The sequence below is a fragment of the Lates calcarifer genome, linkage group LG13 (assembly GCF_001640805.2).
Source record: "Lates calcarifer isolate ASB-BC8 linkage group LG13, TLL_Latcal_v3, whole genome shotgun sequence".
NCBI lineage: Eukaryota > Metazoa > Chordata > Actinopteri > Centropomidae > Lates > Lates calcarifer.
In genome coordinates this window covers 8,433,337-8,554,181 of record NC_066845.1, presented here as the reverse complement: position 1 = coordinate 8,554,181, position 120,845 = coordinate 8,433,337, and the positions used below count along the sequence as shown (strand labels likewise).

Sequence of the window (120,845 nt, the reverse complement as noted above, 5' to 3'; positions counted from 1 at the left end):
TGGTTTGACAAATTCATCTGTATAGGCTGAGTGTTCTCTTTACTCTCAACCCAAATGTAGCATTGCTGTACTACCCCATCCACTTCTTTCCTATCTCATCCTTTGCCTCTTTTCCTCTACTTCCCCCGACTGCCGCCCCCACAGCTCTCTCCCGGGTGTATCAGGTTATCATTGGCCGACAAAGCAGGAAACAGGAAGTATATATTGCCCCATAGACAGAACTCTGGAGATACTAGATGGACAAACACACACACACACACACACACACACACACTCATACTGTACTCACACACCTCTACATGAAATAGCCCTGATGTGTTACAGCACAAATGTTGTCTTTCTTCAAACAGGGAAAGTGTGTTGAATTTCCAGTGCAACACATCAATCATGAACAGATTCAGAGGTAAGCAAAGACAGTATTTAAAGAAATGTCATTCATTTGCAACATTTTAATCTGAGTTATTCAAGGTATGTGAAAAAACCCCACAAAACTTTCTTTCTTTTTGTTCTGTTCTCAGAAATATATATATAAAATCGAGGATCAGCTTATAAAGTTCTTTCAATAATTTAGACAGTGAGTATGAAAAGGAATATATTTCTCAAGAGTAGTGAAGTGTATGACGCACAATGTGCACTGGCCCACTACTACGCAACTGTAGCATTTTAGAATTTAGAGAAGACTTAACACAGATAGATTTATTTTACCTGAAGTTTTTTAGCCTGACTCTAAACAGTAGACCTGCAACTTATCTATACATAAGGCAAAAATGTGTTGAAAGTTAAATAAATATCAGAGCGGAAGAAAATACAGCAAGATTTTATGTCTAGAAATAGATGGGAATGAGAAAGAAATCAAGGTGTAAAAACAGGAAAATGATGAGAATATAGAGAATAAATGGGGGGATTCAGATGTTTGAATAGAGGAAAACAACAGGAGGAAAAAGATGCTGAGAATAAGGATGGGACAGCTCTGTACTCTTGTGTCAGCTTTCTGTCAAGGAGATCGAGAAAGTCAAGAAGAAAAAAAAAAAGACAAAGAGACAGTGAGCTCTAATAGTCATGTGTCAGCGTCCAGTCCCAGACCAAGGCGACTTGGGGATGTCGATGGACGGACGCCAGCAAGGTCAACAGCCATAACCTTCGGGTTAACACTGGGACTTACTGCACACTGAACACACTATGCAGATGCATGCATACAAACACACACAGACACACTTAACACAAAGCATAAAGCATGCTAAGTTCATGGGACACCAGGGTAGAGACAGCAGAGTACACATGGCTATAATGAACGTGGTGAAACAGAGAGTGAGTGGTCATGATAGATCCAGAGAGAGACAGACACAGACAGACTGGCACACACACTGTCTCAGGAGTGTACTTAATATGTAGGTTAAAGTATGTCTGCTGTAGGTATGAGCATGGCAGTCTTTCTACATCCTGGTCTCTGTACCCACATTACAGTGGCCCTGAGAATCAGTGCACAAGCAAATATACAGAACATAGGCAAATGAAGAAAGCATCTTCACCAATTTGACGACATATAGTATAATCAGATGTGCTACAAGTAGAAAACAATCAAATACAGAAATGGACAACAAATGGAGAAAAAGCAAGCAAACACACAGACTGTTTCAGACTGCAAGGAACAAAACAGAACAAAGTCACAATCAGACAGACATTTGCAAACCAGCCAGTTAGTCTTCATCCTTCCGTCTATCCTCTTGTAAAACAAAACAAACAAACAACACTCTCAATAAATCAGAAATCTCTCATTTGTCCAACATATACAGAAAAAACAACCAGTCACACCTATGGCCAATTTAGAGTTACCAATTAACCTAACGCGACATGTCTTTGGACAGTGGGAGGAAGTCAGAGTACCTGGAGAGAACCCACACAGGCACAGGAAGAACATGCAAACTCCACACGGAAAAGCCCCAGGCTCAAACCCGGAACCTTCTTGTTGTGAGGCGACAGTGCTAACCACTGCACCACCGTGCCACCCAATGAGCCAATTTCACACTCAAAAACAAACTTCAACAAGAGACATAAAGGTGAGATTTATGAATGATTGAACACTTAGTTGTGAGGTTCAGTATTGTGACAACAGATAGGCTATTAGTACTGTATAATAATTAATGCAAAAAACTCCCAAGTTCCAGGGGTGTCTCTGTGGACCACTTTTATGTCCCCATCAGTGTCAAAATCAAATCACTAACTCTCTTGTCATTTCAGTCCCTGCTACTCCCACCTGCCCTGTAGTAACCCCAGCCTTCCCAGCCTTCCAGCCACCCACCCATCTTCTCACCTGTTCTTCATTTCCCAGTTATGTGTTGTCACAATGGTGAATGTTTTTCCAATTTGCCTGTGTTTTATTTCTTTGTAATATTTTTCCTCTGAAATGTGGTTTCTAATTGTGTTGTCTGCATATGTTGCCAATTCAGTGAAGATGGTCTCTAATTTGCTTGTGTTTGTCTATTTGCGTGTGTTTTGTTTGCAGTAAAAAAAAAAAATCTTGCTAGTGTAAAAGTCCAAGCAATAAAAACTATTTAAAAATGTAATTGTTTATCTCCCTCTATGTGTGAAGGATGGAATAATGTGCATCCCTAGTGTTGACCCAGATCCAGTAGTAGGTTAACATTTAGTTGGATCATATTTTCATATTTTGATATTTGAGCATTTTCATGTTACATCACATCTGAAATTGTAATGTTACTGTCAGTTACAGCAGCTGGAGCACAGTATTTCATGCTTTCTTAGGACCCGCACTACGGAGTATTAGTAGCAGCCGGAGGGCACCAACAACCAACAGGGGGCGCATGGAGTCCCCTGAGCTATGAAAAGGGACAGTCGCTTCTTCTTTCCACCACTTACACACGTGAGAAAGTTTGTGTCCGCCATCTTTCAACTTATACACCCTCCTACTCAGGTATGAGTACCTTCATGACAACGGTCTATATCCGCGAGTGTGTTATATAAAAGTGTATACATGCTCAGACAGATATTTCTAACCGAATATGTTCGTGTATTGCGGAGAAATTAAATTATCTGACGACCGTTAAATTAGCCACCTTAAGCTAAATGCTTGCTTGCTAACCTCACCGTTGTCTGTGGAGTTGCTACATACTGTTGCTTTGGAAACGACCAGACGTCTGTACCACTGAATGAGTTACATGTGGAATGGAATAGAATTAGAAAAAGAATTTAACTGTTCCAGTATATTATGTAGAAAAACTGACGTAGGTGCTAGCATGTAGTGATAGAGTAGGCATATTATCTTCTTGTTTTGATGTACGTTTATATACGTATGGTAATATTCAGTACACTCTACTTTTTTTTTCATTCAGATTCTTAGCAAGGGAATTGTACACATTGTGATACTACAACTATTGTGCTACTGCTATTTGTGTGCATTGTATGAGGTTATCTTGATGAGTCATTACACACATGAGCTGAGGGCTCTTACATGTGCATGTATCTCTTTAATTGGCAGAGATAATTGTCAAAGGAGAGATGGATGATAAGGGAATCTCCAGAAGACAGTTCAGCAGCAACAAGGAGACTTTTGGGAATTCCGGTGTGTGACAGACCAATCAAAAACTGCTTTTCAGATCAGTTAATTAATCACATCTCCTTTTTCTCAAGTGTTTTTCTTAAAACAATGGGAATACATGGCATTATTTCTGCTAATTCTATGTCTTCTTCCCTGTAGAAGTCAGTCAAAACATCTCTAATCCACCAAAGGCTAAAATTCGTGACCTCCTGCGTGACCCCAAAGGTTGACTGAGTGCCTGTCAAGCCACGTGTCAAGGTAATGGGTAGCTTCCAATCCCATCAGCAAAGAAGTTGTGTGACCCTCTTCCAAGATTTAGAAGGTAATTTAAGGATTGAGGCAGGCAGCCGGTACTTGGCTGTCGCAATTGACAGGAGAGTTGTTATCGATGCAGCAGGCAGAGATGGGATGAGGGGGTGAATTCCTGACTGAAAGAGCTTCAGAGCTTGTTGGAATGTTAAAAGCAAAGACTCACAGGACTCACAAAATCCATCAGTGTGTACAATACAACAGGCTCCACTGAACATGAAATCCAATACACAAACCTGACAATAACATATGTAGAGCTGGACCGTAGTTTATTGACTTCATTCACAAGTCTTGTGGTGAAATTTGGTTGAGTATAAAACTTCCAACTTTATTGGATATATTGTCAATTCGTCAAATGAGGAAAGGTGTAAAATGTACCCAGTATCTTATGTAGTTTTTCCAGGGGCCATTTGTAGTTCTGTAGTTCTCTGCCACAGAACTTGTTTTTTTGCTGGGAGCAGGTGGTGGTGATGTTTGCTTCCCAAGATTTTCAGCTGCTGTTACAAGAAGTAGTTAGAATACATCATCTGATCAACGTTACTTCCTCTAGGCAGTCTGGGTGTTACAGTTGGTATTGGAAAGGGACGAGATTGGCTAGAGCTAGCTGGTTAGCATGCTAACTTTGGTAAAAGAAAAGAAGTGATAGAATTTGAAGCAAAACATTTGCGTTGCTTTCCACTGCTGAAGGCAGCTTTTGGCGAGTGAACTTGCAGTGTTTGTGTATGTGTTTGTGTCTGTGTCTGTGTAATGCAAAACTTACAGTTCCTTTAAATGTAGTTAATAGTAGTAGTAATAGTTTAACATTTTGGAAAAAATATGCTTGTTTGCTGTTTTCGAAGAATGAGGTGAGAAGATTGATACCACTCACGTCTATGTGTTAAGCACTGAGCTGGAGTTAGGAAACAATTAGCTTAGTGTAGTGCAAAAGCAGAAAGCATAGGGAAACAGTTAGCCTGGTTATCTGAAGTTCAAAAATATTCAGCCCCCGTAAAGCTTACTAATGAATTTTGATTAAGAATTTTAATTAAATCATACATTACACAAATTAATAAAAATCAGTGATAAATGATATAGCCAGTGACTTTAAAATGAAATTAAGTACACCCACTATTTGTATTCTACTTACAGCCTTTATGAAATTATAACTATTTCAGCTTTATAACCATCCTTTATAGGACAGAATCTGGGAAGTTTGGCTTAGGTGGACACATGTAGCTAGTGCATTGTTCAGTAAGTAGGTCACCTCTGTATTTCCACACTAACAGGTTAAATGGGGATAGTCTCACTTTAAAGGCTGAGATATGTAAGGAGAGACATAGATGTGTGGATATAAAGATGGGGAGAGAACAGGAATATCTAGAAATACATGCGTCTCTGCAGAGAATCCTTTATTTGTCATACTTTGCATCCATGGAATTGAAGGTAACATATAGTTAAGATCCTGTTGAAGTTACGTGACGTAGCATGCAATGTGTTTGTATACCCTTTTGCACCTGTGGCTTAGTCATACTAATTACATCCATTGATGGGTCTCTTTCCATGCTTCTCTAGAAATGAGAGTTAAGGATTTAATTAGTCTTCCATGACCCTCATCAGAGCCAGTCTACCTTAATAACAGTCACCTCAATCAAAGGGAACAATAAGCACATGCAGGTGCACACAAATGCAAATGGATGGGCCCTTCCAAGGGGGTGTACGCATATGCTCTCACATGCAGACGCACACACTCATATGCTCACTGGGGGCTGAGGTCCCCTCAGGATTAGTCAATTATTAAGTGGTTTATCCTTCTAAGAAAGAATGTTATTGATTGATTATCACTATAGGTTTAATAATTTAGTTGTTTTAATAGCAGAGATATGGAAACAGAGGAGAAGATGAACAGCCAGGGATGGGGTGGAGTTAGAGGAGGAGGAAGAAGAGGAGAAAGGGCACAAATTAAGAAGATGTCATGGGGCCAAAAAGAAAAAGAAATGGGTACAGTGAAAAGATGAGGGTTGGAAAGTGAATGATAATGAGCCTGTGGACACTGAAAGAAATTCCCAGACTAAAACCTTTGATGGGGGAAATGGAAAAAGAAATTCCCATCCTTTCTTGAGCATCTTCTGTAGATGTTCTCCTGAACAAATCATTTTGCATTTTTTTTTCCAAAAAAGCAGCAAATCTTCAAATTTGATTTTTTTGGGGGAAAAATTACTTAAACTACAAATATCTGATCAAAATACAGTAGTAGTAATTTATGTCAGCTAACCAATTACTCAGCTGATTATTACAGGTATCAGTGTTTCTGCACACTTTCTGACATACTTTTGGCATAGTTTTGCTTCATTAGGGATATTTAAAAAAAATCAGACTAAGTTGTTTAGCAATTAGAGCCATGGCGCCTAATCACACAGTCATCATCATATCATCTGCATGTAATTAGCATCCCCTTCAGTATTCTACAATCAGCATCTCTGAAATTAAAGCTTAAAGTTCAGGTCTGGGAGAAATCATTACAGACTCTGGCTTTTTCACTGTAATTTTACCAAGCCAATATGCTCTGCTATTTTACTTATTTATTCTGTTTATGCTGACACTGAATTGAGGATGACGTGCATCTACATCCTCCCCTCTCCCTGTTTTGTCCACCATGCTCGTCTTTTGGGCCTCCATTTCGGTTCCTCCCTTGATTCATTTTCTGAGTCAGGCTGTGTGAAAAGGATAGTCTGAATTGCAAAAACAGTAAGACATGAGGTGAGCTACCTGCACTTTAAATCCGTGGCATTTTGTCCAGTGTGTTTCTCCTTGTTAAAAATGTATGAACCGACTGTACAGGAGAGGCTCTACAGCCCAAGAAGCATCGCTTGTCTGAAAAATTCATGAAAAAGGGTTTTTATCCCCCACTGTTTTGTGGAGGTGAAGAAGAAGAAGATATTGTCATCTGATGTCGTCAACCTGTGCATCCGTGACCCTGTTAGATCTGGACAAAAACATGTTGATCCATAAGCGTGCACACATACAGATAAAGGAATGTAAAAACACGTGCTGAGTAGGAGCTGTGTGCTCATTCACCCGTTGCTCTGTCGGATCATTTCAGTGTTATCTACTCTCCATTTCCTCAATACAAAGAGAGATAGCAAGAGAGAGACAATTAATTTTCTTAGTAAAACTTTTGGTAATATTATATTACTCATTAATTTTCTTGCTAGGATTTGGGGCAAGAAACACAGGCTTGGTTTTAAACCAAACTGCAGTTTAGCTGTTCCAAAATAAATTTGAAGGTATAGTAACAGATAATAACAGATTTTTTGGCTACATAGAGACAACAGAAAGACAACATCAACATATCATCACCTTTTAAGTTGATATGGCAAACTTGTTAACCAACAGTTACTTATTTACACATCTAGCAGTAATGAAGCAACTTCAGCAAACGTGCAGAGCAGGTAGTGCACAATGGGTTTTTAGAGTTTCTTTTGCTAAAAAACAACTGCATGCTGTGGCCAAAAATAAATCTTACTTTTTGTTTTACTTCCAAATACTGTGGTTTAGATAATCTGGCAAGGTTATTGGCTTGTGTACAACCTGTCTGATCATCTGACAGTTTTTTTGCCCCCTTTGGACTTGTAGCAATGCTTCATTGTTTCCCAACTCTCAGTAATGTCTTTAGAGAGTACAATGTTGTCATAACTGGTAGAAAAGACAAAAGACAGAAAACTACAGACATACAACCCAAGTTGGCAGTGTTCACACACACACAGAGCCATTATTAAATTAAGCTGTTAAGGCTTCCCTTGTCAGTGAGTGGCTGGTGGTCTTGGTGGTTTAGCCACGGAGCTGTGAGCCAAGTCAAATAACTGTCCCACTGAGGCCACATAGGTTCAAACCCCAAATACACCACTGCTCTGCTCTCCTCCCCTGACCACAACTCCCAGCTGCCCCAACACTACTCACACAAATACGACACATCCACAAGTCCTACAATTTATGGACCAGGTAAATGTTTGGCCTTTAACACTCGCCACTCTCTCACATGCGTCCATGCATCCAAACAAACAAACATACACACAAACATCAGCACATCCCTCCTCCCTCGGCAGTACAGGAGAGTCACTGGTGTGATTGCATTATTGATTGCCCTGGATATGTTTTTTTCTTCCTTCTTAAAAGCATTTAGCAATCTGGCAATTAGTTAGAGCTTAATGTAGGATGTCAAAACAGTGCTATTGATCCAGTGGAGCAAGGAGGAAAGATTGATCAGTCAACTCATTACGTTGCTGGCGCTGCCTCGTCATAAACACTCCAGATGAGACTCCATCAAAAGCCCATCCCTCGTTCACTGGCTGTCTTCCTCTGCTTGCTCTATCACTGCATCAGGCTCCCCAGTGTTTTCTGTTGTTGGCTCCTGATGCTTGATTGCACTGTCTGCACCTCGTTTGAATTCGGTCTCATTTTTTTGTTCCATGTGTTATTGCTTCTTGCTATTTGTCCTTTATTTGATTGATTGTTTTTTATATAGTCTCTACCTCACTCTCTGTTGCTCCCTCCTTTCTTTGTCTGTCATTGATGTATTTATTGTAACCCATTAACCGAAGATTTATTTCTGTCTTTTCTCCCAGTGTTTGAGTTTCTACCCTCTGTCTCTCCTCTGCTAAGTCACCACCACTCCCATACCACCCCTGAAATCCAACATTTTCATGTACAGTACAACGGGAAATATACGAGCAGTTATCATTAAAATCTCAGAAAGGGCAAATGAGGCTGATTTAGTTTAGTTTGTGTCACTTACATCAATTCATTAGTCAGTCATAAGAAAATCAGGCAGTTGCAGACATACTTGATTCAATTTGCAGAAACACACGACTCAGCAGTCATATTATTCAATGGGCAGATGCTAAGCTCATTAAAGGTGGCACAGGCTGCAAAATAATGAGGGCTGGCATTTATCAAGCACTTCACAGTTTGAATTTTGATTAAAGTTGTATTTTTTTTTTACACCTGTACATTTGAATATTCAGCAGATCCCTACAGAACAGATGGGTTAGAACTTAAAGTTAAAATGGACCGTACATATATCAGTATGTACTGTCTATACGTATAGAAAAATATTAGTATGCTTGGTATATGTTTCTTAACAGATGAGTTAAAGATGAGTTGGGCATTTAGACAACTCATCATTTAAGTTAGAAGACTGAATTTGATTTTAAGCTCTGTTTGTGATAACTGGATAATTTACATAAACCTGAAACTGACAGAACTTAAGGATAAAATTAGTGTGATGGAGTCTAATATAAAGTAAATTGGGAGTGAGCACAGAAAGTAGGATCTCTACAGCATACAAGTAAACTGAACTTTCTCACTTTGTAATGAAGCACAGAATATTTTAGGTACCAGGACTCACTCACTGTTGTCAAATGCCCGCCCCAATCATACATTTGGGAGGAGTGTACTAAACTTGTGTAAAGATTGTGTAATTTACCTTATATTAGAAAAATGTATCTAGTGTTTTGTTGTGTTTTTCTAATGTAGGGTGGAAAAACAATCTCATGATCCAGAGGCAACCTATAATGGTGCCTCTGTGATTGGTTTTTGTCCCAGCTTTCTGTCTTTCATGTGTGTGTTATTGAAATCTGAAGTGAGAAAAATAAGTGCATCATCAGGAGGGGTCGTGTAATGTAACAGCTGTGTCTGATGGACTTTGAGATTCACCTCATTTTCCATTTGTTTCCAGTCTCCAGCCCTTTATCTCTGCTGCACTTCTGCTTGTTTTGAGAGTGTTTCACTTGATAACAGCTTTCAAATAGGATGTCAGCACATTTAGAGAGGAAAACAGCAGGAGCATAAAAGATAGTACTAAAGATGTTTTTTTGGATCAAGTCTAGACATCTGTTCTCACCAAAATCCTCCTATCTCCTTCCGTTTGTCTTTCTCTCTTCATCTCTTTCTGTTGTTTCTCTCTCACGCCATCTCCTCTTTCTCCCTTTTCCTTGTCTTCTCCAACCGGCACCATCTCTTTTTCTCTCTCCGTCTGCTCCCCCTCCCTTCCACCTCCCCTTGTGCCCCAACAAGTGTCTTATATTTCCAACGATGATTTAGCTCATAAATCTTGATAAAGCCACTGGCTGTTCCGTTTTGGTGGAACAGGAAACTCTTGCAGGAGCAGGAGGAGGCAGAAGATGAGGAATGGCTCTCAGTTATGAGGTTGTCCTGTTTTTCTGTGTTTTCCATTTTGATGGTATCCTCTGGGAGAGAGCATTCCTGTATACTGAGAGCCGCTTTGTCACTGGAATTCACTCAAGGGATCTGCAGAGGTGTTGCTTGTAATCATATCTGTATTTGTTCAGCCACCCTAACATTTGTATCTGTATCTAATCCTTTTTGTGTTTGTTGAAAATGAGCCATTGCTTCTAGTCATTTTCCAACCATCTCTTGCATTTACCCTGTAATAATTAAACCATTCAGCAGAAAACCTGTGAAAAAGGAAATGTCTCTCTACTGTTGCCCCAACAGACTGGCAGGGGAACAGAAATCAAACCTGTCTCCTCAAATTACGTTAATATACTACTAATTTCTTTGGCAGGAAATAGCAGTGGTTTCTGCCAGGATTATTTTCAGCTGCTACACCTTTGTTTAGAGTAAAAGAAGCTTTATGTTTTTGTACAGCAACCAAGTTGTGGGGAGATGATTGTGGTGGAGATGGCTGTACAAAGAACAACACTTTGTCACCTGAGACTGGGGTCACCCTGCAGGCCTGAGCAGTCCTATGAGCGGTTAGGTTTAGGCAACAAAAGCCATTTTGGTGAAGGTTAAGGAAAGAATGTGGTTTCACTTAAATGTTAATAAAACAAATCTGTAATGACTTGTCTGGTGACAAAGTGATTATGTAACTTTTAAAAGAAGTAACAGTTCTTTTCCCAGAAAAGGAAAGTTGAATTCAGTTGAATTTGAATTGAGTCACACTCCATTCAGAATACTCAAGGGTTTTGCTACTACATTTTTACTGCTCTGATATGACCAGTAGTTTATAGTGGCTAATGTCAGCAAACTTTAGATAGTATTGTGTAACTGACATGCCTGAGTCAGTCTGATGACTTGATGACTTTTATGCATGTCACTGTTTCCCTATGCTGTAATATATCACACTAACAGTTAACATTTTAACAGTTTTCATAAAAGTAACTGATTCAATAGCATCTTGGAAAATGAGGGGAAATTTAAAACATTATCTGGCAATTGCCATTTACAGTTAGGACATGAGTCAGTGTTACATAACGGTTAACCAACTATCTGATAACTAATTTCCAAACCTGGAAAAGAAAATATTAATTAGTGCACATTTCTAACCGCTACTGTTGTTTGGAAGAGTTGGTTGATAAACAGTTGGAGGCACTTATTCTCCATGGAAAGGGTGCAATAAGATGACATAATTAAAAAGGCACTGTCAGACCAGTGTTTCCCCTACCATTGTCTTGGCAGGGCGGCCCACCCCGCCAATCTGCCAGCAGTGGCTTTGTTGGCAGAGAGGCTAACCCTCTTCCAGCATCTATATTATTTCTTCACAAAGCTCTGATGTTTTTGTCTGTTGTAATTTATCATGTCTTCAGTGGAGCAGAAGCTTCAGTGGATGACTTGTATTTTAAGTCTGATATACCAACTTTTCCACTTCAGCTGAGTGTAAAAACTTTCTTGCAATATTTCAACTTATATTTCCACTCAGGCTTTTTTTTCCCTCAACCTGAAACAAGAGTCTCAAGTGCCTAAACATAACCGTGAAAACATAGGTCATGCTTCAGTTTCTGTGAGTGGATATTGTCAAGAAAACAAAAAGTGTTGTCAGTTGCTGGCATTTTATTTCTCTCTGAACATAATTGCTTTTTAGTAGTATAGAAATGTAGGGGTTGGCAGAAATACACCTCACATCCTCATCCTCTGAGCTCAGAAAGAAAAATGAGTCAGGTTTTTTTCAGTCGAATACTGCTAGGACAGAATAATACAATTGAGAAGGAACACAGCTTCATTTGAAAAACATTCATTATGCTCAATATTGCTATGCTGGAAATAACCATAAATCACTCTCAAACAAACAGATGCTCACATTCGTAGGGGAACACATCCACATAAACACTCTTCCCTGTGGTGGTGGTGATGATGTCACCATGCAGGTGCAGCAGTAAGGGATTAACCACTAATGACCGCCTGTCATTGCCTTAAAAATCTCTAATTGGTCCACGTCATATGAAGCTGCTTTGGCTCGCCTCGTCTTTGTCTCCACTGAACCATTGTTCTGTTGAGTGTTTTCTCTCTAAGCCTGTGTTTCTGTAATAATGACACATTTTCTCTGAGCAACAGTTGCTCTTCCCTGCTGCTTTTAGATCTTCTGGGATGAGGCTACAGCTAATAGTATAGTATTAAGGCAGAGGCAGGCTATAGTTAGTAACAGCATTACTGAGGCTTTGATGTACAGCATGCTTGATAGAGACTCTAAGCCTTGGCTTGGTTGCAATTATTTTCTTGGCTGGAAAATGATGAAAAGTGCTGGGAATATTGTCTCTGTAAGGTCTCGGTCACTGGGGTTATGTGACATGTCACCTTTTTGGATGTTTCACCACTCATTTGTTGAATTCCATGTTTTCAGGTATAATTTTCAGATAGTGGAAGCTTTTCTGCTGTTAGAATACAAGGCCCATTGAAAAAACTATTACATTTAATGATGAGAAGGTAATGAAATGGCGTTTTTTCTCCTTATTATTCTGTTGTTTGTACAGTCTGTATCATGCACAAACCCTTGGCTGCCACTGATTGCATATTGTTGAAACTCAACGTTGAGTTTTGTTTTGTTTTACTGTTGCATTTAGTCACAGCTCAGCATTACTCATGGTCAACATAATGCTTACTAGTTTGAAAAATTGCTCCTCCAGGATCTTCTCCAACTGTCATATCATCATGTCAGTTGGCGCAGTGTCAGCATACTTTGTGGTCAGTGGCTTGTCTTCCCTCCTGGTTACTCTGCACCAGCTGTCAGCACTAACCTTAACCAAGTCCTGTTAGTGCCTTTATGACTTGACAGATATATAATTAACAACATATCAATGTCTGTGGAGATTCTCAGTCATCCAGGCCTGGGAAGGACTTAATCAAGGTCAACTTGACTTAGTTGTAGATACTTGAGGATGTTTCACCTTTCATCCAAGAAGCTTCTTCATTTCTCTGAAGTAGAACTGAAGAAGTGCCATCTTAGGAGCACAGTGTTTTATGAATCAAAGATGTGTTCTTCAGAGAAGAGAAGAAGCCTCTTGGATGATAAATGAAATGTCCTCATGTATCTGCAACTAAGACCAGTTGCCCTTGATTTACTCCCTCTTGGTTAACAACATATCCTCATTATGTTAATAGAAAATGTAATTTGGTTGCAGTAACGTTTCCTTCAAAACATATTTGCTGTTGCAAATTAGTTTTATATAAACATAATTTCTAGTGGACAGGGTTGGTCTGGAGGCAATCTTTAATGATCTGGGGGTCAACCTGTATTTACACTCAAGCTCAGGCCCCCTTAATACCAATAATGCCAGAAAACAGATTAGTATTAGTTAAGTACTTCCTAAAGGCAAATCAGTTTTAATGAATTAGAATTGCTTAAGGGAATTACTTATGTCACTTATATAGTCTTGTTAGAGTTGTCTGGTTTCGCCTACAGTACCTTTTCCTTCAAGAACAGTTTTAGACCACAGTTATTGAGGTTAAGCATGTATTAATTGAGATCAAGGGTGTAGTAATGCTGTCTTAAGGCAGAGAGAAGGCGAGGTGTTGTGACGATGATGTTTAGCTGGATTTAAAACTCAGGACATTTTTGTTATGTTGTATAACATCTGCAGCAGAACCCACAGAGATATGACAGTGGCAGCAGTTCCTCTGTGTTTGTCTTACCAAGACATACAGTAGAGCTGCTTTTACAGCCTTGCTCATCCCTTACAAATTGGTCTGTGTGTGTGTATGTGCGTGTGTGTGTATTTGTGTGTGTGTGTCCTTTGATTAAAAGTGTTATTTATGAGGTTGAAGTGCTGAGTACAGGAATTCTCCACTGTACACCAAGGAGAGCACTACTGGACTACTTCTCGCTTTCTTTACACTCTCCTTACACTCTCTCTCTCCTCTCCTCTCTCTCTCTCTCTCACTCTCTCACTCACTCACACACACACACACACACACACACACACACACACACACATGCTGAGTCTAGGTACTTTCCCTTCCTTCACATCCTCCCACCCAGATACACACACATACTGTTACACCAAGGTGAATTTTGTGCACCTCGTGCATTTCTCATTTCCTTTCCAATGACATTTTTATTAAAAGATAAATTGTAGACAGAGCTCTGTGTAAAAAGAACATATTAATTCAGCTGTTGCTTAATTGCATCAGGGATTTAGGGGTACTCTTCTGTCCAATTTGCTAGTACAATTCCCTGCAAAAGTTCTCAGTCTGCTCCTAATCTGCAAACCAAGCAAGTGTGTGTGTGTGTATATTTTTTTTTTCTTAAAAGACACTGGATTTATACTGGGATTAATAGAATGAGAGAGATGTAGCATCACTCAAACACTCCAGCTCTATCACTGAATTCAATTTAGCATATTTTTCTGTTTCTCTCACACCGCCCTGAGCATGCCTAAGTACTTCTTCTGTTTCTCACAAAGTCCCTCTCTGTCTTTTGCATATCCCTCCCTGTTTGCTGGGTGTTTTTCTCCCCATACGCACACACTCTCACACATAGACACATACTAAACTAATTATTATATTCACTTGCAGGAGCCTTGATGTGACATAACACTTTTTATTAATTACATTGTATCACGACAGACTGGTCCACGTTCAGAGAGAAATCATATTATCATCATCATCATCATCATCACCATCACCATTACCATCATTACCATCATGACTCACTATGATCATTTCCACCACGCAACTGTATGACTGTACAAGTTCCCTCTGGTGTGTGTTTTGGTGTGAGTTTGTGTGTGTGTGTTCACCACCAAAGCACAGATGGGTGGCATCAAAACTTTTGCTTCGCCAAATAACAACCTGCTTGCAAAGACAAACATTAGCGGCATCAGTCAGAATAGTTCCAGCTTTTAATTACCTTGTGTGCTTAGCAATACAACTGTTTCTAACATTTTGAAGAGCATTTTTAGGCATAGAAAGAACATTTAACATCTCTCTCATACAGAATCCTTTACAGTGTTTTGTCCTCTTTCCTATTTTAAGCCTCTTACAATCCAAACATCTACAAAACATCCAAAATCCTCCTTTTTTTCTACCACAGTGGTAGCAGCGAAAACCTCTAAACACAGAGACAAATAGCATAGAATCCAAAAAATCTGGTACTGAAAAACAGAGATACTGCATATAACAAAATCACAGTTTCATTATTTTATTTTTTCTTGTTTTTTTTTTCTTTTTTATTCAATTTTTTTCTTTTTTTGTGCAGAGAAGCCGTTTTTGTGATATTACATTCTTCAGGGCTTAAGGGCTCTAAGAAGCATCCAAGCACAAAGGTAATCTTCAAGATGACCTTTATGATATTTCAGCTCTATTAGCTTAGACTGTGATGTTGGGGTTGTGAGAGAGAGGAGAATAAATGTGATATGGATAATAACACTCCCAAAGTTGTGACGTGTATCTGTACTGTATGTGTAATATGCTTCAGTCCACTGAGTTACATGGTTTAGCCCAAACTCAGCTCAATGTTTATGTAAAAGTGAGGCGATATATAGGCAAGGAAAATATCTGTTAATATTGCTCATATATTTCTCTGAAACCCAGTCTTATGTAAAGTGTGTAGAGAAGAAGGCTGATTTTGGAGTCATAAATAAAGCAATTGAGTGATTCCATAAATCTTAGCTGCCATAATACCAACCTCAGTCCTACACGACTAGGTAAAGTCATTTATCATGAATTGGTGAACAGCGACAACAAATCAATTCCGGATTCCTACATTGAATCTCTTTGCATTTGAACTAGGATTTGGCTAGAGTCTGAACCCAGCCTACGGATCCCTCATGACTCACTCTGGCATCAATCAGCCTTCTCCACACACACACACACACACACACACACACAAACACACCGCCGGGAGAATTAGCATACATCGCTCTGCATCCCTGGGGCCTGCTGTATGTCATTTTGTGTATTTGTGAGTCCCATGCAGCTTCCCAATTCTCTGCCCTCCACTTCTAAGACAAAAGAAGAAAATAGTACAATCTAAATACTGACACAGTCTCGGACACAGCAGTTAGCAACGCTTATTTCTTTCAGCAGCTTATTCACATTTGTACATGTATTTTTGTTCATTCCTCTCGCTGTTATTTCATTTTACAAAAAAAAGAAAAAGTAGCACTTCTAGAGACCAAAGTTTAAGACTATCACGTACAGTATAGGCAGCATAGAAGAGGAAAGTTGGTTGAATAGTCTATTTTACAGTAGGTCACTTGAATAAGAGAGAGAAAGAGAGAAGTCTGTGATTGTCAGTCCCTCCTTTTCTGAGGTGTCCATTCATACAGCAGTTGTTGTTTTTCCTCCTTTTTTTTCTTTGTTTGACCAATATCTTTGATCTGAGGCATTGATGCAAAGACAGCCGCTCTTCATCCAGAGTTGTGTTAAAGTTTCACAGAATGCTCCTGCATTGTGCTGACAAGTTTTCGTCATAACAAACACAGCCTCTTCCTGTAACTGTCAAAACATCACCCCATCCAACTTGACACAGTTCATTATTTAAAAAAAAAAGAAAGGAAACACAGCAGGTACTCTACTCTTTTGACATTGGAGGCGTTCGTACTGTGTTTGTTTCTCACAGTTTTTTCCAGCTCACACACAGGCCCTCACACATCCTGCCCTCTGTTATTGCACAGTTATTGTGTAGCAAGTTTTTTTTTAATTGAGTTGAGTGCGCTCACTCAGTGCAAACTCTACTTCACTATACAGCAGGGATGGATTTTGAGGACCTTGTTAGCACTGCACTGTCAATGCTGCAGCCGTTAACCCCTTCGTTCGTGCGCTGACAGGTGACAATAATTTTGCAATATGTCAAACTAAATCTACAAATGTGACAGACTGGTGAGACATCCATCCCTGTTGTAGAGTACACTGTACATGAGGACAGGCTAGGTAGCTGTTAAGAGGGAGCCTGACATAAAAATACATATACACTCAAGATTATCTTATACATTTGCTAAAACATAATCAATTCACTGTTCAATCGGTTTGTTGTTGCAAAAGGCAACCTTAGATATAGAAAGAAATGTACAAAATGCTTCTTAATTTATAAATGATAATACTATAAATCAATAAAATCAACATTTTCAAGTTCACAAACATCAATACCATCAAGTGCTGTTGTTAATAAACAAATAAGACTTAAAATTCCAGATTGATGATTTACATCTAATTAAAATGGCTGTTAGTGAAACTGCAGTGATTATGACTTCTTTATACGTCTGTAAAGAGTAAAATATGCCCCAGTAAAATGCAAAAACAAACATTAAATGTTTTTCCTCGCATGCATGTGAGCTGTTGTATATACAGTGTGTCTGTAAGTGTTTGACCAGATATGTGAGCTGTACTGTAAGTGAGTGAAGTGGTTCTTCATCACGGGGATGTGTGGTGCATTATTGAGTTTATTTTGAGTGTAAGCTGTTGGTGGACTGCCAATAAAATGTGTGTGGGGAGTGTTTGTGCGTGTGTCTGTGTTTGTGTGTGAATGTGGTTGAGGGCAGCCATTGGAATGTGATGGGAGCGTGAAGTTGAAGTTGTGGCTTATTAGAACATCTGCAGGCCACAGTAATGACGGATGTTCGCTCTCACTTTCTCCCTGAGGACATTCACACCTCCTCTCTTTCCCTCTCTGCCCTTTTTCACTCCGCTATCTTCTCTCTCTCCTTCCGTTTTTTCCTTACATGACCCACTCATACCTTTCCACCTCCATTGTCTTCTCCTTTCTACCCCATTGCCTCTGTTCGGAACTCTCTCTCGTCCTCTCCATTTCTTCTCAATATGCATTATTACCTCTCCTCTTATTTCTCCTCTCCACTGCTCCTCAGTCCTCTTTCTGTTTTCTTCTCCTTCACCTCTCGTCTCCTCTCCATCCCTCCATCCTTCCTTCTCAGCCATAAAACAATAAGTCTTGAATGTCTGTGAGGAGACTGTGCTAATGGAGCCCATTAGGCTGTAATGAAATATACATTACACCATTACAGAGGACAGGGCCTGGCTAAAGCACTGCACCGCTCAAATAATAAAACATGCACAATTCAATTTCCTTCTCGGCCCGTTTTGAGTGTCTTTCAGTGTGTGTGTGTGTGTGTGTGTGAGTGAGAGAGTGTGGAGATGGCGGGATGATGGGAGAAGGTATATAGTGTGTGTGTGTGTGTTGTGTGCATCCCCTCTGGCACAGATGTGGTTTTCAAGGATGTCTGAGTGCTGAGAGCCTTGATGATTTAATATGGGTTGACCAAATGAACCACACCTTCTACAGCGCCGCCACCCACACATCTGACCGTGATCTGACCACTCAAAAGCCAGCCTCCCTTAGCAACCTTTACACCTTCCCTCCCCCCACCCTCAACACCAAGACCTCGCAATTGTCGGACAGCTGCGGACAAATGAATCAATTGACCTACGACACGAGCGCTCGACATCACAAGTGAAGCATCTGTCACTTCGGTGGGAGGCTGGGGTGGAGTGGGGATGGTCATCATGTTACCCTGTGCTGTATGACAGTGCAGTCAAAGCCTGAGAAAAGTAATATGTAACAGAAAACTAAGATAAAATTCAGTATGCAGGTATGAGTGCATATATCTGTAAAATCATGTATATCAATCTGTTGCATGAGGAGATACTGTAGATCAATGCCAGATAGTTCAAGGTTTTTTTTTTTTTTTTAAACAGTTTTTTTTATATTTGTCATTTAGTTACAGTAAAGTAGAATAACTCCGCCTTCTTTCACACTTATTTTTCCATCACAGCAGCTCAGTTAAGCCTCAGTTGGCACTGTATTGTTAGTCTCATTTTTTTGTAATCAGTGAAATTGGCCAACCAGAAATCATCCCATCTCACCTCCTGATTTTATCTGACAGGCAGAAAACCAGTGTTTTCGTTTCCTCCTGTTTTTGGTCATCACTCTTTTCAGTCAGTCCTCTATATGTTAACCAGTGTGTTAATCATCATTTGTCATTTTGTCTTTTCCACAAGCCATGTCGGATGAATGCTGACATTTAAAACTCGTGTGCAGTTTTGAGAGACAGACAGAAAGACAGACAGATAGACAGACAGGGTGAGAGGGGAAAACACAGTGTCTTTATGGCTCAACATCTCGCAGAGCCATTTCCTCTGAAATGTCGCACAGTCTCATATTTACACGCAAAGGATTGAAGCTTCGCCGCACCTCCTTGAAATTTCTGGATGTTCAAACGAGTCCTGTTGTCCGACAGACAGCGATGAATGAATCACTAAATTTTAATGTCCTGTTAATCAGGTTTCATCAATTTAGCCCCAGTCACTTTAAAGCATTTGAAAAGAAGTGAGAAGCCTTTTTTTTTTCCTCCAAAGTAAAATTACTCTTCGTAAATGTCTCTTCAGGAAGGAAGGAGGGAAGGAGTAGAGATGCACAAAGGAGAAGAAATTGGTAGGGAGGAAAGAGGCGATTGGGGATGAGTTGAAGAACTTTTTGATTGCCTTTAAGAGTTCGATAATAGCTTCACATCCTGTACAACGGTACCTTGCACGCACACGCTTCATTCAGAGGTATCACACGCAGCACACGCACACACGCATGCAACCTCAAATGCACATACACACTTAGATACAGTAACCATTCCCACCTCAGCACACATATCTCGCACACATACACACACATTCAAAACTCTCCTTCTCCCTCCTCTTGTGTTCAGCCTAGTATATCCAGGTATACAGGCGAGGCCTTGGCCAGATTAAGGAGCAGACCATGGATTTCTTTGATGTTGAGTCTCATGTGGGGCTCTCTCTGCCAGCAGCCCAGCATCAGGTCGTACACTTCTTTAGGACAGGTCCTGGGGCGCTGCAGCACCCTGCCCTGGGTTATACACTCTATCACCTACAGAGGAAGAAATGAAAAGAAAGCAAAGAAAGACATCAAATTTAATGTCAGCAGTAGTCGTGGCCCTCTGTTATAAAACAAAACAAAAGGGGAAAAAAAACAGGAACAACCCAGTCGATTCACGCTTCAATCCATAACTTTCTGCATATTCAAACCCCACTGAGGATGATGGATCTGCTTGGTAGAGCTGTTTCACCTTGCTGCAGTGGATACAGTGAAAATGTCAGAGTGAATAAATTATGAATACTGATTTGATGAAGTTACACTGCACTGGAGTAGTATAACAGTGTGAGAGGAAAGTCTCCACTTACACATTAAAAAGTGGTATCGTCTTGATCCACAAAAATATTTCTCTCTGTTTCTTTATCTATATATATCAAGACGATGCAGAGGAAAGCTCTTTGTACAGAGAGTATATATTATCATAGCGGTTTTGAGAATATCCATAGTGGTATTTGCCTGTAATATAGTTAAGCTTTTTATTATTTCCTCAAACATTAAATACACCCTGCTGTGTGTGTGGAATGAATCCCAATACCTTCTATTAAGGCCCAAAAAGCACTCACATCTTCCAGATCACTGTATAATGATAAAAAATAAAAAAAAAACCAGATACCTAATGAGATTATCTATATTATTAAGGATCTGAGCTGTAAGAGTGGTATCTTTTTGCCAATCAAGCAGTTACCAGCACCTCATCATTCTGTGATGGGAATCGGTTTGTGGGAGTAGATATATGATGGATATCTCATTTTGAAACACAAGTCCACATCCTGTGTATTAGATATCTGAGCATCACATTTGGGTCAGGAGGTGAGTGAACTGTGAATCAGCAGAAATTTAATAGATGTAAATAGATAAGAAGAGGGGACTAAAGGTTAATTTTGGATGTAACCAGAATGAGTCAGAGGAAAAAGCACAACTGTTGGCACGGTTAGAAAACTGTAACCGGAGTTGAGGTCATAATGTGGTTCAGGTTGTTGAGGTTAAGGTTAAGGGTTGAAAGGCTCTACTATAGCTGTGTTTTCCGGAAACTGGGTTAAGACTGTGACTGTAGTAATGGGAAGATTTGTAAGAGTTATTAATTATTGAGAAGCCAAATGTTTATTTATTTATTTAATAAATAAATGCATTTAATACGGTAGTTCAAATTGAGGGATTTGTCATCCTTTTATTGTCAGTAATCTGATGTAATTTGAGTGAGTGTTTCATAGAGCTGAAACGATTAGTCAATGTTTAGTCAGTCGTCAGAAAATGAAAATATTTTCCCTTTTTTGTTTTAAAATCATCTCATTTCACACTATCAGACTGCATCACATGTACTCTCTATCTGCTTGTTCCAGCTCTTATGATGTTTACATTGCGTGAAATCCTCAATGAAAATATTCTACTGTAGATATATACTTCTGTGTATCATTTTAACACATTTTCCCCAAGATTCAGCCCGGTGAATTTGGTAACGTTGGGGTCTCCACTGGAATTGAAAAATTCTGTGAGTTTAAGAAAATGTGTTGCTGCTCACTGTGAGTCTGTATTAACTAATCCACAGGCAAGCCACTGCTTGTTAAGGGGTTTAAACAGCAACTGTCTTGACAAATGGTTAATTATTTACGTCCCTCATCAAACAAAAGTCACTGGCTCTGGCTTCTCAGATGTGACGATTTGTTAATTTTCAGTTTTATATCATTATAAATTATGTATCACTGGGTTTTGGTCTGTATGACAGACAAAATAAGCAGTTTGAAAATGTCGCCTCGGGCAAAATGGGAAATTGACATTTCTCATGATTAATTGAGAAAATTAGTTTCAGCTGCAGCCCTAATGTTGAATATTTATTCTTGGTAGAAATCCTTACTCAGAGTGAATCTGCTGGCTACTGTCACTGTATGCTGTTTGTTAGAAAACACCTGGGGAACCAAAGGAACAGTCCTTAACCAAAGGAACAGACACTTTCTTGTAGCAATGCCACCAGATCACAAAATTCAGTGTGATCCCTGACAAAAAAATTCTGAGTCCTTTTGAAAAACAGGTTTTGTTCCACATCTGCCCCTACACCAGCCTGACAGCAATGCCAGACACTAGTGACTTTGCTGTAGAAGAGTAAAACCAGCAAAACCAGGTTCCCTTGCTCTGTGCCCTGCCTTACAATTAATTCAAAACATGATAAAAGGCTAAACAACTTACTGAGTTTCTAAGCAATGTATCTTAGCCTTATATAATGAGATGACTCATGCCAGGTTTCACAAAATGTATACCTATAAGAAACCTGTGCACACGATTGATCAAATATTTAGTTTTACTTTTACTGAAGGGCTGTTTCCTCATATCTCCGGGCTGCACCATCTTGTTTGCCATTACTTATTAAGCTCAAGGTGCTTCCAAGGTAACATTTGCATAAAGTTGCTGCTTTGTACTTTTGACTACACTTCTTGTGTTGTGATGGATCCGTTATCTTCACAAGCTTGATGCCTGTTGTGTCTGCTGGTGTGTTTAGAGGTCATAATAATGTGGTTAAATTTACAGTATAATAAGTGACTGTACGGTGTTCTGTACCTCATTATTGGAGAGTTGGTACCAAGGCTGTTTTCCATAGGTGAAGATCTCCCAGAGAACAACTCCTAGACTCCAAACATCACTCTCAGTGGTGAACTTCCTGTACATGATGCTTTCAGGGGGCATCCAACGGATTGGTAGCATGGTGTGACCTCCGACCTTTTGAACATACACACACACACACACACACAGAGAGAGAGAGAGAGAGAGAGAGAGAGAGTGCAAAGTCAGTATAGAGTGAACAAAAGAAAGAATGAAGATTTAGAGAGCTGTTAAGCATCTTCAGAGTCATCCCATCCTCTGACAGACGTGCACTCTATATTCAATTCTCTTCTATTCATTTCTGCTCTGAGACAACATGCATTTTGAATGCATGGTCATGCAGCTTTTTCACATTTCTCACAAGGTTCACTCAGAAATTTCAATACATTTTAAAGTAGTGCTGCAAACATTTCACTCCTCCAAACTGCTGCCTGAGGCGTTAAAGTGGGTGAGGTTTGGTGATATGGCACAGTAGATTGCATCATCTCCCTGACTGTAGTACACCTCACTCCTGATCAGCATAGAATTTTATTTAATGGAATAGTATGCTTGTGAGAAAGTATTGCTTTACATTTCCTCGGACAAAGAGGGTTTATGCTGTTGAGCTTGCAGTGCACATGGTAACTGGCCACAGATCACAATAAGATGATAAATCGGAAAAACACATAGTCTGAACAACAGGAAAAAAAGACACATAATCAGGAAACAAGTTAAATGTATGCTATAAAATGTGAGCACTTGTGTGAGTCAGCAAAAATGTTATCAGTCTTGCATTTGGAAATTTGGAAAGTATCTGTTCCAGTGTAAACTATTGCAGAATGCAATATGTGTCTTGTTAATGAAGTTACATTTATGGAAAAATAATTTGACTCTTTAATATTGTTGCATCAAACAATGTGATGAGCTCCAGTGATTCTCAGAGAACAGAAATCAGCAGCTAAGGAACTCACAGGCACTCTGAGAGACATTTGGTCATTTCATTATGCTCTAATCTGAACTGAGCCTTTGGAGTCTGTTTGATTGTCGTATTCATTTGATGTTTTTACTGTTCATAAACACTGACAGCTCATTTCAGACTCTCACAGACTGTGAATGTAGCCTTGCATTCGGTTAATGTTGCAGTAGAGGTCAGAGTGTGAAAAACTTTTCATGCTCCACTAGTGACATAAAATACACACTGTCATCTAACTGCAATCCTGTGTTTGGTTAAAGGCTATAATGTCTTGCATATTAATTATGTCTCAGTGTCCCTGAGCCATGAAAAGAAAAACAGCAGTATGTTTTAACCCTTTAACATACAGTCCCCCCCTTTTCCTTCTTAAGTAGCTTTAAGGCTGGAAAAATCACCCCACTTGTCATTTGCTACATTATACAGTGGGTAAAATATTCAAACCCAGTTATGCCTATCTAATAGGAAATCTCTTTGAATCAACCTGACATTTACTTTTTTTTGGAAATTTTGCGATCTCCTCTAGAATTTAAAGTTTTGTGGGTTTGAACGATTTTTGGCTGCACAGCATGAATTTGTAATGAAGGACCTTCTGGCAGGTCAGGAAGTTTAAAGGGATGAATAATAGGTTTGTCAATGCTTGAATTTTTAATACTTTAGTGTTTAAAGTAAAGCTGAATGAAACCTACCCATGTGTTGATGTTGTTGTCTCTTATATTGAACCTTCCCTCTCCCCTCACTTCTTCTCCTCACTTGAATCTACCGACCGATCTGTGCTCCATTGCTCCACACAGACAGCGCGATCCATTTTCTGAGGTTTATGCCTGTTATTAATGGCTTGGTACCCACACTTGGCCTGTTTCTGTGTTAGTCAGTGGGTTATTTAATAGAGTAATAAAATGTGCACGGTCACATAGATAGCCATCAGGTTCGCTGGTACATCCAGGGAAACATATCTGCCCCCATCTCTGTAGCTCTTACTCTTCATAACCGCTCGCTTTTTCTCTCTGTAACACCATGTCTCCCTCCTCGTTTGTCTGTTTCTCATTTACACTTCTTTCTCTGTTTCTGTCAAATTCGAACATGCTTTATTGGCATGGCCATAACAAGGTTAGGTTCTGCCAAAGGAGAGTGCAAGCATTGAATGAATGCCAATACAGAATGCAATAAAAAAGACAAAATATAGTTTACACACCACCCAATACTATTTATATAGCAACATGCACATTTTCTTAATCTTTGGATAGTCTTAATCATAATTATAATGCTCTGCTCTCAAATGCTAATCTCAGAAATGAATTATGTGTCCAAAATCACTCTCTTTTTCATTGGAGCATATATAAGATACCACAAGCATCAGCACCGGCGCCAGCTGTTCTTTTTAAGTTCACTTGGCTTACTTACACAGATTAAACTGAAGAAGGTAATGGAATATGGTTGACATATCTGATTGGTCACACAAAATACTGTCTTATAATTATGTTAACAGGGAAGACTTACAATGACATTTAAAATCAATAGATAGACCTCCAACCAGCTGAAGTGAAGCCGGAGCTTCCAGAAAAACCTCATTCAAAATCCTTTTGCCATTTGTCACTGCATTTGTAAAATGCCTTGTAACAGAGCCTCACTCAACAGTATGTTGTGAGTTTGGTGGCCTTCAACAAATTTCACATTTCCTGTAAGCCCTATTGTCCATGGGCTAAACAACTAGACAGTAAAAATGACATTAGAAGAGAACATTGGGGAGTTTAATGGATATAAACTAGTTGTGGTATTAGAAGTACTGGCCTGTTGATTTCATGTGAGTTGTAGTTTTTCCTGTGCTCAGAAAGTAATCACTGTTAAACTTGAAATCAGAAAGGTTTCATTTTCTTATTGCAGCTGCTCTAGTGGATGCCAGTTTGTCTTGGTTAGTTACAGTGAGGAGTTACAGAAGAACAGAGGCCAGCCTGGACATCACCTCATGACTTCAGCTCTCTATTGTAGAAACATTTTATTCCCAGAACTCAGCTAAAATATCCAGTAAATATCATGCACCCCACAGTAAATAGATAGTGATTCTGGACACAGCAATTGTTTATTCTACTCTATTCTGTTATATAGATGATTCTGCCAGTATTTATTCACTGATGTGTCTGAACCTGCTCATATCCATTAGTAGTTTTGTTTTATTCATCATGGCTGATCACATCCCTGATGGTCTGAAATATTAATACTGGGCTCTTGAACTGCTGGGGTACATTTTTTTTAATGTATGTTAACTGTGTGTGTATGTGGGTGTGGGTGTGTGTCAGTGCATATCTGAATGAGTGAGTATGAGAAAGAAATGAGGAGAAAAGAAAAGGGCAGTCTCTTCAAGAAGGCCTTAACAAGGCTGAATTGAAAGAGAAAACAGAGATGAGAAAACAAATGAAGAAGCAAAAAGGGAAAGCCTCCAATTAAACCTTCTTGTCATTGGGGAGGAGCGGGCATCAAAAATGAAGTCACGTTTACAGTGGTACAGTCTGCAGACCAAACACTTTTAAAGATTCTCACTGATGGTGAATCTCTTCCTGTCATCAGCTCCGTCAGTTTTCTTTTTGCTGTCAGTAGCTTTGTCATCTGTCTTTGTCTCCTTTGCTGTTTTTTGCCATTCCCTTCTCTTGGTCTCTCTCGTTTACGCTCACCTTCTCTTACCATCTCTAAACCTGTCTGTCTGTTCTGTCTCTCTCCCTCTGTCTTAAACATATGCATCATTTCAGCTAGACCACTGCCTGCAGTGTTTCAGGGAAAAAAAAAACACAGAGGAGGGCTGTGGGCTCTCTGTAGTGACCTCCTAGAGACTGATGTAACCATGGAAACTGGAACAGTTAAAAAGAAAGCATTATGGGATGTGGTGTAAGGAGGGACTAATGCGACTAACTCCACCTCCTCTGTTACACAGGAACCCTACCTTAATTGCCCTCTGCGTTGCTATGGAAACAAAAACTCTTTCCAAGCTAGTCAGTGTTTTTGTGCGCGCGCGCGTGTGTGTGTGTGTGTGTGTGTGGTGTGTGTGTGTGTGTGTGTGTGTGTGTGTGTGTTGGTTGGTTGGCTGGTTGGCTGTTTGTTTTATTCTTTGAGAAAAGAACTTGTTCTTTTGGCTTTCTCAGATACAGTAAAATGGTTGACATAATTTATATGACACTCACTGTTCAACCCTGTCTCTTAGTAATTTTGTTTATATAGCTACAATTCATTTGCAACAGAAAATATGTTTTGAAGAACATGTGGCGCTGCTTGGATCATGTTTTCTGTTAACATGAAGAAATGTTGTTCACTTACATATTTGCCGAGACACAAATATCTTGCAGCCCAGTATCCACTTGTATTGACTTTAGCATCAGCAAACTTTTTTTATGGTTATGCTTAGGCACTAACAGCATCTGGTTAAGGTTAGGGAAATGTTGTGGAAAAAGATTACAGTGGCTTTAGACACAATGTGTTTATTTATATTAAATAAAACCGCAGTCTTTCCCTAACCTTAGCCAAAGGGGTTTTTGTTATCAAAACCTGACCATAGACGGGACAACTGAATGGGGGGAATTGAACCCTGATCTCTGGAGTGTGTGTTTAGTATACCTGTCAGAAATGTTGCCTCTGAACATGGTCCAGCCAGTGATTACGCTGCCACCACAAAGTAATTAGGAAAACAGTTTAGTAATATGTAAATGTAATGTCTGGAAAACTGGGTTGAGTTGTTTATTTTAGTGATGCTGCCTCTCGTGACCAAAAAAAAAAAAAAAAAAAAAAAAAAATTCCAGTGTTTGGATTTTCAAAGCACGTTCTTGTCCATTAAATTCTTGGAAGAGCTGCTGTATTTTTCATGGATGTACCAAATAGATAAATAAATTCAGCAGGTATTTCTAGCAGGGCTCTGCAATATGGACAAAATTAACGAGTCAGTTTTTAAAATTACATTAGTTTTTAAAGTAAGACGATGACAAGTGGAACTCATGTCTATCTAAAAACTACTAAATTGTTAGTTAGGTATATAGGTCACTGTTGCACATGGTTTTGGTTTTGTATATAAATAATAATAATGATAATCAAAAAGGCAGAGTAAGACTATATAAATATGATAAATCATAGGAAGTCTTCCAGAATGATCAGTTAAAATGTGTAAAAAAAGAAACTGTTGTCCATATCATAGTTTTTCATCTTTGTGTTGAAGTGTATCTGGTCATGCAGACAGCAGTGTTTTGTCTGTCCACATGAATGCTCACTCCTGCACAGATAAATGCTCCACTCTGGCAGCTCCCATTAAGATGCTGTTTGTCTCTGTTGGTTGGGAACCAGTGATGGGTCGTAAAAAAACAAAAACAAAACAAAAAAACAAACAAACAAACAAACAAAAAAGCGGCAAAACACACAAGCCAAATTACTCTGCAGAGACTGTTTAGCACTGCTTTGTTGCCAGCGTTGCCCTACAGCCTGTGTCAGCAGCGTAAAACATTCAGACTCGGTTGCTAAAACCTAAGCAGACATTTAATTTTCTTTCATCCTCCACATTTGGGCATGAAATCAGTTTAGTGAGAAAGAGGAATAAATGTGCTGTGTATGTGCATTCACCCTCCCCAACTCCAACTGCAAGTCCAACCCCACCCACACGCCCACACGCCCACACACACACACACACACACACACACACACCGAAAAAGGCTACACGGAAAGGCTCGTGGTTTGAATCGTGGCATCCTTGTCTGTCTTCTGAAGCATCTGTCAGGTTCATTGTGTAACAGGGGAATCAATGACGTCACTGCAGCCCCTTCAGTCCTACGCCTCTGCTTCTATTTCCTTACTCACAGACACAAATACACACACACAGGCACCATGGGGGGGGGGGTGGTGGGGAGGTGGGGGCCTCCAATTCCTCTATGAGTCATCTTTGCTCCTGTCTGACGCAAAAGCATGACTTGGTCCCTACACTCTACACCCTCCCCACAGTCACACTCGCACACACATTCACAAACGCGCACCTCTGTCTTTCCTGGATGCTGACACATGGGTGGATCACTGTGTTTTACCTCCCACCGTCCTGTACTTCTCTTCTCCTTTGCTGTTTTTCTCCTGTCTGTCTGTATCTCTGTGTCTCTGATATCTTGCTCTGTGGTTGTGTAAAGCTGCAGCTCCTGTGTGTTTGTTTCTCACTGACTATCCTGTATGATGTCTCTTCTCTACAGGCGGCTGTGCCTCCAGACCTCTTCTCTCCCACCTCAACATGTGCATGTTCCTTTATGGCTCTATTACTGCCTTTTTCTGCTTTTGTATATTTATTTGTGTCTTGTTTTCTGCCTCCCTTGCCTCCCTCTCCTTTTCCTCCCTCTATCTTTCCCTGCTGCTCCCCCAATCTCTCTTTTTCCCAGCTCTCTCCCTTCATCTATTTGCCACCTTCCTGCCTCTGTCTCCCACACTTCCATCTCTCTCCTTCTCCCCCTCTTTCTCTCATACTGCCTCAGCATACTAAACAGAAGTTCTCTGATTACTTTTCTTCCTGAGAAACGTTGGATACAACTCTGAGGCTCACCGCCACTGCCTTTGCCCGTTGCCATGACTACAGCCTCGGCGCTTAGCTTTATTGAGGAGGGGTGAAAGGAAGGAGGAGGAGGAGGAGGAGGTCGAGGGGAGATTGCTGTGTGTCGTCACACAGAGATAGTACAAAAGAAAGCCACAGAGGAGAGACCTTAATCTTTGTTTTTTTGCATACATAACTAATTATTCTAAATTTCATCGAAAAAGTGTTCAGAAAAAGTCCAAAGAAAAGTCAGAGCACCGATTGTTTGTGGCCATGTGGATCTTAAATTTTTTACCTTTTTATCATACTGGCTCTGCTCTGGGGTCATTAAAAGTTTGATTAACAGTAAAAAAAACAGGAAGCAGGAATATAATTTCTATTGAACCATATATTTAAAAGATATATTCTAGTAACTAAATGTAAAATGGGAAATATGAAAAAAAGAGAGGACCATGTATGCAAGCTATAATCTGGAAAACTGCTTTTCCTATTAACTAAAATGATTTCATTTTGTATTTCTTTATTAACTACACTAAAAAAAAATCCCAATTATTGTAGCAACAAATAAAGGCATGCCTTATACAAAATATAAAATGCATTGATCAATGTCATCACTGAGTTTTATTTCCATAAAATGGCCAATCGATCATTGTTATTTCTCTGAATGTTATTGTTTAAGTCATTATTTGTTAAAAATAGAGACTTGTCATCAAATGGCTGCTCCTCTTCCCTCTTTCTCTTTTTCTCTCTTTCTCCCTCCTCCTGAGTTCTCTGTCACTGCCACTCATGTCAGTTTGTCACAGTGGATGGGAGAAAGGGCAGGAAAAATGGACAGTCACTATCAATCAATCAGTACAATTTATTAGATTTCGGCCTTTTGGAAAGGTGACAGATTGCTGTGCAGAAGGAAAAAAAAAACACACTATCCGCTGTCTCTTGTACCCCTGAGTTATCGTGACACTCACAGTAGAGCTGCTAAATGTCCCTGCATACACATACACACCCACACAATGTGTACACCCACACACTTCTTTTTAGAAATGCAGCCACGTTTCCTTGCTCTTTCCTTTTTGCAGAGTAGCCCTTTCTACACCACCCCTTGGAGATAGGTACGTGTGTGTTATATCTGACTGCCCAGCACTTCCTGCAGTATGAATAGATTTATTGTATCCAGTACTGTATATTAGGCTATAATATATGTTGTGTGACCCTGCAAATTATATTCTAATAATATCAGGCTCAAAATGTGTGAATAAAGAACTTATATTGATGAGGTCTGAAGTTTCATTGACCATTTTAATTTGAATATTTTAGGACTAACCAGTCTATGTGCAGTTTGTTTTTTTTGAAAATGTTATATATTTTTTCCAAACAAGATACAATAGATTTGGGGTCCTTATTTCATTGTAACAAATTAAGCATTTCCAGATATAACAACCAAAAAAGCAGATTCAACTTGAAACTACCTCCAGGTTGATATTTAATATTTCATTGGCAAAATCTCCAGTAAAGAAACTAGGACACACACACACACACACTATAGTGACAATAGAACATTTTTTATGTTATATTTCAGAGCCCATTTTGGGAAGGTTTCTGATTTTATTTTTGTAATTTTAATAAATAGTTTTCATTAGAGCAGTGTATTAAAATGTGTCTGAGCTTGTCATGCAGTTGTCTCATTAGCCAGGTCTCTGGTGAACAATGGATTCCTAAATTTAAAATGACCATCTGCTCAAAAAAATAATAAATTATATTATAAAATAAAATAGAAATCCTTTACAACAACTGGTGTGTATTGGCCGTTGGTGGCAGAAAATGCTGCAGTAATAATCCTAATAAACAGCTCTTATTATGCACTCTGTATGACTTCTAACAAAACATGCAACTTATTCTCCCTCTCCTTGAGTCTATTCAGTTACTTACAGTATGTCTGCACAGTGAGCCATACACAGCTACATGTATGTTTATTCTTGCTGCCCTATACTCAGTTTAGTTGACCTACCACAGCAAGTGTCTTACTGTTAAAACTGCCAGAGTCCGTCAGTCATGCCCATGCAGGGGAGGAGCAGAGAGGGACCCATGCAGCAGGGAGGAGGGAGGCTAAAAGAAGGGCCAGAAAAGATATCGACACATACACCTACCCTGTAGTAGTCAGTGCTGTAGACATCTCTGGACATGCCAAAGTCTCCAATCTTCACCAGCAGGTTCTCACCCACCAGGCAGTTCCTGTTGGACAACAAACATAAACAAAGTAAAGTACAAAAATGTTTGTGAAAAACATTTACATACTGTCAGATCTTTTACATATAATTTGAGCTATTGTACTGTATTTATGTATATTAACACCAGTCAGTTAGCTGGCTACTATGATGGAATTGTGTTGGTTTGTTCAAATTATGTCCAAGTGACTGGATTTGTTGTTTTGTTTTCACTGTCTCATTATCGGGAATTTGGGAAGGTTCTGAACAAATGTAATGACGCCTTTATTAAGAGCGTAGTAACGTGAAGTAGAGTGACAAACCTAGTGGCCAGGTCACGATGCACAAAGTGCTGTGATGCCAGGTAGACCATGCCAGACGCAATCTGCTGGGCAATGTGCAGCATCTGAGACTGGGTCAGCTCCACGGGTCTGGTGGTCTGGCCCTCTGCCATCAGAACAGCATCTGGTCCGTGAGCCCTGTATGGGATCAGGTGGAAAGTACACGCGAACCCAGTTATTGTTTGTTGGAGTCATGCTTTTGTGTCTGGTGAAGTGTTACTAGCTGCCAGCTTTTTTTTTTTTTTCAAACATTAAAAAAAAAAAAAAAAACATTAGAGGAAACTTCTACTGTACAATCTATTTAGTCTATTGATTCCTCTGTTTTCATGATGGCATTTTAGAGAAATGTCTATTTTTCAATATAATAGCTGCCATTTTGATGAAATTTTTATGCACTTAAGAAAAGAGTCATGCCTGAGGAACTTGTTGAGATCTCCATGTTTCATATACTCAAACACCATGATGAGAGGGTCGCTCTCCACACAGACTCCATAGAAAGTGACGATGTGTTCATGTTGAAGGTTGGTCAGGAGCTCAGCCTCACGGTGGAAATCCTTCCTGGCATTTTCACTGGCCTCTTTAAGTGTCTGCGCACACACACACACACACACACACACAGAAACACGCAGAAGTGACATTTTAATAAACTGACAAATGAAAAACTCACACATTATGCCACGTACACTGTTGCCAATTAGTCATTTTCACAGTGCACCCAGTCTGCTCCAATTTATTTGGCTGATGTCCACTATGAAAAAAAGGATTGTAAGTGTCTTGCCTTGTAAAAGTGAGTTACAGCAACTCGGCACACGCTGTGTGAAATTACTGGCACTGAGCAAGGACTGATACAATGGAAGCAGGAAAAAAAATGGAGACATTTTATATTAATGTAAGCCATTACAAAGTACAGCACTGTTTACATTCATTATATTCCCTCGTTCCCTTTGAAACTAATCTTTGTCTCCTTTCCATGAATCAGGAAATCTGTCAAGCAGGTTGTGTAACACAAGCATCTGTGACAGAAAAAGAGTGTGTGTGTGTGTGTGTGTGTGTGTGTGTGTGGTGTGGGTGTGTGGTGTGAGAGAGGGAGAGAGAGAGAGAAGTAGTTGCAGGAAATGAAAGAGATCTGGGGTCTGTATTCATTTCGCATCTAAAAAAGAAAAATATAGAAAATTCTTCTTGTCCTACATGAATAATTGATTGTCTTCCTACAGTGTATGACATGGATATACGTTTGCTTCTTACCTTGTGTATGTGAGCGTGTTTGTCTGTCTGTGTACTAACAGTGCAGATAGAAGCTCCTATTACAAATATAGGTCTAAAGGACAAAGAGGAGTCACTAAGAAAGCTCAGGATGAAGGAAATGACCTGTGACCTTTAATGTAGAACGCTGAGATGCCAGAAAAAGAGACAGATTGTGATTCTGCCCACATATATTCAACCAATCACGTATCTCTAAACAGAGGCTTGGTCATGTACTGTACATTATAGACTGTAACATGATACTGCATGATAATGATACAATAGATTATTACAGTATAGATACTGTATGAAAGCCTATGCTCCAATCTCAGCTTGAAATGTGATATCGGATACGTATGGGAAATCAGGGTTGACCTTCTTTTGATGTATTCGCACATGCTGGAAGTGATAGCCTGTCTTTGTAAGCCATTGGTGTGACTAAGTATCAACCAGCTCCAGAGGATGTGTGTGTTAACCAAAAGAAAAATTTATACCACCTTTATAAAAGGTTTAAAAACTGTAATTATTGCTTGATTATTGGTTAATAGATCATTAACTGATGACTACTGAAAAGAAGATGTTTATCCCTTGTAATTCATAACAATGCAGTTATAAATGTTGGTAATAACTTAATAAACATTAATGAATCAAGCCAGAAAACCTGAAGTTATAAATGTTAATAAGTTAGAAGAGAAGAGGTCAAATGATCAATGGTTGGTGCACTAAAAAGATAAAAAAGACAAAGAAAGTGTAATACTGGAGGACATGAACACCAAACACAACCTGGCAATTTCATTCTTCACATGGTTTATGACTTATCTGTAAAGTGAGTCAATTGTTAACTATTAATAAAGCAGTGTACAACTTATTAACCTTTACCATATTAAAAGTGGTAATAAAATGCTTATTGGCCATGACCTAGAGCATAACAATTTTTTTCATTTTCCACATTTGACTGATGATGGTCCACGTACATTCACTGCTTGTAGTGGACACAGTGTGCTCCTGGTAAAAAGAAATCTGGAATACAAAATTTGAAATTCTTTCTTGGCAAAGACATGTGCTGCACCACTGAGCTCAATCAGCTAACTGAACTGTTCAATGTATCAAATGACCACTGCCACAAATATTCATCACTGTGTTGAGCAAAACATATTAATGTTGAATTCAGGAGAGTTACAACACAGACTTTCCTGTACGCCAAGAAGGTTATGTATGAACTGTCATGTTCTCTCTCAGTCTCTGAACTCAGTGCTGCATTAATTCCCAGGCCAAAAGCCATAATATTGCTCTGTTAGTCATCCGGTCTGCGCACGTTCAGGTCCCTGGACAAATAAAAAGCAATCAACAACCTCCAGCTTGGGAATGTAGTGACTCACATTTACATGTGAGAAAGGCAACATTACTGAAAGTGGAAGGTGTTCATGATTTATGGCATGCAGGGGTATAAGTGTGTTTGTTTGGACGTGCGTGCGCCTATGCATATTTCTATGCGTATCTGCATGTGTTGAAGTTGCTGTGATCAATGGTAGCTCAGTGTATAATATACAGTAACAGTAAAACTTGCTTCTGCATTATGGCTGACTGGATGATTGATAGCCGACTCTAAAACCCTAGACCATTAAGCTCTATTAGTGAGTGTAGGTTATTGTAATGTAGTGTACAGGGGAGAACATGTTTCTGAAATGCAGTAAGCATGACAGGAGGAACAATGTACCCAGGGGGGTGGAGAGGTGGAGGGGTTGAAGAAAAAACACACCTCAAAATATGAATCACTCTATTTTCTTCAACAGCATCTCTTTATACTGAACCGTGGAGAAAAGGGTTATAGCAATGATTAAGTGTACTGACAAATCTTGGAGTTGCTTTATGTGCATTATTAATGTAGTTCCATCAAAATGTTGCACAAATTTAAAAAGAACTTCCAGAAAGTGAACAAAAGAAAATGCAAATCACTGTTCAACAAGATTACATAATCGAAAGAGTGCCAGTATCTTGTATTTTGGAGATCTGGTATGTCAAAGCATTTTACTTCCCTACCTACTGTAACAGGGCATTTATTTACTTGAATTAATTAATTTGTGTACTCAGCCCACACTATCTACAATAGTGAGCATCAGCAAAAGCCTGGTGCTGAGACTAGACCTCCTCCCCAAAAAAGGGTCAGTTAAAAATCCTCAATTAGTGGTATCTGACCATACTGACAGTTTTGGTTTTGGACAGTAAACCAGTGGAACACACTTACATTAAGTTAAAGAAGCAGGTGGAACAGAGGCCAGCCCTGACTGTAACATCAGGAGCCTTTGTTTCCATGACAATATTTTGGATAGTATAGCAACTGTCAATTTGATATTGTGTAAGAGAGAGCTTTGCCTAGCAACTTGTTGACTCCTGTGTTTCATGTTCTAAACATGCCTAGTGGGCACAGGCCCATGGGCCTGAGGGGTCAGGGGGCCCCTGCACTAGAGCCTCTATGAAATAACTGTTAAAAGTGACTGTTAAAAGATAGAAAATGACCACAGAGAAAGGCAACATGATTCCAAACAGTGGCACAACAACCACAAAGAGATGTAAAATGATCATAGCGAAGTAAAAACTACCAAAAAGAGACTCAAATTGACCACAAAGAGATGCAAAAAAGCCACACAGGACCACAGAATCATTACAGAAACAGACACAAAATGACAAAAAAAGAGATGCAAAATGAGTTGCGTTCTTTTTAGTATTTTTGGCCAATGTGCTCATAATCTGTCCATGACCCTGATGTAACTTCTGGTTGTAATTGACCTAGTTTTGAAACATCTTCCAGAAACAGTGTCTCAGTTATTTTGGATTATCCAGAGACCTCACTGTTATCATGTGAACTACTTTCCAATTAGTCCTTTTTAGCTTGTTTTGTATTTTGGGGGAACCAGCCCTTTAAACCAGAAAAAATGGTTGAAATGACATAATTTATTTGGAAATCTGTTTCAAGCAGTCTCCATCACACTTTGTCTTTGTTGATGCACCAACAAGGGGGAGGGAAAGACAACGGGAGAGAAATGGTGAGTCATGCCAATTGACAATAAGATGAGGACGAAAAGAGCAGGAAGAGCGTTTAGTACACTCTGTAAGCAGGTGGTACATTAGCTAATTGGAAAAAAAAATCTGATGAATTGAGAGAGTTAAATCGATGATGTGACTCTAATGATTAAATGATTCATCTACATCATGTCTATATGCAGCTGCGCCTATGGCAGGTTTAGTATAACTTAAGTGCTGATTATATAACATTTTACTAGGTTTGACATGCAGTCAGCAACATGCAGCATCTTGTTCTACCACCAGGATTTTCAGGTACATATTTTACAGAGTGCAGGGACTGAGCTGAAGCTAAGCTGGCAGCATATATCAGTGGGCCAGCAAGCGGTTTAGAGCTAAGCTGGAAGGAAACAGGAAGTGAAAGAAGAGAGAAGAAGGTAGAGGATTTGAAAAGGGGAGAATATCAGGATGAATTCAGAGCAGAGAGAAAAAGTCAGGTGAGAGAGGGAGAGTTAGAGGTGAGGCGTGGAAGACAGAGGAAGTGGGGGGTAAAGGAGGATGGAGGGAGAAGGAGGGGGTCTCTCACAGGTCATGTATTGTTAATGAGAAGTTCTTCACCAATCAGATCCTGTTTCACCGCAGAGCAGCACAGAAAGCATGCTTGATGGGGAGATGGATGGAGGGATAGATGTGATGGGAGGATGCTCCCTGGGAAACCATTCAATTTGACCCCGGAAGTCAGCGGTTTGAGTGTAATTCCACCTTTCGCTTACAGAGAAACTCTTGAAAGGAACGACTTTCTAACAATAGCAGAGGAAATGGAGGTGAGGCGTTGGCAAACAGAGTCTAAATACTGTAGAGACGCCATTGGAAGGATTTAATTTCAAAATGCCATGTATACATTTCAGGAACACGAGATTGTCTGCTGTAAACTGCTCAATATTTCAAAGGTATTTCAGGTATTAGATCTTATTGCGAAATGCTGTAGAGAATGCAATGACTTTTGCCTGCAATAATAACATAATGGGCTTTATTTTGGTGCTACCAATCATTCTGTATGAGCAGGGATTTTCAAAATATCTTATCCTGAAACTAGATTTTTCATGAGTTGGAATACCTTCTTTGTAATGCAGACCGGACAGTATTTTATTTCTTTTTACAGAGACAGTCTGTCCTCCTGTGTCTGGTCTTGGGTTTATAATAGCTAACCCCAAACAAACAAACAGAGTTTGTGTTTTGCTCAATTAAGCTGATGAGTGATAACAGATGTTTTTTTTCCCACAGGCAATCACAGAACAATCATCTTCTAAACATTTTAGGGACAACAGGGCAACAGAAAATGGACAAATTTAGAGAAATTCAGAAGGTCAGGGGCTTTCTTTCCTGTTGAAAACATGTTATTAAAAACAAAACAAACAAAAAACTAACATGCTGACTGTGTCATATCCAGATTGCTATCCTATGAAATATGCAGTGATTTGTTATTCTAAGACAAAATTTTAATATGCATTATAAAAGGGTTTTTAACATTTGTACAGCAGAAAGTTGCTTTCTCAGGCACTTGCAGTAAAAAAAAAAGTTACATTTAAAACAATTAAACTTTAGATTACCTTGACTGCCACCAGTATCTTCTCCTGGTCAGGTGAGAGGTTGTAACACTCAGCTAGGAAGACTTTTCCGAAGGCTCCCTCTCCCAGTTCTCTCTTCAGCACGATGTTGTGTCTCTTAATATGCTGGACAACTGTTGAACAGAGAGAAAAAGCAAAAAAAACTTTAATTTTTGGTTATTTTCTTTTATGATCTTGTGTTTGATCACACAGATCATGAACATGTTAGTTTAAAGTATAGAAATACTACAGAATTAAGTTATTACACCTCTGATCATACTTGATTTTTAATTTAATCTGTTTAATTCACATGTGGTTTACAGTCCGTCTGTGTGATATTTACCAAATCAAGGCAAAACTACAACACAATTATAAGTGATTTAACAAAAATGAAATATTGTAGATTTGCTAACACATTATGTGTCCATTTTATAGTGAACTTTTGTCACATGATGTGCCAGTAAAATACTAACTGGTGCCAACTGATAATGATAGAGAAAATAATTAATTAAAGAATTTAAAAATATATATATTTGAATTTATTTCTCCTATCCTCTAAAATGCCCAGTTGTTACTTCTTTGTTCTCCATACCAACAACACCTAAGTATCAAATGGAACCTCAGTATTTTATTAGTACTTTATTCATACAACAAAATGAACCTTGCAGGCTTTATTATTAAGTGTTACTGTAGATTTTTCTAATTTTTACACAGGTGCACTAACTCTAAAGTGGAAAAAAAAATTGAAGTGGGTGATATTTCTCTGTCACTCAGAATCTGCACCCTCTTAGGGGCATATGCCACTTTTATTTGATTACCTAGTAAAATTGTCTGAGGGAAGATCATTATTTAATAGTTTATGTCTGAGGATATTTTTCATTTCTTTTTTTAAATCATCATTTATACAGCATATGAATTCTACAGTAAATAATTAAATTCATTGTTTTGTCATCTACTAATTTGACCCAGTATTTACTGTAATGTAAAAACGTGTCTCTTTGTCTGTTTCATGTACGTAATCTCTTCCTGCCTTCTGCTCACCCACAGTTGGATCAGAGTTGACAAACCTGCTCTCTGTTGCTAAGTAACTCATGACTCCATGCCAGCTGATTTTTTAGAAAATTTGGCATCTCACCACGGTGATGATACAAGGTTTTATTCTACAGAATGATTAACAGCATGGTGCCCTTACTATAACCGAGCTAAGCCTTTTCTTTTTGACTACGGGCCAGATGTGCAACTGTCTGCATGCAAGGAAACAGATATTATCCTATAATACATGCACTTGGGTAGCTCTTGAACATACATACACACACAGTGGGGACAGGACACCAAGAACTGAGATTTATCTGTGATGTGATTAAGAGGTGCATTTGAAGAAAAGCTGTCCACTCAGAATATCACATTAAAGCCCTGCTAGACTCTCAGAAGCTGCATCGATCTACACTGTAAGCTACTGAGGTCCACCATAACCCAATATTGTACAGACTGACAGAGAGAGAGAGTGTGTGTTAGAGAGAGAGAGAGAGATAAGAAAACACCACAGGCTTACATCAGATATTCAAAAGCATCTAATTTTCAGTGTAAAATTGTGGCGGCAGGAGAACACATCCACCATGCACTTTGGTTGTGTTATGCATAATGTAAGGGAAATGAATTAAATGCATTGTCACTAAAACTATTCGCAGGTATGTTTAGTAAATGAACATTAAGATTAAGGTTTGACAGCTCTATTCATTAAAAAACATTTCCTCATTATGTTGATAAAAACATAATTCAAATGACATGTTTTTTTAAAAGTTTTTTTGCTGTTACAAATTAGCTGTATGTGAACATAAATGGTCTAAAGGAGACAAGCATGTAGAGGTATCAGTGTGGCTAAAAGTCTGCATTTACATTCATTATCTATGCCTCAGGACAGTAATTCTTCAGTTAAAAAACAACAGAGACAGGTCACAGAACACTTGCAATTCCCTGTGCAGCAACAGCAACTGTGCACAGTAAACCCCCACCCCCACAAGACAACTACCCACCATTTAACCAGCTAATTACCTCACCGCACCATTTCCTACCGTAGTTGTGTAATAAGCGTTCACCCATGAAAACGCCTCGCACCACTTCTCCTTAATTAACACCCTCAAATAGCAAATAAATTGATGTGTGCAGACCAATGCTTCCCCTATTGCCTTTTTTTTTTTTTCCTTTGGCAGAAAGATTCGGTGTTGGCTCACGGCACGTCCTGACATTTTTTAAAAATAGTTAGATTTATAATGTGTCATTGCAACTAATTTTGCATTCATATATTCAGGAATTTGACATAATTATTGCGCATAGCAATCAAGAACTTTCAAAATTAAGTTATTTTATTTTTTATATCGCTCATGAATTCTGCTTTTCCAGCTGTCAGCCTTTGCCAATTTTACACTCCTTCTTCCACCCTGCTTTCGTTATTAAACTGTATATCTATGTGCAGTGCTACACATCACCCCTCTTTTCCTCAATCAGTATCCTTAATTAAGATCTACAGAAATATTATTCCCCATTTACCAAACTTTGCACTCTTATTCTCTGATGTTTTTCTTAATTAGTACCCGTTTTCCATGCTTATCGTATTCGCTCATTTTCCCTCATTTAGCATCCCTCCATCCAGCCTCATTATCTTACTCTCACTTTCCATATTTAGCATCCCCCTGTTCCATCATTTATTTCTCCCCATTGCCATTCCCCTCAGCTGCTAATCACTTTTCTATCAACATCTTCTAAACATTAACATCCAGGCACACATTCTCCCCCCTGTTCTGTCACTCCTTCCATCTTTTTCCATCACCTGTTTATGACAGCTGTTACAACATTAACATCAACAGGAATAATATTTCCCATCAACCATTTTTCCATCTGTCCTTCCATTTCTCCACGTCTCCCCGTAGATCCACCTCTAACACCTATTCCCCTTAATCAGCATCTTATAAACAACCAAAGAAATTAACGTCTCGGGACATAATTATTCCCCATTTGCCATCTGCCTCTTCCTCCCCTCCTCCTTCGCTCATCTGCCCAGAATATGTCCGTGACCCTAGAGGCTAACATAAAACAGCTTGAACAACTTGGAAATTCTGTCTTTGGTAGTTTGAACTGAACAATGTGATAGGTCAAAGGTACGATCATGTTTGACAGATGCTTTGAAAACAAGACCAACAGAGACTTCAAACCTTTTCTCCATCAAATTCCCTCATGTCAGTTATGTCAGAACTCAGATTTTTCCTTTTCCACTTCACCTCCTTCCAGTGATCCACCACTACCAACTATACAAGGTATAGCTAATTGTGACCTTAATTTTCATAAGCATTGTGTGTGTGGTGTGTGTGTTGTTAATATTCTTGTCTAACTCTCAGCAGGAAAGCAAAATAATCGTATTTCCAAAATGTCAACCTATTCCTTTGAGGCTAACAAAATAATAAACAGACTTAAATTCAGCATTTAGACTTGCTGGAAAATAAAATGTACCTTTATGGCTCAGAATTTCCAAGTAATTTGCTGGTAGGTTTTCTGGACAAGAGTGTGAAATTTGGTGGAGAAGTAGAGACAATGCTCTTACTGTTATTCTAGTTAAAATTCAGTGTACAACAAGGAACTGCTCCATTTAAATAAAACTTGGAACTTTTTCGAACAATGAATAAAACATTTAAAAAAATCCAAATAATTAAAAAACAAACAAACAAACAAACAGAGACTCCTTTTGGTTTCTGGGTGAAGTTATTGCAGACGTGTTTCTCGGTAAACCTTGATTGACATGCACGCTAACAGCCTGTGTGTATGTATTTGAGGGATTAGGGTAACATAAACACAGTACCCAGTACACAGTAACCCATAGTATGTATTTACTGTAACTCTTTAATAATGCATGTGACACGTTTTCCAACAACACTAACTCTTCTGATGTTGTTATTGTTAATGAGGAGTAAGCTGCACGAATGAAGCTTTGCAACACAGCTAACAGTTCCCATAATTACACGCAGCTCCATCATCTCTGCAGAGTAATTGTTGCTTTATTGCTGCCAGGAAGAGGTTTGTGCCATCTTTTAAGTAGAAACGTGTACTCGCTACTGACTCCTGCATTCAATATTACAGGCCACAAGCTGGTTAAGGCTGCTGTTTAAAAGGAGTTCAGTTCCTGGCGTGCAACCTAGCACCACTATGCCAAAACTGTCTCCATCAAAAGCTATTATACTGGTCTGAAAAGGCAGAGTGCCAAATAATCGGTCAGATACTCTCAGTATTTATGCTGCCTGTCTGTGAGTCAAAGGAGCACACCGAGTAATAGTTGTAATGGCTGTAATATATTAAAAACACACACACAGGCACGTACACATACGCAGCAGTGCATTATTGACTTTCATTGATCCTCAGTGCCTTCATTCTTGTCTTTAAGCTGTAAATCCCAGTCTATCTTTTAGTTATATCGCAGGACTGAAGAGGTCAACCTCCAGTCCCCTATTATTATACCTTCTCAACCTTGCCCTCAACAAAAAGAGCTTGCTGGTGCGCACCCGTACGCACAAATGCGGTTCCATAATTTACTGCAACTCAAGGCCAGAGCCTGCAGAAGCTTTTATTACTTGCCAATAATCATAATGTCACGTTGATGGACCAGGTCAATATCCTTGTGTGCGCTCTGTCTGTCTTTTTGACTGTTGCTCTCTCTTTGTCTCTTCCTGTTTTCCTCATGTTTTTCTTTTCTGTTTGTCTCTTTGCCCTTCTGCCTCTTGCTCTGTTAGTTTGTGGTGTATACACATCGTGCCGTTAAATAAACAGAAGCTGTTAACCCTCAGAAAAGCTTCTACCTGTAGCGGCTCCTGGACCCTTACATATTTTGCTTCCGGCGGCTCAGGGAATATATGTATATGAGTCATACATGGAAGTCTCAAATTTATGAATGGGTTTATGTCTAAGTTACACTGGGACACACACACACACTTGCATATAAATGCACTTTCTATTTCTCCCTGTGAATTGACAGCTTATCATCTGCAGCTCCAAGGTCATTGCCATGACAGCAAAGAAAGATGTTGTTGTGGTAACCCCCATACATCTCACACATACAGTTAACTTTAATATTTGAGAGTACAGCTTTTTACTGATCGTTTTTGTTTGTCATAGTTCAGTTGGGTACACGCTGAGATTATTTTACTTACACGTGTCAGTTTTGAGCAGGCTGTTTGTGCTCCTGAAGTACTGTGGGTTTTCTATCACTGGGATCTTGGTCATGCCGATGATCACAGCGTCAGGGCCCATCTCTGAGGACGATGGAGTGTTGCTGCCATTGGAGACATGGTGAAGGGGAGAGGCTGAGTCATCATCGTTACTGATCACTGAAGATGGTCCTAGGAGAGCAGAGAGGTGCAGGATAAGGATTGATGAGTTCAGGTTATTTATCTTATCTTTACAATGATCGAGAAAGGTCTTGCATGTGAAGTAGAGAAACGTTTCAGCACACGTGGCAGCCATGTTGATAGTATGAGGACACAAGAGAATTAAGTTGTTATTAGCAGAGATTGAGGAGATGAGATCATGTCAGGAGGTTAAGATGTTATTATTGATCACAATAGACCTCTAAGAGAAGGCGAGAGAGACGTTCCATTTTATAGCATTAGTTCTGTAATCATTGTCAGAGCCCATCTATATATGTTAGAAATGAGAAGTCTGTTTGTTTTAGAGCACACCTTCCCTGAAGTTTTGAGGCTAGGTAAGATGAGATAGTACACAAGATATGAACTTTTCTCTCAAGCTCTTTTTTTTTTATTCCTCACATAACTATTTCATCATTTGCTGTGTGTAAAAACAAGTGCCATAACGTGAAAAGATTGGCTGAAAGTGTACACCATTATCCCCATTTGAACGATTACCAAGTCTCACTTCGTCTCGTAAGAGGACAGGCTTTTCATCCCGACTTTGGCTGTGGCTGCACAGCTATAAACACCTGTATGACTCTTCACCTGTGATCACAGAACTACAGTTACAGTTTGTAACTATTAGGCTGTGTTCAGGCCAACTTAAGCACTCCTTCATTTAAATGAGGCCACTCCATTGATGGAGCAAGGTTGTTTTAATGCAAGGTTGTTTTTGGTCTTAACACCCACTTCTTGTATTTCAGACATGTTTCTCCCTCAAACAGAGCTCTCAAGTGTTTGAGGAGCAAGGCTTGATGCCTGCACCACATGATGACATTGGCACAAGTAAATGTCAGGACACACTGCACCTAACCTTGTTGGGTGGTGGGAGATACATCCTTGGGCTGACCGCGTGAGCCCTGTTGCAGTGACCAACACAGATACATTTTAAAGTGCACTATAAGAAGTTACATTACAACTGAGGTCATCTGACAAAGTTGTTGTTATTGCAGTGTTATTGCTTGGAAATATGGATGAGGCGCACAGGTAGCAGCTCTCAGCAGAGCTGACCTCGTTGTTTGGATGAGGACAAATTTGCAAATTTCCGCTTGTGAAAACGAGTGACTAAGCCCATAAGAGTCCCATTAGAGGGCCAAGCCAGTAGAATAGCAATAGGTACTTTGTCAGATGTGGTTGTTTTCATGTTTCAATGATGGGTTATTTTCTTAGGTCAGGCTCTGCAGCATTTAATGATGAAGTCAAAGAAAGACAGCGATGAAAGTGTATTACTACAAAGCTGGCGAGTAAGCAAGTGAATATATGTATGCCCTCAAAAAGACAAATGCCAGGAATCAAAGAACCTGGTGGAGTTTATGTGTTTATTTGTTATACTGCTTTTATCTGGTTTAATTTTTTTTTTTTTTTAATCAAAACTCAGAATTCTGTCACTTTTTCGGTCCAAGTGAGAAAACACCAGAAATTCAAAGTCATGTCTCATACTAGAGACATGAAAGCAAAAATGCAGTAAGAACATAAAGCAAGACAGTGAAAACAGAAGAGAGGTATGATGGCATGAGTCACCCTTTTATAAAAAATGGTTTGTTTTGGCAACAGAAAGGAGGTGTTATTAGTTTCTAATTAAGATGGCGAAAAACAGTCCACGAAGCTGATTCCATGTTCACAAGCTTGTCAGTTACAGTACACCTTCATGACATTGCTGCTAATTTTCTCTGTCTTTAGGTTGAGTGCCAAAGCAAACAATATCAGCTTTTTTTTCTCACAGACTGTATCACTAAACAGCAGCTGCATTTGCAAGTGCATATGTATTTGGATCAACAAACATGCACACAGAAATAAAGCTACTGAACACTTATGCGCTCACTGCTTAATACTTATAACCTTAAAGAATAAGTTCATTTTTATATATACATATATACATATTCATATATATATATATGAATATTTACAGTATTATTGGTCACTGTAACTGTTCCTCCTGTTGAAACTGTTCATTAAATATCTCTTACTAACACAGTTTCAATTCAAGTGATGGGGACAAAATACACAGTTCTTGTTTTGTACAAATATATGGTGTAAAGTTTATCTGAAGATAATATGAGCTTCCAGCTATATGAATTAAACAGATTACCTGTGTTACAATCCCTCCTCTGCTGCTCACCATAGAAACATTGCCTGTTTATATATTAAAATGTCTGTAGTTTTTTTATTATTATATCTGTTAGTATTAACCTATTAGTCCAACTGTGACCTTTTTTTAGCTTCAGCTGAATTTCAGATCCATCTGACTCAAAATGTAGACTGTGGATTCTGTCCCCATCACATTTTTGCCATCATTAATGTTATTACCAACACCTGTTGGTAGCGAGAAAGATATGCTTACTTTCCTCAGTTGTATTCCAATTTCTTAACCCAAGTGGTTAAGGCATTACTATTCCCCAGTGCACCTAATGTTTGTCAAAGGACACAACCATGATAAAAAAAGACACGCCTTTGTGTTTGTGTGGGTTAATTAGAGTGTGAGTGTATGTGTATTCTTGTGCCCTGATGGCAAACATTTTTACAAGGTCACAAAGATTAGAAAAAAATGCCAAAGCGGTGACATTTTCACAGTCCCAGCAGCTAGAGTTTAAATAGATGCTGGGTAACGACTCCAACGACTTTTTTTGTTCCCTCTATTTCTTATTTCTTTATCTGTTATCAACCATTTACAGGTTTGTATTTTTGTATCTATCTGCATTATGTAATTTCAACTTCACCATCAGCAGATGATAAAATTGTAGAACTGGGAGTTTTCAGCGCTAATGCACAAAATACCTTAATGATAACATGCAACACTTGTAAATGATCTCAATCACTCGGGTACATGAAGGGGTTAGCAAATTACTACTATTGAGTGTATTGTCCTACAGGTGCTGTAATAAAAGCATGTGGGTGATTGTCCATTTGATGCTTCTAACTCTGTAATATCATGTAATTTATGCATTCTTCTCTGATTTAGAGATATGAACTGGAAAACGTGTGTGTGTGTGTGTGTGTGCACGCACAAGGCTTTCTTAAAGACTATAATTGGGTGCTTCCATCTAGTCTTGGTCTTTCGTCAGGGCTTTCGTCAGTCGAGGAAAAATAACAGACAAGTTGGAGCATGGGTCTCATGATAGATGGGGAAACATTATTCAGAATTACACTCTCATATAGGGAGTGAACACAAAGCACAGTCCTTCTCTGGACCTCTTCAAGACACAAGCATAAGCCTGCAAACATTGTATTACGAATTGCGATTGATTTCCCATGAGCACAAAATACAGTAGATGTATTCTCTCTCATGTGGTCGGTTCTGCTGAATTATAACACTGGTTGACATCGTTCATTTCCTCTGTCCCTAGCCTCATATCAGGCTGTAGTGCTGCTGACAGGGCTTGATTGAGAGGGAGAAACTGAAAGAGTTTGTTTGTGTGTGTGTGTGCTGGTGACTCGTGAGGATTGAAAAGGCCTTGAGAGAGAAAAAGAATGAGAGCAAGAGCATAATAGCTAGATTTTTCATCTGCAGAGATGTGCAAGCTTAAATCTGCTGTATGTGTGTGTGTATGAGTTGTATATGTCTTTTGGCAACATCTTCTTTTATCCAGGACCATACTTATATGCTAATGTATCACTGTTGATTAATGGACCCTGAAGAGTGATAAATGGGGAGTGAAAGATGAAAACCATACAAATTATGGGGTGAAACAAAAGATACTCTGTTTGTAACTCTTTGCTTTGGACCAAATGCTCTTTGGAATTTTCTGATATAACTCACAACTGTGTCTCATTTTTCATTACACACTATTATTATTATTATTATTATTATTATTATTATTATTATGTTGACTGTCATTTTTAACAAAAAAAAAGCCTCATTTTAAGTTCTATAACAATGTGGTTTTCTTAATTTCTAAAATGATTTAAGCCTAAAATGAGGAGAGAATGAGAATTTTGTCAGCCCAACTTAAAAATCACCAAATATTGAAACAAGAAGTATTATGTTAGTATTATATTACAGTCACAGAGACACTTTAAGGACACCAGAAAGTAGAATTATTTGGTTATCATCTGAATTCCATCACCAATAACAGAAAGCATTTATTTTCCTAAATGAGGGCATTTAGTTTATCCCTCAAATTAAGATTGAAACTGTACCAAGGTTATTAAATGTGAAGCAGCCATTTTATCACAGCTGACAGTCCTAAAGAATGAGCTGTTTTTTTTTTTTTTTTCAAATTGCTGTCACTGGAGAAATTCTGCGATCAAGGACTGAAGCTGTTAGTTTTGGGCCATTCAAGTTGTTTTTGTAATTTCCTTGTGTGTTTACCATTCTGACTTTATCTCAGCGTAACAAAGGGAGAAAAGAAGCATGACTCATAGGAGAATACAGGTTATTGTCTGTCAGTGTGTGTGTGTGTGTGTGTGTGTGTGTGGTGTGTGTGTGTGTGAGTGAGCTGGTCTTCATCAGTATCTAGGGGTTGAGTGTTAAGGCACAAAATCAGCAGCCGTGTGTGTGCATGTGTGTGTGTGTGTGGGGAGGGGCTGAAGATCATTAACGCAGAGAGGTCCCAGGGTCAGATCGTTATAAATACCGTTAAGCCGAGGGGCAACAGGAGCCTCTGTGTGTGTGTGTGTGTGTGTGTGTGTGTGTGTGTGTGAGGTATGGAGAGAGACAGAGATGGCAGAGGGCCCACAGGGAAGGACTTGGTAAAGGGGGGGGATGAAAAGCTGTAGAGAGGCGGCAGGAGGAAGAGAGAGACGGACAGGAGAGGTGAAGGTGTAAGTGGGGTCAGGTCATGACCCAACACTGTTAATGGAACTGATGTTTAAACTGGTGGAGGCTGGAGCTCCTCGCAATCTGATGAGGACAAACCTGGGTTAACAGTCAATAAATTATATTGCCTTGCCTTTTAAGGTTCAGGTCATGAGTGAGAGGTGCATGGCAGGATGAACACCAAAACTGCCAATTACTGTACGTCATTGTTTTCAAGTGAGTTTGTCTTTTTAATAACAGGTAAAGGCACTGGGTTCTGACTGTGTAGGTTTTTGAGACGCCAGTGTTGTCGGCTGAATGTGTTCAAACGGAAGTGTTATGGATTGATGGACAGCTCCAGCTTGTTACAACTTGGTTCTTATCTTGTTGGTTTTGCCATCATGTTATGTTATGACAACACTGTACTCACCAAAGTAAGCACCAGGTAACAGACCAAAATCCATTCAAGTTAACAGTTCAGCCAGATTATCTAAACCAAGTGCACTTGCCAGTAATAACCCCTCATTGGACAAGAAAACTACAGGGAGTAATGCAGGTCAAGTTTAAGAGGCAGAACGTCACTCTGTAAACTCTGATGGATGTTTACAACTTTTTGGGTGATACTTTTCCCATTAGCTTTTGTTTTCTCTTCCAGATAATTTGATATCCCTCATTTATGATATCCAACATTTTCACATCTGGATTGTTTTATTTGTCCCACAAAATGTTTTGCCTTTGTAGATCCACTGAGGGCATATTTGTGTCCATGAGTGTCTTTACAATTGACCTTGTAAGTAATCAGTCTCCCTCTAAGATTTACTTTGTGCTCAGTGTGAACACAAGTTCAGTGATATGGTAATATTCCCAGATCTCAGCACACTAACTTGGTGAGTACAATGATATTATTACAATGGGAATAATTACCAAAAAAAATAGAATAGGTTCCAAGTTGTATGAAACTGGAATTTAAGTGGAGTGAAAGCATGAAATGTGTCGTCATCACCACCATCAGAGTACTGTGCTGACGAATAATGACATTGTAAATGACCCCCAGTCCTGCATGGCCTGCTTCATTAGAGGTTTATGTTGAGTGCCGGAAATGAGACGCTTGGTGAAACCGAGCAGATGTGCTTCACCATCATACAATAGATATACAACTTTGTCAAGAATGTAGGCAAATCTTTCCCCTTTGAATGCTGAGGAGATAATAGCAACTCAAATGCTGTACAGTGTAAATTTGGTGTTTAATTTTTTTGACACCCATCTTATAGCTATACTGTTTCCAACTTAGAGAAGAGTAATGCAGCTGATAACTTCTCTTTCCACTTTTGCCAACAGGCTATATTGTAGCAGGATGTGGGTGCTGATAATTGAATCAACTGTAATTCAGCCAAAATGCATCCCTGACGCATTCGACAGAAATTCAGAGATATTACGGTCATTGGAAGGAAAATGGGCAATGATAAAGCTACAGGGGCTACAGATACGATACACTAATGATTGTGAGTCAAACACAGGGTTACACTGCCATGGATACGCCCATGTGGACAGTCCATTCTTCAGCCCTTCAAGCTGCTGCTGTGACACCAGTGTTGCTGTGAGGGCCTGGGGGTCTGGGATCTGGAGTGGAGCAGGAGTTTTATGGCAGCAGCCTACACTGAAGCGTTAGAGTTAAAACAATGACTGAGAGTGACTGTATTGATCTGTCTTAGGCTCTCTGGGTACACCTCAGACAAACTGAAGCCATTTACTGCTGAATGTTGCCCACGGCGATGGATGTAGAGAGGCTATTATGGGATTTAAGGACATCAGGGCCTGTCAGTCAGTCTGTTAAAACAGCTTGGTTGTCTTATACCCAGAGAGGAACAGCGAGAACAGTTGTTAGCAGATAATAGTGGATTTCATGATTTGAGATTACTTTATTGGCAGTAGTCAGTGAGGTCAGAGTGCAAGATTGGTCGAAGTATGGGGTTTAGATACACGTCAGAGGTGATGATGGACACTCTAGATATCGGGTACAAGTTGGCAAAAACAACAGATTAAACAGGCATCTGTTCAGCTTTTGGTTGGTCTCCGTACTTGTAGCCATTTAGTACATTTACTGCCACTATCTTGGCTAAAGCTTCTGACTGAACATCCTGTGCCAGAGCAAAAACAGCTCAGTTTTTGTGATATTCTTGACGAATTCACAGGCACAAAAGCTTGGCTACAATATGATAATTTGCCTGTTGATCAAAAAATACCAAGCTACTAATCTAAAAGGCAAGAAATTCCTTCACTTAAATCCTCTAGAAGTCTCTTTTGGATGTTTTATCAAAGCAAGGCTTTAGGACAAGGACAGGACTACTGCCTCTATTGACCCCAAAGGCCTTGGTGACCCCTTAAGCCCTTCACAATATGTGCAAACAGACACACAGAAGCACACATACATACTCACATACTCACACACACACACTCACAGATGACTGGTAACATAAACCCGATGGTCTCTAAACTTCGCTGTCACCCCGCTGAACACAGGAAGTAATCTATTGATCCATGAGGAAGAGGAATGGAGGGATGAAGTGGAGAGACAGACAGACGAGAGACAGCAGAGAGGAGAGGAAGTGTAGGGAAAGAAGAGCTGGAGCTGCAGAGTCACTCAGTGGTTGGCTGAAAGACGAAAGGATAAATAGAGTTTAAAAAATGCAGGAAAAGAAGAAAAATGCAATTTTCGGTTGAGATTTTAGATTTTAAAACTCCTCTCTCTCAGCTTCTTTTTTATGAGCAATAGTGTCATAATCGCTACATCTCTATGATATTTAATGCTATAGAAAAATACCTAAGATTCAAAACCAAGTTTTCAGTGGCTTTAAAGGTTTTTTCCTGAACTTTAATTAATTGTTTTATCCATGAAAGATCAAAAAAAAAGGAAAAAAAAATGCCATTCACAACTTCCTAGTGTCCAAGATAACATCCTAAAATGTCTTGTTTTGTTTTGACTGTCCAAAACTCAAAGATGTTACATTTTATGTAAGATATAACAAAGAAAAGCAGCAAACAAACAAACAATGGAAATAATGACAAAGAACATATAGTATGACATATATATATATATATATATATATATATATATATATATATATATATATATATATATATATAATATAGAGAGAGAGGAGAGAGAGAGAGAGAGGAGAGAGGGGCTAACAAATAAGAGAGGACAGAGAAATAGTGGGTTGGCTACAGTACATGGATTGAATTTCCTCTACACTGCAGTTAGATAAATGTCCATATGAATCTGCCTGTTCAAGCCAAAAATCCTCCTCCTCTTTGGCCTAATGCAGAGGCCTATCACATTCCCCTTTTTTCTGTACCATCCAGAAATAGACATTTCCTCTTCTCTCTCCCTCTCTGCTTCTGTCTCGTGTTGTGTATCTCCTTTCTCATCTCCATACATGTGTCTACCACCCCGCTTTCTTTCGTCATCCTCTTGTTTTTTTCCCACATCCTCCTCTCCTCCTCCTCCTCCTCTCTTTTTCTTCCTTGTAGCCCCCTCAGTCTGATCTTTTCTATTTATAATGCTCAACCCACATTCACCTTCTCATATGACACACTGGAAGACCAGTGCTTCCTACTTAAAGCACTCTGAGGTGGTCAGAGATGTGAAAATGAAGAAGCAGGGAGGGAAGTGACAGAGAAAGAAATAAAAGTGAGAAAACAGGCTGTAAGGTGTTGCTGGGTTTCCGGTTCTACAATATCAGGCAACAAAATTACCACAAAGCATCTGTTCAATATGAAGAAAAATTCTATAACAACAACAGATTTATGAAACTGAGTCACATTTCAACCCTTCTTTTTCATCTTACATTACCAAACTTGTTTTTAACCTTATATCCTAAATATCCTCAATCTATTCAGCTCACTGTGGTGGAAAGTAGGAAAGTACATTTACATTTGAAAGTACTAACTTGATGTACTTCACCACTATTTCCATTTTATGCCACTATATTTACAACTCCACTACATTTATTTGTCAGCTACAGTTTCTTTGCAGATCAAAATTACGTACATCTTATAAAATATGATCCATTGTTACAGATTAAACTACCTAAAGGTATATAACATCCAGGTATATAACCAGCTCCACCTACACAACTACAACAGTGAAATACTACTTATTGATAATAAGGCAGCAATAATAATCAGAGTAATATTTACAATGGTGGAAGAAGTATTCAAGTCCTTTACTTATGTAACAGTAAAGATAGACTAAAATGTACTGAAAGTATCAAAAAGTAAAAGCATTTGTTTTGCAGTTGTGCATTAAAACAGGAAAAGCCTTGATTACTTGAAACATTATTGCTGCCGACAGTAAAGAGAGATAGACTAAGTCAAAGAGACCGGGTAGGAAACGATGATGTACAGAAAAGAAGAAGAACAATAAAAAGAAGTTTTGGATGTGGCATTGATTTCAAAGCCAGCATGGCCACAGATTTATTCAGTTTCATTTATTGTGTGTGACTGAGCCTTTTGTCACTGATAAATATGCATTGACACAGAGGCACACACCTAAAAAGCTCTCGCACTTTCAGATGAAAAAGACACATTTACACACGGGACACCAATAAATGATTTCTTTTATTGAAAAGAAAAAAACCCTGTCTTTCTTCTGAGGAAGGAAATATCTTTTTCAAATGAGCCTTTCAAGCAGTTATACAGAGTAGCCTCTTGAACGCAGCTTTAATGTCACAATACACAGTTTATGGACGAGGATCATGGCTAATGTAACTAATTTTTCTTTCTGTTTAGCTCTGTTTTTATGCTGCCTATGACATGACAAGTTCAGACATATTTTTCATATCCTAACTGTGGCGAGGTATAAAGGTCGTCATTGTGCAATTGCTGAAATGTACTGTATCTGTATAATGAGAGGTGTTGCTTTATGGGCTATGCTGCAGTTAGGGGACATATCATTGCTGATGGAGACACATGAAAAATGAGGTACGGTAATATCTGTGACAACCACAAGACAGTAAATGGTCACTTGATAACAGATAAGTTATAAAATAAGGATATTGTGTATCAGAATGTACAAAGGAAATAAAAAGGACAAATAAAACATAAAACATTCACTTCCAGTTCAAATCTTATTATACTGTACTGTACCAGTGTTAGATTTTTTTCTCAATTTTTAGCTCAAATGCCTTCAAAACATTGCCAAGAAGATGTGATTTACAATGGTCAAACAAACAAAATATGTACAGTTGTGTGCAAAAAATCAAAGCAGTTCAACCCTAAAATGAGCCTAGCATCCCGTTTATAATAGAAACTGTAAGGGTTTATAGGTCAATAACTCATAGCTTCTGAATTGCACTCTGATGTATTTTATTATTTTGTTCAATTGTAAGGAGGACCACTTATTATTTAAACCCGAGTTTAAAGAAAAAAAAGTTGCCTGAAATATTCAGCATTTAGCTTGTTGAAACATACCAGACCAAAGTTTCTCGTGAAGCTCTTAGTGCAGCAAATCCTGATTAAACGTGAATATAAATCAGCTTCATGCTTGTTGATGTTCCCCTTTTTTTGTAATAGCAGCCAGTTAGCTTAGCGTAGCACAAAGACTGGAGACAGGGAGAGAGAGTTAAGCTGGCTCTGTCTCTGACTGTAATAAAATCCTGACCTGCACCTGTAAAGCTCTCTAATCAACACTTTAAATCTTGTTTGTTTAATCCATCTAAAAACCATAGTTTATTTCACAAAATGGCAAACTTTTCCTTTTCTTTTAAGTTGTAATAATAGAAGTTCTTTTTACTCTTTTTCTATCTTCACGTGTCTATAAGCCTGGTGTTTAGGCCCCTGAATGTTCAGGTCCAGTCTCAGGTTTCATCAGTAAGTTTAAATACTGGTAATGTCACATTTCATAGTTGCTTTTCTCAAAGTAACTGTCCTACCAATATGGCTGTCCAGTGGTTGATAAAATCGACTTTGCAGTAACCAGTAATGAATATATGTCTTAGAAAAGATTTTTTTTTCATTGTAAATGATCATGATCTAACATATGCACTAGATTTTTATGTAAAAAAAAAAAAAAAAAAGCTGTAAGTTCACACTTATAGAAACAGCCACAAATTTTAATTGTGAAAATTTTACATTCATGTCGCTGATGAAGCTAAAATGTTTGAATATTTCATAAACAGACTGACAATGTGTCTGGTTGAAGTTTTCCCTCTGCAATACAAAAACACACACTTTCTTTCTATCTCAGTTTGGCTTTCTTTTCAAAGACACACATGTTGATCTGTACACAAACACACCCTCAGTAGCACCACAGACACACAAAAAGACACCCACACTTCCCAGTCTTCCCCCTCCATTCATATTGACTTTTGTCATTAATTGCCTCTGGGTTATTTTTAATTGATTCTATTCACATTTTGTTTTTATTTATTCATTTTGCTGCATTTTTTACACATTCTTTGCTCTAATGGGGTTTTTGATGTCATTTGGTTTCGCACTCCTAATTAGCACTTTGGCAGATGATTATTTTTTCCCTTTTTTCTAAGCCCCAGAGGGATTGTAATATTAGGTTCTCTTCTAGTTATGAGCATTTCACTCTTTTTGTCTGAATACACAAGTGAACTAAACCTTCAAACTAAACTGACTGAGAAAGCAACCAATCAAATGTTCCCATTGGCTGACAGTTCCCCAATTCTCCTATTCAATCCCACACTGCAGAAGGCCTCAGAGAGCTTTGGGAGTATATTTCATTGTGTTACAAAAACCTGTAATTTCCTTGGGAAAAACCACAATATATTTCTCAGATGTAGTTTAAAGACATTTTCAAATCCAACCGTAAAGAAATGAACCATTAAGCTGAAGTTAATGTATAAGTATGAACCTGATGTGCAGTTTAAACAGGTAACATACCACAGTTTGATCAATGAACACCACTTAAAATGTGAATTTTTATACATCAGTGAAAGTGCACAGCCTTCCCTTTTATTAATGGATACAGAGGTTACTCAAGTGCACACTCTTAGGATAATGTGATTTAAACCTAAGTAATCTGAAAACATAAGATGGTGCTTTTTTTGAAATTTATTTTCTCCCATTGGATTTACTGACCAGTTTGACTGTATGGGGTTTGGGATAAACAAGGTTGTACTCTATTAAACTGTGATTTCTTCTCTCTCTCTCCAGCAAAAGTGTCTGTGTTTTAACCCCGAAGCCCTCTTAATCAAATATTCCCCATACATCTGCCCTGACCTCAATCTCAGCCAACACTGTCTCTCTCTTTGTCTGTGTGTGTGTGTCTGTGTGTGTGTGTGTGTGTGTGTGTCTCACAGAGAGGGAGACAGGTATAGAGAGTCATTCCCCATGCTGATTTGACTTGTGCTCATATGGTGGACCGCGTGAAATAAAACGCTACCTATACTGTAAAAATGTGGCTGTAAATTTAGCAGTGATCCAGGAACTCAATGGCCATGTATATATGAAGCACTTATGCACTTGACATGTGCATGTAATTATGAATTTATATGTGCATTTGTGAATATAAGCATCTGTCTGTGTCCATAACACAACATTATATCTGTTCACGTGACTCTGTAACATGACATGGACACATTGAAGAAAATGCATTAAGATTTTAGATATTTATGAAGAATCTCCAAACTATTCAGGTTTTCTGTGTATGGGATCTATGTTCCTGGTTCTTTCTCTTAACTGTATAACAGTGTGCAGGGGTGTATTATTATAGACAGATGTGCATGCATGACTGCATCTGTCTTTCAGAGAGGAACAGTGGGTGGAAGGCAACTGATGATTAATTTAACAGAGACTTCACTTTATGATCTTGTGTGCGTCAGAGTGTGTCTGTGTTGGATACTGACAAGGTGTATGTTTTCTAATGAGTTACAGACAAGCCATGTAAAACTTAAATATTTTGCATTGTAAAAAAAAATTATGATAATCTCATCTGATCTTTTGATTTATAGAGCCACAAATTTTCAGTATCACAGAGGCAGGGGAGGGGGAGGAAAAGAAATCTGTTTTGTGGCAGGATGTGCAGGATGTTTTGACAGGTGTGGTGAATACCTGCAAAACTAATTTGACGGTTATGCAGCAGTTTAAGAGCACAGCGACTCTCCCAAACAGTCAGGTAATGTGCTCTGCCACTCCTGTTTTTAACGGTCTGTAATAAAGACGTTCACAAACCTGCCCAGCTCATCATGTAGTTATCCTTTTTAGCATTTAAAGCACACAAGAGCCAGGCAATTGGAAGCGAAGCCATTTTCTCTTAAATGCATTCCCATATCTCTGATCACTTTTATTACTTGCTCTAACTGTGACTTGCAGCGGCACAGGCTACACTAACAGGAAGATGCTGCCAAATTCAAACAAAATCACTTTTTTTCTTCAAAGCCACTTTTTCTCCCCCGGTTCACAAAGTAGTCTTAGTTACTCAGTTTAATGAGCCTCAAAACCTCTTCACACTGTTTTGCTCTGTTTTTTTCTTTTTTCTTTTTTGTAGTTCAGTAGGATCATGTGCAGTGGTTGAATGTCTTGAGTGGCATGACTATATGGACTATATGATTATATGAAGAAATATTTGGCTGAGCTGGTCTTCATCAGTATCTAAGGGTTGAGTGTTAAGGCACAAAATCAGCAGCTGCGTGTGTATGTGTGTGTGTGTGTGTGTACAAAAGGTTGGAGGTGGGTGGCATGTGTGTATCTGTGGAAGATGTAGGTTAATGGCTGTCTCCGTCCCTCTGATCTGAATAATTCATCCAATGGGAGGCTTTTATGTGTCTCTGAAGAATCTCTCTGATTGGTTGGTCAGGCTGCTCTACCTGGTTCTCCTACCTTAAGAAATTGATAATGGACAGTATTCACCTGACCACTGTCTGTGTGCACGTATGTGTGTGTCTGTGTGTGTTTAAACAATCTGTAACCCCCTACAGAGCCCACTCCCCTCATTTCTTATATATTGTTTTTTCATTTTGTTCAATATGTGGATGCCCCTCTCCTATCTTCCCCCATTTTTTCCATTTTGTTGCTCACAGTCTCTCTCTCTCTCTCTGTCTCTCACACACACTCTCTCTCTCTCTCCCTCTCTCTCACACACACAAGCAATCTTTCTCTCTTTCTTTTAGTCTCTTGTGTGCCCGTCTCCGTTAGCGTGAGACCACCTCCACTGGGATGTTCTGAAACAACACACAGCCTGAAGAGAAACACAAAAGACATAAAGGATAACAAAAACCAAAACAACTCTAACAAAAAAACAACACAACTGTAAAATAATGATGATGATAATAATAATAATAATAATAATAATAATAATAATAATAATAATAATAATAAAGGTTTCTATCACAAACTACATTTATAGGAGAAAGTCTAGTTGCTGGTAGTGTCAGTACCATAGAAAATTATGTCGCTTAGTTTTTGTTATAAAAGTTGTTTTTGTAATGGTGCACTGAAGGATGGAGAAAAACCACAAGGCTTTTTGCTACATGTTTGAAATAGATGTCATTTAGTCATTCAATGCTGAGGAAAGCAGCGTTGTATGGGGTTTTATGCCAGTCTTTCAGATACAACTATATGTTAATAACCTTGTGTTCATTTTCCAACCTTCATACAGCTAAATACACTGTGAGAAAAATATTTTCTAGGTTAAATATCTAGTATTAGAACAGAGAGGTTTAGTAAATCAGCCATGTTATTCATAACAGAACAGCACCAGACTCTGTGTAGTCATTTGGCTCAGAAATAAAATGGTGTATTTATGATATCTGGAACTATAGGCTCAAAAACTAGGGCTACATGCATCAAGGATGCAATGGTAGTTTCAGATCATGATCAGACCCACCAGTGCAAAGAAACACAAAGCTGTAGCTTGTTGATGGAGTTTGAGACATGGTGGATCACCATTCCGTCAGGAGTTGGGTACATGACTTGGATGAGTAGACAGTTGTAGCTCAGTGAGCTGAAGTACATCTAACTGTGAGGGATTGCAAATTGGTGCACCTTCATACTGTGAGTCTCTCAAAAACTAAATACACAAACTACACTCAGGTGTCCAAAGAGCGACAGACAACAACAGACCAAACCAAAGTACAGCTGAGGCCGATGGCAGCATCATTAGTTTTAGGCAATAAACCAAAGTACTGAACAAAGTCAAATGTTGACCTGCTGGTGTTACAAGATGAAAAGTCATGGGATCATCAAAGTCATTAGGATTTATCCTCTAGGGACCATGAATGTCCGTACAAAATTTAATCCATACAGTAGTTATTTAAATATCTTAATATGGACCCAAGTGGTGCATTGACTGAGTCCTAGTCTCTCTGGTGTGGATCAAAAACAGACAAAAATAAGGTGTGACCATGATAAAAAATATCATGAGGTGTGACTAACTAGCATCCTAGATTAACTTCATCTCCAAAGACAGATCACGATCATATACTTTATTATACAGTTGCTAAGCTAGTGCTAAGACTCCAGACACCATCTCTGTGTGTGACACTGCCAGGTGTGTTTATCAGTAACGCAGCAAAGGTCACAGTCACTTTTATACAGATCTGCAGCAGAGCAGCTTCCCAGTAAAGTGTTTATTTGTTTAAAAAACATAACAGTATACTCACAGCAGAGGTGAAGTGACCTTTTACCAAAACATGAACAATAACCTCATTGTTCCTACAACTTCACTTTATAGCCCTCAGCCTTCCCACCGTGACCCAATCAATGGACAAACACATACCCACTTATATTGTTGCCTCATACCAGAATGTACAAAGGACTGTTTAGCATATCCAGCTGTTTCAACTTGTGAGCAAAGACTCACTTATACATTATAATTAACAATAGATAATCAGGCTGCATGTTTCTTTGTAAAGTTACAGGCTGATACCAGCACCTGGTATGTCACAGGGGGAGTCTGTGCCAGCCAAACATAACAACCTTATCAGTGTTGGAGGATTATGTGTACATTACCAACCTGTCAGTTTATGACAGAGGCTGAGCCAGCCAAAAGAAATAAAGACTCTCCGCTCAATCTGGCATCAAGGTTCAAATACATTCCAAATATCGGAGAGAAAATGGGAAATGCCATCAAAAAAATACAAATAAAACCTGTGGCCACAGTTTGTGTGTGATAAAACTGTTGGAAAGAGAAGTGAGTCATGGCTCACAAAACATTAAACAGATGACCGGAGAGATAGAGATAAGGTAGAGAGAGAATAAAAGTCAAATTCTAGGTGTGTCACAGTAGCGGTTTCAATTTAATTCCATGTAGCAACTTAATGTCCTTGGGGTCTCAGTTACATCTCTACTGATTTCTTGCTGCAGTGCTACAAATGGCTAGCACAGCGCAATAAAAACATTGCTTCTTGTCATTTGGACGACGCTTATTGTTCGGCTTTGTATCTCCCACTGTGAATACATAACAAGGGAAGTTATGCCAACTCACGCACCTATTGTCATTCAAACATTTAGTTGAACAGCGGAGGTTCTTGTTTCATTTAGTAGCCTGTACCCCTCCCCAGGGAGGGAACATTTTTCTCCAACAAGACATGGGTATGAGGTCCACAGCTCCACTGCACTTTCTGTAATCATTTAAAAATCATAGCATTTAAGTGCCTGTTCAAACAGAGATATGTGGTTCAAGAGAAATGTATTTAAACTCAATATTCTTTAGTGAAAAAACACAACTTGTGTCTTGCTACAACATGGCTCAGCTGCATTTTTTGGCTATAAAACACAGCATTAAAAATGTTGAAGGGCATAAATTTTTTCTCTTTCAAAAACTGATCAGACCAGTTGTATTTTGTACCTATTTTGGGAAGGAAAATGGTGGGATTTTGGCTGCCATAAAAGCCATAAAATTGTGACAGAAACACAAAAACACAAAACACTGGAAAGCTGTGATTAGACTCTTCTGCATTAATGGCAAATGCACGACATACATCTCAACCTTCACACCCCACACACTTCTGCCTTGGGAGGTGAAGAGCACACTACTTCCACCATGAATTTTACAAGTGAATTGTGAGATGCAGATTTGTTAAGTATGGACGTACTATGATTCTGCTTAGGCTATGGGATAAAGCTCCTAACTTAGACTGAAATAATAAGCGTAACTCCTGCAGCTCCTATCTGAAAAATAATGACCAGGGGTTAGGAGAGTCTGCAATAGTGGTGATACTCATCTTCCATTAGCATCTCTGTTTGCTCAGTGAAACTGAAAAACAGCACTAATGAATAAACACACAATACTGAGGGATACATCTAGATTGCATCTAATCATACAGCAACTGAAAATGCGGTTGTTATGCCCCATCCCAAAACAATATCACCACTGCTGCTGCAGGTCTGAGAAAGAAGGATGTGTAATTAGGGGGCTTTCACAGTGGAAATAAAGTCAGGCCAGGCAAGTAATGGCTGAGACGTCTGTCAGGGCAGGAATGTAAAGGAGAAAACCATTCAAGGCAGCTGACACTTTATGATAGAGGACAGGGTGAGGCGAGCCAAAAACAACAACCTGCTTTCTCCCTTAAGCTGGCTTTGCCATTTCTGTTTTGTGGAAATTGAGAGAGAAATGTGCAGATTGGCAGTGGACTAAAGTAAACAAGACAAAAGCAACAAACTCATCATTAATAGTCACTTTACTAGCACAAGGCAGTGACTGTAAAGACAATAAACCCACAGTGCGGGTCCCCTGAGGAAAGTTTGAGATTCCTTCCTTGCTGTATTGAAATCAAACAATCACCTAATAACAATCCACCAGAGACCCCTTTGAGGCACTAATTTGTATCTAGACTTAAGATACAAAGCTGAATACTTGTGTGTGTGTGTGTGTGTGTGTGTGTGTGTGTGTGCGCGCGTGTGCGTGCGCGTGCGCGCATTGGAAGTTAAGTGGATTAATAATCCCAGGACACAGCAGAGGAATGTAACATCAGAGGGGTTTATTGGTATCGCAGGGGGTTTCCATGTGATGGTTTATGCATTTAGCAAAGTCAGAATTGGGTTAGAGTCCAACTTTTCAACTGCAAAAATACCTTTATCAGTACAGAAAAGTTGCAGTTTTAGACTGGAACACATGATACACATGTATTTATTTATTGTTGTATTTATTGCCACAACGTAACAAAAGTCAATGACTTCACCTCGATCCAACTTTCTGAGGACCAAAGTAAAGTGGGAAAGTCCCCAAAACAAGCCAGAAGTGCAGATTGCTGTGGTACAGCCTTGACAGTGTATCACCACAGGAGGTAAAAACGTGTCTGGTGAAGTCTGTGTTGCAGACTTGTCTAATTACTTTCTGTCACCTAAAGCTCGGGTTTACATATAAAAAGGAGCATAGTTCCTATGCAAGCGGATTGATGTGGATGTAAACATCCTCAAATTAAACCTGAAAGTCAGCAAATTTACCTCATAATCCTAGTTTTATTATTGTAAATTTAGGAGGACTAAGCAAACACAAAAAATATGTCACTGCCTTGTACATTCAAATAAATGAAATACTAGTGTGTTATATGGTGTCTTGTTGAGCAGCAGAATGTACAGTACGCACTGCTCCCAGTGTGCAGGCAGTCTTTCCCTTATACTTCTTTTTATAGACCAGCACCTGTTAAGAGGTTTATATCAGCAGCTGGCTGTTGTTTGACTTGCTGTTTAATATTTTAAAACAAAATACACTTTGGCACTTGGTGTGTCAGGTCTTTTGATTCTTAGTATCTCAAAGCAGCAAACCTCCCAGATTCAAAGTTACAGTTTCTCTCTCAAAAATCCATATCAATGTCGTGCCTGGCTGCCAATCATTGTCGGTCCTTGTAGGAGGAGTGAAAAATGTTTTTCATCCTGTGACTCACTTCATAAACAAAGCCAGTAAATGGGGCAAAAGATCTCTCAGCTTGAGGCAGCGTGCTGCAGTAATGAACTCCGGCTTTACGATTTGACGTCTTTTGTCTGCTCCCATCTCAGTCTCGACTGCTGGCTTTAGTCAGTCCCAGGTGTCACTTCATGTCTCCACATGTGTGGTTTTGTGTGTGTGTGTGTGTGTGTGTGTGTGTGTGTGTGTGTGTCTGAAGGTAGTGATTCACTCCTCTCCCAGACTCAGCTAGTGATAATGATTTAGTTTTGGAGCAGCTCAGGTTGGCAATGACGCAGGTTGCCATGGTAACAGCATGCAATGGGCAACGGAAGTCGACCATGTCACGCTGCAGACCTTTCTGACAACTACACATATACACACACACACACACACACACACATGCGTGCATTTTCTGTCTGTATCTCTCACACAGACTCACTTTTGTGTGTCTCACTTTCTCTCTACACACGCACACTCACCCATTCGTCAAAGCTATATGCTGTATACACAGGGAAGTGTCAACATGCGGCTTGTTGTTCAGTGCTGCACACAACATCAAGGGATCAGCCCGGTTTCACTTTTCATTCATTTCGTTTCATTCATCTCGGACAACAATCTGACTCTGACAAACATGATGATCTCATCTCTGTGATCCAGCATTTTCAACATAACTGACTGGCTCAAAGAGACGATGTAGTTACAGCTGTGTGAATAACACAAGTCACCAGGTGACTGTTTTTATATTCTATAAAAAAGGAATTTTGCATTAGAAGTGCAAACAGTGTTGAATTTACATCAAGTTTTTTTTTTTTTCGACAGCAATTCAGATATATTAACTAAGACTCTGGGACTGACTAAACCAAGACATTTTTCAGTTAATCAAAAAAAATTATGAAGTTCATTCATAATTAACTAATTTTTCATTTTCTATGTTGCACTTACCTGTACTCTATCCATCTGATTTTAATGTGGGTTTTAGAAAATCCACTTGTGTGATGCAGCACCTACTGAAATGTGCTTTTATCACTCATATTGACTAATACAGATTACTCATGTGTACAGTACATGCATGTACATACTTTTTCCTCAGTAGTCTGTGTACCATCTGTCTGTTTAATCAGCATTTTCTCAGCGCATACCGTACATTTGTTTTTCTGTGTATGTCAGCTTTAGGCTGCGTCTTGCTTGGTTGTGAGTATTTTTTGTGTTGTCTTATGTCAGCTAAGAAAACCCTGGACAGCTCAGCAAAATCTCGGTCTTGGCACTGGACCTGAGGAAAAACAGTAATAAATCCAAGTAGCTGCTCTCTGATGCTGCTCAGACACAGGATATGTGGTTGTATGAGGACGGTTCGGTTGTTCTGAAAATTAAGGCTCAGTTAGACAGGTGTGAGCATGTGCTTGTGCGTGAAGAAAACCTCAGCAGTCTGATTGACGGTCTGTCTTCTGATTGATGCAGTGTTTACACACTGTCTCTCTCAGGCACACACAAACACACACAAACTGAAGGCTTTCTGTCTACTTCTCACATTTGCCTTCAGTCTGTCACTTTCATTTGTTGATCTTTTTCTCCATCCTTCACAAACCAAGATTTAGCCTGTTAATCACACGCTAGTCCTGTTCCCACTATCTCCCATCTCCCCTCCAAATACACAAGCAACCGCGAACACATTTTCTCCCTTTTTCACTCGCACATCCCAAAAACTGTCCTCTCCTTTCTTTGAGGTTTATAGTGAATTTCAAAAGTCCTTTTCAGTCAGACATACAATATACAAACAGATATAACTTGCATCCAGTGGGATCCTCATCATTATGTCTCCAATTTGGAAATAATATTAATTATATATACACGTAACACATTCATTCAGACCCAGTATAGGTCTCTTCAGCGAACTTCTGGTCTCTCTATTTTCTATTGAGGAAATTAATAATATGCCAGTAACTCCCTTGTTGAGGAAAATGATTGTAGAGATTTTAAACATCACATATGAGAAAAAGAGAATCACATTACAGTAATTAGATTTGGATTTGAAAAAAGAAAGACTAAAAACAAACAGATATGCAAATGAACAAATAAGCACTAGTACATATTCCATATAGCTACTTAAACGTAGCCATTTTTTTTTTTTTTTTTACAAGTTTAGTTAACTCTTTGTTATTTTCATTTTAGTGAATACTTTTCTAACAGCACTTGGATTAATTCTGTAATCATCGCTATTGACACCTCGATCTCCTGTTGAGCATGGAGTGTGCAATCTTGTATGATAAATGTCTTTGAAACAACAAATAGTCAAAAGAAAATTCAAATTTGTGTGATACAACATCTGATATTTCACAAACTGAGATAAATGCTCTTTGTCGTCAATTTAGCTATTTTCTGAGTTCCGTCTGTTTCATCACCATGCTCTCAGGAAATATGTTGGCTGGCTTTTCTGGGCATGTCAGCTTTGTACAGAGTATGATGTCAACATGGACAGCTCAGCACAACCGTAAGGGTTGGCTCTGGACCATGGACTGGACTTCAAGAAACAGTAATAAATCTAACTGATGTGTCTCTGAAGCCTCTAGCAAACACTGCAGTATGGTAAAGTCCTGAGTATAAGTATGTTCTGAAAATTAAGATACTGTAAGGCATCATACAGGTACAAACGTGCTTATGCATGAGGAAAAACAAAAAAACAATTCTGATCCAGACACACACAGTACAAAACAGAGGGCTTCATTTCTTCTTCCTCACATTTCTCTCTCTTCAACACTAACTCTTTGTTTTTCTATTCTCTCCCCATCCTTCACACACCTACTTTTACCCTGTCAGTCACACATGTACCCCCTATTCCCCATCTCCCTTCGTTACACACACACACACACACAGACATGCACATACATATATGCTGCAGAGCAGAGCTGCTGACCTTAGCATTAGCCAGTGATGGGAAGGCAGGGCCAAGAGGACAGAGGCATCCTGGCTCAGTCTGGACAGGCAAACGATCAATTAATCCATCGATAAACCTCTATCTGTTGTAGTGCTGTTCCCAGTCGCTCACTTCTTTTTTTTCTCTCTCTCTCTCCCTGCTGTGCAAAAAATGCTGCACAGATGCACAAATATACAGCACAAAAGCAGCCAGACACAGTAAATAATATTGGCATACATCTTTGCCAACTCTCATATATATACAGGGAAACCGAGGACTTTTGTGCGTATGTGTGTATGTTTGTCCCTTGAGTATCTGCCAGAGTGCAGCAGGACTAGGTGCTGATCGATAGCGAAAGCCTCATTAACATAGACCTTATCATAGAGACATTTCACTGTACTGCCAAGAAAAAGCCACATTGATGCAACATGTACACACTCTCTGGCAGCAGTGACATTTACTGAGCAACCAGCAGGGCCTTAAACAACAACACACTGTCATTCTGTCTGAGGAAACAACATCGCACTCACATCATGTACACGTTTATGCAGTATAAATGTCTACATAAGCAAATACCAGAAGTGTGGACTCACACGACTCGGTCTCCAGTCTGAAGTTAACAAAACCAAAAAAGACAATTTAACTTTAACACAGGTGACTTGTGACCTCACTTTGACTTTAGCATTTTGCCTTGCAATGACTTGATACACTCCCCAAATGAACTCTTTCCTGACTCCAAATATACTAAGATTCAATCTGAAAGCAGCCAGGATGGAAATTTGTTTGACAGTGCACACAAGAGCATTATCACATTTGGACAGAGTTTGAAAGTATTTAATTTTGAGGTACTTGTGCTTTACTTGACCAATTCCATTACTAAAGCTCTAGTCACTAGGTATATTTGGATTATTAATACAAAACATATCAACAAATAAATTATGATGTAATATTATAATTAAGGCACCAAACGATATATGAAGTAGTTCAAATTAACCCCTGCTTTTAACAGCTGCAACCTTAAAGTGATAATTTATGAATTATTATGATATTATATATATTATATATCATTCTGAAACTGGTGCATAATGAGTACTTGTACTTTAAGTATACTTTGATGCTCATCCTTTTGTACCTTAACTCACATACAGTTTTGAATGCAGGACTTTTACTGGTGACAGATTATTCCAACACTGTAGCTTTACTACTTTTACTGAGTACTTCTTTCAACACTGCATTTTGACATTTAAACTTTCAGACATCTAATTTATTTTACATGACAAACTCCTCTGGCTGCAAACTGTATCAGCTGTAGCTAATTAACATTCATGGAGTCAGTTACATCAAATAACCAAAATGAACTGTGTGTTTTTGTAGTTCAGTAAGTTGAGTCTTCTTGAGTGTAATGAATCAGCATGTTTTAGCTACAGGTTGTGATTAAAAAAATTATGCTGCCATGGTGTGTTACAATTGACACGGCAGTCCTTTTTACTGTGCAGCCATCACACATGAAGGGATTTGCAGAATATGTATGTCACAAATGTTAAAACACTCCATTGTGTGAAAAGTAGCTGAAGGCTTTGTGTGTGATCTGCATATACAAAACAAGGCGCTGCCGGCCTGTACATGTGGTAGATGAAAGTCATTTTCTTGCTCTTGTTGGATGTTCTGAGAAAACTGAATTACAAAGATTTTTCTCCATGTTTCGATTTTCATTTTTTCTCATCTCACAGATGAAATCATTTTCTTGGTGCAGTGGATGACTGAGCTCAGTGGTGTTTAGTGGAAACAGTGGCACCAGTGATATTAGCTGTGCTGCCAAAAGAATATCAGGATACACTTGAGCAACGGCCATACTAATGTTTTTTTAATAAAATACTTTCCAACAATCAAATATGAGCCAACGTTTTGTAGCATATTATGGTAATGTTTATGCAGTGATTACATGACGGTCAAATCATTCTTTCTAGTTCAGGGGCAAAGTGCCATCTGAAAATAACATTTGAAAAAAATATATTTCCATTAAAAAAATTACAGCTGCCGCCAGAGAACCTCACATCCCAGACTTTGATATTTTCAGTGTCCTAAATATGTAGATAAATATGTAGATAGTGCATGTGCTGAGTAAGCTTTATGGGTTCCCTGTATGCATTAAAAATCCATTTATGTTCTCTGATATGCACATGGGTCGTCAGTGGGAAAAACAAATAAGGTCACACTGAACATTTCAAAGTGCCTTCTTTCTGAAGTGGAGAATAATCAAATTGAATAAGGCCTAGTGTTTCAAAATGGAAACAAATTCTAAATCCTCAGCTGGTCTGTAATAATTTCATCTGGGCCCTGCACAAATCGTATGTATACATAATGTCCTGTTCCCACACTGCACTGCCACTATCTAATTTTTCACTGTTCTGACTGTTTGCAAAGGTCAGGCTGACCAGTGCAAGACAGGAAATGATGTGCGTCTGCACAATGGACTCCCTGACGGAGGCGAGAAGAGAGAGAGAGGGAGACACCAACTGATGGTCAGTGCCAGTTCACTGCCAGTTCTTTGACTCTGACCACAAACACAATCAAGGCTTTTGATTGTCTGATTTCACACATGGGTGCTTTCACATCCTCTTAAAAATAATAGAAAATGAAATCATGTGGAGCAGTTTAGATGATTATCAAACCTTTTCATTGACTATTTCAGTTCGGTTCCATTTCCTGCAGTCAGTTTATTTAGAGACCAATTTCTGCAGAAATATAACGTCCAAGACAGATGCCACGTTTTCCCAGTTCGATAGCTTCAAATATAAATTGGTAGCACATTGAGTAGTATACTTATCCAGCCAGGTTAAAGTCACAACAATTAGAGCGTTCATCAACAGCCTCTTGAGCACAGTATTTGAAATCACACCTGTTGCCAGCAAATTCCTATATAGAGATGTGACATTACTGAGCTTGAAACATTTGTACAGTGGCTGTTTAAATAAATTTTATCCCAAAAAAAACAAGACACTACATCTATAAGTAACAAATGGTAGCATAAGCAACAATCTTGAGCAGCACCAAATGCACTATGGACCTACATTAAACTGAATGAAATTTTCACATCAAAATATGAATTTCTAATATGTCCAGTTCGAGGGGAAACACACACCAGCCAATGTGAAAAACAGTAAAAACAATCACTTATAAAGTGCCATATGTACCAAATGAAAAGCTGCAGTCAGGGAAGTGCACAGACGAGGTCTTCAGGCAACATTTCACTTTGGAAAAGAGCAGTTTCCATTTTCAGAGCACTTCAAACAATGGCTGCCCTCAGGATCTGCCATAGGCATTTAGACTTTTCTTTCCTCCAGCTCTCGACATTAAAATCTGCAAACAAACAAAACTGCTCCTTGAAAAACTTGATCCAGGACACAGAGTGAAATAATACACACCACCAGGACTTTTCTATTGATCTATCCATCCGTTCATGTCCTGTACCCTGGTGTTACATGGAACTAGTGCGTATTCTAGCATGTATTGAGCAGGAGGTGGCATGGCGCAGGGTTTCATAGGATCTAGTTTACAATGTTCATATATTTAACTCTTAATTTAAAAACAAAGGTATGAAAGTAGCATTACTACACACTACTGCAGCATTAAAAAGAACTAAAAATACTTTATTAACCTACCCATTTGATTTGAGAGAGGTTTCTGTATTATTTTTTTCTTTTCTTTATTCAATCAACACATTTTACGTTTCCACATTTTCTTTGCTCACAGCTTGTCAGGTCTGTAATGATTGTGCATAAAGCCACATGGCAGTTCAGGTATCTATGGTTTCAATGCAGCGCGTCAATGACTCAGAGCTTTACCTCAAATAACACATTGACCTGACAGTTACTAAAGAAATGCTAATGTAAAAAAAAGATAGTTTTACCCTGCCAGGCATCGTTTACACTTCCCACCCAACTCATCTTCAGCATGTTGTTCTAATTTACAATTGGCTGTAAAGACATTAGAGATGTTGTCATCTGCTGTTGTCAAGGCTTACATGCACAGACACACAAACATGCACATACACCAGCTGAAATACCTGAGTGGAATAAACTCAAAGATGTTACGCCATGCTAATGTCAGGGCTCACAGATGGCGATATCATTTTCTGCACAACTCTTTTTTTTTTCTTTCACCAGAATAAGTCGATCTCACCCAAATGAATCATTGTTTAACTCTTGTCTCAAGACGACAAGCCATATAAGAATTCATAAACTGACCATAATGACATTTTATATCAAGCCTAATCAAACACTAAGACTAGTGAGTATAAGAATCTGACCAGACTTTTCAATTCCAAGTGTTGGTCCCTCTGTAGTGCTGATGAAAAGTATTGAGAATTCAATACTCAGCACAAATCTGAATGCACAATCCTACATTGCCTTATTCAACCTCTTCACTCATTCAGTTTTAACTTCCTTCGCAAAGGTTTTGTGGGTGAGCAGTGTTTGTCAAAAACCTCAAGAGCTAGAAGCAAAAGCTGCTTTTCTGCAGGGAGAGGAGGAAGAAGAAGGAGAAGGAGGAGAGGAGGAGGAGGTGGTGAGTACGCTGAGCATGCTCTGTAGTGCCTCAGGCCTAGAGCGGAGCTCTGCTGACCTTGAGGGTGTCATATCGATCGATCAACAGTGAGGAGCTGTGTGTGCATGTGAGAGAGAGGGGGAGAGAGAGATGGAGGCGTGCAACTCCGCCAAACAAGGAGAAAACTGAAACCTGCACTAATGATGAATCATTGATAAGTGGACAAGGGAGGACTTTCTCCCTCCACCTCTTTCTTTCTCCCAGTTTTTCTCTTTGCCTTGCTCTGTGTCACTTTTTTAACGTGTGCTCCAGCTTTGGGGGTCTTCCTCTTTCACTACCTTTTCCTCCTTGTTTTCCTACCTATGCTTTCTCTCAATCTCTGTCTCTCGCTCTCTCTCTCTCTTTCTCTCTCACTTCCTTGCTGGCTTTCTGTCTGTTTTTCTCACTCTCATTTCTTGTCAAATGTCAATTTTAGCATTCACTCTCTTCATCTCTGTCTCTCAGTTTCTCCACTTCACATTTACTGTTTCACTTTCACTCACTTTTTTTCCATCATGACATTTCCTGCATCAGAACTCGGCTTCATGTTCACACTTCCCTCCCTACAGGTGCTTCGAGGGCACAAACGCATATAGATACTGCTGTGGCCTTCCCTCTCTGCACTGCACTATCAGATCTGTCTTCTGCAGGCTGCTGTCAGTTTGGGAGGGTCGTTATGTGTAATTTTGTGGAGCCTTTTAGGCTTCCAACAGGCCTATTTAAGCTACCCTGCTCTCATTCTTTCTCTATTTCTGAGGCTTTCAATCTCTGGGTTTTCGTTTTTGATTTTTGCAGCAACAGGGCGCATTTTTTTGTTTGACAGGACGCATGCGTGTAATTCGTACTTTGATCTCTTACAAAATTAATTTTGATTTTCATGACACCTCATCAATTTATAAAACTTAAGTAACATCTTTGATTTGTCCGTGCACTTCATGCACTACTAATATAACAAACCTCCAATACCCATATTTTTGATTATTCTTTTTAAATACTTTAGTTTAAGTTACAGCTGCTGACACTTGAACGTCACAAGATTACCATCCTCATGAGCTAATCTGTGGCAAAGGGGATTCATCCACTCCAAATTGCATTAGGTGAAATGTAGTAGCCTTAGTGTGGTATTTTGGGCCCGCATTCAGGCAGTGTAGCTGCTTCCTCCTGAGGCAGACCACGTAGTAGGCCACGTAGTCTCACCAAACCTGATTTGCTTTCTCTCAGAGAACAGAAGGCTATATTGATCAGATAGGTTTAGTCTAATTTGTGAGCAAGTTGGATCTTAAACAGTGCTGACAAGCACCATGGAAACTAACAGTGCAAGAGAAATTTCACCATTCAGTGTCTCCATTGTAGATCCAAACCCTACAATGATCCTGTAACTTTTAAGCAGCCAATAAACCGTGCTGTTTCTGGTTACAGGCTAAGCTGTGTTCCTGAAAGCACCATGTCTATTCAGAAACAATGTCACAGTTACTGCGGATAACACACATGTCACTGTTCTGTTTTTATTCAGCAGTCACTCAATACAAATTGTTCACAGCAGGGTCTTAGGATTGTCTGGATAAAATGGAACATACAGTTTATCTTGCAATTTTTTAAATGCAGTGGCCCCCTGCAAATGAAACTCCATTCATTGCCATTATATAAAGGTGGTGGAAGAAGTCAAATTAACGATAATGTACCTTTAACATTAACTTTCACCTCTTAAAAATGACAGTGAAAAACTTAAAGCTGCTATAATCAGTATTAACAATTGATAGGATGATTGTAGTTCACCATCAGACTTCCACTGCCCATTTTAACCCATTCTTCTGCTTTTATGACCCACAACTTTACTGTTTTGGTTCACTCTTACTGCTCTCATTGGTGTCATTTACAGCCAGAGCAGCTGTCTTCTGTCAAATATACAAAGTTCATAACCAGCAGGTGAACATAATGGACCATTTAGCAGATAAAGAACCAGATATTTCCCTCAGGAGTTTGGTGGGGACCAAACCAGAGCTAAAAGAGAGTGTGTACTGCACTCATCTTCATCATGTGGCCATATAGGATCGCAAATTATTTCACCTATGTCAACTCTACAGTCACTCTCTCAACACTATCACTGTCAGTATGGTTAATTTTCCTTTTAACACCATTTAGTTGACCCCTCCTGCCAATACAAGAACACACACAACTATAGACAGTGTATAAAATAGCTCCTGTATGTGTCAAAAAAGCAGCAAGGAGATCGTGAGAGATAACTCTTACCAAATGCTGCCCATGTGTTATTGATGAGAGAGACGCAGATTAATGCAGTCAGTATAAATAATGTAAAGCAGCTTCAGCTTTTTACTTGATTGTCAGATAGAGATGGACAGCCTCATCCAGAGTCAGTGAGGTGGGTTGTGTTTTTCTCATGCACATCTGTCCAATATGGCATAAGGTCTGACACAGTTTCTTCACACTTTCTGATCACAAGTTCATCATTGTCGTCAGCACTGACTGTGTTTATGTGGGGGTGGATGCGTGCATGTCTGCACACTTGTGTTTATGATTTAGACAACCATGTTGTCCTGGCAAATTGCTACTTGTTTTAAATTAGCACGGGCTATATTTCTGTTTTTGAGATGGACTTTGGTCATCGGTCTGGTGTTTGACATGTGCAGAGGTTTCAGACAAACACCGGTTATGTTTTCACAACTGTTGTTGCTGTAGATTATTCACAGCTCTCTGCCTCTCTGTCTGACTCTGCTGTTCACATTGACACCATATCTCTCAGTATGTCTCTCCACACACTCGCCCCAATGTCAACAAGCTGCAGGGCACATACATCTGGATGTATGATGAGCATAAGGAAGGGACCGCATGGGGAGAGGAAGTTGTCAGTGGAAAGAGAGAAGGATTAAGACTCAAGGGGAGCAATCAGAAGGGCAAAACGGTAATGTGACCTGACTTCCTACACACGAATAGAGGTGCATACACGTGCAAAAATGCTCAGACAAGAAAACATACATACACACAAATACTGATATATAGGGGATGCCAGGAGGAATTAGAGAAACCATTTCTTGCAGCGCAACCTCATTCACCTCTCCTGGAGAAATAAGAAACCACACACACACACACACGCACATGCACACACACACGTATACAATGTATATACTAGCTGCTCCGTCTGTTTTCCACTGCTTCTCTCTGGGGGGCCATAAATCAATCAGTGCCAAACTACTGCACTTCAAATGCAACCAAGAGTCACACACATAAATGCGCTCACACTAAGTGACACACATTTATTAAAGTTGTCTCTACATTTGCATTCACTTTTTAGTTTGGTAATTTGGACGTCAAATGTGGACCGTCACTGCACCGAATGCTAATGGTTCAAGTGGTGCCAAAAACATATTTATTCCTAGAACAACTGTAACAAAAAAAAACCAAACAAAAAAGGGATAACCACTGTTTTGTGCTGTATGTAGACATGAAGGAGTGATGGAAGTGTTGTTCAGTGGTTATTGTTAGTTCACAAAGAATGAGAAAGTGTCAGCCATGTGTCAAAATGAGCACAGCAGAGACAAATCTGCTCTAGTAAGTCAGTATGATAAATTCTACAAAAGAAAATTGATTAGTTACACTTGTAGCCATTCCAGAAGTCACACATTGTTATAAAATGCTTTGGGAAAACAGTGGCAATAAAAGTTAAATTGTGTGTGTGTGTGTGTGTGTGTGTGTGTGTGTTTTCAATATTGATTCCCACAGTAGTAGTTCAACGTGACAAAGACAACAGGGGTTCAGTTTAGTCAACATGCGTGTTATTCACCAGCAGTACTGAGACCCAATCAAACAGCAGCTGTTTTCATTTGAACAGGATGGATTCATGGATACATGATGGTCTGCATATTAAATGAGATCTCTATAGCATGCAACCATGAACAAGAATTTTAGCGTTACAAGCCCAGTAATTTGTGGAATAATATGACCACCATACATGTAGCTTTTCCCATCTTGGACTCAGACTTCAGCCAGAGATCAGCATCTGAGCTGAAATAAGCACTGCAAGGAAAATGCCAAATACACATTGATCAGCCACAACATTTAAACCACCTGCACTACTATCGTGTAGGTGTAGGTCTCCCCTGTGCTGCCAAAACAGCTCTGACCCATTAGAGCATGGACATTGGACCTCTGGGGTTTCCCTGTGGTGTCTGGCACCGGGACATTGGTAGCAGATCCTTTGCGTCCTGCGGGATGGGGCCTCCAAAGATCCCACATTCTTGATCAGATTGGGATCTGGGGAGTTTGAGGCCAGGTCAACACCTTGGGCTCTTTGTTGTGCTCTTTGAGCCACTTCTGGGCAGTTTTTGCGGTTTGGTGGGTACACTGTCCTGCTGGAGGAGGTCCCTACCATTGTGGAGTGCTGTTGCCATGGGGGGTGTCCTTGGTCTGCAACAATGTTTAGGTGGGTTGCATATGTTAAACTAACATCCTGATTAACAAAGGACCTAAGGTTTCCCAGCTGAACGCTGCATTGTAATGAGGTGAGGTGAATTTTATTCACCTGTCAGTGGTTTTAATGTTGTGGCTTATCAGTGTTTCCTCTGTGGTCTGTACTGTACACCTGTGATCAAGTCTCCCACAAGTGAGTCTAAGACAACTAGCAACAAAAACACAAGGCCAACATTTTTTAAATCCAAGGAAGTGGAGATATATTTTCCATAATACACTTAAAATAAAAATTAAATCTGTAGTTTTTACACTATATACCAAAGGTAAACTGGCATATATCATCAAAAAGTTAACTAAAAATCTATGTTATGTGTGTTATGTGTTGCTCAACTGATTATAAGTCATAAGGTATGGACCAAATTTATTATCAATAAAAACATCAATAAGACAAATTTAGTCATCTCCATTTATTCCCTGTATTTAAAGTCATGTCAGTTCAGAATTGATTTCAAGCTCCAATTTCTGACAACTTCTGAGTTTTGGGGCAAATCTATCAATTGTGTTTTTAATATATGCATGAAGCCATCCATGTCACACTTAAATTGCCCAAATCTTTGATCTAGAAATCCAAACATCCAAACAAAAAAGATCATTTTTTACATGACTCCATACTCCCCCACAGGGTGAATGACATCAAGATAAAAGTCAGGAGTCTTACCTTTGATGCCAAACTTGGAGTTTCCGCCAAACTTGAGAATGACCAACATTAGAAGGAAACCGGTGAAGGCTACGGCGGCAATGCCCACCACCACATACACCTGCACAATGAGAAAGCATGTTTATAAACCTACAGAAGAGATGAGCAAACACAAGCCGACAGCCACATAAAGCCACATGCCACACACACACACGCACACACACGCACAAAGTAAACAAAAGGTATAGGCCGCAGGCTGTGCTTATTTCACTGTCCAAGAAAGCCAGATTTTCTAAAGTACATCTGTTGCTTCATTGTGTGAGTTCATTCAATAACTTCTAATTTAGATCTAGCTCAGGTGTTTCTAGACAGGTACTATGAATACATGACAGAAAAACAGTCAAACAGTCAACAACTGACAGAGGCAATCAGCAAAGAAATGAGCTGGAGGAGGATGGTGACTTACAGCGACTCTATCCTCAGGTGGTTCTACAGGGGGACCGTCTATGCAGGACAGAGAGAGGGAGAAGAATAAATAGACAGATAGACACTCAGGAAGTGATTTGAGACTGAGTGACGGTCAGTGTTGTATTCTGAGTTTGTAATACTAGCATAAATATGCGTAATATATGATTTATTGGTCATCTACTTTTGTTAATATTGGACAGCTTGCTCAGTTCAGGGTGGTTTGTATTTTAGTATTTTCAGCAATTGTCCAACCACAGCTTAGCAGCTGTAATTAGGCAAAGCCGGCCTGTAAAACTTTCTAGATGTTCCTGCTCCAAAGCAGGATGTATGGTGATGAAATAAGAGTGATACTCAACATCTTAAGAGTTTGGATGGCAGTTTCTTTTTTTTTTTTTTAACTCTCCCCAAAAGCAAAAATACTAGAGAACAAACATGTAATAAATAGATTAAACAGTGTGTTTACCTGCTCACTAACTGCGAGCATTATTTCCAAGACCAGTGGCATTTAATACTACTTCCTATCCCTAACCCCTAACCGTAACTCAGTCAGTCTTCTGTCAAAGTCTGTTCCCCTGTTTCCCTCCCATTAGAAAGCATTTCTCATAGTGCCCCCTTGGTTAGGGCTTAGGTTAGGTTATGGTTAGATGGAGCACAAAAAACTGGTTGGGGCTCGGGATATAGTTAGATTCAGGATAAGGCAAGGGGAAGCACATATTTACAGAGAAACAGACTTCCACATAACACTGGTCCTGCATGCTGTCATGCTAAACCTACCTCTAACTCTAACATTAATTAAAGCTAGCATTAGAGATTCTCTCCAGTTCTGTAGACACGGACGCTCCTGAAATCCCATACTCATTATCTGAGACTGTCTTTACGGAAACTTTAGACTTTTGGCCTGGAACATGCAGCTTTAGTCTCAGTGTTTTAGTCATCAAGTGCTTATTTAAGACCTTTTCACAAGACTCTCATTTTAAAATGAGTCAGCCAGAAACATTAAAAAAAGTCAGCTAAGAGACAATATTTTCAACTTCATTAAGTTAACGTTAGCTTAATGGTCACACCAGCAGCTGATAAAATATGCTAGCAACATAATTTCAGCTGAGAAAATCGATGGTCTCCTTTTGTCTACCTCTGACTGAAATCAAGGACCTATTTTTTCCAAGAATTATTAAAAATTTTGATGGTACATCTGCCTCCATTATCCATGTAAACTACCTATGTGCCATGCTAGTATGGAAAGTTTGACACACATAGCAACCAAGGGGGGGCTAAGTGAATAGTCAATTAATTAAACTGTGATGCTTGTAATTGGGAGTGAGTAAATAAGAGGCATGGCAGTACCTGTGGTTAGATCTGCAGGAGGTAGGAGGTGTTGGAGAAAGAGACAACAGAGACAAATTAGGTTCCAAACATATTAACATATTTCAATTGTAAATTCTTTGACATGCACCTCACAAATAATGTTATCTGTCATGCCTTTTCTCTGAGCTTGTTTCAAAAACATATTGATTACACAGACAACACAATACACAAAGCAACAAACAACATATATTCAACATGCACAACTTCACAGTATGAAAAAAGACATAACATCAACCCTAATCCCTAGCTGCAAGGATGTGTAGGTATGTAACGCACCCTCAGCAACTTGAGAGAAAAAAGAGACAGAGAAAGATTTCTAGAGTGTAATTTGTGTTAAGTAACGAAAACGATGAGATGAAAAGAAACATTGATCTATAAACACCAAAACTATGAATACACTATGAATTTAAACCTGATGTGTTAGATTTAACACTTTTACATTTGATAAAAAAAAAAAATCATTTGTAGTTATGATTATCTATTTCACTCACCATAATAGTAAGGCTCCTTCTCAGTTCCTGCACATTACAACAACAAAAAAAGGTATAAAAAAAAAAAACCTGATTAAATGTTCGCTTTTGTCCCTTATTGCATGGACAGTATCTGCGCACTAGAATAATGTTTCTTTTTCTCTCAAGTTCCAGAGGATGGGTTGGATCAGACATGCGCAACATATGTCTTTATGTTTCAACAAATGTTGCCCCTCTTTTTAAGTCCAGTGAATTTTAGGTGTTTTATTCTAATGTGCAGATACTCTCGATTTTTTAAAATCTTTATTAATATTCTCCACACAGCCACTTTTCTACGTCTTCATAAAATGCTTCATGCCCACACATATCTCACGTCATGTGTGCTCTCTCTGTCTAATTATTTGCACAACACACACAGCCATACTTGAACATCCTTTAATATGCAAAGAAAACTCCTTAAAATCTGGTGATACCTAATAATTGCAGATTAAAAAAACTACCTTGCCAGTGTAGCATTCCTTTTTTGGCTTTCATGCCAACTACCAACCCCTCATCATCAATCTATGGACATCTATAGACCCAGACTGAAAAATACATACTGTATATACAGTATTAAAAGTCTAAAGAGGGAGTCTTGAGACAGTCAGACATAAAGAATTATATGAAAAGAAAGAGACTGAGAATAGCCCATAACAGTAAGATCATTGTAAAATGATGATTTCTTTAGCTTCTTCATCATCTTAAGGTCTTTCAAAGTCTATAAGGAAAAAATAAATAAAAAAGAATGTACTGCAGGCGAAGAAATGAAATGTTTACATCTATACACCTACAAAAAATAACCATAAGTCATTCAAGGATTTTCACTTTAATGAAAATTATAAAATTGCTGATTAATTTTCAGACAAACAACTTATTGTTAGTGAAAGTTAAATGTTAACATTGATTGATTGTTACTCCTCACCTTCCCAGGGCTTGTGCATGAAGTGAGCCTGCACCTCCTTTTGGTCAAACCCAAATTTGTTCCTAGCCACCAGTCTGTACCTCCCATTGTTGAGGTGTGTGGGGCTGTCCAGCTGCAGGCAGCCGTGGTACTCCCTCTCTGTGATGTCGTGGATCATGGTCATGATGTACAGCCCCTCCGTCACCACCTCATCATCCCGAAACCACTGTAGCTGCGGCACTGGGTTTCCTGGAAAGGTTGTGAGGACAGTACAAGAGACTCAGTGATTTTCACTGGTTTCACATTCTTTAATTATCAGTCTGCGGTCTTTGTTTATGTAGTCATTGCTGTTGAAATTACTATTCAAGATTTAGCGATGGTATTTCATGCTGAGACCTCACCAAATCACAGAAAATTAACAGCAATGTATTGTTATAGAATATTACCTGACACGCTGAAAGGGATGCACCAGTGATGGTCTGAGATTGCATCACTCAGCTTAGTGATTTTGGGAGGAACTGAGGGCAAGGGAAGAATAGAAGAGTTTAAGATACAAACAGAAAAGACAGAAAGCAAGATAAGGCAAAAGAGCAATTCAGGGGTAAAACTAGTGAAGTGTGCAAAAACACTGATTAAAAGCTGAGAAGAACAGTCGTTTTCTCCAGCTTTCAATTCTCTGTTTTAAAGACTATACTATACAGACAAACGCTTTGACACATTAATCTACATTGAATTGGTCTGCAAGAGGGTAAACCTACAAAGTATATCCAGCAACAGAGATGATTCTTTCTCCCCCACAATGTTCTCAGCAGTGCAGCTGATCTTGCTGTTGTGGTCCAGGGAGGAAACGTTGGACAGTCGCAGCACCGAAATCTGGCCTGATGTCTCGATCTGAGTGTGCAAACAATCAAATCTTTAGTAGTGGTGTTACATGAAACTGCCGTGACAAATAATCTCTCATGGTTTGGGGGGCACAAGAATCAGATTTGGCCTTTAAACCTGAGCTGACACTGGTAATGTAGAAGTTGAATAATGTTTAGAATATGTGGCAAACGCATGGGAAGCACTGTCACATTCATGACACTGTATGCAGCAGGCAACAGAGTATGCAGGGTTTACATTATTCATGTACAGTAAATCTGCTATATAAACTAAAATGTTAGCAAGCATGCTTGAGAAATTGGTATCGTTGCAGCTCTTTAAGTAATATATCCAAGTTTGTGTTTCTGTGTGTGTGTGTGTGTGTGTGTGTGTGTGTGTGTGTGTGAACTAACCACATAGTTGGTGACCAGTCCCATGTTCCAAATCAGCTCAGGTGAGGGCACGCCAGAGGTTGTACAGGACAGCTCCACATTTTCCCCTTCCATTATTGTCACTTTGGCGGGGTTCAACGTTACCATGGGAACCTCTACATACAACCAGGGAGAGGAGGAGGAGAAGAGGATGAGGAGGATAGAGGGAAGAGGATATAGAGAAAACTTAGGATTCATGGCCAACTCTTGTCCTTTCAGTTGAAACACAAGGCACATTACAAGCTGGACTATACGAGTGGAAGAGCAGGCAAACACACATCCGCTACCACAGAGTGAAAAGAAATGCACACAAAGACAGACCTCGAATTCAATCTCCCTCTCTCTCACACACACTTTCATTTAAGCACACTCACCCCAATCAAACAGTCAGACAAAGAGACAGAGTTCAAACACAGTGATGGTTACACTGATTACTAGTGCATGTCTTCAGCAGCCCAAGTACTAAATTGATTGGACACAGTCTGAAGCCTCTGTCAAAGCAAAGACACTGGTGACACTGTGTGTGTGTGTGTGTGTGTGTGTGAGAGAGAGAGAGAGAGAGAGAGAGGGTGTACAGTGCTGACCACAAGATGACCTGAGCATGACCAATCAGACTCAATCAGAGTCTTGCCACCCTTGTCCAATAACATCCTTGGTGAAGAAAGGAAGAGGAGAGGATAAGAGAGGAAAAGAGAAAAGAAGAGAGGAAAGAGAAGAAAAAGAGGAGCAAAAAATAATATAACACAAAACAAGAGGAGAACAAAAGAAAACAAAAAGGAGAAAACATGGACAAAGAAGAGAAGATGATGAGCAGAGAGGAGACAATAAACACGAGAAGAAGATGAGAACAAAGAGGAGAAATGGATGAGAAGAAAGGAGAACAAAAGAGAGAAAGAAGAGAAGAAGAGCAGAGAAGAGACAATAAGAAGAAGAAAAGAACAATAAGGAGATCAAGACTTAAGAATGAAATGAAGACGAGAACAAAAGAAGAAGAGAACAAGAGAAGAGATGGGTGTCGACAGCTACTGCAGATAAAACTGGACAGATTTCTTATCAAACCCTCTCCTCTCCCCTTCACCCCTCCTCTTCCAACCTCTCAAGAATGTTTATCACTACGGCAACCCACTCAATCACCGTGAGACGCACTAAAAACCAGTCATTTCAGTGGTGGCAGGCCAGCTGCCATATCAGAACCACATATCTTAACAGACTCTCAGTAAATCAGGTCACACTACACACACACACACACACACACACACACACACACACACACAGCTACACCGTATGAAGCCAAGAAATCCTCCTTGGGTTTGATATGAGTGCAGTTGTCATGATCTGTCAATACATAGAAAATTATTTCCATGTTCAATTATTTACAAGCACAGCTTTGGTAGTCAAACCATCCATGACGCTCTGTGATTGTAATCCTTTAGCTGCTCAGATGTGTTCAGAATCAACAAGTAAGGCTGAAGAGGAATTTAGCGTAATTAGCATGGCAGACCAGCCTGTGTCCGTGACAACACATGAGTCATTACGTGGAAAGATTTCACTATTATGTGCTTCAGCATTTGGCCAAGATACAGCCCACCTGCAGCCAGTTGTAAACATATGGAAAATACTGGCAGGCAACTGTCTGCAGAGGGTGAGCCTGCAACAAATGTTTTTTTTTTGTTGTTGTTTTTTTTAGGATTTTTGTTGTTGTTGTTTTAAACTCTGTTTTTTTGTTTTTGAGCATACCAAGCAGCATTATACAAACAAAAGGGGAGATAGGAGATTAACGATAACAAACAAGCAGATGAAAACAAACCAAAGCAAAAGTATATACAGTATATTAACAAGGTAAATAGTTGCTACACAGAATGTAGTATTGTGATGGGTTCACAAATATTAATAAGTATTTGTTATATTACCTTTGACAGAGTTTTGAACGCAGTGTAGCATAATCGATAAAGTTCTGCCACATTTTGTTGAATTTTCTGGGGGAATTATGAAGCACATACCTGAGCTTCACCAGACTGAGGTGCTGCATCACCTTCCCTCAACAACAGAGTGTGAGTGGGGGCCTGTGGGTTTTTCCAATTCAGTACATGCAAGTAGTGTTACAAAAGCTCTAATTGTATATTTGGCTCCAGTCATGTGGCTGTACTCATTTGAAATACCAAATACAGCAATCAGGCAATCCATCTGTATCTAGCTCCAAAAATTAGAAACTCAGTGCTAAATGATACGGACAAGAGAGGCAGAGAATGCACCAGTCACATGCAGCACAGTATTTACATCTTAGCAAATTTGATTTGTTTTAAAACATCTAATAAAGGATGCGGCAGAATTGTATTTTCATTTACGTTTTTTGACAAAACAATCCTAACTCAATGGCCATTCTCTAGATTTGAGCTAGATTTCTATCTGCTCTCCATAATTGCTCATTTTATGTACACCTGTAAGGGATATGGATGAATTGTGAGACAATGGGCACAGACATTTAACCCCCCCCCCCCGATTCAAAGAGACACAAAACAACTACTATTGTGCCTCTTTGCAGCAGCTTTGTGTCTGGTAATAGTTATTTGTTGTCTGTTTGCAGTCATTTTGCATAATTTTGGTGTCATTTAGTGTTTTTTGCAGTTGTTTTTTGACTCTTGCTGTTTTACATCTCTTTGGGTTTGTTTTGCTTGTTATGGACATTTTGTGTCTTGTGTTGTCGTGCATCTCATTGCAATCATACTGATTCTCTTTGTAGTTCTTTTGAGTCTCTTTCTGGTCATTTTGTGTCCCTTTAGTCAATCAATTGACTTTCCAACAAGAAATGTTAACAACAAGGTCACTCAAGATTTACACTCAAAAGGCCAACACGGGCTTTTTTTCACCTTCCTGTGGCTTCATGATAAGATGGAGGTGTTTTAATTGGGAGGCAACTCACGAAACCAAAACGTATCTCACTTCTATTTTCAGTCAGTCATTCAGTCAGTTGCAGTGATTTTTGGTGGGACATGTCTGCTAAACTAGGTTTATTCATGTGCTTCACATCTATGACTTGGTGCGTCTCTGCCCTGTTTTACATAAATCATATGTTGCCAGGATGAACATTAGAAATAATGCATTTGTACCAGAATTTTTTTTCTTGGTCTTTTAGTGCAGACTGCATGTAAAACTGAATACTAATTGCTCTCATTCTAGTCAGCCATTACAACAGGTACTTGAGAATATAAATATATTTGCTTGTTTTTTACACTTTGTGGGATTCACTATTAATGGCTTATTTGAATTTTCTCAAAATCTACTTACTTTGTATTGCCAGTGTTTTCCTAGATGTCAAAAAAAGACCTTAAGTAAATGGTGATTTCTTTACAATTATAGAACTGCGAAGAATTGTAACCATGAAAACCTTACCTTATCAATTCCAGCAGAATAAATGTGTGAGGAATACATCTCATTAGCAATGCATATATGCCAGTCCTTGACACTCCTTGAATCCAGATTGCCCTCATTCACCAGGAGCGTGTACTATGAATTGACTGTGAATTACAAGCACAACATCACGGATATGACCCGGTGATGTGGAGCTGAATAGCTGCTCACAGCTCATATTTAAAAGGAAAACATCCACTGCTCTCTGTATTGAAACCTCGGCACAATACGCCACAGCATACTTCAGCGTCATTGTTGGAGGTGTCATTGTTGTCAGCCCTTGTTATAGGCCACAATAGGCACGTCCATATCGGTGTTTAGAGAAGTGTTTGCATTTATTCTGCAGTGCTCCAACCCTTCCACCACACCAGAGATGTCATGATTTCTGACGAGAAGCAGAGGCAGGCGAGAGGGAGAGACATCTTTGTCAAATGTGCAACAGGGAGAGGAGGAAATATGCTGGAGAGTCACACAACTCAAATCTGTCCCTGAGTTTGCCTCTGCATTGTTCTCTTGTTCGAGCACAGTGAAGACTGTCAACGCATTATGAGAAAGATTCACAAAATAATTTTGGCTCAAAGAATTCAGAGAAACGGGGAGGGGAGCGAGAGCCAGCACTGGCTGAGCAGCTTTGAATCCCTGAATCTGCTATAGATTATTGCTTTCTAACTTAAACTACTGTGGGTCGTTTTAACACCTGGCCTGCTCTGACTCCGATATCAGATAATTAATAGGTTTTAATTTTCCTCAAATCTGTCAATACCTGCCTTGACTGCATCTGTCACTCTTTTACTTTTTTATCCTGAGGAGTGCTACAATGAAGTTATTGCAGCAAGGGGCTTAGTATTCTTGTTTACAACACTGTAACCTAACATTTAACACATTTATCCTGTTTCCTGTTGGTTTATTTATAATTATGATCAGTGGTAATAAATGATCACATATTGGCACAAGGCATCATGGTAGTTATGGCAGTATGGTACAGTTAAGGTTAGGCAGCTTAAGAACTTAGGGTGAAACGTGCCTCCTGCGCAAAAGCACCTTGACCGCTACACCATTACTTTCCACCTCTTGACATGAGGTACACACTTCTCCTTGCGTTGGTTTTGGATGAGCTGGCTCAGCTGTGTATCATTTCTGTCATATGAAGGACCCCTGATAAAATATAAAATCAAAACTGCATCGTATTCTATTTTTACACAATAACTTTTCAAAATCTTTGCAGTTGCTTTCTTCCCTTTCCTATAAAGTTGATTTAGTAAGTAGTTGTGACCAGCTTTGCTCTTCTGTTATGTTTTCAAACCCTTTTGAAGCCTTCTGTTAGCAAAACCACACTCGTAAATGACAGCAGCATGGCCTTAAAAGGAATTCGGGAGACCCAAATGTTGGTGGGATGGCTACTAAACGTCATGTCCAATACTTTTAACATACTTAACACTCTCATAAAGCAAGACATGTACACCAAACTAATTTGTCTCTGTCAGTCTGCTCTGTGCTGATTTGCCTTCGAACTTGTGTGTTGATTTAAAGTTTAGTATTACAGCTTTTGTGTCTTGTCGTTTAATCTAATTTAAGTCAGTTGAAAAAGACTGACACTAACATATCTACGGTGAACTCCCCAAGAATATAAGCTGGAGAGAGAATGATGGAAAAGAGAGGGGAAAAATACACATGAATAACAATTAGAAGACAGAAAAGGGGATTATGAAACGCAAAGGAGCCGTTCCAGCCAAACAAATGAACTGACAGAGAGACAGACAAACTGAGAGGGAGACAGATGAAGACAGAGAGTGCCAGGTCTGTGATGTCACCAGCAGAGATCTGGTAATCCATCTGCTGTCATTTCCATGAAAAAAGCACCTTTGCCAAGGATAGTTGGTTTCAATTATTAATGTTTCCATTTTTTAGAGCAGTTAGCAGATACTTTTACTACAGAAACCTATGGTTGTAATGAGTGTTATCTTAGAAAAAGCTTGAATTTCTTGATCCCCATGAGCTGAAGTCTTCATATGACTTGAGTTGTTAAAGGGAATTAAATAAGAGTGTAGAGTTTATAGGTTTTTAGAAGGGTTTCTTTAATCAACTGAGTGGAAGTGCTTTAACACCTACGGCTATTTGAACCCCAACACACTGAGTGACACACTTCACTTATTTTCATATTGCACAGGCGTGGGACTGCAGTTACAACAGAGCAGCACTTTTTAGTAAAGTTTTGTGTCAGTCAGCAGTGCAAGCAGTCTGCGTTTGCCAGCCTTTGCGAGCAGAGCTCCAGTAATAAACAGTTCACAGAGAGGAACAGAGAGAGAGAGAGACATATGCGGGTGGCCTGAGAGATCAGTGTCAGCCCGAGGGCATCATTGGGTACTTCCTTTCCTTTGTGCCTTCCCCATACGTCACTCAGAAATGATCAGGCATACAGAAGGAGAAACAGCGAAGCAGACAGACAGATGGAAAATTAGTAATAAAGAGGAGGAACGAAGGCTGGAGAGAGGGAGAGAGAAAGAGAGAGAGAGAGAGGGAGCAGCAAAAGATGGAAGGAAAAAAATGACAGCGAGAGCAAAAGGCCAGCAGTTTGGCCAGACTGCGAGGTCTTTTGGTGTATCACTGTTAGCCCTGGGGCATTATTTGGCATCCCCTGCCCCACCATGTCCTCCTCCTCATATGTCACTCTGTCAGGGGGTCCCCTGCCCACCTCTCCAGGGGCCCTGTCGTAACTGTGCTAATGCCAAAAATAACCTCTACTAATGGAAGGGAGGCAGAGGGGACGGATCAATAGGAGTTATCAATGACATTGTTAGCTTCCTGCAAGCTAACTTATTGTTTGTGTCCTGTCCTGTGCGTCCCGACTGCCCTGAGCTATTTTTGACCATATAATTTGGCCTGTCAACAACAGAGATGGAAAAAATACTTTTCGGATTCTTGTTCTGCCTCATTAGAGCAAAAATTTGATTACATTTCGATTTATGCCTATAAAGCTTTCCTGGTTGCTGTTATTGTGTGTTTTATAAATTGAATGCAGACATGATGTGGGTATTTTATGTTCTCACTTTACAGTAACAAACCAGATGTGACTGGACTTATTCCCCCAAAGGCTGGGACAATCTGAGTTTCATTTGTTTACTTGGGTCAAGCTCGGGCTCTGTATTATTACTGAATGTTCATTTCAGCCAGATTTGTGCTTATAAAAACCCACAAATCCAGGCTGAGTTTGGACCGATTTTTTCTTCGGAGAATGAGAGCAGGTCAGGCTCAGACTTTCAGAGACAGGTCAAGCTGTAATCTGACCCTGTTTATGAATAGAAGAGAGTCCAAAATAGAGAGACTCATTAAAAATTCATGTGGGAGGCATACAGTAAAGAAGGGAAGAATAAAGCGTCAATTAACTGCTGACATTTATACATTCAAGCTTGATAAAGACTCCCATAAGCAAGCACATAAAAGGTTTGTGGTCTGTGGAAGTCTGCACTGGAGTGACAGCAAGCTCGCTGGCAAGCTTGACATCACACGTGTGCTGTACTGTAATATGCACTGTAGCAGGCACTCATTGTTCAGGAGTTCTCCAGGAACACTGAAAAAATGTTTCAGGAATTTTTAGGTTTCAAAGGATTTCCTGGTTTGCAGCCACAGTGTTCCTAAATGTTGGAATATTAAATACTGTTGTTTCTTTGCAGCTTAAAACTAAATATTTAATTGTTTTCTTAATTTATCACAATCAAATATGTGAAAAATGCCTTCCATCACTGTTGCAGTTGAGTATATTAGTGCATCTCTGCAAATCCTGAAACAATTCTTCCCTAGCTGACTGCTACATGATGATTCAGAGAAAAAGGAAATGAAATCTGCTGCGTGACAGCAGGTCACCGGTGCTATAGGACAGGGTGCAGATGGTCTTTATAACACTTCATTTTACTGTGATACATGCGTTGAATTTTCTCTACTCAGCATCTTTTGAGGCTCACTGATGTCATCTGCTTGTTCAGTCACGCAAATGCTCCTTCTCAGTATAATATCTTTCTGCTTCTATAATATCCTGCATGGTGACCTTTCTACACACACAAGCAAATGTCTCAGATGAAATGTAACCACCCTATAAGGTGACATAACCTGTCACACACACACACACACACACACACACACACAAAACCATGCACTTCTCCTTCTAAATATGTCAAACATTTCTCTCTCCTCCATCTAGCACCTAATCTATGCATCACATGGGTAAAGATCCCTACAGGACAGAGATGACGTCAGCCTGTTCATTGTCATTGGCCTTTCAGTGACACGCATCAGAATCCAAATTACATTTTTAAGCCAGCTCTAAAAGCAGGGTTTCAAGTGTGCATGCACGCATTCATTTGGTCACCTGTTTGCTTGTTCATGTGTAAGACATTGTGGCTATTTTGCACTATGCTGTGTCTAGGGAAATTACAATATACAAGCTAAGCAGAGCCTTGCAGAAGTGAAGTACAGTATGTGCAGTGTCCTCACTGTAGCTTGTGGAAAGTCACATACCAGTGGGTATATATTGCTGATTACCGCAATGGCTTCTCACTGCATGTATTGTATTCTTTGTACAGTTATTCTCATAGGTTTTAACAACAAACTTCACTTTCTTTCCAGTCACTCATCCCCCACACCTCCCCTGGGAACTGACAAAATACTTAGCACACTTGTCTTGCAGTAACAAATGTTGTACAGTATATGTCCTACACTTAAACACATACGCATTTATGCAAACACACACACACACACACACACACACAACTATGCATGTGCATAGAAACACATGTGAATGGAAAGTTTTCTGTAGAGGAAAATCATTAGAATTACAGTTTTCCTCCAGGTGCTGCACTCTGCCACAGCTTATAAATCTCTTCCCCAGCTCCTTACTCACTCTGTGTGTGTGTGTGTGTGTGTGTGTGTGTGTGTGTGTGTGTGTGTGTGTGTGTCCTCACCACAGTTAGGCAGTGTCAGTCTGGACAGCAGCTTGCGTCCTCCATCCTCAATGCAGCGCAACTCCTGAGTGTCTGCTTCCTCTCCTAACCACAGCTTGATCCACATGTTCTCACAGGAGCAGTGTAGAGGGTTTCCTGACAGGATCCTAGACACACACAAACACACAGAACAGTCAAGAACAGTCAGTGATTAATGATGAGTGAGAGAGCGTAACAGAAGATTTGAGAAAAGTAAGCAGTGTGTGAATTGCAACTAAGTGTATGAGTGCATCAAAGGAATTGCTTGACATTTTGTTACATTAGCTTACTTGCTTTCTTGCCCAGAGTTGGATGATATAATTGATACCACTCTCATGTCTGTCTGTTAAATATGAAGCTGCAGCCAGCAGTAGTAGCTTAGCATTAAGACTTGGGGAATGGGGGGGGGGGTCGACTAGCCTGGCTCTGTCAAATGATAACAAAATCTGCCAGCTCTTCTGAAGCTCGCTAATTAAGATGTTATATCTCATTCATTTAATCCAAACAAAAACCGAGATATAAAAATAATGAGGGTTTTTTGTGCCTGTGATTATTTCTTGGTTGGTTGCAGTTAACACCCTGAAGCGCTGTCTTCACCCTGAGGCTGCTGGGCAACCAGTGGATACTCCAGAAAGTCACTGACCTCGGACAAGAAACTGTCCAGCACATAGCACTTCGTAAAACAACAGCTTGTCATTTTAACACTTAGTGTTTGTACAGATTTTGAAAAAAATAGTGCTGATAGGCTAGTTTTGTTGCCTTTGCATGGAGGCTGTTTCTACTCTGTATGCTAAGCTAAGCTAGCTGGCTCCAGGCTTCAGCTTTGTATTTAATGGCAGCAGTGTTGATGTTCTCATCTAACTCTTGCCCACAAAGCAAATAAGAGTATTTTCCCAAATGTTGAACTACTCTATGCCTTTCAGATACAGATTTTTTAGCTGCCACTTCACATGAAAAAAATATTCATTATAGTAAAGAGAGAATATCATGAGTATCACATATGGTATCATGAGGAAATGTTTCCCTTTATTTACAGGTGTCATAGCCAGTCACACTGAGCCCTGGTGGCTAATTGTCGCCTCAGCTAATCTCTTGCCTCAATCTAAATGTTAAAAATAATAATTTTCTGGCTCCAAAAACCCAAGGTTAAAGGCAGCTGTAAGCCAAGCTCCAAGCTATGGTTGACGTCACAGTCACTATAGGTCTATGTTTATGTACAGATTATGATGAAAACTAGAGGGTAACCCAGAGAGTAAGGAACAGATGGACAGATGGACACAGAGACAGACAGACTGATAATGAAGGCTGTACTGAACTCACAGATAAGAGATGTTGAGGTGTCTGAATATCCTCCAGGAGAGCGATGACAGGTTGTTATCTTTCAGATTCCTGGAAATTAAATCGAACATCAGGAAATTAGATTGTATTTGTAATACCACAACAAAATATTAGGTTGATGTTACAGCAACTAACGGTGCATTTCTACGCACACCAATAAGCCTACATTATTTTTCTCATTAAAAGTTTCCCCCTCTAAGGAACTGTGACAATTAACCTTAAGTGGTGCATTTGATCAGTGTAATAAGCATCAGACTTTAATTATGTTTACAAGGTCCCAAGATTTAACAATCAATTATAAATTCTGTTCAGTGTGAACCTGAACTTGACTTCACTGTCCATCAATCTTTCAGCCATTTATTTCTGATTAAGTTACTTGCTATAGTATTACATACTGTATAAATTTTCTTAAGCATTGGAACCAATTCTGTATTTGTAAGTTAAGACCATAAATAATACTTATGTTAATAAATTAACATAAGTAAAATCAAACTAATTACTTACTAAAAGTGATGAATAATGGCCTAACAGCTGTAACATCTATAGAAAGCAGCGAGCATAAGTGTTCTTACTTACAGGTACTGTAGCTTGATGTTATTTTGAAAGGCCAGCTTCGATACATATGTTAGCCTGCTGCTGGTCACCGTTCTAACAAAAAGAAATAAATATATAACACCATCGTCAATATCTTCATGAACAACAACAACTGCAGCATAAACAACAGCAAAAACATTCTGATCATCTCCATGAAGACTGAGAAAACACATTTCTGCCTCTTTTTTGAGTCATGCTAGAGGAGGATATATACCAGCAAAAGGACTTTTTCGCAACCTGGCAACCCAAATTCTGCCCTTATGAATAAAACATAGATAGCATAACATTAGTCCCAACCTATAAATGATTTATAAACAATGCCTTTTTAGAAGGTAGGATCCTTTAAGCCAAAAGGGATGGACATTTACGACTTGTAGGGCACAGATATTATTAGCTTAAAGATAGCATCTGTATACCGACATCAGAGGATATTAGCAGTGTTATATGAGGAGACCATCCCACCAAGAAGAGCAACATATGTTTGTGTTTAAGTGATAAGCCCTCTAGCAGCCATACAGATTATGACAGAAGCAAAGGACGGAGTCAGGAGATGTTGTTACACAGCAGCTAAAATTGTATGGAAGAGGTCAGAGCGGATGGATGGGTCTACAAAACATCTCATCTTTAATGTTTAAGAGTGCTGTAACCATGGTGATCAAGGTACTCTAATCCTAACCTAAGTTAAGTTTTGGGAGGTAGTTATTCTAACACAAACCAGGGTCTTGCCCTAACCCTAACCAAGTCATTTTTGTGCCTAAACCTACCCAAACCATTATCAATACTCGTTTACTCTTCAACTGTGCGATGGTTTTGGAAGGCGCAGACAAATGGTGACATCCTGCTAATAGAGGCATCAAATCAGAAAATGCTTCCATGTGTTGCTCTACAGGGCATGGACAAAAAAATGTATTTTGCTGTTTAATTTCGAGGACTTGTTGTATTGTGTGCACTTAACTGTGAAATAAACAGACAGAGACACAGAAAGTTTGTTGTTCACATGGAAAGAAACCAATTGTCAGTTCATCTGGTGTGCAAGTGACATTTAAACGTGATAAAACCAAAAAGAGTATCAATATGGCTGCAGCTAATGATTATCATTGTCATCAGTTATGGTAATCATGTTTTGATTATCACAACTACAACTACAACAGACCCCAAGACATGACAACATAAGCTGTGTTGCTTTGCTCAACCAACAGTCCAAACCCAAAAAACTATTTTAAGAGTCAGGTGCCTTTAACATTGCTTCACACAGTACATTACTCAGCAGTGTTAAACACAGGTGCTCAGAGAGTCTGTGCCCTTCATCAGCTGAGGTGAGGCTTCAAGATAATATCATTATCTGATATGAAGTTGGTTTAAATGATGTTCTGTGACTGATTGAACTTGTCTGAAATTACTTGGACTGTGCAACACTTTTTATTTTATCATTTAAAAGTGTGACACTTGATAAATGATTTCTGTAAAATTATTCAAACTATTAAATAGTGGTATCATATATTAGAAAGTATTAACACTGCACAGAGTGCAATTGTGTGTAAAGTATTTCTTAGACATACAGGACAGTTTTACTCAGCCAGAGCAGCCATCCTGCCTGCATTTAGTGTTTTGTTCACACTGGATCAAACCACAATTAAAAGCATATACACTTCCAGTGCATAGCGTACTCTGTACTCATCTGTCTACCAAATGGGATATTGGCTGGGAAATTAGGTAGTGTCTACTTAATAGATTATTGCATTGCAAGAAAAGTGCTGCTTGGCAGAAAGTTCTTTTTTAGATTAAGAAATAAAATGAGACAGAGAAGCATAGCAAAACACAGTAACTACAAACGCCCTGGGACACAGCGATAAACACAGCAGGATTTTAAAGCAACAGCCATACACAATATACTGCCTCAAGCAAAGAGGGAGAATTATTGGTAAAAGCAGATGAAAATCAATATGTCTCATATAGTGGACCATAACAAGCTGAGTAAGTATAGAAATACTGTTGAAATGTTATTAAAATGTAGTTCAGTTTTTCTTCTACCTGCTTTATGTGGAGCCTATATTGACCATTATGTGCATATACAGAAACATTTTAACACAATAGGAGATGTTGTTAACAGAACAGCTGCAGAATATTTTAGCAAATATTTACACCAACAATGACACAGAGGCATTTTTCTTCTTAATATAAGCCGTAAATGACTCACAGGTTCCTGAGATTCTTGTAGTAGTGCAGGTCTTTGTCGTTGATGGAGGAGAAGCTGGTCTGGTTGGCGATGTAACTGTCAGGAGATACAAGTGAGTGTCAGAAGGCTCATTTGTTAATGGAGGGAAGCACAAACAGAAACATTTCAACAAGACAAAGAGACATAATAAGCCAATATAATTAGAGTTCAAAATTAAAGAATGATCTCCTGAAGCTACTGCAGCTGATATATGGTACACTAGAGGAGCTGGTTGTGTTTTCTTAAAAATAGAGACACAGGCACAGCCTTTGCCTTTTTTTTCCTCAGCTGCATTTGAGAAAGGCTCTTGACCTGTCAGTTTTTAAGGGCCAACAGGGGATGACTGTGGGCAACCCCCTCTTGTGAATGAGTATAACTCTGTGAACAGGTTCTGAAAAGCAGTACGTGTACTTCTTTTCAAATATCACAGCTTTGGGATCAGATGTCTGAGAACATTTAGGCCTAAACAAAACCTCCAGAGTGAACTGAGAACAGTCTCTCCTATAGAAGGAACATGCTGTAAGACTCACAGCAGAGCTCTTTGTTCTGCAGGAACCCTGCGTCTTACTGATGCATGTATTGTTTGGCTAAAGCTCAAAGTCACTAAATAATGTTTCCCATGCGATGACATACAGCCTCCGCCTGGGAAACTGAAACAAAAACTATTTTAATTAGATTCATTGATCTCTCAAGATCATTACAAGTAGTGAAGGACCACTGCTAATTATTTCAAATACAACATGATATGCAACCCTCTCCCGAATTTGTCTCTCTGAATTTATGCCAAAACAATCACATTTTAGTCAATAAGTCAATACACTGACAAGTGAGGACTGAAAAGACAGCGTTAACCATTACAGCTATCTCATACAGGGTGTCCTGCCCTTCCACACCACACACCATGTAATACCAACATCCCCAGTTCAAGTCCGGCCAGGGACCTTAGTTGCATATCAGCTCTCCTCTCTCTCCCTTCATTTCCTGTCAGCTCTCTGCTGTCACTATCAAATAAAGCCAAAAAGCCTCGGGAAAAAAAAGACACATAGAAAAAAAATAGCACTAAAATTTGATCCGTGTCTCTTAATAATTAAAGAAGCTGACCCAGAATGTCAGCATTTTTCAGTGACATAAAGAAACACTGATAAATGAATCCCCATTATGTGAAAAGCAGCCTCTTCAGTACACCGTTTCGTGAAATTACTTTCATTAGGGAGTGAAATTGCCCGACAGTAATGACAAACAACTAAAATTCATTTCTGACTAAATGTTTTCAAGGTAACGATCTTAAAGGTAATGTGCAGTTACACTGTAAGTCAGCTATAAAGACAAAAGCAGACAGTGTTCCAGTTCAAGTTAGATCGCTGAATAATAACACCATTGCCAAATACTTAAGAGCTTGCTCTTATATCCACCTCTGCTTTTTCATTAGGAGTGATTAACCCTTCAATGCATATTTTTTTAGTGAACAAGGAGTTAAGCTTACTACACTCACGTGTCCATCATCTTAAATATACTATCAGTAAATCGCTTTGATACAAAAGTAGATATTTTCTTAAATGCTGCCCTCTAATCCTTTATGAAAGGCTGCCTGTCTATAAAAACAACTCTGTATTTTCTGTCTTGTTAATATCCTTTAAAGAGCCAACACCCTCAAACTCTTAATGTCATTAGTCAAAAAGAAATATTGTCATTTCTGATTTTGTCTGTGTCATTCAGCAGACATCCACCTCCCTGACTCTACTGGAGGACATTCTCTCAGCAGATGGGAACTAAAAATGATTTGTTTGACTCAGCTTTTATAGGCTATTAAATACATCTGTACACACAAGACATCATCAGTGCAAAGTAACTGTACCTCAGGTGTTCACACTGACAGAGAGCCCGTTACATTCTGTCAGGTCGTGTGACTTCAGTGCAGATGTCCTAAAATCAGGATGACTTACCAATTAACACAACCAATGGACGCGACAACCCCATCTCCCCGTGTGTGTGTGTGTGTGTGTGTGTGTGTTTTTTTTGGCAAGGTCGTTTGGAATTAGACGTCGCACGGTCATCAGTAATTTGTCTGTTTACATTAGCCGAGCACTCAGTTGAATGCTTTTCACCAGATTGCTGGCTCATTTAAACAGCTTCCAAGGCTTCTCCAAGGCCTCGCCGATGAAGATTGTTTATCTCTGACAAAAGTCATTATCAACAAGGCCGTTTATCTTTGCCAAGAATGATATTGCAGCAATTAAATATTTTAATCTCCCGTTTAATTGCTCTCAGATAGAAAATGCTTAGAGTTGTTTCAATTTCTTTCTAGGCCATATGACGTTTTATGAAATGACGGGGGGCTGTACATTTTCAGCGCACACTGAGATTTTGTGTCATCTTGAATCACCACCTGACGGCCCGTTAAAGGACTGTCCAGTCTTCAAATACACGCAAACATGTTGACACTGTCTAGAAAAATCTGCTGTTCCTCCCTCCTGTGAGAATCGATTTTCCTCCGCTTTTTGTGGTTCATTTAAATACACTCATATAAGCCATCTTGGGAAGTGTCTGTGCTAATATTTGGACAGCGGTGTCTGGTGAGCGTGCGTGTCTCCGTCCACATACACACGCAGCCACACACGCGCGTGCGCGCACGCGCCTGCACGCACGCAGACACGCTTATGGCTTTGACTGTTTGTCAGAACAAAGTCAATCAGACCGCTTTCATGTTTTAAATGAGCTGTTTCCACGCTGGTGTTGAAACACTGATGTGCCCCCGTGATGGTAATGAACCTGTTATGCAATGTAGGTTACACATGATGCGTGTCTGAGCCGAACCCGCGCCAAATAAATGAACGCTTGACTTAAATTTAGATCCGAGCTGGTACGTTAGTGAATTCGCCTTAAATTTACGCATTGGTTAAAGATTCATTGAGCAAAAAAAAAAAAAAAAAAAAACAGAGGCGGTTCTGGCTCTTTCTTTGCGGACCGTGTCTGCCAGCTCCAGACACAATTGGCAGAGGAGGGGGTGAATGATGACATTCCTTTATTTGTAAAGTGTTGGAAATACAGCCACCTTGATTAAAGCGGGGTGAATGTGAATATTAAAGGACCACTCATGAGTCCGACATCTCCCTTTTGTAAATCGGATAGAGACACTCACATGTCGGTGATGTTCTCCATCTCCGCCTCGCTCTGCAGGACGGGGAAAGCATTGATACCCCGCTCCGGGTCCACGCAGGAGATCCTGGTGCTGCTGCAGGAGCAAGACGACGGGCATGCCTCCGCGGACATCCACGGATCTCCCGAGCCCACCGCCACCCCGACCGCCAGAACCCACCACCACCACCACAGGCACCGCCACGACCCGGACCCTCTCCCCGGCGACGAAGAGAGAGCCCCGCTCCAGGGTCTCAAGGCGCTCATCTCGGGTGCCGAACTTCAGCTACAAGGCTCGCTGAACAGCCCCACGGCCCCGGCCCAGGTTGCCTGGGATCAGCCCCGGTTCAGCCAATCAAGGAGAGAAGAAATAAAGCAACACACACACACACACACACACACACACAAAACAAATCCGGTGCTGAGGTGGATTCAGGCGGCGCGGCTAGAAAACCATCGGCCGACGCTGACAGAACAGACGAGACAGCGAGAAAGGTGTGAATAAAAAAAGAAAACAGGAGAGCGTGTCGTCCCGTTCCCGTGTGTTTCCTCCAGAATCCCCCGTCAGTCAGTCAGCCAGTCAGTCAAAATCACACTGCCACACTGACGGGTGTGTGCCAGGGAGGATCTCTCTCTCTCTCTCTCTCTCTCTCTCTCTCTCTCTCTCTCTCTCTCTCTCTCTCTCTCTCTCTCAGCTGACACGCACTGGCCGATGCCTCTCTCCTCTACACAATGTTCCCTGTGTGTGGATGATTCTCGGGTGGCGTTGATGGTGGTGGTGGTGGTGTGGGTGGATAAAGAATAAATGACAGTCAGGATGGGAGAGCCGTGCGGTGCGCAGGGGACGATGAAGGCTGCGATGAGGAGGGAGGGAGGGAGAACAGGAGAGGAAGAGGACAGGTACCAGCATCAAAGCACATCGTGTATAACGCGATACCTCATTGATTCCCCCCCGTAAGGAGATGCGCCTTGTTCTGCTTGCAGAAAGGTTCAGGAGGAAGGGGTCAGGTGCAGAGCAGAAAGAGGGGGGAGGGGGTCTTGCTCGAGGGTACAACGTGCGCTCGACGTGGTTGAGTGAATTCGTGTTTTCTGTTTTAATTTCTCTCTCTTTGGATCGTCAGGGGTTAAAGTTCCTGTCAGAGCTCACGGTCCGTGACAGGCTTTACCGGTCCGGCCTTGCCTTGAGTTGTGAACAAGGTGTGGGCGTCCTTGTCCTGACAGAGAGAGAGAGAGAGAGAGAGAGAGAGAGAGAGACGTGGAGAAGACTCAGTTGAAGAGGTGATCTAATTTATCTGGTAGATGGCTTCAGATTATGTGCCTAAATGAGATATAAGGGGCTATCAATTTGCAGACTCTAATTGTCATAATCATTCTCATCATCACTTCGTTGTCATTATAATCATCATTATCATCTGGATTAGGCTAGACGTTTCATAAGGGGACCTGTATACAGTTAATCAATAAGAAACAGCTGTCTGAAGGTAGCTACATTGGTTCCACACAGTCTATTTGAGAATAGGTAAAGTATAAATAACGTGGGTGAAAAACAGCCTGCTACTTCCCATTGAACAACATGCTATAGTATGTTTAATTTTCCTGTTTTAATGCCAGCTGAGCTGGTGGGTGCTTCCATTGTAAATACCCAGGACAAGAGGTGGATGTAATGTCTAAAGCAGCACACAAGAGCAAGCAAGAGAGAAAGAGGGAGCAATAACCAATCATCAAGTCTTTAGCTGGCGTGTACTAGAGCAAGCGTCACCTTATTAAATCATTAGGCCATATTTCATAATCATATGGGGCTCCCAGCCAAAACCAGACCTGAATCAATAAGCTGTCATCTTAGAGTGGAGGCTATAGGGCTGCATGCCAGTCTTTCCGCTGCTATAGATGCTATAGCTCTTACTGCTGGAAGCATTTCTGACACAGGAGCTGATCTGCCTTTTACACTGCACAGCCACTGAAGAACAGAACTGGTTTGCCTCAGTCTTTCACCTCATGTGAAAGACTGAGGAATAACAGCACATCTGCCTGTAGCAACAGCCCCAACACATCACAGCTGTGAGGAGTGCTCTCCTCTCCTCTCCTCTCCTCTCTCTCCAATGTCCTGTTCCCCATGTGCTGCTCTAATATGACGTTTGCACTGACGCACAGGCAGTGCACTGAATAGAGGAGTGTAATTATGGAGCTCTGTCTGTGTCTGAACCAATCTGGTGGATGCCTGCCTCAGAAACTGGGCTGTACACATTCTGCACAGAACAGTGTGGGCGGACCAATTAAAACATTGTCTCACAAACAGAATATTCCAATTACTCTCTGCTCCTTTTGAAATCTGACAGAGGTTCTAACCTGTGTCAAAGGTCTTTAACATTTTAAGCATGTAATCACCCTCTTGAACCGTCTGTCATCCACAGACAAAGCATCAGTCAGGATGCGTTTTATCCAACGCTGTGAGCATATTATAGTATGCCAAACATATTTAGTGTCTTGTGCAAATTATGCAGCATGTTTGATATGTTAATTGCAAAACACAAATCACCACTTTCTAATTATTTATATTTTCCATACAATATATGTCCGTATTTGGTTATTTTCAGCCAACTTAGCATTTAAATTTCGTGTTAATTGTCATGTAAATACACCTGGAGTTAGACAAAGTTTTAATGAGTGGCTCCACAGCATCAGACACTTTCCTGGAGTTGGTCCATTGGCGCCGAATTATAAAAGATCGTTTCAGATAGTACCATCAGTGTGATGACTGGTCTTTGTTGTCTGATCACAATCATGTATTTTTATGGGCAGAATAACCTCATGGGTCATAATCATTTTCTTGTGTCATCACTTTAGGGCTGCAAGGACAGATAATATGTGATCAATCCCTTAATGGTTCAGTTTACACATTGTGATTAAATGTTGTGGAAAATGTCTATCACATTTTCCCATTACCAAAAGTCTCAGTCGACCAACAGTCACAATCCCAACAATTGCAAAGTTAAAATTATATGAAAACTATGTTTACTGCACTCTTACAAATAATTGAATGTAATATCTTTTTTAATTGATTGATTGATTGAGTATCTATTTCAGCAAGCGTCACAATCACCTGATAATGCATGATAAGCGCTTGTTATTGCATCACAATCACCTATTGTTGTATCATTATCATGTATTATAGAATCACCTTTACCTATTGTTCCAGAACTAGTTATCATCTGTTGGTGCATCACTACACAAAAAACACAAAGGTCTTGGTTGACCAACATTCCAAACCAAAAGATTGTAAAGTAACAATTATGTGAAAACAGTTCTTGTTGCATTCTTATATACAAATAAGTTAGATTTCTTTAATATCAAGATATTTGAAAAAAAAAAATTGATTAACTGATTATCTATTTCAACAAGAAATCACATTCACTTGCTGCTGCATCACAATCACCTGCTATTAAATTATAAGCACCTGTTATTGCATCATAATGCCTAATGTTCCAAAACGTGTTGGTGCATCACAACCATCTATTGTCATATCACTTTTACCTACTGATCCAAAACCTATTGTTGCATCACCTGTGCTGGTGCAATACAATCACCTGTTGTTATATCACAGTTAGCTATTGTTTCACTCATCTGCTTTTAAATGAAATACATCTTTTAAATATGGATATCATTTATTTAATCGTGGTAATCACTTTCAGTTCACGCAAGGTAGAAGAAGAACAAGTCCTTTTCAAGCCCAAGCACTTGCCAGATCCTTTTATGATTTATTCATGTGGGCCCCTAAAAAATACACAACGGGGCTTACATCCTGCTTTACCCCAAAGCTAGGCTCTATATAGAGAAAGGGTCATGATTGGGACACTAGACACAATGAATAAGTGCAAGTATGTGCAGAAAACATCATGCTGGCTCATCCAGTGTATCAAATGTTTTTCTTCTTTTACTAACTGTGAGGGGTTTTGGCACATGAGCTATGCATAAATAAACCTCAGTCTGTCAGAACAATTTCTCCACCCTGCTCTTGCTTTATTGAACTTCTTGCCTTTGACCTGATCAATGGTTTTAACATGTGGACTGGCTACATCAAAGTGGAAATAGAGAACAGTCTGTAAAGAAGTGTCTGATCCTGTTTTGTTTCTTTTTTATTTACTTTTTTCTTCTTCTTTTTTTCATGTAAAAATGACTGACACTGAGCTTTCTAAACTGAGTTGCTGTTGCAGGACAGACATTCCTACAGGAATCTTTGTGTACGTTTCTTCATCATGTCATATTTTACAGTAATGATATGAAATGTTGTCTAATAATAGTTTTGTTTTGATAATTCAGTGTTTGCTATGAATTTGTATACAAAGCACAGAATAGTGTTAAATGAGAGCTCCCAGTGTGTGTCACCCAATATATATAAATATTATTATGTGCACTCACATTAACCTGTCCTAACCTCTGCATACTGTCAGTGTAGATTATGGTCCTCAGAAATTATACACTAGTGCCCTCTAGTGGCTGCTGGGATACTTTAAAAAAAACAAGAGCGTGGTGTCATTTGCACACACTGCATCCATATAGAAAAAATACACTGTCTCAGGGCAGAAGGGGGTTTTCTATGGAATAGATTAACTCATGAAAGAAACAAAGTGAGCGCTATTGACTGATAGTATGGCTACTATTGCAAACACTGGGACATTGTATATACACAGACTGTTCTTTCAAGGCTGTGGGGATACTAGAAGAAATGACTGAATGAAAGAGAGTGGTCATTTCATGCTGACTGGTATGTGGTTAGATTTGAGAAACTTTGTGCCAATAATTATTCCCCATTTGCAACGGAACATGCCCTGCATGAATCAGCTGTACACATTAACTCTCATACCTGTGTGTGTGTGTTGAACTAATCCCTTAATGACCTTTGACCATTCAAGGTAGACATGGCGTCAGTCATCAAAACAGAGACTTTAATCAGTAATGTGTGTGTGTGTGTGTGTGTGTGTGTGTGTGTGTGTGTGTGTGTGTGTGTGTGTGTGTGTAGTTCAAGCATTGCTGATGATGTGGGGACCTAAATTTGTTTACAGTTACAGTTCACATTATGGGGACTTGTCTTCCTTATCGGAACAAGGTCAAAAGTAGGGTAAGGGCTGGGGCAAGTACTAGTTATGGTTATGGTTAGAGTAAGTGTCCAGGAAATGTCATCTGAAGTCATGGAGACACGACTATGTAAGTAAGTAAGAAAGAAAGAAAGAAAGAAAGAGCACACAACAAATAAAAACTAACAAAGTAACAAAAAGACAACACCAGGGAGGAAAAGCGAGGACAAGAGAAGAGTTACAGGGAGAGACAGAGAAGAGAGAATCTTAGAGGGAGGGGGGATGGGAGGGGACAGGTACTTAAAAAAAAGTTTCCCACCAAGTGTCTGGCCAGTGTTTGAACACACATGAACAGCAAGAGAATGGAGCTGAACAGAATAGAGAAGAAGAGTCAAGAAATGGGGAAAGTCAATGAGGCCTTTGAGTCAGAGGTAGGCAAAATATTTGAATATAGCTTAGACTTGTTTCTTAGTATTCTTGAATAATACTGTTCAAAAGACGTGGAAACATTTGAGAACCCTTGCAGTCAGTTTCAACAGCATACAACGAGTAATCCTATGAAAAAGCTTTCATTTGTATGTATTTATTTGTTAAAATGACATCTCTCTGCTGATTTATACTGATTAAAATCATTAGCTTGGCTAACCAAGCAAATTTCAGGCTTCAAACCATTAGATTCAAACGAGTGAAATTGTTTTGGGCATCAAGTTACAATGAATTTGCACTCAAAAATGTTTCAAAAGCAGCATCTTTCAGCTGCACAGTGTTTTTTCTCAAACAAGTTTGGTAAGGTCTGTAAATACAGTCTATCCTGTGGCTTCTCTCAGGTTTGCAGGGAGACCTTCAGTCAAACGCACACCGGCACATGCAGAGACAGTGCTCAGTGTGAACAAAGAAAGAAAACGCTCCTTCAAATCAATTATCATGAATCTAGCATCTACGTAAATATGTATCATTGTGCAAGCACTCTTGTGTAAATATATAAATATGTTCCTTAAGACATCCTTAAGACGTGTGTGTATGTGTGTATGTATATGACAGGAGCAGGATCAGATATACATTGATGTGGACAGCGCCTCCGAAGTTGCAGATGATGCACAAAACAAGACAGATCAACAGAACAAAAGGTCGTTTGTTTTTGCCAAACACACAATATCTCTTCATGTCAGATTTTCTCTGTCTTCTAAATCAGCAGCCCCTCTCTTTTGTCCCTTTGATGTAACATTTATGTCCTCTCTCCTTACTTACTCCTTTATCTTTCTTTTTTTGTGTGTGTCTAGCTTGCTGGAGAAGAAAATGGAGGCAGTCCATGGGTCTTTGGCAGGACGCAGAGACCAGATCCGCCGGTTTATACACCTGGTTTTGGCAGCAGGTTAATTATCTTTGTTAGCATCTGTTAAAGTGTAACTCAGTACCTTAAATGGATTGTGGGTCTCTGTTTGTGGGCCTCCATATGCAAACAGTGTGTTTAAATAAGCTATCAAAGTGAAACTTACTTCTTAACATCTAAGCAGAACAGAACCTCTCATTAATGTTGAGATAGGACTGCGTATATACTGTTCTGTACAATTGATTTTCTTTGTTTGGTACAGCCACATAGGATTAAATTACCAAATCTAAGTATATTGAAAAATCTATTTCTAGTCTTGCTTTAGACTTTCAGCTTGCATCAAGGCTTATAAATGGCTGTTCAATTTACCTTTGCAAACTAGCTGCACTTGTTAGAGTGGACCTACACGCTCTGTGCCTTGGAGCATATTGACATAAGGATTTGTGTGTGTGTGTGTGTGTGTGTGTGTGTGTGTGTGTGTGTGTGTGTGTGTGTTTATGTGCGTGCATGTGTGTGAGCTTGCTTGTGGGGACTAAAACGCTGTACCTGCAGGTTTAAGTGGCTGTTTGAGAGTTAGGGTACGGGGGTAGGGAATGCATTATGTGATGTCAGGTCCCCACAAAGATATGTGGTCCCATGTATACTTGTCTTTGATGCAGATAATGATATCAGTGAATTAGAGAATGTTGGGTGGGAGGGTATACAAATACAGAAAGCAGTGAATACACATCACACCATTAGGAGTGTGTGTGTGTGTGTGTGGGGGGGGACAGTGAGAGAACTTTTTTCTATTTGGGACACTACCACACAATTGCTGTGATTGTTAATGGAAAAATCAATCCATGGTTTATCACCACACATGTGGATGCATGTGAGTTTAATTACTGTTCAGACACACACAATGACTTGTTAATGCATTTGCGATCTTTAATTGTAATTTCAAGAATTGAATCAGTGGTATTGTGATACTTTATCGATCCAAAGATAATAACAGATCATTTTGTTTCTCTCAAGAATCACTAAACATTTTCTTGTCCATTTTATGGCATTGTCTGACTTTCTATGTGTGACATTATAAATAGGTGAATGAAAATTATTCCAGCTCATTAATCAGCTGCACATGAAAGTGATATAAACTGCAAAAACAAATAAGCAAAACAGCTGCATTCTTTTCAATTCAGTTCACATCACTTCAGTATTTGTAATGTAGAGGGTGTACTACATTACAGTTGAAAAAACACTGCATCATTTGAAAACTAAAGATAAGAAAACAAAATAAACAAAGTAAATATATAAGAACTGGCCTGAAGGAGTTTGAAATCTGAAATGATCCTTTTTATGGTTTACAGGACTTCAGACTTAATGGATAAAACTAAACTTTGTTGTGTTTGTTTCAAATGTGATTTCAAAAGCAAAGCTTTGGTTACTAGTTACTTTTGGTTACTTCTGCCCCTGCGACCATGATCCTGGATAAGTGGAAGAAAATGATGGATGGACTTTTATTCAGTATTTCTACACTGTGGCATTGATACTTTCACTTTTGTAAAAGTGAAAAGACTACTTGTTCCACCACTGCAACAGTGTGATGTAGAGTCACTGATAACTCAAATTTGTTTTTTGAGAATGAGTTATGTTTCAGCTGTGCAGTGGATCAGTGAACTAGTAATTTTGAAGCTAACATCAACCATCGTGGCTTCTTAATTGGAGGGTGTTTAATCTATACTGCTGCTGTTCCAATCGCCATACACCCTAAAATCCTGCCGTAAATATTTGAATATTTATGTATATATATATTCCCATTCTGCTTGCCAGAAATTTTTGCACATACATTTGCACTGCACTGAAACTGAAAAACTGAGGCCTATGCAAACGAAATTTTGTTCTGTATACACTTGCTGCATACTGAATGACAATAAAAGTCTGTCTAACTCTAAAGCAGCAACAACATAAAAAGATTAGAATAGTTTTGATAAAAGAGGTTTCAAATGTTGTCAGCACTGTGGGATATAAGTCACATTAATTCTACATTTATTTCAGGATTCGTTGCCATGGTGATAGCGGCATGTGTTCTGAACTTCCACCGGTCTGTCGGGCTGCTGGTCATCTCCTTGGTAACCATGTTCTTTCTGGTCTGGGATTGGATGATGGAGCGCTATGGCAACTGGGTGTGGGAGGAGCTCCATCCCATCAAAGCCCTTCTCAGCAGAAACTGGTTCTGGATCACATGGTGAGAAATGAGACACTGTTCAAATCCTGTTCCCTTTCTGGTTGGGCACCTTCCCTATCAAAAGACAGATAGAAGCTTCCTGGTCTTTTCACCATAATGATGCTGCAAAAAATAGTTAACTAAGCCATGAACATAACTTCTTATATGACATTGCAAACAAAGAATGAAAGTAAAGTAACTGCACTAACTCAAGGACACTTCAGTGGCAGTTTCCTCAGCAGAAAGGTAAAGTTGAGACAAATAATAGACTATAATAAATGTCATATATATAGCATGAAAAAAACAAACATGCAAACCAAATTACTCTCAGGATAGAAGCTCAATAAGCAAGAAAAAGTATTTTATAGTGGCTATAATAATATTTTTATATCAGCATTGGATCACACAACTATTTCTATTGATTGAGGTGTGTAATCTAACGAGAATAACTGCCTGACTCTGCAGTTCTCCTGAAGTCTACAAGGATTTATGCCATGTCTCAGTACTTTGTTTTCATTTTTTACTGTTTTTACTTCACTCTCACCGCTCTTGTGGTGTCGTTTTCAGGCACAGCCAAGCACCAAACTACAGACAAAGTTAGCCACTAGGTGTTGAACATAGTGTAACATTTAGCAACTAAAGAGCAGACTATTTCGCTCAGGAGTTGGTGGAGATAAAAACAGGGCTAAGAGGGAGTGAATATTGATTCAAGATTCAAGATTCAAGAAGCTTTATTTATCCTGAGGGAAATTGCTGTGCAACAGTTGTAATACGAAGGTGGAAAAGTAATACAGTGTGAACTTACAGTTGTCAGGCGGCCAGAAACACAACCCCAAATGAATGTTAATGTTGCTCCGTGTCAGTTGGATGTGTATATAAGATATTTTTAACCACTGTTAAAAGACTGCAAAATCTGTTGGAAGTTGTTTTCTCACTGGCTCTGTCTTAAAAATATTGTGACTGAATGGCTATGTACACAGTCCAATCCTCTCCTAAGCAATACACCCACAGACTATATAAAAACGTTTTCTTATAAAAGAGAGGGAATTGCTGTTTTTGTCATCCTGTAACTTCTTAACAACATTCCTGCCTTCTCTCTGCCAATACATTACACATATTACAGATGCACAGACTACCTCCATTCGTCTCTCTCCACTGTCTTCCTCCTCTTCCCTCCCTTTCTCTCTCTGCTGGTGTGCCATTCTCTCTTTCTCTCTCCAGGATAATATATGTGTTATTGCTGGTGGCTGTGGTGTGTTGGCTTGCACTGGACACAGCCCAGCGGGGGACCAGACAGCTTGTGTCTTTCTTTGGTTTGCTGCTCCTCATCTTCTTAATGATGCTGTTCTCAAAACACCCATTCAGGGTAAGGAATGCAAATGCAAGCTTCAACAGACACACACATTAGACACAAATTAATTTCTGATCATGTATTTTACATGTGTGTTGTAGTGGTCTTGGCAAACTTTGCTTTGTGGGATTGGACTACAGTTTGTCTTTGGTCTGCTGATTCTCAGGACTACATCTGGCGTCCGTGCACTGGCATGGCTTGGAAAACAAGCAGAAGTACATACATGCAGACACAAACACAAACATATAATTTGTTAGTGGCTTGTGGGTGTTTTTTTCTATTCTTCCAGCATAAATGTCTTTGGCACATTTAGGGATTTATCAGTTATTATAGTTATGACTCATGTTACATGAAAAACATATAATCAATTATTTCTCAAGTCGCTAATGATTCAAAATCTCCTCCATACAGAAATTTATGTCATTCACAGATGTTGGGTCTAGGTTTGTGTTTGGAGCCAGTTACACAGACCACTTCTTTGTCTTTAAGGTATGACACACACCTGTATGATGCACACAGGCACATGCACAAATAAGGTGACAATAAAATAACGATGATGATAATGATGTGATGTACGGTGCCCCATTATCTACCCAGTACCTCAACTTACACTAGTAGTTAATCAATTAAACAAAAAAAATTAGCATAAAAGATGTAATGATAATCTACTGTACCTGCCACAATAAAAATGAAAAATAGGAGCCACAACTTTGACAGATCGGTCAGAATCAGGTATATAGTAATGAGAATAACAAAGTTTGTCATTTTCCAAATGTCATATTCTGAATACAAAGCCAGGGCTAAGACTCAAAATCCAGACACCAGCATGAAAACATACTTATTAATACGTATTAATACTGATGATGATGATGATGATGATTCTGGACTCTCTCCAGGTGATGCCTATACTGATTTTTTTAAGTTCTGTCATCTCCATCCTCTACCATATTGGCTTCATGCAATGGCTCATATGCAAGGTGAGAAAGTGGGAAAATAAAATGCATGAATGGAGAAAAATATGATGCCAGGTCAGTTATTTCAAAATATTTATTTTTAAAGCACCCTTCATACAGGAAAGTCAGTTTAAGGAAAAGACAAATAATTACTATTTAAAGCAAATGGAAATTGGAGCATAATGAAACAACTGGGACCATGACTTTTAGATTTTTAATTTGTATTGTTTTTTCCCAGATTGGATTGGTAATGCAGGTTACCATGGGAACTTCTCCAACAGAATCACTGGCTACAGCTGGAAATATATTCCTGGGACAGGTAAACAGAATAAACAACAACAAACAAACAAGCACAGATATGACCATCAGTACACTCATCTCAAATTAACTCGGCGTCTCTCTGTCTTTCAGACAGAATCACCCCTCCTGATTCGTCCATACATCAGTGGGCTAACTCGCTCTGAGATCCATGCTGTGATGACAGGAGGTTTTGCCAGCATATCTGGCACCATTTTAGGGGCCTTTATCTCCTTTGGGGTGAGTAAGATGTTTGGGAGGGAGGGGATGAGAAGATGAGGAAGGCACTGAGATCGTCATAGTTGAGTCAGTATTTAAGCAAATGGTAAATATCAAAGGTGAAAGTCCAGTTTGTGGTGTGTTGTCATCAACAACTGAGCCATTTAAACAAAAATGATGGTTCAGTGTTGGTACACTGATTTCAGTGTTAGGTTGGGAATGCCTGTGATTTACTTGTATAAAGTTCCGAAGCAAACCTACAATTGTATTGATTGTTGTTGTGTTTGTGACACATTTTTTATGACAAGCAAAGCACAACTTTTAGCAGAAAGACATTTGTGATATCCCAAAGTTATAACAATAAGAACTAGGGTGATATAAAAGAAAACAACTTTAGGAGCACTGTTTAAAATATAGCCTGATAATTTTCCATTTCTGGTCTAAGGACACAGGGGAATTGTCTAGTGTCAGTTTCAAAAGTCCAGACTCTGGACTGACCGGACCTTATCTTCTATGGTCTTCTCTTTTGAGGTTGATCCAACACACTTGTTGACAGCATCACTGATGTCCGCTCCAGCCTCTCTGGCCATTGCCAAGACATTCTGGCCCGAAACCGAGACCTCAAATATAACAACCAGTGGCAATGACCTCAAAATGCAGAAAGGGTAAGAGAGCCCAGGGTAGACACACACATATATACAGACAAACTCTATTGTCTGCTTGTTTAAAAAAAAATTCCACAAGATTGACTTGCAGAATCACTGAATCTGTTCATTCATCCCTCTCCTCATATCAAAGTCTTCATTACAAATGTTACACCATGGGATTTGGCACCCATTTTTTCCACTAAATTTCTAAGAAAGAATGAATTTAAGAAACCTGTGATTATGGATAATATTTATAGTCATTTATAATGCAAATTAGAAGGTGGATATGTGGTTCAGTCAAAAAATGTTAAATGATGTTTAGGTTCAGGTCAGGTACGGCCATGTCTGCTGAACAATAGGCAGTAAACATTTTGCTAGATGACTTGAGATGGTGCTTCAAGTTCCTTTTATTGAAAATAAAGTGTCAAAATGAATAAAAAATGATGGGCTGTACTTTGTTTGTTGGGCAATATTTCAAATGTCACCAGCCCATCAACACCAGTATGCTGATGACACTGTAATATTTTGATGAGATATTAGTCAGAGGATTTAGAGCCAAATAACCTCTTAAATGCTGGTGTCTCCTCAGACAGAGTAAGAATGTGTTGGAGGCGGCATCCCAAGGTGCATCTTGTGCTGTGGGTCTAGTGGCCAACATTGTTGCCAACCTCATTTCCTTCCTGGCACTGTTGGCTTTTTTCGATGCTGTCCTCTCCTGGTTGGGTGGGATATTTGACTGTCCACAGCTCAGCTTTGCGGTGAAGGCGCTGACCACACACACAAACACCAACTTTCAACATGTACCTACTAACCCACAGGTTTATACTCATACTGCCTTTATTTCTATCTGTCCCACTTTTAGCTCATCTGCTCCTATGTGTTCATGCCACTCTCCTTCATGATGGGTGTTTCCTGGGAGGATAGTTTCATTGTTGGTGAGCTGATTGGCATAAAGACATTCCTCAATGAGTTTGTGGCCTATCAGAAGTTGTCTGAGTTAATTAAGAGACGACAGGCAGGAGGGCCTGAATACATGAACAACGTGAAGCAGTATATTTCTGTAAGTCTCAGTCATCTCACCTAAAAGTAGAATGAAAATAATGTAATGGACCATGTCCATGTGGCACTGGTATCACATTAGAAGAAAAATGTAAAATAATTGCATATGCCTGAATAAAGAGTCTTCCAAATGTTATCTAGTAGTATTTTTTGCCTTCAGTTACATGTGACATAGAAGACATATGTAGTAGTAAGTGCGAGGCATCAAAGTCAAAGTCTGTTTGGATTTTTTTTTTTCTGTTTCCTTATATAGGTCCACTCTGAAACCATCGCAACCTACGCTTTGTGTGGATTTTCCAATTTTGCTTCACTGGGGATATCAATTGGAGAGCTGTGTGAGTGCCACCTCTGAGCTGTTAGCAAAGCTGAGCATTAGTGCCAAACAGGCAAAGTTCATGAAGTTCTTGGATGGTTCCATATGTTGTAAAATTCTGATAAATATTGTTGTAATTTCAGTTCAGCATTTTACTTTCCCAAATGTTAAAAAAAATGTACTAGCTACTGCTGCCACCAACATAGAAATGTACAGGATGATGAAATGAGTTGTGTCTTTGACGTTTTTGGCTGGCACAAGTGGGAGTAAGTGACAAGAAATCCATCTGTTGCATTTAAGATAGTTATGGCATGTGGGCTGAACGAGTGTTAATTCTGTTTCATTTAGCCTGTAGCTACCTTATAGCCAAAAAACAAAAACAAAAAGAAACTCCACCCCAATTCTCAAACACATAACATCAGCAACTGTTAACATACAAAGTAACAGTCCAAGTGTGTGTGCTTATGCAAACATAAAAAATATGGTGACAGTGAAAAATACCTTGTATGCTCCACAAAAGCCACCAGCAGCAAATCAAAGAAATGTGTGATGAAAGGTCAAGATCTGAAAGTAGCAAAATAACTATGACAAAAAGACAGTGTTGAATAGAAAAAGACTTCAGTGTGGCAAATTAGGCTGTGAAGAAGGTGTTATTTATTCCTTTGAAGAAGTTAGAAGTTGAACATTCCTAAATTTCATTGCCCTTGACATGTCAAGTCCTTGATAAATGCACTTTACAATTAAATCTTTTTGTAGCACACAGTGCAATACAGTTGCAAGCATAAGAAAGTGTCGAACAATAATTAGCCTGTTTAATACAAGATGTGAAAGACAGAGAATCAACTGTGATTATTTTATCTTTTATCATTTTACCATAAAAAAAATATAAAACCTGACTGTATATTGTACATACATATGTATAATATGCATATACCAAATGAATGAATTGTTGTGGTGGTTTCTTTTGCTGCTGGTTACTATCTACACATTATTGTTATGTACCTGTTGCTTTTAAAGTCTTGTTTGCAGTTTTTGCCTTTTAACATATAGTTGTTGTTTTCCCAGCAACCATGGCCCCAGATAGACAGTCTGACATCTCCAGTTGTGGCCTCAGAGCTCTGATTGCAGGCAGTGTCTCCTGTTTCATGACAGCTTGTATTGCAGGTGACTATTGAGTCTATCTGTGCCTCCCCCTGTCATTTACTGTATCCACATTTTGTATGTACTGTATGCTGTTAACTGTACGCTGTGTATTACTCATCCTGATTGCAATTTAAACTACATGGACATTGTAGCCAGTTTCAGTACTATATAAATATAATAATATTGTTTTCTTATTTAGTGATACAGGTAATTCTTCCCATGGTAATAAAGCTGGTGTTATTACAACATTTAGTATCTAATTTAGGTTTTTTCTGTGGGCTTCTAGGTATGTTGTATATCCCTGATCTTCAGTGCCCACATTTCCTGAGCGCAGAGTTCAACAACACCAATGTGACAAGCAGCACACAACTGGTCACCTGCTGCACACTGCTATATAACAGGTGTGTGTATGTCTGTACTTCTGAATTGCTGCACTTACTCTGAAGTTGTGTATATACTCAGCATTGTTCACCCAGCTGTGTAGATGTTTTTGATACCCCTTTCTTATAAGGCAACATTTAGAAAGCATTTATAAGCTGTAATCAATAGATCTGTTAATGGTGAATATATAACTTACTTATGCTTTATATCTAAGTTCTAAGTCATTAATAAGAACACCTATCTTCAGGACAAAGGCTGTAGAATATGTGGACCAAAATCCATTTATACACTATAGATTGAAAACATAAGTACCCATTAATGTTCTCTATAATATCTTGTAACTAATCTATACAGCTATAGCAAGTGATGTATTACCCATCAATAAAGCAGTAAAGTACAGCTTATAAACCCTTCATAAGTGGTGTCTTATCAGATTTTTTTTTTCTGGCATCTCAATGCAGTTATAAATATGTGTGTGTATGTGTGTGTGCTTTATTTGCAGTGTGACGGAGTATGAGCCATGGAACGTGACAATCGGGGAAGTATACAGTCAGAGCAGTCTTCAAGGCTGCTGCTCACTCACACCCCCCCACACACTTCAACTGCAGCTTGGTGCTTTGAATCACTGTCAACAAAAACACACACATCAATGGTAGATATGTACGCTACTTTTTTTTCTTTCTTTTTTCTATTTTTTTTTTTTTTTGTTTTTTTTACTGATGTACAGTTCAAAATGTGTTTTGAATAAAGTTGTCCTTCAGTGGTTTTGTACAAAAGAACAAAATCAATCTTAATGTCACATTAATATTAAATATGTGTGTGTGTGTGTGTGTGTGTGTGTGTGTGTGTGTAAGTTAAGACTTTATTGATCGTCAGAGGTAAGCTCACAAGCTACCCAGCAGTACTATTTAAAGTAATTAAAATTATCCCCATCTTTGCCAACTGTAACATTAAAGTGATAAATCAGTCTATTAATAATTAAACAAAAAAGTAAATATATCTAAAATAAGTAAAATATCTGCCTTTCTTTGCAGTACCGAAATAAAAGCAATGTATTACTTGGCCACTGGATGTCAGTGGTGTCTTCTTTTCCCCAAAACATACCGAAGCGCATGTCCTATTCATCAGGCTACCATATACCAGTCAGTTATTCTGGTTTGACTGACAGGCCGATTGTCCAAGTGGCGGGCTTATTAATACTGACAGAAATGATGGACTTAGGCCGCCTGCCGAACAAAGAGAAGGGTATCAGGGGTGCGCATTTTCAACATCTTCATGTGTGAGACGAGCATGCGGTTACAGGGACGGCAAATGACAGTCTCTTCATTAAATCCACCACAAGCAAAAGGTCAGATGGCTCCCTTCTCGGCGGGCAGGAGGTGTGTTCACATGTGTGAATTTCACACACCCACAGAGAGGGAACATTAGACTCAGCCGTCAGATGCTGACACATTGGGCGGTTTTAGTCTCTGTGTTATCATGTATTCCCCCCATAAAAATAATTTTAAAAAAGTCCCAGTGAGGTTATTTTCATTTTCTTGTTTGTCAGCAACATCAAGAAAACCTGTGTCCTTAAAATATGGAGCTGTTAGATCTGAAAGAAATGTCCCTGGGAATTTAGAGAATTCAGAACAGAATATTTTTTTAAGATTGTGTCATTTGATCAAAGATGTTGCTCACTCTATATGGTGCATCCATCTTATTTCTGTGCCAATCAAATTTGTGTTCATAGACCCTTTTGAGTCCTGTATATCCTCAGTGGTTAATGCATGAAAATAATCTTAATAACATGACACAATAACAACATTATAATACCATAATAAGTATGTGTGTGAGACTATGTGATTTGATAATGGGCCTTTTAGTAATATGCTTTTTCTTTTCACATCTTGCCAAATGAGGCTAGACTGTGTTTATCGTAAAGAAATACTGGTTACAAATGTTCTGTTTGTATTTTGTGTTCAAATGACAGGTGAAATCAGCTGTTCATCCAACATGGACACATTTACTTTATGTTTAATTAATATGCATTATCTTTTTTAAATTAACAGTTTAAAAGTAACAATGTATAAAGATAAAGAAAGACACTGGCATCAAATCAATTTGACTTAACATTACAGTAACTATTAGTTTCACTGCATGTGTTTTTGTTTTTGTTTCTTTTGTTCAAAATTAGATTGTCACTAAAATTAGCAAATATCTTTGGCTGAGCCATAAGCAATAGCGCATGCATTTATTAGTTGAGCTATAGTTTATACTTATTTTTGGAGCTTGCAATCTTGGAGTAATTATCTGAAAACTTAAAGTAAATCTGCCTTACAGAAAATGAACATCTGATCTAAACAAAAAATATCTGTGAATATACTGTGAGAAAGTTTTCAATCCTCATGTGTATTACTGTTTGTCTGTCTACTACATTATGTTATATTGTGGGTATTGGCAATTTTTTATAAACAAAATAGTATAAAAAATAGTTTCAAATTTCAAATTTAAACATATTAAAGGTTTACTTCCAGTTGGATAGTGCGCATAATGATTATGAAATTATGTCTCCCATGTTTTTATTACAGAACTGATGCAGTAAAACACGCAGCAAAGAGGAGATACAAGGACAGAAAGACAGAGAAAGTTGAAAGAATGGAAAGCAGAAAAGCAGAGAAGAGGGTGAGTATTAGGAAGCCGAGACTGGTGGATATTGAATTGTCCTGTAGCACCACTCCAGCAGAAGAAGAGGGGGGTGAAGAAGAGGGCAGAGAAACTGAATGATGGAGATGAAGTTGTCATCCATGGGCACTCGAAAGAGCACACAAAGGAATAAGAAGGGAGGGAGAGAAGGAGAGAGAGAAGCCACTGGGATGAAGGAAGCATATGGAGGTGGATCACGGAACGTTAGAAAACAGATTGATTGAAACTGGAGTTTGGACAGATTCACAGAGGCACTTAGACGGATGATTAGAAAAGACAGAAGAGAAAAGAAGAGCAGAAGGTGTAGGGTGGGGTACAATCAGTGGAAGTGATGATTATTCAGATAGATAGATAGATTGTACAGTATGTCTTTCTGTTGAAACTGTTTTTACACTTACAGTATCATGACATATGTGACATTGCAAATCTTTGGATGATATTTTGTTTATTATAAGATAAAAGGAGCTTCAGGTTCAGATTGACTGCCTGCTGTCAATGTTGATGCCAAAACTCTGGATTTTGTTCCAGTAAATCACACACTGCGATAACAAACATTCCTGCATCCAACTTCTTTCACAGTGGAATTGTGCTAGTAAAAAATGTGGACAGAGGTACTACTGTCTAGTTCCCTTTACGGTACAATACTGTAATTACTTTTACCTTTAGGCATACTGTGATTCATTTTATTTACAGTATGTAAGCTGCTGTGGCTTGTAACTTAACCATAGAGCCACTTACTGGCTAATTGTTGCCAGTTAGTTATTCTAGTTGTAATGATAATCCTTTCACAGTGTAGGCAATCAGCTTATTGACAATCTTATCAAGCTACGCAAACATTTATGTGACTATTGTGCCTAATCACTGTTCTCCATGATATGCTCTCTGCTTAACAAACCTTAATTGATGCTTTAATTGCTCGTTGACACATAATTACATGGACGTGTCTTGGCGCAGACTGAGAAATTAAACAGGAGAATCCCCGACAAATGTGTGCAAACGAATAGATGCGCTGGTACATTAATTGTGGTGAATAGTGGCAGGGCATGTTTTTCATCAGAAAATTACACACAAAAGTAGTGACCATGTTAGTCAGATTAACATAATTTATACAGAAACACACACAGAGATTACAGTATATTAGAAGTGTTTTAAATCCAATAAACTGTACAAAACCACAGGCCTGGAGTCATTGTGCAGTGTTGTGAAAATGTGGGATCGGGAAATCTGCCTTTGATAATATATATGCAAATATGCACCTTGCTTATTAGTGTTAATGTGTGTATAAAGAAACCGTGGTGACAAATGATTTGTTTTTAGTTGTGCGGTGAACACAAGCTGTTTAGGGGCTTGGTCAGTGAACTGATCAAAAAATGAGAAACTAGTGTTTCATAATGTTTTTATTTTTTAGTATTATATGCGTGATGGAGCGCTCATCTTAAAATCTTAAGTCTGAACACCTTTCCATATATCCATCAAACTGTTCCAGGGCCTCTCCATGCACAAACAGGCAGGGTGCACCCTGGATAAGACTGACACATATGGATGCACACACATATTCACACTCTCAATTCACACCTACAGGCAATTTAGAGTTTCTAATTCACCTAGCCTGCATGCCTTCAGACTGTGGGAGGAAAGTGGAGCACCCAGAGAAATTCACACAAAGCAAGAACGTGTAAAGTCCAGAAATAACGTGTTTACTCATTTATTTCTCTATCAGACAGACTGATACCAGAGATATTAGACTTTTACCTTTTCTCCTCTCCCTGCTGTATAAGCCCACCACTTCCTACTGACTGGGTAGCAAATATTAACTTGCACCATTGCATCTTGTGATAATGCGATTTTTTTTTTTTTTTTTTTTTTAAAGAAAACATTAAAGGAATAGTCCAAATTTCCAAACTTTTTTTATGGGGGTTAGCTGAAAAGATGAAACAAGCATTAAGTGTAAAATTACAGTTTCTGTATTTTATGGGCAGTTATGTGCTGGACAGTTTCTTGGCTGTGACCAGAGATTGACAGGAGTATCCATTGTTTTCTTAGCAACTGGTTTCACAGCAAATTATTGCTTTTATACTTAAGTTTTTCTACAGACTAAAAAAATGAAATAATGATGTAATGTGTTAATTAGTGAGCTTTATAGGTGCCGGTAGGTGGCTTTCATTGTGTCGATTGGACATAGCTAGGCTAGCTGTTTCCTTCTGGTCTCTATGCTAGCTTCATATTTATATGACAGTGGTATCATTCTTCAGATTTTTCTCAAAATGTCAGCCTATTCCTTAAAGTCCTGTTGAGTAACTGTATCAGTATAATGTGATTAGAAATTTGCTGAAACATGTCAAATGATGATTATTTGTATACACAGTCTGTGTTTCCGTGTCTCCCCTGACATCACAACACTGAGCTCCTCATTCATCTGATCATTATCCATCTTTTTGCTGGCCTCCAGAGTGGGAATGTGAATTAGATGTTAGTGTTCTGTGAACATGTTGAGCAGATCAAGATATTCTGAGGAGGATTTGTGAAACACCAACACAATGTGGCCCCATTAAACATCTGATGCTGTGAATTGTTTTTCTTTGACAGCTGTTCTTTGAATTAGCTTGCCGTGTAAGCCTTTCTATCTGCCCACGACTTTAAAGAAAATCTTTTTCAAGGCCAGGAAAAAAGAAAAAAGAAAATGATGCCCATTTAACCGTTTAGATCAAGTTGCATCCAGGAGTGTTGACGATTCAGGAGTCAAGAGTGTTTCTTCTTCTGCCGTTTGTTCTGAGAAATAATGCAGCCTCTCTCCCCTTCAGCAACGCTTGTTTGTGGCAGGTTCTGAGAAAAACCTCTGCCGGGCGACTGTTTTATGACTACATGTGGGTTTAGCCGCATGTGCACTTCATCCCATGTGCTTTCACCCCCACTGGGAGACCTCACACAGATACATGCAAGTGTGCACAAAAACACACCTGATGTGCATACGCTCACTGACCAATGCACACTCTCTCTCTGTCAGTCTCACACACACACACACACACACACACACAAATTCCCCGGAGGCCAGGCGGGGGGTCTGACTGGGACAGAGATGGACTCACGCTGGGATCAGAGCAGCAGTGTGTGATTCACATTTCTGTCTCTCTCTATCTCTCCCTCTTTCTTTCAATCTCTCGCTTCCTTTCTTTCTCTTATCACTGACACCCCACTCCCACCTCTCCCTGCTCTGTTTACCCCCCTGTGTCTCTGAAAACCTGAGTGTTTCAAATGTATTCTGCACACAAACTCATCAGGGAACTGTTCCTGAACCTATAGAACCAATTAGATATTTGTGATTGAAATTTGAAGTTTTTTTTTTTTTTTTTTTTTTTTTTGCTCTCTCTCTTTCTCTGTCTCAAAGAATCATGTGTTTTCTGTCTTGATCCTACACTCCCCTCTTTCCCTCTGTCCTTTTTTCATGTAGCTAGCTGGGTACCAAACTCCTCATTACTCTAATTTAGAGAGCACGCCGCTCCCCTAATGGCCTCGGGGGCCCGAAGAATATCAAGTGCTGCTTAATTCTTTAATTCTATTCAAGCTTTACATTCGTGCCATCCCTCCACCAGCTCTTCTGTCCATCTTTCCATCAATTTTGGATCCCATTTAGTGTCCCTCCACAAACAGCTACTAAAGGATCCTTTTTTTATTCTGAGTGGAGGAGGGGAAAGATGTGAATTTTAAAAGCATATCAAAGTACCATGTCTAGTCTCTCTATTTCATGCAGTCCGTTGTTCCAGGCATCCAACAAGTGTTTACATGTTTTGCTGCTGTTCACGCTCGACTGAATGTGTACTTATTTAACCCTATCGTTTGCTGAATTAGACAAATCTCCATGGTGACCGAGGCAGCAAAGAGCATGTGGATGGCCCTTGAGGATGCATTAGGACCTTCTTGCGACAAGGGGATGCATCTTAGCTGTAAGCTAAACTGTGCACCAGGCCTGTTTCAAGAGGCCTATACAGGATCCATTGGCTCAGCCTGGAATCGCCCACAGCTCACTGTGCATCCACATATGAGCTGCACTGAGACACAAAATCTGTAAAATGTAGAAATTTAAATGTAAAACTAAAATGAAGTTTAGTGAACAAGAAAGTTACTTTGATGGACAAGGGGGGTTTTTGTAGTTCAAACAACAGTGCGAGAAACAGAACAAAAGAACAAGAATTCACAGCTGAATGAGGAGCAAGTATGATCATGGTGGTCAGCACTGCACACCGAACAATGAAAAGAATAGAATATGTAATGGTGGGCATTGCTTCTCTGCTGCATTTAATCAGGCTCCTTCTCTGTAGTTTCAGACTAGTAGGCACTTATGGTTCTGATAATCAGCAGCAGTAACATAACATCTATTCATTCCCGATGGAAATACAGTAGATAACTGATACTGGCTTGTTTGAAATCAAAAAAGCTGAAAAGTATTATAAGACCACTGTGTTTTAAGCAATTGTGTAGTTAATTTCTGCCTTCCTTAGAAATAACAATGAAATAACATTGGGAAATCAGGGATTGGAAAAACAACTAAATGTGTGAGGGAGACCAAGATAACTTCGAGTAGTTCAGAAAACATGGCAGCATATTAAAAAAAAAAAAATGAAGGAAAAAAGGTGCAGCTGCATGGCAACACAAACCACACAATGAATCTAAAGGAGAAAAAAGTTTTTAAAAAGGTTAAATTGAAACAGCCTTGATGCAGATAATGATAAATAAAGTAAATTAGAGAATGTTGAGTGTTAGGGTGTATAAAGACAGAAAGCAGTGAATACACATCATGTCATTAGGAGCGTGTGTGTGTGTGTTAGGATCGAAATGTGTGTGTTGTGATATGTTATAGATAAATTTAACTCTTTTTTTTAATTAGACACATTTGAATTTGTACAAAGTATTAGTTAGAATACAGTGTCTATCTGAGCAGCAAAAAGGGAATAAATTACTGAATTCAAAAAACCTTGTGTGTGGGAAGATGAAGGCTGTTGCATGCCTGGTGTAAAGACCTGTGAATCTATAGAATAAACACATCTGTATTTATTCTTAAATTTAAAAAAAGTAATTATAATTTGTGTTAGTTGTTAAATTATAATAATCTATTCATAATTTTTGTAATATTTTGATCCAAAAAACAAAAGAGTGTAACTCTAAGTAGATATATGCAAGATAAATGCCTACACACTGACATCATATTATATATGTTTTTGTAGCCTATGTTAATAGTAAAACATGATGCATATTAGTGTGTTTTAATACTTTCATCCTATCATTAAATGATTTTGGATATTTTCTCTGAACTGAAAGCCATGTTTCCATGGTGACGATCGGCGACACCTGCTGACCAGTATAGCCAGATGACAAAAAAAGGAAAACTTGGCTCATAATTTGTGGTTTGCTAACAATAATATGGAGCAACCAGTGAAAAGGGAAAGAGTTTTTAGTTTTAGCAGTGTAGTAAAATATACCAGTGAGGACAATGTCAGTTGTTTTCATTTGTCCAGTGAAACAATCCTGGGCCTGACTGACATGTTAGCTGTGCTGACATCTGCCACATTAAGAGGCCACCGCAGCACAGGTCTGCACTGCACTGAACATATTCTTGAATTGCTACAATTGTTTCCCCCAGTTAACTGCTGTAAAGGAAAGTTGTTGTTAAAATGTTTTATAGTTTAGAAATAGTCTTAATATATCCAGAAATTACATGACAGTGAATGATAATGACATATATGATATGACAGTAAATAATAATGTTTCTCTGAATCTCTGTTTGATCTAAGCTATGGCCTAAATCTATCTCTGTGAAACAAGCCCCTGAAATTGAACATTGTCCAATTAAAAAAAATATGGTGTTTGGCATCAGTGTGCAGCTGTTACTCTTTACATAGAATAATTAAAACTGCAAGTAAGAAAAATCTGCTTCCAATTGCTGTGCTCCATCTTCAGCCAATGAGACAAGCCTTTACTTATACACAGTAGCACACAAGAAAAACAGGTTAAAAAAATGAAATAGACGGCAGTATAGGTACAGTATATTCAGCTGTAAAAGGTAAAGATATATATATATATATATATATATTATATATATTATTTTATATATATTATATATATATATATATATATATATATCACAAATTTCTCATAGGACACACACCTTTCCTCAGTCTCTGTTGGAACATTAGACAATGAACACCTCTCCCTGTGCCTTCCTCTTGTCTTCTCCTCATCCACTCTTCTACTCTCCAAACACCTCTTCCCTCTCCCTCAGCCTCAGTTCAGCTTTGTCCATGCCCTCGCCTCCCGCTGTCCATCCATGTTATATCCTTTATAATTTCCTGCCTCCCACTCCTCATTCTTCACCCCCCAACCCCAATCCACTGTTGTATTTAGACTCATCAAATTGGATTTCAGAGTGAGAGGCATCTCAGTTTTCTTCAGTAAGAGATGACTGATATGAATTGAGCAGCTTGAAAGCAGAAGGATCCAACCTGAGATTCAGAACGCCCAGATCATGGAGGGAGGTGATTTTAAGTGGCTGCAAGAAGATAAAATGGCTGCAAATAAACACAGAGACTACTGTTACATCTGTGTAGAGTAGGTAATTAAAGATTTGCAAACTTGAAAGACAGAATAGTAATCTACTAGAGCAGACAGAGCTGATGCATGTTTCATTTTAGTCCAGGCTTGTGAGAACTGAAAACTGGACATTTGCTTGAAACCTGGAGAAAAACTCTCAACAACCACCAATGAGACATTATTAACTGGAAATATTTACTTGCATCCTCCCTGTTACCAATTTAAAGAGAAAAAACACACTATTGTAATGGTTTTGGATATCAGTCTGCTCATTCATCCTTCCATTCATTCAGCCTAGTTGTTTGTGCATGAAAGTTTGAATTCTGCTGTCACTTCAGACCCTGCCACTCCCACCTGACCCCCTTTCCCTCAAGTAGAATCACCTGATCTGCTCCTCTTCCCCACTCACCTGTTCCCCATTCCCTCATTAGCTCCCCAAGATATACAGCGGTTCGTTTCCACTTGCTCTCTGTCAGATTTCTCTTTGTGCCGTGTGCTTTAGCTCTCTGGTGCTCTGCTCTTTGCCTGACTGTGTTGATCCTTATTGTGTTTTTTACCTTGCCTGTGTGTTTTTGGATTTTTGCCTCAGCCCAAATCTTTATACTTCAGTTGCCTGCTCAAATTTTTGGAAATCTTTTGAGTCCTGCTGTTGGTTCCCTTTTCTGAGAGCCATGACAACTATCCCTAATGTTAAAACTGAATAAATTATGTACGAGATGCAAGATTTAAATTTGTTAACATTATGGGGAGCTCAATAAGAGACAATTAGGCAGCATTGGCGTCAATAGAAAAACAAACATGGTTAGAGGGCAAGAGTGTGATAATGCATTCTAATGGACAAGCAACAGTTAGCAACCAGCTGGACCATTTCTGATCAGGTCCATTAATAAGACTTGATAATGTCCCCATAGACATCCAAGACTTGTTTGTCATGAGTGTGAGTGTGCATAAATGAATGACTAATTTTGATTGTTTGTATAATTTTTCCACAGGCAACATAACCCTGCTCTTCCCTGAGTGCAATAGCTTGTCTGTGTGTTTGTGTGTGTCTGTGTGTGTGTGTGTGTGTGTGTGAGAGAGAGAGACAGAGAGAGACCTGCAGTTGGTAGTCGAGGTATTAAACACAAACATGATGCACTCATTAACCTCCCTATATACCTCCTTTGTTAAAACTTGACAGGAAATTATAAAAACTGACATGAACCAAAGAAAAGTTAGACACGCACACATCTCAACAAGGAACAGGCAGCATTAGCACCTTTATATTGTTAAAGAATAAGCACAAAGTCTGAGAGACAGAGCATGAGATACAGAACCAAAGTGGGAAACACTTTTTTTAAACTAGTGCATAGCTCAGGGTTTCAACTAGAAACATAACAGAACAATAGATTAGCTTTGGTGCCAAAGCCATATATAAATAAAACTGACCTGGCTGACAAAACAACAGACTGACATTGACATCCCTGTTGGAGCCATGCTGCTACTGTGGCTTTAAAAAAAAAAAAAGAAGAAGAAGTTTCACTTGAGTGTCCACAGATTCTTGAACTTCCAGTGTAAACACAACGCCTTAACGAATCACATTATAATGATACTAAAATGTGATGGAGTAGTTAAGCTTAATATGAACTGTTTTATATTCTTACCAGTGATGAATACAAAACTGTGAAACTGTGAATGAACAAAATATGGGTTTAACATGTATTTCTTTTCACCAGTCATGGGATTGGATTGGATTTGATTTGTGTATGAAGCAGAAAGCATTAGCTAAGAAACATTCACCTGCCACTTTCAGAAATTAGAAATTTGGAAACTGATGAATAACTTTATACACCTCCACTTTATGGGATGAACATCTACCAAACTTATTCATGTGTGAATGTCCCATTGGCTGATATGTATGTGTATTTATATAATTTTTTTTCTGATGTCTGCTAACACACTGGGTATGAATCATTCACTCCCTGCACAGATAATAATCTGAAAAGGTGCAACACAACACCAACTTCTGCCTCAAATGAGTTTTAGATTATTTGTAGTGCAGTTATTAAGTGCAGTGTTGATCTCCTATTGATCATAAATGGCATAGAATGTACAGAATATCAATTTTAACAGACTAACAAGAAGACTTAACACACACAGAGAGAGAGAGCAAAGGCACCAGAAGTGAGCCTGAAAAAGAAAAAATAAGAAAGAGACACTGGATGGTGAAGAAGACATAAAAGCGTGGCCCAACTGCAATACCATAAGAGTAAAAGCTGCATGGTGGGTTGTGACCATATGTTATATG

General features: G+C 39.2%; 2 protein-coding genes and 1 long non-coding RNA gene across 3 annotated transcripts; 2 read left to right on the top strand and 1 right to left on the bottom strand.

Moving 5' to 3' along the window:
* The first annotated feature begins 2,874 nt into the window (after window positions 1–2,874).
* On the top strand, window positions 2,875–19,534 carry LOC127143182 (uncharacterized). The gene is made up of 4 exons (XR_007814435.1): window positions 2,875–2,932; window positions 3,497–3,580; window positions 3,716–3,878; window positions 19,481–19,534. It is a non-coding gene; the product is annotated as an uncharacterized LOC127143182 (long non-coding RNA).
* Window positions 14,665–95,573, bottom strand: ntrk2a (neurotrophic tyrosine kinase, receptor, type 2a). The gene is made up of 19 exons (XM_051075120.1): window positions 94,325–95,573; window positions 91,168–91,242; window positions 88,953–89,024; window positions 88,359–88,427; window positions 87,021–87,166; window positions 78,640–78,773; window positions 78,124–78,256; window positions 77,812–77,883; window positions 77,387–77,614; window positions 76,447–76,473; window positions 74,589–74,626; window positions 74,144–74,243; window positions 42,661–42,849; window positions 37,472–37,602; window positions 32,013–32,185; window positions 31,581–31,736; window positions 31,201–31,285; window positions 22,530–22,688; window positions 14,665–19,973 (listed from the first exon to the last, which is right to left on the bottom strand). Exons 1-19 carry the CDS (start codon window positions 94,585–94,587, stop codon window positions 19,788–19,790), a joined length of 2,436 nt encoding a protein of 811 aa, XP_050931077.1. The 5' UTR covers window positions 94,588–95,573; the 3' UTR covers window positions 14,665–19,787.
* A 4,163-nt stretch (window positions 95,574–99,736) lies between these two features.
* Window positions 99,737–109,912, top strand: LOC108878350 (solute carrier family 28 member 3). The gene is given in 18 exon segments (XM_018668964.2): window positions 99,737–99,823; window positions 100,434–100,519; window positions 100,673–100,764; window positions 102,760–102,949; window positions 104,150–104,294; window positions 104,381–104,494; window positions 104,691–104,768; window positions 105,176–105,256; window positions 105,471–105,551; window positions 105,644–105,769; window positions 106,280–106,413; window positions 106,985–107,153; window positions 107,258–107,455; window positions 107,708–107,789; window positions 108,833–108,931; window positions 109,197–109,311; window positions 109,794–109,884; window positions 109,886–109,912. Coding segments are annotated over 18 exon segments (1,992 nt in total). The 5' UTR covers window positions 99,737–99,739.
* Window positions 109,913–120,845: the final 10,933 nt, after the last annotated feature.

Excerpts from the sequence above, each read along its gene's own strand:
- ntrk2a (XM_051075120.1), bottom strand. The coding sequence starts at position 94,587 with ATGAGCGCCTTGAGACCCTGGAGCGGGGCTCTCTCTTCGTCGCCGGGG. Across the intron at positions 74,627-76,446 it reads GAAGGAGCCTTACTATTATG|ACGGTCCCCCTGTAGAACCA; the intron begins GTGAGTGAAATA and ends TGTCCTGCATAG. Across the intron at positions 32,186-37,471 it reads AGATACTGGTGGCAGTCAAG|ACACTTAAAGAGGCCAGTGA; the intron begins GTAATCTAAAGT and ends GTGTGTGCGCAG.